At 42.5% G+C, this 144179-nt stretch overlaps 1 protein-coding gene across 1 annotated transcript; it reads right to left on the bottom strand.

Annotated features, from left to right (window-relative positions):
- Nucleotides 1–49108: 49108 nt before the first annotated feature.
- On the bottom strand, nucleotides 49109–126813 carry DOK5 (docking protein 5). Its single transcript, XM_090020528.1, has 8 exons — nucleotides 126556–126813; nucleotides 89492–89599; nucleotides 76283–76397; nucleotides 76064–76183; nucleotides 72932–73121; nucleotides 68672–68807; nucleotides 58562–58682; nucleotides 49109–51226 (listed from the first exon to the last, which is right to left on the bottom strand). Exons 1-8 carry the CDS (start codon nucleotides 126619–126621, stop codon nucleotides 51159–51161), a joined length of 924 nt encoding a protein of 307 aa, XP_089876654.1. The 5' UTR covers nucleotides 126622–126813; the 3' UTR covers nucleotides 49109–51158.
- Nucleotides 126814–144179: the final 17366 nt, after the last annotated feature.

Here is a 144179-nt window from a genome sequence, read left to right as displayed (position 1 = left end):
TCCACTGGTCATGAATCCAGTGCCAATACATACAAGAAAATGGGACTGATGCTTGACATTCAGAAGACTAAGATCCTCCACCAACAAGCTCCTAATGAACAGTTCCTAGCTCTGATAGTCCAGATCCAACACCAAGCTCATGGTTTGTCAAGTAGTTGTGATTTCCACCTTGCTGAGCCATAGGCAATGCACAAGAGACACCTCAAGTTGCTGGACAAGTATGTTGGAGAAAATACCTGTGGAACATCCTTAGAATCCAGTGGGAAGACAGATGCACCAATGTTAGCATCCTCCTGCAAGCAAACACCATGAGTATTGAGGTGATGATCACCTGACATCAACTTTGCTAAGCCGGTCATGTCATCTGGATGTCTAACTCAAGACTCCCAAAGCAAGTTTTATTCTCCCAGCTCAGCCAAGGCGTATGCTAAAGAGGAGGGCATAGAAAGCACTTCAGAGACATCCTCAAGGTCAACTTAAAAATACGCAACATCTATGAAACTTGTGGGATACTATCACCTAGGACCATCCCAAATAGAGGAAAAGTCTGTTGCAGGGATCTCAGTATCCTGAAACCTCAAGACAACAACAGGACCTGGAAAAGTGGAAGTGGCAAGAGTGTGTCATGATCAACTCAAGAATCCAGCACCACCCGACCCACACAGAAACACACATCCAAGCTACCGTAGAGTCTGACGATCCCAGATAGGCCTCATCTGCAATCTTCGGACACACAGATAAGACAGTTATGGAAGACAGTCATCATCAACTGTGAGAGATTGACAAAGGAGGAGGAAGAAGAAGATAGTAGGAATTGTCATATGAAAATGGAAACAGGTCCCAGTACAAGTCATTCTCTTTAGCACTTGGCAAGCAAGGTCATTATAAGGCAAAGATTCTCAATGTGATGAAGCCACAAAGGGGAAATGAAGATGTGGAACAACGTGCCCTTCCCACATTACTAGGCCATCTCAGCCAGATGAGGAAGGAAAGAGTTTTGGATGATAGTAAAGGATTGGAAGGCCCCAGTATGGAAATGGTTAAGAACCACAATATTCTCCCCAACATTAAGGAGCTATAATTTTAAAGAAACAGTTCACACAACCTCATAACCCTGCCTTAACCTTTTACTTCCCATCAAAAACAGTGTTTTGATTTCTGAAGGAAAATTCAGACCTTGCATAAAATGTTTCATTGATCCATCGATTAACAGCTGTCAGAAGCATACAGGCATATTATTGCTGCCACTAAAACTAGCAATAATGAGTTAGAGCAAGTGTATTTAAATTAAAGCTGTAGTGAAGTTAATGCCATTGCAATTAGGTGTTAAGGGCCCTCTGAAACACTACAGTTCACAGCTTGTTAATACTTGCTTCAGCTTTATTTTTGTTTCTCTCACAGAAAATATAGTGATAATAAGGAACTGAGGGTTTTGGTCTTTAGTACATTGGCACTTACAAATACTCAAAGCTGCATGAACCAGAGATTCAGCTCAATTCAGTGGCCTAATCTCTGAATCCGAATCAAGTCAGGAGACCTTTTAATCTCTCCGAATTGAATCGGAACCCTCCGAATCAATATGGAGCGTTTCGGAAAGATTCAGAGATTCGGATAGAGAAAGCTTTAAACATTTTTTCTACATACCTCAGGGAACAAGACAGCTCGTGAATGCTGTGATGCTGGGGTGCATGGAGTGTCCCACAGAAGTGCAGGGGGCTCCCCAGCGCACTCAGCAGCAAACCTGGAAGTGGACCAGAAGCACTTCTTGTTCACTTCTGGGTCTGCCAGAGAGTGCATGCCCCCCCACCCCGTACCCCTGCCTCAGTGACTGGTGCCTTCTGGGTCTTGGGGGGGCACCCAGGGTCACCCCACAGTCGACCACTGAGCTAGGGGAGCAGCCCTCAGTATGCTCCCCAGTAGACCTGGAATTGGACCGGAAGTACTTCCAATCTACTTCTGGGTTTGCCACTGAGCACGCAGGGATCCTCCTGTGCTCCTGTGGGATACTCCATCCAACCCACCATCGCAGCATTCATGAGCCACACCTGGTACTTCGAAGTATGCAGAAAAAACATTTAAAGCTGTGTTTATGGCCGAATTGCTGATTCTCTGAATCAGCACTGAATCTTCAGATTTGGATTCAGATGAATCAAATGGGGAACAGTGATCCAAATCAACAAATTGAATTACTATCCTCAATTTGGGCTGAATCTGAATCCAAATCAAATGCAGGCCATTTTGCAAACCCTAATACTTAATAGATTCTTTTGTGAGGCAGGAGTGTTGAACTCATGTCTCATAGACACTTCTTCTCTCATACTTTCCTCTGTGGATCTGCACTTCCTTAAGGGCTGCTCTAGCTCCCCCCCCAGCCCGAGCCACTGTAGGCTTGTTCCTGCACTTCTGGGATGTCTGTGTGGTTATGATTTAGCCTAGCCAGGTTAGACTAATCTGCAAAGATTGAATCAATTCAGGCTCAGGCTTTTTGAATGTCTGTCCCTAGCCTGTGAGACAGCCAAAATGTATGTTGCTGCTGATCATTACTCTAGACCAGTGGTCTCCAAAGTGGGGTGCACACAAGATAATCCATTAGGGTATGGGAAGAAAGTATTAGAACTTCTATTTATATTTATATTTATATTTATATAAATATACATATATTGGGGGTGCATGCTCAAAATTTTTTTACTGGTAGGGGTGCGTGATCAAAAAAGTTTGGAGACCACTGCTCTAGACAATAACTGAACCAGATTATGCTCTCACTTACACTCAGTCAGGCCAAGCTGGTACAACCCTCCTGGTGTTAAGTGAGGAAGACAAAATGGTTTATGCTTATTAGTCTCTCGTTTCAAGGATTATCAGTCATACCATTTTTATTTAAATTAGGAACTTATGTCAGTTCCACAGACTCAATTTCTAGTTGAGAGAAACTTCACAACTGAGGCGCGTCATCTGTTTTTCGTTAGCTACACTCTTTATCCACTTATCTGCTGTAATTAGGAATTTTTCAATGCAGGTTGTAAAATGGGTGACACAGGAGTTGCCATGGTAAATAGTTACATGTACTCCTTCTTCATGCCGCACCACACTAAGGAGATCTATTTGGTAAGTGTACTAACCATAAAAAAAATAATAATTCTCAACTCTTTTTTTTCTATATATCAAGCCATAAAGGTTCCAAATACACTATTTTTAAGTTGTATTTCAGCCTATGCAACTCCCCATAATAAACTGACTACATAAGAAAGGAATATGTTGAATGGGAAATACTATTAGATATAGGCAACCACATCTGTTCCTTCTATGCAGTAGTCACATTTTCCAAATCTTGGAAATGACATTTGCTGGTGTAAGTCTCATGAGTGCATATACAATGATGCATTTACCCATCAAACCTTTTATATGCGGATACCCAATTGAAACTCATTTGTCATCTGACTTCATTAGCAGAGTTTCAGCAGCACACTAAGAGTAGATTTCCATTGCACGACTGGCCCAAATTCCTGTATCTGGGGCTAGGTGCTAGGGATTAGATCCTGGGTTCTAGTTTCACACAGGCTGGCAGCTGCCCACTTTTTGATGAGCTAAATCACTCAATTACTTTCCACTGTCTTCCCCACAATACCCTACTGTGGGCCCAGGCAGGCAGGTTCCCAAGTCTTGACTGGGACCTTTGGGTGCCACTGCAGTATCAAATAATAAGCTATACTCCACATTTGGAGCCAGAGGTTTTAAGGAGCTTTATTGCACGGTTGGTATTATCCCAATCACTCACATAGGGAAACCAAGTCAGAGAGATCAAAATTATTACATACCCCAATTCGTTTATCAACAGATCGGTGATAGAGTGCAAAACAAGCATTAAAGGTAAAGTCCTGGTTGCACTGAAGGCCATGGAAAAGCTCCAGTTCCTTTCACTGCAGTCAAGAGTCCTGACTCCCATTCCTTGAAGCAAAGTCTTACTGTTATTTAACTTCTTTAACACAAAGACAAAGGCCCTGTTTCAAACTTATACCCACAACCTTCCTCACTGCACCACTAATCCCAATTAACCCACAATACCCACTTATTTGTTATTCGTGGAGAGAGCAAGCAAGATATAAAGATAAAAGAAATGAAATGTAGCAGTAAGCCAGAGGGATAAAGATGATTCTTGTGTTTGCTTGTCATAACCATGTTTGTGGAGAACTTGCTACTCAGATAATCATTCAAAACCCCCAAAAGTTTCCAATCTAAACAAGTAACCTATAATCTAATGCCTAACATGATGCATTTATGAGAATAACCTCTGTAGCCAGCCATCCTCCTCCTGTGTTCCTCAAGGATCTAGGTTTAGTCAATACTACAGTTCCGGAAAAAAATAGTGTCATGGAAGACAAAAATTTCATAAGCTGTCAAGACAAATTATTTCCTAATCCACTCTTTCCACTCTGTGAAAATTATAACATTTGAAACATTTTTGGCCCTAAACACTTCAGATTTCAAGTGGTAGAAATCTTTCATGCTCAGATGTTTTCACCAGCAATTTGGGTAAAACTTTTTCCAAGTTTTCATTTTAAGAGCTATGAAAAATTTCCACAATTCTGAAATGATAAAACTGGAGGGGGCGGGGCTTGTTTGTTCCCTCCCCCCCCCCCATGATTACTTGCCTCCAGCACTGTTATTTCTTCATTAGTTAGTTTTCACCTTCAAGTCTCACTGGTCTTCTTAGTCCCTGGAGTCACTTTTTTAAGCGAGTCAAATGTGATGGTAACTATCACATCTGGGATTTTAATCATATCCTTTAAATGATCTGGTAAAGGAAAGCAGTTCCGATAGCAGTATCATAACCCTAATAATGCAGTAATATCTTCTAGCCACAGTCTCACAGTTTTATATTACACATGAAGGAATATTTTTCCCTATTGATCACAAATTTCAGAAGTTGATGATTGTTGCAATCACATGCGTCTCAAAATATTGGCCACATCAGTGCTACAACAACAAAGTGCTGGAAAATTGCTACAGGTAAAGCGAGTATCTAACGAGAAGATTCCAAATCCTCTGTAAACTTATGAATCTATGCATCTGCCTTGGCTCAGCTACAGGGTAAGGGGTTTTAAAGTAAGCCAGCCACTGAAATACTGAACTGCTATGCAGGTTAGTGTCTCCAGACCAGAAAAGTCTCAAAAAGAGTTTGTGGAACTTGAGAAGGGGAAACTCTTTCAGCCTGTTGTTTGAGCTACTGTTTCTAGGCTCCACCTGTCCCAGCCACTCTAGTACTGAGAGATGTGGATTTCATTCTGGCACATTACACCTCTTGAGCTGAGTGCTGCTGCCAGCATTACTGGATCTAAACTTTGCAGTTCATGCCTAACCTCAACCTCTTTCATTCTCTAAAGCTTGACTGGATATATGGCCTGTATTGAATTTCTTATACAGACTTCTCTGCCAACCTTTAAACTGACTCATCAGTCTGAAAATGAAAAGAAAAAAAAATAGTTGCTTTTTAAACTTCAAAAATAATGCAGCTCAAGTTGGATTTGGGTGAAGCTGTAGGTTGGTTCTTATTGGTACCATAAACGAGTACCTCTCTCATTTCTTCTATGTGCCTATCAGAAGAATACTGATCCATGCATCTGTGTGGCATACTATACTATGTTTTATACCACGTGTTCCTTATTCTTAACTTCACCTTTAGAAATATTGTAATAGTTATGAATTCCCACTAGAACCCATTATGTTGACAGTTATCAGAAGGGCCTGGGATGTTGAACAATTCAGTTCCAAGAGAGGCTATGTTGCTATGTATTATTCAACATATAGCAATGAGGCATTTAAAGTATTTCAAACATTCTTCTCAGCTACTGCTATGTGTACTTAAGAATCAGTACATTTGAAGTAATAGCAAGTGTTTTCAGGAGACAGTTTGAACTTGGCAAGTTAGTCTTATTTATTCCTATCTTTCTGATAAAAAAGAAGGGAGAGGCTCCAATGCTGATTGTGAAAGAAACTTTCAATATCTCTAGGAAGATTTAAAAATGATTTTTTCCGCTACATAAACTGAAATGAATCCAACTAAAGTGCAAGTTTGTTTGTGGCAAATGGGAGCTTTCTGCAGTAGTCCCTGAGAATCCAATCCAGGGAAAAAGACTCACTTTTGAGTAACATTTCCTCGTGCTAAAAAAAGGTCTTTCCAGACTACCTTCTATTTAACCACTCTTGTACTTCTGTGTTCATAGATTGGTACCATGCTTTTATTGACAATTCACTTAGTGCCCATTTCCCTTTTAGAGCTAGAATATTGGGTATCACTTTTTAAAGAGAGTTTATTCCCACCTGTGACCCGGATTTGTAAATGAGTCCAGATTGTATTGAAAAATATGTTGATTTGAACAAGACTTTAGATTGTGCTTTAAGTTGTGGATACAGTTAAGTCCCTGGAGCTCCATACTTCTCTGAATAGATGTGCTTAGGTAATTCCTGATCTGGGATCTGAATTTGGCCATTGATAACTATTGCACTTTTTTTTTAAGCTAACAACTGGGTGTCATGTTTGGAGAATGCTAAGTGGTGCTGCCTCAAGCCAAAAACAGAGCAGCCTTATGAACACTGGTGAACAAAACAAAAAAAAACCAAAGCAAAGTTGGTGGATGGAATAAAATTAAAAAATAAGAACTAAAGACAAAACAAACAGGAAAAAACATCATGGAACAGAGGGCCAGGTTTTGTATGGACCAGTGCTGTGGACTAACTTGGGGATATACATTTTTCTACTGAGTAGAAAGGTGCCAAGGATTAGTACCTACTGGTCAATGCACATCCCAAACCTACACATGCTGGCTTACAATGTGTGTGCAGAGGAAAAGAAGGAGCTGTTCTTAGAGATGGAGAAGGCTGCCACTTCTTTTGGCAATTGTTGAAAGACACCTAGAGTTGGATTGTTGTTGTTGCATCCTCGAGAAGCTAAAGCCAGGAGTAGACCAGAAAAGAAGAAAACAGGCTAAAACAAGGAGACTAAACAAGTCACTTGCATACAGGAGGTACAAGTTGATTGGGCCTTCTCAGACTTCTTCAAAATGCATATGCACAAGCTCGCTGAAGGAAAGTCTACCCTAAAGAGCTTACCTGGGTTAGCCATCAATTCATCAGGATTTGCTGGATCATTCCAGCCCAGAAGGAGGTTGCTGTAGCTCTTTAGAAGCTGGCTGCCTTCGTTGTCTGCCCTGGATTAGTACAGATAGCTGGTAGGGCTGTGCGAAGCTTTGGTATTTGATTCAGCGGAGATTTGGCCCGATTTGGTAGTTGAATCTCTGAATCCAAATCGAATCAAAGGACCCTTTAATCTCTCCAAATCAAAATCGGAACCCTCCAAATTGATTTGAAGAGATTCGGTGATTCAGACATAGAGACAGCTTTAAAGGTTTTTTCTACATATCTCTGGGTAGCAGGTGGCTCGTGAATGCTGCGATGCTGGGGTGCATGGAGCATGCCACAGGAGTACAGGGGGTTGCTCAGCATGCCCGGCAGCAGACCTGGAAGTAGAACAGAAGTACTTGCGGTTCACTTCTGGGACTGCTGGGGAACATGCTGGGGGCCCCCCCCCCGCACCCTCCCAGCTCGGCAACTGGTACCTCCTGGGCCTGGGGGGGGGCACCCAAGGTCCCCCTGTGGCCAATCACTGAGCTGAGGGGACCCTGGGAGGCCCCCCAGTGGACGTGGAAGTGGACCAGAAGTACTTCCGGACCATTTCTGGGTTTGCCATGGAGCACACAAAAGGCCCCCCCCACGCTCTTGTGGGATGCTCCATGCACCCCAGCAATGCAGCTTTCACAAGCCATGCCTGGTATCTCAAGGCATGTAGAAAAAAAACATTTAAAGCTCTGTCTATGTCTGAATCGCTGATTCTCTGAATCGGCATTGAATCTTCAGATTCAGCTTAATTGAATCAGAGGAAGTGATCCGAATCAATGAGTTGAATCACTGTTCCCGATTTGGGCTGAATCTGAATCAAATAAGGCCCGTTTTGCACACCCCTAATAACTAGCTGACCAGTTTGGAGTTTGCGAGCCAACGGTTGGTGCCTGAAGGGCAGCAGCTCATGAGGTCGTTATTGCTGTGTTTTGCCTACAGGGAACGGACATGGCTAACCCTCTTTACAAAAACTGGCTTTGACAAAAGGAGTTCCTACACTATACTGGTGCCCACTGCTGGCTTACCACAAGCGCAACAGTCAACTGCAAAGATGCTGCTTGATCATTGTGCAGGCCTTGGTCAACTGTAAATGCAAGCTCACGCGTTCTTACATGAAGTAGCAAGGTGCTTGGGACTTGAATCACCTCCAGCAACATGTTTATCCATAGCAGTGGTTGGCAGCCTTTTTTCGGCTGAGGCCATTCTGGTCGGATGCAGGCCAGCAGACACCAGGACCCAGCCATTGCCACCTCCGCATGCCTGCTGCTGAATGCTGCAGAAACCCACTGGCAGGATCCAATAGCTCTGTGGACCAGATCCAGCCTGTGAGCTGCTGCTGACTCCTGTTTTAGGGGATATTGTCTTCCCACTGCTGAAACCACTCTGGGGCAGGCAAAAGGTTAAAGTTTCATACGTTAGCAGTTGCAGGGTGTTAGTGGAAGATGCCTTTCATAGACAGAAGGCAAGATGCCCCTAAACACGTGTCAGTTCCTGTGCCCAGTGTTATCCATAATATTGCGATGGGATATGCCCAACACATCCGCAGGGGAGAAGAGCAAGAGCTTTCAATAGTCGTGGTCTCTCATACTGCCTGTTTGCAGCCCCTGTACATGTAACAAGTCTGTCATCTCTGGGGCAGGCGAGCAAAGGAAGTAAAGGATGCTTTGTGTACCCAGACCCCACAATGAATCACATATGTGCTTCTGTGCTGGGGAAATGTGATGCAGCATGCTGTTGATGGACACGTAACTATTTATTGTTTTATTACAAGCTTTAGAAACAACCCCCTCACTTGTACTGGCTCTCTCTGGCCCATTCCTCTACTCCAGATCCTCAGGATATAGGCTTGCAACCTTGCTAGGATTGCAGATTTGATCCAGTATGTCTTAATGTTTTTGCTTTGGTACTTGTGGGGGGGAAGCGAAGTCAGAGAACAATGCATGGCATGCATGATTAAGCACAGAAGGATATGAGGATAGCCACTGGCACAGGATTTCAGCTTTTGGAAAACAGAAAACAAAGACAAGAAAAATACAGAAGTAAAGGCCTTTCAATTGCAGCAGTAGTAACAGCATTTCTCCTCCCCACCCCCTGAAATATCAGATTGCAGATTGTTTCACAGCCACAACAAACTGCAGAGTTTATTGTTTTGTTTCCCAACTGAAGTCTACAGAAAATAAATATCTGGGGCTCAGGGCATCTACAGATAATGAACATCCAGAGCTGCGAATGCACCCCAAGGTATTTTGGGAATCGTCTCACTGACAGAACAGAAAGTAGATAAAATAGGAGGGAGGAAATATGATCAGCAGAGAGAGGGAGAGACTAGAACAGACTGTTAAGTAATGGGATCTTTTCACCCATCATACAAATAACTGCATGTGAAGTTTAGGAAAGAAAAGGTTTCAGCCAACACAGACCTGCCCCGCGTCTTAGCTCTTAATCAATGTGGTACGGCTAATGAACTTGCAGGTCTATTAGAGATCTATAGAAGTCAGCATTTACCCAATTCTTTTCTTTGCTACTGTCAACTTCTGCCTCAATCTGCAGGTTCAAACAGCCTCTCTAGACAAATTCACCTTTATAGTCTCCTTACAGCACGGTGATCATTCACAATCAGATTTTTATCACTTCAGACACATTTGTGTCTAGGATAATAGGAGGCAATTCTTATTCTTTAGAGATGGGTGTTTTGAGGACAGGGAGCACTGACCCCTTGACCTGCTTAGACAGGAGCAACGGATGGTCCACAAGCTATGCACACAGCTGCGGAGGGGATGGATCCTCAGCAAGAGCACAAGGCTGCTATATGTGTGGGAAGAAGGGGGTAGGGCAGGAATCAAGGTCACATCAAGTGCAAATCCCCCAGGTTGCCTTATGTTTGTCCCAGTTCTTAAGTTTTTCTGTTGCCTTAATGTGCTGCCCCTCATACCTATTAAGCCAGTTTCATTTTTTTTTAATAATGAAAGGAAAAATATTGCATCAATTCAGATCACCTGGTCACACATTCAATTAACGGTGTGATGAGAACAAGCCACCAAGTTATTACAGATTTTTTGTGGAAACCTTTTGTGGCTTATTTCTTGTTTTATCACACCATTAATTGACTGAATATGTAGCTGGGTCACAACTTAAGGCGTGACTAACTGGTTAACCACACCTCGAGTGTAAAGTGTAGATGGGGCTGTTATTCCACATTAACAAAAGTATATTACCATATGGTCTCAATGAAAAATACTGGCCTGTGTGTCAGGATAGAGGAGTGCAGGAGGGGGGGAAAAATAGTTATGCTTCCCCCGTTAGGGAACAAAACAGTGTCATGTAACCAAATCACAAACCAACACTTCCACAGTGTCTACCATCAATTATGCTAACAGAAGAGAGATCACAATTTGTAATCTATCCTAGAGTAAAAAAGGGAAATCTTCACAAACACATAATTCATATAGCAGAAAAGAAGCCACACTGAGCAATTTGTTTCATCAGAAATATTTGCTCAGCTTTTTTGATACCATTTCACAATTCACTCAGGTTCACCCACCGGGTACAGTTATATATGCATTGTAAAAATGAGTCCAGATCCTTAGCTGGTATAAATTTGCATCACTCCATTGCGTCTGGCCCCTGAAGTCTTCCCCCTGAATCTCTAAACCATATCAATATTAACGCAGCGCATTCAGTTGCTGACTTCAGTTTCTGTTTATCAACTTACAATTATTTAATCAAGAAAAGGCTCTTGAAATGCATTATCACACTTTGACAGTCATACTGGGAACCGGAGAGAGAGAAAGAAGCAACAGATGGGTAACGGTTCCAGCAGGACAATTCAATTTCCAGACAATGAATGATCACACACACTTCCCCCTCCCCGCTGATTCCTTTCTTAAGTTCAGCAATAATCTGTTAAACACGCCTCCAATTTGTGAAGAATTTCACAGTGGAACTGTTTCAGGAGGCTTCAGGCTACCGTGGCAAAGCCCAACAATACCAGCCAGAGCAGACTGGACACGGATTTGCACCGGAGGCAAGGCAGCTCCGGGATGCATGCTCCCTTCCTGAACTCACCCGCGCACAGAGGAAATTACAGTATTATAGGTTTCTTCAGCGGTTTTATTTGCTCGCTAGCTGTGCAGAGAAAGCTGGGCACATGCACAGAAATAGTTACCAAGCCAGAGGAGCTGAGCAAGGGGAGAGGATGACACCTCAGTAGCATCCATTATGTTTGCGCAGCGCCTAACACAACGCAGTTCTCATCCATGACTGGGACTTCAATCTGGCCCCTAACAGTTATCCCAACCTATAGTTTACCACTTGTACATGAACGAGAATGCTATCGAGGTGCTGTTAGGGGGACGCAGACTACTTTTACTCTTTGTAAGAGTGCAAAAGGTCAGAAATTTTCCAACAGCATCTTTTCGGCAGAAGGTACCTATTTGTTGCAATCGAAACAGTTTGCTGGAATGTGCCCATTTCAGCATTATTCTGTTGGAAACCAGGCAGGTTTTTGATGGAACCCTACCTGCCAGACAGGTGTCTGTCAGAAACCTGCTTGATCTCCTGCCAGCTCTCCCACTCACTGCCTGGCAAGCTGGGAGGGGGAGCCGGGAGCTGGGATGCCCTGGGTCCCAGGATTGTAGCTGCTGAGCAGTCTGGACTCCCCGAGTTTCCAGCTATTCAGCAGTCTGCGCTCCAGGCTCCCCATTCTGGGGCAGGTGTGCTGCCTCGTACGTGGGCATCACAGGGCTCAGGTGCTCACCAGCTAGTCTTCCTTACCCAGGAGTCCAAAGAGCTGCTCTCTGAAGCAGCAGGGCTGTCAAGGTGGGCAGTAACAGCGCAGAATACACCACTCTGCTCGGAGTACGGAGGGGCAAGGTTTTATTCCAGTGTAGAATGGAACAAAATCCTCCAGTGTTCGAGATCTCCCAGCGGAGGATTGTTCCCTCTCCCAGCCAGGTCTACTCAGGATCCTTGGGTCCTGTTCCTTGCTCACAGCCTCTCATGTACTTTTAATCAAGTCACGTAGAGCCAATTTTTTCAAACTTTTATAGGCAACTAAAGATGAAGAGAGGTGCTTAGTGGGATTTCCAAAAGGGCCTAATGCCCACTGATTTCCTCCGAGACATGGGAGCTGGGCCTCTAACCTTCTTAGATACCTTTGGAAATCTTACTAGGTCCCTGTCTAATTGAAAGTCAGCCTGACCTTTTTTTTTTTTGAAATCTGGCCCTTGTGTTTGATTAGCCACCTGGAAAAGAGAGAGAAAACTATTTCCAATTAGCACTATCCAAGAATTTGACATTTCCTCCTTCTCCAGAATGGAGAGCTTCTTCAAGTTCAGTCATTATACAAAATCACTTAGCAAATAATTCATGGCTTGTTGGTGATTTGCATAAAACTTCCTGAGAATATTGGAGAGGTAGTCTTTGGCTTGATTTGGCATAAGTCACAGGACACTGTTTCTTCACTCGATGCCTAGAATTCAAGTTTACTGAACAAAAGAACCTAATATATTCGACTTCAAAAGTTTGGTTGCGTGGGCAACTGGTGCCACCTTAGTCAGAGGGGGCACGTGCCCTCCCAGTGACCAGTCAGCTGCGGCCAGTGTCACCAACTGGGGCCCGTAACACCCATGGTGCTCCTGGAAGCAGCCGCAGTGCTCCCATATCCTGGCCGGCACCTGCACGAGGGTGGGCACCAGCCCTCCTGCCTGCCCATCACCTAATGGTGACCACAACCTGTCTCGTGCACCCCCTATGCGTCGCCACTGTTTGGTATCTTTTTCCATAAATATTCTCTAATGCAAGCTTAAAATGTACTGCTTTGGTATACTCGTCTTCCTTTCCACTTGTTTGCCACGATGAGTGTGGAAGAACACCAGCAGAAGATAAACTTCACTCAGGCATGTATTGTGGAAATTGATATACTTAACAGTTGTGTGTGCTTACTTGTTCCTGGCAGTGTTATAAGGCTTAATTAATATTAATAAAGTACTTTTCACTCGCTGATTTAATAGTACTCCGTTATATTTGTTGTGCCTTGTGGACCATGTCATTTCTGGGTTCAAACAAGTCCCTAGCAAGCACTCAGGTGCAAAAAGGCTTTTATTTGGCTGACACCTTCTTCAGTCAAAGGCATTGCCAAAAACCATCTGCCTTCACAGCCGCAGGCCATTTACTAATAACAAATCAGAACGACTCTAATCCCGTATCGGACCTATTTTCCCACAGATGCGTTGTGAAAGCTGCAGTCTCTTTAGTCCTCACTGGTTCCAGCCAGGTCTGTCGGGCAGAGCTGGAGATTTGCTCTTCTCCTGATCAGCCACCAAGGAGAATGACCGAGCCCAGAATGACTCAATCTTACCCAGTCTCATGCAAGTTGAGAAGCAAATGGGAAAATATCCCCAGAATCAATGTCAGCTTTTTCCCCTTAATATATATATATATGATAACTTTTATTATACATGACACTTTTTAACATGGAATACTTAAATCCCACTTTAACTATTGGAGGATGTGTATCATTTTTTCTAAAAGAGCACATTAAAAATTGTGAGGTGCTCAGATACTCTGATAATGTGGACCACGCAAGTACACTATATTGTAGAGAAAATATTTTCTCTATGGAGATCAGCAAAGAGGGGGTATACCCACCAAACAATTTGCGTCTAAAACAGGCAGGGAGAGGATGTAGAGAAAAGGGATCGACAAAAAAAAGACCAGAAACTGGTTTTGCCAACACTCATTAATTTTTAATTTAGCCAGAGCTGAGTAAAAACCAACTTTCAGTGAGAAAAAGTGTTCATCAGCGACTTTCCAGAGCACAGGGTACTCAACTCTGATAATATAATATATGGAGCACATGTTTGAGGCTATGAACCAATTAGAGGTTTTCAGTATTCTGGAATGGGAGGAAAAACCTTCACAGCTGGAAATTCCAAAAGAAAACTGTTTTGGCCAAGTTGAAACATTTCATTTTAATATATTTAAAGTATTGGGTTTCAAGGCTGATCCTCCTTCTTTCTTTCCAAATTTAATACATTTGTATAGAAAAAAGAAAAAGCTGATCGTAACAAAAATCAATCCTGTTTTTAGAAGTCACAGCTCTCTATCAGTGCTGATGAACAGCAAAACACATTTCTTATTTGGGTCAAGACTGGTTTTCACACCTAGCTGTTCTGCATTAGAGGCTTACCGGTTGGCTCTGGAACTTGCAGCTCAGTATGTTTCCCTTGCTTTTAGTGAGAGTTAGTGCTTGGTGTTCAGGCAGCACTGAACAAAAATAGGGTACAACTCCCAAGTGGGACTGAGGCCATGAACAGCTTCATATATACAGCTGGGCAGACTTTTGGTTTGGCTTGCTAGAGAAACATCATAGCCGTTCCAGAGTTATTCTTGTTCCCCCCCAGCACTGTGTGGAAGAAGGTGGCTTATTGGGTGATGAACCCAATCTAGCAGGTGCTACCATGACCTGCCTCCTGCCTGGAGTCTCACTGTTTTCTATAGAGATACTCTAATAGCCCCAAGTTATGAAAATTGTTTAGATATCAATCAGCTATTCATTAAGTTCACCTAAACGTGGATCCTGGGCCCAAGTTCTTCCACACACAGACTTAGACCAAATGAAAACAGATGTTTGGCCATTATATGCAAATACAATTGAAAGGGCAGGGAAATTAATGAAAACATCTTAAAACACACTTGTAGGAATGAGAGCGCTTAATGAATGGGGCTCCTCTCGGCTCTATTCTTGCTGCAGTCCTCTGGGTCGTATGCAGTTCCTACTGAATAACGGCAGAGTCAGCAACTTCCTTACTCTGAGAAGACACAGTAAAATTTAACCATCTGCTACGTTTTGCTAGAGCCTGGAGGAAGGTGAGCAAACAACAGGAAGAATATCTGGCAACTAAAGCCTTTTGTTTATTAAAAATGTAAGTACAGATATTACACTGTAGGCTGAAGTTTTACGGCTCTGACGTTTGGGAAGAAAATGGTGCTTTGAGCTTTGCAAAGTTAGTAGCACTCAACTGAGCACCACGATTCACATTGGAAAGCAAATTCTGGATTTTTAAAAAGGGCAGGTTGGGGCTAGGGATAGGAGGGGCATGAGGATTTTGCCAGCAGAATTGTTCTAGTTGACTTGTGTAGCTCAAAAACTACTCATCTGAGAGCATTGTGTGCAACTGCTGTTTTCTCGCCAGCTAAAAGCTATCAGCAGTACACAATATGATAAGGATAATCAACTAATAGCTTCACAGCAAACTTCATAGGATCTTACTGGGGCTACCCTGCATGATGGGTGAACTGAGCAAAAGGCCCTAGTTCGTCATACAGATATAAAAAACTATTCATTTGTTCTACACAGGACATGGGTTATGACATTTTCTCCATTATATTATCTATTCTATTCCTTCCAACAAGGCAGAATTTTACTATGCTTATATTTAAAAAAAAAATAAAGACTCTATTTGATCTACAATTGTACATGTACATATTAAAAATGATAATAGTTGAAGTGACATATGAATAAAAGTTGTTGTATATGTTAGATTTTGGTTCACTAGAACTCGTGCTACAATTCAATAGACAAAACTATCCAAGATGGGTTCAACAGATACATTAGATATACTCTGAAAGACGGCTGAAAAGATGAGGCACATATCATTATTTTCATTGCATAATCAGATAAACTGAGGAAGCAAAAGGAGAAATGATTTGTTGTACAACAGGGAAATGTAGAAAAATGAACTGATGAAAGAGGAATGAAACCCAAGAGGTTTTATAGTCACCTGGTTCAAGCAGAGGACTACATTGCCTCATAGACTAAAAACAACAGAGAAGCATGTGTAACAAAATTTCTTATATGCAGCATTCCTTGTACTATAATAAATCACAAAAGCTGACCTTAAGTGTCTTGATAGGGTCAGAGCAGCACACCTAGATGCCCTGAACAGCTCTGATAAGTCCTAGTTTTTCAAAGCTAGATGTTCTCTATTTCTATTGAAATCCTGTTAGAGGATTATGCCCCTTTACATTCTTCGCTGGCTTTCAAAGAGTTGCCAATAAAGTGATACACGTGGAAACAAAGAACCCAATAGGAAAGACAGCAGTCTCACAATTTGTGTGCCGTGTACATTTTCACTCACAATGCCACCAATAAAAAAACGGCAAATTCTAACAAAATAGCCGCAGTATGGTCAAGCAAAGAAAGCCATAGGTGGCCCTGTCCATAAAGGAAAATCAGCAAGTCCATTCCACATATGAGCCATTTCCTTTGAGGACATATATCCTGACCATACCAGCCCTACAGAGGATATGGTTTGTACCATGAAGAGCTCTAAATAAGGTGGAATCCTTACAGTGGGTGTTATTTTGCCCACCTTTGGGGAAACAAGTAGCAGCATGACTTTCTTACAGTCATCTAAGGGAGAATTTCTCCTTCACACCACTTCACAATTGAATTTGGGGCTAGGAGGCTTGGCCCTTTATTTTTGTAGATTTTCAAATTAGCTGATCCCTCTGGAAGACAGTTTCTGTAGAACTGAACTGCACTACCACAAAGACTCGACCTGGCAACATCCTCGGTTCTCATTTCTCCAAGCTGGGTCATAGGGAGTTGACAATACTCATCATCACAGAAGACATGTTCTGCACCTTGCTACTTCAGGCTCTTACACAGTAAGAGTAAGCCGCTCTCTCAGCCATAGATTTTATTCAAGTAAGAGTTAGGGGACTACTGCTTTCATATGGCTAATGTAGATACAGAACAGCAACTATAATTTTACATTGAGGTGGTTAAGCCAGACAACTGCATCAGGAGCAGCAGAGTGTTCTGCTGTAATATCTCCTTCATATCTGTGTATTGGGCATTGAATCGTTATATGTTTCATGGTCTGTTCTGGGTGACCAGTCGCACACTGGAGAGTTTTTAATTTTCCATTTGTGCATCAAGTATCCACATCTTACATGGTTTGTGCAGATATGGTTTAGAGTTGCCCATGAGCATCTCAGGAGAGCAGTCAGGGACCTTCTGCATTGAATTATAGAATTAGAGAATCATAGAAATTAGGGTTGGAAATGACCTCAGGAGGTCAACCCATGCTTAAAACATGACCATCTCTAATGAGATCATATCAGCCAGGGCTTTGTCAAGCTGGGCCTTATAAACCTCCAAGGATGGAGATTGCACCATCTCTCTAGGTAACCTTTTCCAGTGCTTCACCACCTTCCTAGTGATAAAGTTTTTCCTAATATCCAGCTTAAACTTCTCTTGCTGCAACTTGAAACCACTGCTCCTTGTTCTGCCATCTGCCACCACTGAGAACAATCCAGCTCCATCCTCTTTCAAGCCTCCCTTGACGTAGTTGAAGGCTGTGATTAAATCCCCTTTCAGTCTTCTCTTCTACAGGCTAAATAAGCCTAGTTCATAGTTTCATAATTGTTAGGGGCTGCAAGGAACCTTACAGATCATTGGGTCTAGCCCCCCACACTTGGGCAGGAAAGACCTCTGGGATCAGAGGACCCCAGCAAGATGCTTTTTGAACATCGCCAAGGTGGGCAACTGTACCATCTCTGGGTGGAACCTGTTCCAAACCCTTGGCACGTAACTTGTGAAGAAGTTTTTCCTTATCTCTAGCCTGAAGCAATCCTTAATCACCTTTGCCCATTATTTCTTATCTCCCCTTGGGGTGCCTTCATGAATAGATGCTCTCCCAAACCCTGATGTACCACCCTTAATATACTTATAGGCTGCCACCAAGTCCCCTCTGAGTCTTCTCTTCTCCAGGCTGAACAGTCCCAAGTCTTTCAGCCTCTCCTCGTATAACCTGGTATCTAGGCCTCTAATTATGTGTGTGGTCCTCCTTTGGACTCTGCCAAGCTTCTCCACATCCTTCCTGAAGTAAAATGCCCAGAACTGGAGACACTAATCCAGCTGCAGTCTCACCAAGACAGAATAGAGAGGGAGAATGACATCCTTAGGAGATGCCTCGGTAGATGCATGCTAGCATTCAATTACCCGTCAGCTACAGCATCACATTAGTAGCTCACATTTATTTGTTGTCCATCACAACACCCAGGTCTTGTTCAGGCAAGCATAGTACTGCTGAGCCAGTAAGTGTGTTGTGGATTACTTCTCCCTAGATGGAGCACTTTACATTTCTCCATAATAAGTGACATCTGGTTAAGAGCCACCCATCTCGCAAGCCTGTCAAGGTCAGACTGTATTCCCAGCCTATCTTCAAGTGTGACCACACTTCCCCATAGTTTTGTGTCATCAGCAAACTTTGCTATTCTAGTTTTAATACCCAAATACAAATTATTGAGGAACACGTTGAACAGCACTGGTCCAAGGACTGAACCTAAGGGACAGCATGGGTCACCCTCCACCATGTTATACCCTCCACCTCTCCTCATAAGTCACATCCCCCCAGCCCCTGAACCATTTTTGTTGCCCTCTACTAGACTCTCTCCACATCCCTTCTGTAGTGGGGGGCTGAAAGCCGAATATAGTACTCCAGATGTGGCCTCATCAGCGTAGAATATAGGGGCATAATTACTTCCCTCAATCTGCTAGCAACACTTGTATTCATGCAAGATGTTTATTTAGGACTTCCTGAGGGGGACTAAGTTATATATCAGCGGTTCCCAATCTGTGCTATGGGTACCTCCAGTAGTACCCAGACAACCTGGCAGTGGTACGCATTAACAGATTTATTATAATTACATTATATGACAAAAAAATTGCTGGTGGTACTTAAGGTTGTATCATTTTAAATGGGTGCTGCACAATCTGTCAGAGTTTGGGAACCACTGTTATACGTAAAATTTCCCCCCCACACTGTTACAGGCTGCGTTTCGGGGTGTCCCGACCCTGGCCCCAGTGAGGCAGTATCGGGAGGAGCCCAGCGTGGGTGCAGGCGAAAGGCCCAGTGGGGCGTAGGACCCGGGAAAGGGGTCCGAAGGCCAGGTTAGGCTGAGGCTGCCTGAGCCCTATCGAGCAAAGCCCAGTAGGGCATAGGACCCTGGGAAGGGGGTCTGAGGCCAGGCACGGCTAAGGCCACCTGAGCCTCAATCGCGGGAAACACGAGCGAACACACTGAGAAGCCCCGGGAGAGGGTGACCACATTGAGAAGCCCTGGGAGAGGAACCCTAGGAGAGGGCATCTAGGGACACGAAGGCCCAGGGAGGGCGAAAACGTAGAGGGAAGCCCAGGAGAGGGCAAGAGCATAGAGAAGGGCCTGGTGGGGCCACTAGGCAAAGGCAGGCCAGGAGAGCGTTGGCCTTAGGAACAGACTCAGCAACGTCCGGAATATCTGAGAGGCTTGGAGCGTGGTATTAGGGATGGTAGAAGCCACGCATAGCCCATAAGGCAGAGTGCACCTAATCAATCTAGGGAAGCAAGGGCCAGAATAAATACTAGCACCGTGTCCAAGGGGAGAGAAGGCAGCCTCCCTTATAAACTATTGAACCATCAAAACTGTGGCGGGCGAGAGCTAGGGTGCTCGACGGACAACTTGGCACGGTAGGGGCGCCAGGAGAGTTCACAGCCGTTCCTGGGTCCCCGCCCGGTGACACACACCATCATTCACCAGTAATTAGCCATGCAGCCAGTTCAGTCATTGCCATTAGCAAATCCAATTCTTAGTATTTAATCTTGTTTTATATTTTAAAGTCAGACTTGCCGTTTCAAGCAGTTGTCTCAGCTCTGTTAGAAATAACCTGCTTTTAGTTTTCAGTTAAAATGTGGCTTTTTCATTTTTCATTTTCCGTTTACGGCTCCAACGTTACATCTTTTCAGACACAGACATATCCTGCTAGCACAATAATTGAGGTAGCTGATGATTTGTAGTATTCAGCAGTTTACGGATTCAGAGAGCACAGTATCTCTGCCTACCTTCTGCTTGGATCTCAGTTTCATTGCAGAGGCGAGAGAGCGTGAGCTAGGGTATTTGATCTAGCAAGCACGTTTTATTTAATTGTTGGCATTCTGTAGCTTTTCATAGGTTTGAGATTACTTACACTGCTTATCACTTCCTCTGGCTAAATACTTTGGCTGTGCACCAAAATCAAGAGCAGACATATTTGTAGCAGACTCTAGTAAAATTTTAATTAAAATAGATTAACTTTCTAATAAGATGCATGCAAATGCTTTCTCTAATTTGTTTAACATTTGGTTAATTAATTAATGACTTTAGGATTGATTGTTCAGGCAACAAGCACCATCAAGATCATCTTGAACCTAAGATAAAGCAATGCCTTATGTCTAAATTGTAAATAGAAAGAATATATAAGGTTTGATCTCCACAATGTAATTTCTATTCGTGAATAGAAGTGGCAAAAGAACTCAAAAACAGAAGAAGAGTAAATTGTTCTTAGTCTTCTTTCAGGAAAATGTGTGCACATCATGAACAGTCATTATACTTTTATAAAGGGTTAAGTTGTTCATGCTCTAACACAGGGATGCAGTCACAGGGTTGGAAATATTCCAACCTCCTGCATAACAAGAAAGGAGAATAAACTCAAAAAGCCATTTCCATCCCTCGTCAGAGAACAAGAACTAGAGAATCCCAGGATTAAATAATCAAACTACAAGCCAAGGAGAACGGAAAGGATAATAGTCCTAGCTGTACTCAAGGGTGGCCTGTGGAGCTTTGTTGGAAAGTGGAGAAACTTGTGTTACACTGATGAAGTGCATACAGCTAAGATAACTACATCAGGAATTTTTTTTTACCTGCAAGTAGCATTATCCCATTTCTGTAGATGGGGAAACAGAGTCACTCAGAGAAGAGGTAACTGGCCCAAAATAAACAAGGCAGAGTTGGAAACAGCTCTCCAGATTTCCTGCCTCTCTGCATGTCCAGCCTTTGGTCTTGGAGAGGATTTGCCTGTCTGAGTTGCACTGTCTCGCTTATTTGTTTGGCTCCTCCAATCATTTCCAGACCCCAAATCACTTACAGGAATCACTTCAGTAAAATGCTGTCACTTTGCCACAGCTACTTAGCACCACAGAGCAGCAATTTGAGTTTAAGACTCTGTCACACCTCTTGCAATTAGTGAATTATACTGTCTGGTACACATCAGCAAATGTAAGTGCAAAAAAACAAGCCTGATTCTACACTCCATTTCATACCAGCAGCACTAGTGAGCCCTTAATTTTGCAACCAAGAGTAGGATCTGGATCTGGTTTAGCTTGCATCATATATAAACTAAAATATCATTTCACATTAAAAACAATCCTAACATGTTTGATATCACAAAAAGTAATCTGGCCCTGATAAAAGGAAAATATTTAGAATTGCTAGAATCGTGGATAAGAGCCTGTTGGGTAATTGTTTTTATTTCCTTGATGCTTTCAGCTGAATGAACTATGTCTTTATGCCTGTGCCAAGGCCACTGATATATGCACTTATCTGTTAATGGCATAACCCGATTAACAGCTGTTACATATTCAACAGTTTTAGGAAGACAAGAGGTGCACAGTTTTGCAGGTTCACCATTATGAGACTCTTGGAAAATACAGTTTATAATGCTTTTCCCATTGATGAGATTTTTAAATGTGCCGTTTGAAACCACTGAGCCACTCTAAACATTGAAAGAATTGGAAACAGACACCTAAAATAATGAGGAACACTAGAATACATAAAGCTGTGTTTTGCACTGATAAATGAGTCAACCGCAATAATCTCATGAAGAGGATTCCATTAAACCAGGAACACATGGCCTAAGGTCTGATGTTTTGGGTGGATGAATGGTTTTAAAAAATGAAACAAACAATTCTACAAAGAAACCAAAAGAAATGTAAAATGGAAATGGGCCAATAGATGGAAATCAAATCCCCTTGTGCGATGCAGCATACCAAATTATTAACCCGTTTGTGCCCACCTAGTTTACACCGGCCATCAAAATGTATGTCCCCACCCTTGTTTCTTTATTACTGCTAACATCCCACAGTGTACTAGGCATCACACAAAGCACATAGTTTGGTTCTGCAATCATGGCTCCCTAAACTGAATAGGTAATACAATAAGTGAAGAGATGACACCTAATGGGGAATGGTGAGAAGGATAAAGAACAAAGCTGTACAATCAGCCAGTTATTCAAATTTAAGGCAGCTTGATTAAGAGTTTTTGGTCATAGATTTCTGAGTGTATGAAAATAAGATAGAGATGTAGGTAGTGACAATACAAATCCATTCTTTGTAGGAAGCATGTAAAGGCCTTGGTCACATTCACTTGCAACTGTTGCAAAATACTGGAAGATAATGACTTGAGGTTTGCAGGTTAAAGGAGAACCTCGCCTGAAAGGGGACCCCTATGCAACACTAGGCGGGCACTTAGCATGCGCTTGAACTTGCATCCGTTTGAGTTTTAACTGAGCTTAAGAGCATACCTACCTTTCGAAAACAGCTCCCAGTGCAAAGGGCTTTAAAACAAGAGAGCCAAAACCAGGTGCAGAAGAGGGGAACAAATCAATAAAGAGGCAGCTGATGAATAATCCAAGCTTGTGAAAATGTGGACAAAGGAGGGTGGTACTGGGGGGAAAGAATGAGAGAGTCCGATTCAAGATCATTACGTGGTTCGGGCAGACTGCAACTCAAATGGGCGTAATGACACCAGACCAACAAGGAGATCACTGCCAAATAGTCAAGCGGGGAAGGGCTAAAGCACATATACCAGAGATAACAGCAATGGGGGTTGGCTGTTAAGTAGACATGTTAACTACGGTGACAATTTGCTCCCATTAACTTGCATTGCTTATGCAGTTTCGAGTGTGTGTGCGCGCGAGTGCATGCGCTTTAAAGATGACTAATAAGAAAGAGCGGTAATTCTTAGCCTATTCCCCACTGAGTTGCTGCATGCCTGCTAGATATAATGGGCCTAATACATCCTCACTGTGACTTGACTGAAGCAAATGGAGTCAGACCACAGATGAATTTGGCTTGTATCTCCTAAAGGGAAGCAATGAGCTTCATGAGGCACTGTACATCTTTCTTGCATTTTCTTTTCAGCGTTTCATAAACATTAAGAAACAAACACACTACCAATCACTTTAATTACCCTGATGTGGCTGTAGCAATAAGAAAGTTGTTGTAGAGCCCTTCATTAGCATTCAGGCATAGCTTGTATCACAGGAGCTAAACAGCCCATCTAAATTGTTTTATTATGTGGTCAGTTATTGATCAGCTAATAATGGCCTTGCAAAGTTCCTTGGCAGCCAGTGGAAATGGAGGGGCTGTACGGAAGACACTCTCCTCATGAACTGCAGCCATCAGATGCACATACTTAAGTATTTCTCCCACAGCTGCCTTCTGAGTAGTTTTAGGCACGTGGATCTGCATCTTGTGTACCAGTGAACCTCAATTCCCTAGGTTTTCTACCACGGTCTGGTGCCTTTCCTGTTTAGATGAAACAAGTAGGCTTTTTAGTAGTAAATCCTAGCCATTCATTACGGCTTATTGACAAAGATTCAACTACAGGAGTGATGTTTCTTTGCTTTGCCTAAACTTGGACTGTGTGCAGTCCATGAGGGATTAGTTGCAGGCCCCAGGACTGGCTCAGCTGCCACTCCATGCCATTGCACCTACTGCAACAGCAGCAGAGGGCACTGGCTGCATCCCCACCCCCTTTCCACCTTCCTTCCACTGCTGCTTCCTGGCCTTGCCCCAGGAGGCAGGGCAGTACTGCAGGGGGAGCCGAGGTGAGCCTGGTGCCATGCAGGTGCAGCAGGAGGCAGACGGGATGGTGGAAGCCTACACAGTGCAGTGGCAGGGGGGAAATGGTGCCTGCATGGTGTAGCAATGGGGCATTACAGGCCAGGCACCTGATGCAGCAGCAGGGGCACTGGGACAGCCCTTGTAGCATATGGTTCTCACCAGCACAGCTTGCAGGGCATGTGGCTCCCAGATACCTGGAAGATGGACATCCCTGACCTAAACCAGGTGGTCTGTGGGGTCCCTGTCAACACATGTGGATATCTCCAGGACTCCCTGGCTAGCTAGCTTGCCAAAGCCAGGGACAAATGCCACTTTGGGGGCAGACTAAGCCTTAGCTGCAGAGTGATATCCACTTTTGTCTTTTTGTACTATTGCCATTGTCATGGCCAGTAAACTCAGGCCCCTGGCTCCACTCTGTTGGTGCAGAAACAAGGAAAGACTCCCTCTCTCAGACCTTGGTATTGGGAGGGAAGGAAATGGAGTGAGTGGTTCCCACAGCTATGCTGACTCTTTAAAAGCCAGCCTCCCAAGTGATGCAGAAAGGTTTATTTCTTCCCAGCCAGTGCAAACAAACCTGCAGGTTCTGGCTTGTCAAACCAAAAGGAACAGCCCTGCAGGGTTTTTTCAGCACTAGTTCTACTTATTCAAATGGAAAATAACGTGTAAAAACAGGTGTCCAGATAGCTCTTGTAGAGAAGAAAATATAGTACCTCCTTTGTCTCCAAATCAGATGGGGACACTTAAAGACTCTCATCAAAAATGGTACAAATACTGATGCATCCAGTGATGCTTTATATACAGCACAGCATAGGCTGACAGCTTAAAATTTCCTGGGGGGGGAGGGGGGTCTTCTCCAATAGAACAGAATTCTGTCTTCAAGAGAAGAGAAAATTGACATTTCTTTGGTTACCATAAGTAATCAGCATGCTGCTATGACCCTTTATACTTGATATCAGTAAAATAATATAAACTCACTAGTTCTTGTATCATATAGAATTAGCAATACTACCTTAACACAAGCATCCCAGTCCGCTGAAACATTTCCTATAACGTGACACCCAGTCATTGTGACCTGCATTACAACGCTGTACATTACTGTAGGACCAGGGACCTTCTTGAGCCTTGAGTACAGCTGATGCCGAGGAAGCTTATTTATGATGGACTGGTGCAATCATGACTGCACCAGAGCACTGGAGAAGCCCCTGGCAGCAATGCTGACCATAAGCCAGCTGCACAGCCTTTTAAAAAGATTAGAGCCTCTGCATAAATGTATGCGCATCAGGGAGGCGGAGAGGGATAAAACACACCCATTAAACTGCAGCCTTTCAAAATATGATGTCACAACAAGTCATATCCTATTAGAGAAATCTGAAGATAAATGTTTGCTGCAGGCTGGTGAAGGAAGCCAGAAAGAAAATAAATCTTTCTACTCTGTGTGTAAATTGTAAAAGATGACTTCTAGAGCTGCTGTGGCTTCTTCCAAAAAAAAAAAAATATTTTCCTAACAAAAGAACACCTAGCAAAAAGATACACATCAAAGTTGTGTAGGCAAAACCAAGGCATTTAGTAGTCTCATTTAATTTCAAATGCTTTTGTAGTTATTTTGATGTACAGCCTGTGTATTGGGAATCCATATATTCCCCCCACAAACTTGGGAACAAAAGGAGGTCAGATCTCAGGTTTGGATTTCAAGTACCATAGAGACAAGAGACCACTGTGCGATGAAGGCGAGAGACCTGAATCCTGTAATAAACAAAGAGAAAGAAAAGAAGGGAGTGACACTATGGGCCCAGGCAGAAGTTATGCTTGTTGTGCAATCGTCCCCTTGAAAGCGATCTACGGTCATGCCCTTACAGAACTGTGTGACTGCAGAGCGCTCTAAAAGGATCTGATTCTGCAACATGAGATTCTGCAACCTTCAAATGAAGGTACTCCAAAGTAGAGTGCCTTCATTAACTTGTGTCAGTTCAATCTCCCATCCCACCTGCCAGTGCAGGCTGGGCAAACCCCACAGTGGGAGGGAAGGTGCGCGTGTGTGGGTGGGGGAGGGGCGGTACCTGCTGGAACTCATGGCGCTTCCTGTGAAGTGCCATGAGTTACAGCAGGGAGCTGCGCTTCAGTATGCACCCCATGAATCTTGATTGACAGCTCTGGTATCAACCCATTACAGATTTTATTGGAGGTGCAGGTGGACCATTCAGTTTGGTGCAGAGATTGAGGAGCAGGATCATCATTTATATGCAGTGTGGGACCTCAAAAAATCTAGCTTGTTCCAGTTATTTCCTGTAGGGACCTCATTCACCTGTGGATATCATATAAAATGAGATTTTTTGCTGTTGAAGAACATTTAAATAACGACTTCTAACTGTGCCAAGTGTTTTATGATTTCCTCCATTTTATAATCAGATGACAGAATCATACAGGGAGCTAGTGAGAGAATGGATGAGCACTTTCACAGAGCTGATTGATAACTAGGCTCAAGTAGAGCTGTGTCTCCCAATCATAGGTTTGGTCAGGAAGACCAGGCACTGACATGAAACGAAAATCTTTATATAAAAAAAGTACCTTGTACTCTGCAGTATGAGCATATAACCGGTAACAAAAATAAAATAGATTATATAAATAAAAAAAAAAAAAAAGCTGAGAAGTTCTTAGAAATGGCAGATGTAATGATTAAGAAAGTTCCTGCCAGAGATCCAAGGCCAAAGTCAGTGAGTTTTCCAGACTGGGGAAACAGAGGCATAACTAGAAGCCAGAGGAGGTAAGACCATCTTGCACAGGGTTACAGAGGATTTGATTTTGCAGAGGCAAAAAGCTGCCCAAGCATTAGCAAATGGCTGAACTGATCATCTGTGAAGTACTACTAATGAAGTTGTCTTGAGGCATCAACATACTTGCACCAGTATGTATAGTTCAAGAAATACCAAGAAGAAAGAGGGCAATCCTAAAGTTACAATTCAATGAAATCTTCCCGGGAGTTCTGGAATCAATGAAAGTTTTGTCCAAGTACAGAGAATAGGATTATATCAGCTATCAACAAGCCTCTGAACATATTTATGAACCATATCTGTTTGATCTGCAATAACAGATTGATTTCACTGGATGCGTACTTTATAAGGAAGTATGCACAATTACTGGCAGTGATCTCTTCCTATATTTAAATGTTTTACAGATTAAAGTTAAAAAAAAAAAAAGAAAGTTATAGCATGCAGTATTTACCAGAAAAGGAAGAAGATTCTCTGGGATCATACCACTACTATCTGTGGCTTGCAGAGATGAGCTTGTCCTAGATTTTCACAATATCCTTCCTTTGTAGATTTAAACCATCCAGGACCAACTGCGCTTGCATACATGCAGTCTTGGCAGTCATCAGAGGACAGAATGAAATTTAAGTATCAGGCAAAAGGAAAATCCCTTGTGTTGTTAGTAACAGACTGGCACTGGGTAGGAACTGATAGCATAAAACTGCAATGTAAGATAGTTGCATCTTACATGCATTTGTTTTCTAGCTTTTCAAAAGTGGCTAAGTGACTTCTGAAAATCATGACTTATGATTTAGCTACTGGAATCCAGCATAAGGCACCTCCATTCCCTATATAGTTCCTGAAAAGAGTTAGACCCTCAAAATGGCATTCAAAGCAGCAGACACCTCCCTAAAAACATACTACTGCTTATATCTGCAGTATATCCCCAAGACTATACTGAATCTTAAATTCATCCAAGACATCTCTAGGACTCCCACAGGGCAGAGACACTCGCCTTCTATTCTCTTCTCTGCCTGAAAGGAGTCATGCTGATATCTCTCAGTGTTAGGAGGGCATCCTAACCACCAGGCTCTTGCCTGTTCCTTGCGGAGTGTAGGAAGGTACTCTCTACCCTTCCTGTTGAAGATGTGCCAAAGTGCATAAAAAAAATCCAAGATTGATTGAGCCAGGAACAAGTAGGAGAAGGAGCCTGGTGTTTTAACCTAGTCACTCTCAGAAGGATCAATTACTTGTGCAGAGTTCTGCGTGACCCCAGCTAGACAGCTGTTTAACTCATATATGGCAACTCTCGTCTTGGGTGATCAAACTCCAGCCAACCCTCCTTGTAATTCCAATCCATAGGCTTTTCGGAGTATAACACACATTCAACTTGCTTGCGATAAATCCAGCGAATGGTCCTTCGTTTGAGAGTAGTGCTGGGAAATTCATGAAGAAGTGCTCAAAGTTTTTGTATCCAATGGTAAAAACAGGGTGGGAAGGGCAGGGGCTGTGGGTCTGTGACCAGGCTTTCAAGAACAGCTTGGTTGGCAAAGGATGCTGAGCTCTCATGAGAATTCAGCCATAAGTACCACGGTAGAAGTGGTTATGTGCTGAACAATGAGTGCTCTAGAAAATCTGGGCCTTATTTAAGTGCCCATGAGAGAGCTAAGATATTTTGAAAAAATATCCGTGATGGAGTGTCAAGTACTTAAGCAATCCAGCCAATGGTGTCTTCAGAACCTGACCCAGAGAGTCTGTGTTACATAAGCTAATAGAAGGGTTTATTGGCAGCTAATAATTTTTCCTTTCAAATGGACTCTCATGAACAGTGGCTTGGCAGCAGCTTCTCAGTTTATATCTCAACTTCAGAAACTTGCTGAAATTAACCAGGGGGAAGCAGACGGCTAGGAAAATAACTCGTATTAATACCGATAAAAAGGCAACATACTTTCTGGCAATTAAAATTCTTGTCATAGCTAAAGAGAATAGGCTGAAAACTTTGGAGATACGGGGGGTGGAAGAAAGGAAAGAAAGTAGCAGCAATTTTCAACAGAAGCCGATGCGACTGGTAGAACATCAAGCTGGTTCTGTCAGGCTTGCTGTAAAGAGACTCTGCTATGACCCCCTGCGCAGCAGAAGCATTATAATATAATGAATGATGAAGCATGTAAATCAGGAAGCAACTATTTTTTTTTTTTTAATAATGAAAGCTAAAATGAATTGTAGGGCACAACTGGCATACTTCCATCGATCTGAGGCCTGCACGACTTAAATTGCACCGCTACGTTCTGTATTTATAATGCAGAAACCTTGATGGACTGTGTTTCCGTATTCAGGGGAATTTTGTAAAATGAAGTAATTATGAGGCCTGCCAGTGCTTTCAAGGGACTATTAAGGCAATGGTTTCCTGTAATGACAAAAGAATTATTTTGATTCAATGGAACAGTACAAACGGATCTCACATACTTCTTGCTCTTCATTCCAGTGAACAGACACTGGCACTTTGCTCCTGTAATATAAAATTAATTCCCTAATTTCCTTAGCAACGTATGCTTTTTTTCCTGTGTTGTGTGGAAAATGTATCCTTTTGTTGAAGTGGGGAAAAAAACCCTCCATCTCAATAAAGAGTTCAGTGATTCACCTGGAAATCGACAAATTGGCTTATAGGTACAGCATACATCACTCTGCATTTCAGATGCAGCTACAGGAATGCATTAAGTAATGAGCTGGTGACCATTAAATGATATCATGAAAACCTGCTTCAATAGGATCCGGCAGGTTGCAATCAGGAGAGGAAAAAAAAAAATCTAGTTTGATCTCTTGATTTTTGCAGGCATAGTTTAAGAAAAATCAACAGCACACAGCTGGAAAAGAAGTGACTTTAGAATCTATAAGTCCCATAGCCAGGATATCTGATTGGGCAGAAAAGATGTAAACCTTACTGTTTTCTCACAGGAATGGACGGATGAATTTGTTTGTCTAGTGGCTCCTGTAATTACTGTTTGCTCTTATTTTTTAACTTACATTCCCCATGAATGTATATGCCGAGTGCTGCCTATTGGGCAGCTGCCTGTTTAGAAGACATTGACAAAAGATCTCTTGCTGGAAATTCCATGATAAGAGAGCACCTTGGTCCTGTGCATGGTCTCAGTAACAGCCGAGCAATGTTAACATGGTCCTCTGGTAAAGCAGAGAGCAAGAAACAAAAGATGTGATCTCCCACAAAACTTACTGAGTGCTGACTTGCAGGTGACAAAATTTTTTCCTCTTGGCCAGGCTCCTTTCAGCAACATGGGGATAATTATCCAAATTTGCAAAGCTCTTGTGGGCTGTTTTAATGAAGTACTAGCAAAGTGCTCTGATGTCTTTAGATGGAAGGTACTTAAGTAGTCCAGGCCACTGGGAAAAATTTATTTGGAAATTTTCTAATCAGATCTAATATTTTGTTTCCTTTTGACATAAATAGATGCATTAGGGATTACATGTTTCAAAAGACATTGGAGTTCTGGTGTCATGAAAAGATGGGATATAGATTCCCACGTAAGCCTTGACGCCCATGGCTAAATCCACAAAGAAACTTAGTGGGAGATAAAGTTTAGTTTCCTCCTCTGGTTTCAGAGGTTCCCATATCCCACCCCTCCCAGATAACATGCTGCTGTGGAGAGAAGGCACTCAGCCTTGCCCTCTGCTTAAAAGAGAACTGTTTCCATGAGCCAGTGTCAAACTATCTGGTCTAGTGGTTAAACCACTTCTCCTGGGCAGTGGGACCTGTGTTCTAGCCCCTGCAATTTATTGGATCAGTGTTTAATGTAAATTACATAAAGAGACCTGGTAGTCAGAGCCCTCTCTTGAAGGCAAGAAATAGAGAGTTTTAATCCCTTCAAGCAGAGGAGAGCATGGATCCCCATCCCCAAAGCCTGTAGTAGCTTTAGCTACTGCACTACTGAAGTAAACACACAAACAGAGGCATCAGGACATGAGTGCCGCCAGATCTTGTATCATTCATAGTTGATGACCGTCACACACTCTGCTTCCATAGGGATGGCTTTCCACACCCACCATTGGGATTCACAACCTAGAACCCATTCCTGAATAGACAAAGGCACCTTCTGCCAGCACCAAGTAAAGTGTCTAAGCCCTAGAGAGAGGCATGCCTCGCCTATTAGCCAACTTTGCTGGCTCCCTATATAGTATGCCGACTTCAAATAGCTCCCTTCTCAGTATGCTAGCTAAATGCACTATACAGAAAGTACGCCTGCATGAAGTGGCTAGTATTCACTTCGGATTCAGATTTGGCCAATATGGGGCACGGTAATTCAAATCAGTGTCTCAGTTTGATTTGGCTGAATCTGATTCGCAGATTCAGCTGCTGCCAAATTTCCGAATCACCCAGGCCCAGCCCCCACCCCTCTCTCGGCCTGTCAATGGCTGCCCCACCTGCCCCAGTTCCCGGCACTTGGAAACAAAAAGCCCCAGATCAGCAGGTGCTGCCAGGTGGAGTGGGGGAGGGAAGGGGGGGCTGCAATCCCTGCTGCCCCCCACTGCACGGAGGGCTCTGCATGAGCCACTCCAACTCCCCCTGCCCGGGCCAGCTCTGGCCCTTTTAGGAAAAAAAAGACAAACAAATCCAAGGAAACCCCCGCACTCACCGTTCCTGCCAGAGGGGGTGATCCCCACTGCCCCCTGCTGCCCTGACACATATGGGGGAGCTCTGCACAAGCCCCTCAAAGCCCTGAGGCTGCTGCAGGAGTCAAGTCCCAGGGCTTTTCTTGGCTTTTTTTTTTCTTAAAGGGCTGGATCTGGCCTGGGTGGGGGACCCTGGTGGGGGCTGGGAGACTCAGGGCAGAGCCCTCCAAGCAGCATGGGCCACTGGGGGGCAGCGGGGATCACCCCCCTTGCCTGGCACTGGGGCTTTTCTTTAAAGTACCAGGAGCTGGGGTGGGCAGGGGCCAGGGCAGGGCTGGCAGGGGTCCCCCCATGGTCCCCTCTCCCCTCCCCTGTGCCTAGTACTTTCCAGTTTGGAGTCAGCTGCAGCTCTCTGCTGCAGCCACCAGGAACTGTACAAGTCAAAGCTCTCCAAAACTTTTCGGAAGATTCGGAGAGCTCTGAATCAATTCAGACCTTTCTATTGGTCCCCTGATTCAATTCAGATTCAGAGATTTGGCCACCAAATCGGACCAAATCTCCTCCGAATAGAATCAGCACCTGAAGTTTCACATAGCCCTAACAGAAAGTCTAAGGTGCCAACCTGTGGATTCCTCCATCAAAATGCTGGATGTTACATCACTCAGTCAAGAGCTTAAGCTCTCTTTATGAAACTAGGCCTCTGTGACCCAGGTCTTCATCTGTAAATGGTATTAACAGTAGTCCCTGAGCTCATGGGGATAGGGGGAGGATGAGCTCTTCAAGAGATTGAGGCATTCATTTGACTCCACTACCATAACATGCGAGTATCTAAAGTTTTCATTTAAATTGTTAATATCATGTGGTCCATCCATTTTTATCCCACTTGTCTTCACACTAATGGGAATGTGGCACTTTCATAGTTAAAACAGCAACCTGCTCCAAGTGATGCTTCCTTTTTTGAAAGTAGCAGGAGTGTTATAAATGAGATGTTCCCTTTTCCACAAAGATCCAAAACAAGCAGAGTTCAAATACTTTGCAATGTCAAACGTACATTCTGACTCACTTCGCAGCAAGAGAGCTCAAACCCCAGTTTGTCAGGGAAAGCCAGCACAATTATCTGTTTGAGTAATTCTCTAACTTCTTTAATGCAAGCTCTTCACTGAGGAAAACTTAAAAAAAAAAACCAAACCTGCAAATCAGATAATAAACCACTAGTTCTGGAGCTGTTTATGTTCCATGAAGTTGTTTTTACTGAACCATTATGAAAATGTCCTGGTATATTGTACAGGCTGTAGGTTAGTTACGATTCTGAAGAACAATCACTCATTGATTTAAATTGCAAGCCACCAGAAAGAATAAAAGTCAAAATGCAGGAAAATTAATTACAAAGTGGTACCTTGTGTCTTACGGCAGTAAAAAAAAAATAAAAAAATTAAGCTAAGTGATCCCTTTGCAATTATGAGAATCTTTCTGTTGACTTCAACATGTTTTGAATCAAGCTGCAGGGTAATACGTGAAGACAGCAATGATGGGGAAAAAAACCAGAAGGTGCAGCTTAAGAGGCTTGAAATAAGAGCAGTGTAACTTCCTGCCACTGTCTGAAAGGAGAACAGCCATAGAAACATCATGCATTCCCACCTGGCGCGAGGTCTCCTAAGTCCACAGTCATTAGGTGTGGATCGTTCTAAGCTAATTTGTCACCCAACCGGCTTAGTTCTGGAGCCATCTGTGCACTCGAACAGGTGTATCAGGCACCCAGAACACCCTGACAACGGATTTAATTTGTAGCTCTTTCCAAGAACTTGAAGTAGGCTGGTGAAGTCAATACACGTATATGGCTTCTTTGGTTGGGCGTACAGTCACAGCTATGACTCTAAAATCTGGAAAAACAACTCTAAACTTCACCACTGTTGGAAACCCTGGAGCCTAGCACTCTGCATCCGACTTCTTGCCTTTAGGCTTGCTCAGTTTTCTTAGATGTCTTTAAAGTGATTTACATCTCACTTTACTGACCAGCCTATTTTTCTGTTCATTTCTCTTTTAAATGTGTAGTACTGCATAAAATATTACCCCTTGAAACAGAAGGAGAACTACACGCATACGATGGAAAGAGGTTATAAATCTATTTCCAATTGACAAAAAAGGTTTCTATTTTGCGGACTGTCCCTGACAACTTTGATGCTTATTGTAGAGCAGGTCAATCTGTATCTTTAGATCCCTGCTTGGGAATAGTGGTGTTAGAAATTTGTATTCATGGTTTACAGCATGGAAACCAAGCCAGATCTGATCTGATGGCTTAGCGAACATTCGTCATCAAAACCAAGAGACGTACTCCTAAATAATGACAGTCTCAAATGATCTGATGAAAATGGAGGAATCTAGTAAGTACTGTTCTGCCGAATCCTTATTTGTATGTGTGTGTATTATATATATGTGCATGCAAACATAATTTTAAGACTACATCAAGGACTGATACTGGCAGGTATGGATTTAGGCATATAAATCATCACCACAGACCTTCTGTGCCTATGATTGTCTCCACTGCTACAGTATTAATCTGGATTTATTTTTTTTTTAATAAGGGAACAAAAAAAGTTAAATCGAGCCCGCTGGAGCATGGTAATTACCATGCTTCAACAGACTCCAGCTCACGTGTATCAGCTTCCCTGCACTGAAAAGTGGTAGCAGGGGTACTTTAACTGAAGCTCGTTTCTGTTCTATGAGCTTTAGTTAAAGGGCCTCGCCGCCATTTTTCAGCACAGGGACACTGATACACATAATGCTCCAGTCTCTTTCGTTAGTGTGGCTCTCAAAGTTTCTCTAATTAAAGCACCCTCCCTCCACCCCCAAAACACATCTGTAAATGCCCTTGGGAGCCATTCTAATTAAAGTGCCTGCAGTGTCTCTCATATTCACTGTCCCACACTTTAAAATGGCCGCAAGGGCACTTTAACTGAAGCTTGTTGAACAAGTTTAGTTAAAGTGCCCCCACCACCATTTTAAAGTGTGGGGATGTTGAATACACAACGTGGAGGCTGCTGAAGTGTGCTAATTATAGATGCACAAGGAGACTATTGCAAACAACACAAACATCACCCAGGTTTGTTCAAATGTCAGCTTTCTCTTTTTTTTTTTTGGTTCTTAGGTTCAGACAGTGCATCTTGGAGCAGCTCCCAACCTGACTGCAATGATTTTATTGAATGATCTACCTTTACTTTAAAAAAAAAAAACAACAGAGATTAAAAATGCAGGAGGTTCTATAATAAAAAGGAAAATAAAATTTAAAAAATCCTACAGCTGTCTGCAAATGTCCTCAAGTTACATGTTTATTGCTTTGCAATAAATTGATGTCACTGGATGCTGCTGAGCTCATTCTTCAAGTAATTTTTTTTCCTTGTATTTTTCTCCCTTCTTTTCTTTGAACAGAATAGTTGGAGATGTTCCTCTGACATCTCTAACCCTATAAATGGTGGATACCAGGGAGGGTGTTGAACAGGGGATAGATCACTCTAGACAGTCTGGTTCAATGCTGTCCCTCTGTAGCATCCACTTCTGCCACCGGGCTAGGGGGAACAATGGTCTGACCCAGTAGGGCACTTCTTATGTTCTTAACTATAACCTTTTCAAATTCAACCTGGGATCTCAGAGACAAATTGGATTTTTAGTTTCCACACCATCTTCAGTAAGAAATTCTGTGTGTCAAAATCTTCCTTCACTGACATTGGTGTAATCATGACCATCAGAGCAGTAGCACCAGTGCACATGACTGAAAGTTAGTAAACAACTGTCTTGACCTTGCAGGACTAATAAAACAAAGATACACATGCTCGCACACATAAGCTCACACCATAAAAATGCTCCTGACCTGAAATCTGCACCTCTAATAACCTATTGAGATGGACACTACTTCCACATGGTACCTCTTCCACATGGTACCACATTTTAAAGATTTCTGATTCTGGAAGTTTTACTTCCCCTTGCAAATGAAGCAAAGGGCAGTTGAGGCACAGAAATGCTAAGAGAAAGATCTGGGACACCATGATCAGCTTCATGCAATTAGAGAGCTGAGACCCAACAGATAAGACAACTCCTCACGACTGTAGGAAATGGGCATTTGCTTTAGTGTATTTTGCAAGGACTACAGCTTACATGTATAGTTTATTTTCCCCTATGGGTGGGGTGGCCATATCTCCTGGTTTGGCTGGGACAGTCCTGGATTCCATAGGCCGATCTTGGGGGGTAGGTCAAAAGTCCTAGGCTGGAGTCTGGTATGGCAGCAGAGCAGCATGGTGTACAATGCAGGCAGCTGGGCAGGAACCGCTGCTGCTGTGCAGAAGAAAGGAATGTAGGGACCTCAAATATGGCACCGTAGGTCAGGTAACCATATGTCTACCCAACTTGCTCTGCCTCCCTGCTGGACTTTTGACTAACCAGCCAGGACTGGCCTATGAAATCTGGGACCATCGTGGCCAAAATGGGACATACGGTCACCTTATCTGTAAGCGTCTTATTTCCCCCTTCACCTTCAGTCCACTTTTTGAAGACCTTATGTTCTTCTCCTTCCTTGATGAGGGTCCAGTAGCTTCGTCACCGCTTTTGTTTTCTAGATCAGTTCTCTGGTCCTTGCTTGTAATGAGATGCTGTTACCACCGCTAATTGCTTGGAAAACTCTTAACTTCAATCAGTTACTCTTTTTCCCCTCGCTGAAATGAATAGGGATGCATCTTAAGAACCATGCAAAACTCTCACATGCAAATTACACAGATCTTGGTTTCAATGAGACTCTGCCACAGTCATTCAGTAAAAAAAAGGAGTCTTGTATGCCAGTGAGTAAAAGTGCTAAGAGAACCCAGTTCTCCATGGGTGTTTTATCTATAGCTTTTAATGTGCTACACAAACAAGATTAAATGTCATTATTGCGATTTTGCAGAAGGCAAACACCAAGGCCTGGCTCTGTTCTGCCCACTCTCTTAAGCACTTTAAAAATTCTTCTAAGCATTTATATGCCCTTTGGGATTCCTGAATACATTTCTAGTTTGAGCCCCACGTAGTTATTACATTGCCAAATCGGAAGGACTTCCACCGACTTCACTGGGTATTAAAGCAGAGCACTGGCGCCCACAAGAGATGCCTTGGCCTCCAAATCCCAAGAAATGAAGTTAATAATTAAGTGGGAACACTTCAAAGAAACGAACAGCCACTATATCCTAAGCTCTTATTCCTGACCTTGAAAATGTCACCCTTTGGATATTAAACAAGGCCCAATTTCTAGCAGCTCCAGTTGGAGTGTCAAACATTTATGAGGATCTGGCCCATTTGAAAGAGCTGTATTTTATTTTTCTTGCTACTTGGCCAGTTTCATAGATATATGTATAACCAAGACCATGGAACTGAACAGAAATGAAATTCTTAGTTGATGAGGGACTGTTCAGCTACAACCCCTGAACCTGATTCTCTTGCAAATGAGAACAGTCTTCAGCAGGCAGCACTGAGCAATGAAAAGAAATAAAAACAAAAGCAAAACAGAGAGCTTCAAAACCTACTAAGATAATTAAACTCTAATTAAATGCTCTGTTTTCACTTCGAGCCATGAATCATGCAATTTAAGCGATTTTCCACAAGGATTTGATAGTCACGTGTTGCAAAAGAAAAGCAACTTTGGATTGATTTTGCTTCACTCGGTAAACAAGTAAATTGAATAATACATGGGAGAAACAAACGTTATAAATAACAAACCTCGCAAACAAAGCTAAATGAAATTTATTTTATATGTTGCTGCTGTAGGTGGGTCCTAAGCTTTGATCGATCCTTCTCATCCAATCGCAAAAGGTCAGCGAGGGCCTGCCACCCTAGCACTTTGTTCTCATAAATATTGGTTGGCTCTCAAGCAAAGAAGAAAAAATATATGAAGTGAGAGACATATCCTGGTTTTGAGGCAGAAGAACAACTCACCGCTGTAAGAACTAAATACCTGACTCTCGCTGAAGATTTTGCCGTCCTGTAGACGTATTGCTCAGAGGCACTTTTATAAAGATGGTAAATATGTCACAGGAGGATGGGTCAATTCTCTCCTGTATTTTTTAAGGCTGCAATTTGCTCATGGAAAAAATCATTCCAATAATACTTCAGGCAGGAATTTTGTCATCCCCGGAAACAAGAGCATGATTTGACCTTGTAGTTAAAAAGCTCAAGAGTCCCTGACTTGGATTCTCTGACACAGAACGTACAATGGGAAAAATTCCCCTTGTTTCACCAAGAATAATTTTCTGATGTACCACAGCACACTGCAGCAAATCCCTCCAAATCAGAATGTGTCAGCACAAGGGAAAGAGAGACATAAATCTAAAGTCCATGCCTTTTTCCTTAATATGCAGTCTACAGATTAGCATTTATATATTTTAGTTGCTCTAAATGTAGATGTCTTTTTTATTTCAATAAATTATACTAAAATTGAGATTATAGTATGAATGATGCACAAGGCTTTCAACGAAGTCATTACATGTTTATAGAGAAATAAGTATTTATGCAAATACTAACTCCAGTTTTATAGACCATATATTTTGCAAAGGATGAGTTGTCTACATCACAAAGGATTTTGTAAATCATTTTGGTTTGTATATGTTTTCTCCCATTGGGCAAAATTAAGGAACTTTAATTAAACAAATGAATGATAGGATTCATTAGCTTAACAAGTAAATTTCTCTTGATAGATTAAATCATCACCTTTCTATTAGAGCGACTTTTCCAAAGGGATCACAAAGTACAGCTAGTATCAGAGTCCCTCCCACCCAAAAAAAACACTAGAAAGACCATGCTAATTTCACACAACACAGAAATACATATAATAATACAAATGCAAATAATACAAGATATTATTCTTTTAATAATCCATAGCAGAATACAAAAAAAGTTTGGGACCGGAAGTGAAGAAAAGAATATCTAGCAGAAATGGGAGGGAGAATTCAGATCACAGGCTGCCGGTACCATGGGGTCATTCATGATCACAAGCCTGCTTTACATCTCACCTAAAATAACAACCCTAGATTCTCTTTATGTAACACTCATTCCTGTAGGCCGTGAATACCTCATCATCATTACTGGCTTTTGATCGTTGCAACTTCCACACCCAAGTTCAAACTAGAAGATTGTGCCAGAGCTGAGAATATAATCCAATTCACTATGTCAACTTCCCCACTAGAGGATCATTTGCGTCAGTGCAGACATAGGGGGAGAATGAAACAGCGGCAAAAATGGCAGCAGCACTGAGTACCTTTCTCCTATCCAAGGACATGCACAAGCCCACTTAAATCTGGCCAAGCTTTGACTTTTGACATGGCAATCAGGCAGGCTGCATGGAGTGCAATAGCAGCATCCAACCAGTGGGCTGTGAGTACTGAGATGAGGGATCTATTCCAATTTCACATTGTAAGTGATCCCTTCAACTGGATTTCTCAACAGCTCCCAGGAAGCGTTTGTGGACACTGCAGAGAAAAGGAGATCGTTGGCAAGGATATGGACTGTGGCTCACAAAGACAAAGGGCCTCTTATGTGGCATGTCTTGTCAAGGGTGTTAAATAAGATTTAGAGCAGCTGTGAGATGGAGGAGATTTGTTTGACCCATTACAGTTAACGGGAACTAAACTGCTGTGCCAATAAGATCAAGCAGTTTGTGCTGAGGCATTTCTATGCATAATTCAAGAAAAAAACAAATCTGAACCTTTGTTCCAAGGGTGCGTACTACCAATGGAGGAAGGCAAGGCCCTGCAAGGGCAGTAAGCTCAGTTTTAACTGGGGTGAGGAAGAGTCCACAATGCCAAAAGATGTTCTCTTTGGCCAGCTGGGATATAATCAGGGATGAAGGAAATTGGAACCTCACACAAGGTAAAAAAAAAAAGACAAAAATGGTGGGGAGTAGTTGAAGAAGGCAAGACTCAAAGTCCCTAGTCTCATATTGCTGTGTGGTATGGGAGGCATATGGGAGAACCATCAAGCAGCTGTGTGCAGTTACGTAGCGTGGAGTTGAAAGCTAGCAGGGCTAGTGTTCGTCTTGTGTATTGTTTTTTTCACATTATTGCAAATACTAGGGTTGATGTGTATAATTCAGGTTGCTTCCCATGTTAGCCTGAAGTCAAGTATAAGGCAGGGTAGATTTGTACATTGTAGAAACCCTTCCTGTTGGGCTTTTAACAACCCCTCTGCTAAAAATACACTTCCCTAACCTGCAATTCATGGACAGAACAATCATGCATGTTACTCGATTCAAGCAGGGGCAGTAGCACTTACCGGAGAACACCTCTCACCTAAATCCCATTCAATCCTAGTCTCACCATGCACAAGTGGGGACCATAAACAGTTGGGAAAGGATTTTCCATCAGTGAAACGGGGCATTCCAGTTCTCCAGTCCATTTACACCTCCACTGTGTTTTTGTACAGTTCTGCTATAGAGATCCTTTTTAGAATAAACCAAATGATTCATTTTGCTGCTATTGGTATGCGAACATCATTAAGAGATAAAAAAAAAAAAAGAGGAATATAGGCCTGATATGGAAGAAATGGTGGAAGGTGCCACAAGACTGATAAAGAGAGGAAAAAAAAGTAAGATTTTTTTAAAATGTTATTTTATTAGCTATAAACCTTGGTTTAGCTGAAGATGTGAAAACAGAGCAAATACTGATACAGGTGTTCACGTTTTTCTTTCACATGGAAACAGTGACATCTAGTGGCTAAAGGGACTGACATGCATCAAAACCATTAGTTCTCCCCAGGTTTATTATGTAATGCCTGGGACGTGCAAACTTTGTGAAACAAAATAAGACCTCAACCAACTCTTTAGCCAGAATACAAACTGAACTGCCTGTAGTTTTTTTCTTCCTTAGTTATCTTTATCTGCAATAGAACTAAATGATATAAACGTCCTGGCTAGGACCAGCAAAGTATGCGTTTAAAAATCTCACTAGAGAAGATATTGGGGAATTTTTCCAGGTACAGGTTGGAAACAGGATAGATCAACAACCTTGTCATCTCTTAGCCTCCAAGAGTTTTCTAGGCCAGTTCTGAACATTCAAAAGAGGCAGATAGTTTGACAGGTATCCAGGTGGTACCCATATTGGTCTAGGGGCAAAAGGAATCAAAACACGTGGCAGAGGTGAGATCTTTTATTAGACTAACTAGATATTTGGGGGAAAAAAAAATCTTTTAAAAAAAAAGATAATAGTAATAATAATTTTAAAAAGTAGCAAATAAAAGACCTTTATTTTTTACAAATATCTAGTTGGTCTAATAAAAGATCTCACCTCTGCCATGAGTTTTGATTCCAGATAGTTTGATAACTAGGCGCTCAGAACCTGAGTTTTTGTCTGATGTGAAATCTTGGAAGATACCATCTCAATATCATAATTAGTGATAAATGGCTCATTTTGTACTCTGTTATATTGGTTACTTTGGTGCATTTCTCTCAACTTCCATGGAGTTCCACCAGTCCAGGTCATCTAGTGGGAGGTTGTTTTTTTGGGGGGTTTTAAACATACTTCTAAAGTTTCTTCTACACCTCTGAGCTTCCTTCCAGAGTAAAGTAAAATTAAGTAGGAAAAAAAATGTAATCCCTTATTTATATACAGCATCTGGCCTCCATCAGAAATCTATGCTGGATTGTGTTAGGTGCTGTACAGTCATATAGTCACCGAGCACTGTAAAGCCCTATGTCTAGCCCTTAATGCTTCAAAAATATGAGCCAGTAGTAATAAGAAACCCTTACAAAAAGCTTTTTTTTCTATCAGATGAACTTGCTGGCATTTAGAATCAAAACCAGTAAGCATAGCACACTCAATATAGTCCATGTTAAAATTCCAATTAGAGCCATTTTTTGGGAAGCAGCTTTGCTTTAAATATTATGTGACGAGTGGTAACGATACAATATTCTCCCAAAACAAGAAAATGGTTCATTAGTGTTCATGGCAACAGCAGATCAATCTGTCCTTGCGAAAGTTAATGAGTACACAGAAATATCATATAGTGACCTTTGATCTCAGTGCCTGAAGCAGTAGCATTATTATGCATTCTTCAGAGTTGCACAGCAACAGGGCTCCAACTCTATTGCTGCGTGCAGTTTATTTGTGTGATTATTTAATTAATGGCAAAATGACTGACTGTCACAAACCTGAAGAGTGGATCATCTTCCTAAATATTAACTAATGCAGTTCTCTTGCAGGAGGATGGGGGGGGGGGATGTGAATGAAACCAGAGTATTAACAATAAGCTAAACATGAAGAATGGAAGTTTTAAATTTGGATAAACAATGGCATTAAAGAGCCTATTTTTAAAGACCTTTTCTAGTCAAACACTGATTTTTAGGACTTTATTATTGCAATTTAAAATTTTCAGGTAGGGGGGTTGGGGGGGGGGGTTGTTTGTTTGTTTGTTCTGCTTTGCAACCAGGTCTAAATGCAATACCCAGATATTTTAGCCCACTTCTTTTTAAGCTACAATGGGCGTAAGAATTTCTAGACTCTATACTAAACTATACACCATAGAAAGCCTAAACAGTACCACGCCTGGCCAGAAAACAAGAAATCTGTTTTATGGAGAATTTTGAAGATTTGACATTTGTTTTTGATCTACTCTGGCACAAAATGAAAACAAGACCCTTTAAAAAGGAAAGAGAGAAACAAAATCACAACACACAGAGCAAGACCCACACCAAAATACAAGTCATGTTGTAACGGAAAACTCTTGTTGTTCTTCCTCTCAGTCATACAGAGTGTTTTATCCGCTGGGGTATTAAGCTATCTTTTTCTCCCTGTCAGACCTTGAAAATCTTCCCAAAGTTTCTTTAAAATGTATACATTTCTGTGAAAAGTTTTAAGTTTCCATTAATCAGCACAAATCCATGAGACGTTTCCAACTAGCTCGAACTATAACACCCCTTTTAAATATGTCAGGCTCTTAGAAAGTATAATCAAGAAGAAGCACAATGAAGCAGCCCTGATTATCAGTGTCTTCTGTGCTACTCAAATTACCTGGAGCAATTAACATTCAATATGCATGTATTTTAATATAACATTAAAATATCGGCATTTTGATATGCTTTGGTGTGACTGAACTAAGTTTTAATGGCTTGATTTTTTAACTTATTAAATTCAAGTGCTCAATTCTTCCAAATTCCTAGCTGCACAAGCAGCACTTGAGATCCAATTTAGTGTCTCCCTTTTCACTAAATTCGAATAAATAGCATAAAAACACTTCGAATAGCTCCCAGGAGGCAAAAAGCCTCAAACCCTGTACTGCAGGGTTTGCAGCACTTGGAAAACTCTGAGTTTGTGCATATGTTAAGGAAAAGAAAATGCATTTCTACATTCAGAAGCTAGAACAAATGCCATTAGAGGTCACTAACACCCTGTCTGCACAGCCAATTTACCATTCCCGGCAGCAGCATCTCTGACACGCATCACATCTCCACACAGGCTGCCTCCTCAACTAGAACCAAGGGAGCCACATTAATAGCATGCTGTGGGCAGGCTAATTAGCAGGGAGCTAATTGGCATCATTGTTCAGCAGTTCTCATGAGGAGGCAACTTGTGCAGAGTGGTGCGGTGTGTTCAGGGGCAATGCTGCATAGCATGGTAGGTTTGCTACATACATGGGCCATCAATGTCAATTATGACTTCCTGGTATTAAAGTATCAAAGGGGGATACTAAATAAAAAAGTCATGTTTCCCCTTCGCTATATATCCTATAATATTAGGATCAACTGGAAATGTGAAAAGTGGTGATCAAGTGGTGCTAGCCTTGGGCTTGGGAGGCCTGGGTGTAATATCCTAATGTACTAAAAACTCCATTGGGCCAAGGTGTTTCATTGGCTCAGTTCTCCAGCTACACAATGGGAATAACAGCACTGTACTGCCCTATATTGATAGAGACCACATAGATAGCGTAGTTATCAACATTTGCATTGCATTGGCTACATGAAACAAGGAAAATAAATGACAAAGATGAACGTATGAATTTCTACTCCCCCCACCCTCCAGTATACTAGAGAACCATTTAATGAAAAAATCAAAAGCAACACACTCAACACGCTGCTAAGATTCAGTGTCATCTTCAGTTAGCTTCTGTATTCCTTCACAAGCTGCAGTGACTTCCAACGCACAGAATATTTCCCTGATTACATATGGGGGGATATTCTTCAGTAGTGTAACTACCCCATGCTGATCCCTTTCAGGAGGATGGAAAATGAAAGAACAGAGACCATCACCCTTCTTTCAGACCTGTATGGCGTTGCAGCTTGATAAATAGTGTGGCATTGCTTATGTCCATGTGAGTGGGTAAGGTTACAGGTTACATGCTGCCCTTTTGGAGGGCACACAGAATGTTACATTGGCTGTCTAATCCCGGACATCATGATGTATGCTTTTTGTGCCTTTGAGATGTTTATATAAGTTCCAAATTTCTTTATGGCCCAAGGTCTGGGGAAGAGCAGCATGGGAAGACATGGTTTGATGTGGTGGAGCTTGGATAGGTGTTTGAATTGTAATACTTCTGTTCCGCACAGAGCTATGCAAGAAATACTGTCAAAGAACCCTCCACTATAGGCTCCTTTTGTCTTTTCTCCCAATGGACAGCACAGCACTAGGCCTCAGCCTAACTACTAGACTAGCTTTATTCCCCAGATCTGCCATTTCTATGCCATTCTTCACTAAGGTTTCAGTTGCTGTCAAGCCAGCTCCATCTAGATGTCTCATCAAATATCATCATCAGATCATTCCTATTATCAACATATGTGAACACATGTATAGTAAAGTGCAAAAAATTAATTAGAATTCAGCTGAAAAAAACATGTGGGAACTTAGTTTTTGCCTCCTATAAAACCAGGGGCTTTTAGGGGATGTAATCTCTTTTGCTCTGTTGACCAAACAACCTCTCCAGCCCATTAGGCTGGTGAGGATAATGCAAAGATAAATATCCCACCAAACTGATTCTGATCCACTGCATACAATTACCTAATAGTGTGATAGATTTTTAACATTTAATTTCACCAATGATACTTTAGACAGAACACAGAATTTGAAGGAAAAGATACTTTTAGATCCCTCTACCCACTCTCTGTAGACAGTTCCTCTAGAAAGACTATCAGATCCAGCTGATTTAAAGACCCTTCATTTAAAGGCCAAGGTCATAGCATTTTCTGTCTTCCTTATAATTGGATTGTTCAACCATAGGTAAAGTCTTGATGTATCAATCACTGCATGAAAGAAGGCTGAATAAAAGCATTTACTGAACTGCCACATCCGTGATAAAACAACAGAGGCTGTCAGCTCTCAAGGGAATAAATTAGTGGAAGAAAACCTGAAAGATAAAGACCTATTAGTCATAACATGCCCCAGATATAACTTATTTATGTTCACAGTCCAGTTTAGAAATGGAACAAACCTAATCCTTGTTTGCTATAAATTAGGAATATCTTGTTACTGAATGGTGTAGCTTAAACAACGATGGGCTATTGGTTTCCCTCTTCAGAAGTACATACTGCTATTTTAGAAATTTCCAGCCCTTCATAGAGGGCTGCTTCTCTGAAAGCCTCTCTCTCTCATTTCTGCTAGTTCAATGCTCTTGCTGATAGATACTAACAGTTTACATTTCACTAGTGCCTGGCACCTGAATAGTGCCTAAATTTTCAATGAACAGTTACATTTTCAGGTAACAATGGGGCAAAACCTGCAATACCCTACATGGATGGCTGGTTGCATTTGAAGATTCTGGGGGCACATCTTACACATTCAGTAATATGCAGTAGTTACTGTACATTTAGTTTAGAACTTGCTTAACAAAGTACTAACTAAATGCAGAATAACTAGAGTTACTGTGCCGTGGCACCATTGCATGTTTTTTAGTGATGCTTACTGCACAGTAGCCTAATACCACTGCACCGTAGGGCTGTGTGAAACAGCACTGTTCCATTTTGCCTTGAGTTTTTATGGTTCAATGAAACAGTGTTTCATCTCAAATTTCATTTAGAGTCAAAACAGCTGTTCTGTTCCGTTCTGTCGAAACAGGCTGTTTTAAGTTTCGCTAGGGATGGGAAGTCAGACTAGCTGGGCTACTTCCTGACCCCCATGCTAGATCGTGCCAGGGCGGGAGGCAGCCCAGCTGGACTGGCTCCCCGACCCCCATGCTAGATCGTGCTGTCTAGCGCGGGGGCCAGGGAAGCAGGCCAGCTGTGCTGCCTCGCTGCCCCCTACCAGATCTTGTGCTGGGGATGGGAAGTCAGCCCAGCTGAACTAAATTCCCATCCCAAGCCTATGGTTGAAACATTTCGACTTTCAAAACATTTCAACCAACCTCATTTTGTTTTGAGGCTATTTCGAGGGCTTTTTTGCTTTGATTTTGCTCTTTCAACCTCAAAATCGGTCAAAATAGAGTCGAAACAAAATGGCCAGTGAAATTTCACACAGCCCTATTGCACAGCAGCGTATTAGCACAGTTTTTGCCCGACATGCTGCTATGCAATGTTATTAGACTACAGAACATTAAGCGTCTTGTGTAGAGGTGCCCTGAGAGACTCAACGAAAACACAGAGGAGTGAATTGGCATCAAAGTTGAACCAGCTCTGCTTCCCTCCTTTCGTCACAGAAGGCAGAACAAATGCACAGTAGCCATGGGGTTTGTCAATGCTGCACACCGCAGGGCAATGTAGCCATACCTGCTCAATCTTAGACTGCATTAGTCTGTGCTACATATACTTTACAGACAGAGAACTTCAGTTCAGTTGTTAGCTTGTGTCCTTTCGCTGGGATTAAGTGCTAGAGATGGAATGAAATGAACCTTTCAACTAACAGGCTCAAGGCATGGAAGAGGCCAATATGCATTTGAAAATAGTGCCTTTGTCAGATATTTGATGAAATCTCCAAGGGATTTAACATGCAGCTCATGATTCATTTCTGCTCAAACCAATTGTGTTGGTACTTGCTAATATGCCTCAAAACAAATGTAGACAACAGTGGGATTAATGAGATCCTCCAACAGCCAGCCAGTTCCGTTTTTCTTCCTTCATATCAGTGCTTTTATCTTCATTACCTCACATTAAATCTTATTCTTTTGTTTCCTTGCTTGCCTTGATTTTGTTTTATGGGCTTCTAGTTTAAAAGAGAAATTATGACCCTCTGATTTTGGCTCTATGGAAAATACATTAAAGCACACTATTTGATATTTTCCTCTAGCTTTGGCACTTATATATTATTTTAGCTCTTGACATTCACCTTTCCAAAAATGAAGTATTAGGGCTTCATTTTTAAGTACATACTTAATTGTAGTTATGTACTCAAGTGTCAGCGAAATCAATTGAATTACTGGTATGCCATATGCCCTTAAGGGTTTTTTCCTAAATAAGGATGACTATAAACATGATGTGTGCTTGGGAAAGTCGAGGCTTGAGAAACATATAAAGATATAAACTCCAGATATAAATGTTTTAGACACCTAGTCCTGCAGTGAAACAATGAGAGAATAAATAAAAGATACACATTACTAAGTTTGATGCACTTTAGTAAGAGTTTTCAGGACTACATGTGCTATTATTAACATTTCCCAAATTTTCCAAAATGTTAAGCACTCAAAGTTTCTTTTCTTTGACTGCACAAGTGAAACTTTCTGACCCTCAATTGAAGCAGATCAGTTCATATAAAATGCTCCACTTCTCCAAATGTTCTTGATGTTACTCTGCGCTGGAGTAACTCTCTCAACCTTTTTTTATGATAATTTGTCAGGCATCAGAGTATCAGGCCTGCTCCTGCATGATGGAAAGAGACTCCATCTCCTGGCTGAAACAGGGAACTGTTTCTTTTGCACACTGGGTAGAGGCTTCAGGGAGATCAGAATTTGTATCCCTGCGTTTAGATCCTGGCCCATTGCCTAAATACACTGTTTCCTGTTTGAGCATATGCTTTGCTTTAATAGAAGGGAGACTGTTCGAGTGTGTGTAAACCACTTCTCTCATCTGCAGCACTGGCTGTAAATGTGCATAACCCTGGGTTAGGTGTACAGCCAGCGGGCAGCAGTACTGTAATGCCATAGTGCTTTTCACTTGCTGGATAAAATTCTGCGTTTCAGAGTATGGGAGGAGGATGTGTGCCAATTGGATTGAGAGAGTGTGCTCCTTTTATGTCTGTTTACAATGTCAGTAGCTTTTAATACATACCTTTCCACAGACAGTTCACTGTTTTCCTTATGAAATAAATGGCATTGGCAATCTGCGCATGTGGCTTTCTGTGCATCTCCTGAGTCTGACAAAGCTGTTCTTTGAATTTCTTTTACAGAAACATATGCTCTGGAAATGGAATTGGAGCTCACTGCAATTAAAGCCAAGATTGTGAAGCTTTATATGAGGATGATTGCAGTAGGAGTTCACAGACCATTTCTCTTCCCATTATTTCTGTACACATATAAATGTTATCATCACAGACTCATGACTTCCCTGAGTATATGGAAAAATAAAGAGTTGAGCACACCAGCTGGAGGGTGGAAGGAGTGGATGGGATCTATATCCTTTTCCATGGGCTGATCCAGGATTTTGAAAATGGGGCTGCAGCTGGTGTGGCGCATTATCACTTACAACACAACACATTTTTCTCCAGCTAAAGAGAAACTAGAAGCTTTACAAATATGGTAAGGGGCTTGCACCATATTATTTAGTTTAAGGTCAAAACAAAAAAAGAAATATCACCTTTGGAATGTGCACTAATTTGCTAGAGTATATATAACTTTTTTTAAAAGATCAACAAACTAGGCAAAAGGATATTGTATCATTAGTCCAGAAGTCATCATAGTTAAACGTACATCCCTTACTCACAATCATAAGACAAAATCTAGCCTCCTTAAGCATCTTGATAGTGCTTCCAATACTTCACTTAGTCATTTCTACACCCGTTAATATTACCACACCCGAGTTAAGGTTTTTAGCTGCAGCTAAAAACAGTCTGCAGGGCTGTAAAATAGAAGACACACATTACCCAGAATGGCTAACAGGCAGCATAATTGCAGAAGAAAGGATAGTTTAAATAATGAAACAGCAAGACCATTTAACAGGATAGAGGGTTGTTAACACTTGTGGTAATGAGCCAAGAAGTTATTTGACATTCTCAGCACTATCTGAATAGATTTGCCACTGCCCTTTCAAGGCAGTTTTGTTTAAAGTTTGAGTGGAGCAGGAATCAAGGTGGGGAGAGAGGGGATGCAGAGGGTACAACTGCCCCACTCCCTGTCTCCTTTCAGCAGGTCATCGTGCTTGTTGTTTCTTCTTCTTCAAAGTTTCTTTGGGTTGTTCTAGCTTGTAAAACCTTTGAGGTGAGACTAAGCCTCACAGTCTTGATTGTGGCCTTTGGACATTTTGGTACTTTAAAGCATTATAACATTTTTAAAAAATCCCAAGAATGGGATTATAGAAAATTGGGAGAAAATGGGTTAAAATCTGAATTGCTTAGAAAAGTGCTTGGATTTCTTACAGGAGCTCACACTTCCCTTTGCTATATTGGAAAGTTCAGGATTTTCCTAGAACACAAAACTTTCAGTGAAAAATATTCAGCACTCATGGCTCGAGAGACAGGGGCACAGATGCCGCAGTGAAGAGTCCACAAATTCCACAATGGGACAGGAGAATCATCAAATTCATTTATCAGAAGTTTGGTGTTTGTGAAAGACAATGCTCAGATTGTTACCATCCTGTGACCAGCCCAAACCATGTCTTCCATCTTACCACGATTTATAAACAGACCTGGACCCAAACTTGATCAGCTTTGTGAGAGCTGGCTAATGGGAATCATATCTGATGGACCTTTGGCTCTGAATTTGCAAACAAAGAACTCTTTTTAGCTCTAGAAGGAAGAGACTCTTTATTTAACCAACAGATTTCAAATAGTAAAGACAGCTCTGGCTTCTGACAGATATGGGAAGAGGCAATTACCGTGGCTTTAGGTCTTCCTGTTTTAAAATTCAAATAAAACCATCATTCTACGGTTACTTGATCTTTTTTTAAATGGATTTTATGAATATCACCATCTTACATTTCAGGACGTACCACAGTAAAGAGCACTAGTTCTGTAATCATACTTAAATAAAATGGCATGTTCCTGCTGAATCCACCTGACTCAGGCATATATGGATCTATCACTACCCAGGTGAGTGCTTCTTGCAGATACAAGAATGGGACATTTCACAAGTGACTTTGAGCAGAGCTCAAGCTAAAGACACACACCATTTTCTATACCAGAGTAGAATTGTTCTTCTGCCTGAATCCATTGTACACGCTATAAAAGGATTCAGTTATCTGCCTGAAAGAGAACAGGGTTTGTTTCAGAAGGAACAAAAATCCAAGACATAACATGGAGTTTCACAGAGTTACACATTCATACAAATGTGTATTATACTGATAGTATCACAATCAACCCTTGAGGATCTACCAACTGTCATGACCAATAATATTAAAAGAGGTAACAAATATTTTGCCCTTTCTCTTTCTCCTTGAAACAATTTAAAATATTAGCTGCCAATCACAGGGTGGCTTACCCTACTAACCAGGGAACTACATTATATTCTTTTCAAATTTTCAAATTTCAAATTTTCAAATTTCAAATTTTCAATATGCATATATCAGCATATTGTATTGAGAATCAGAACCAGATCTCCTCCTAAATAAGCTCTGGTCCATAGTTTAGTGAACAGAAGTAAATATATTTGCAGTGAGATCAGTTTGACTATCTCAGTGCTTCACTCCTGGCACTGACTTGTAGCAAAGTTTTTAACGTTATTCTTAACCCAGTAACACTATATATACATTCCCTCATTTGTACAATACCAGGATAATCATAACTAGCCACTTTTAAGATTCCTTCCATATTTAACACCCATAAAGCTATCCAATCCATCCGATACAGATTGCACACGCTAATCATTACATAAAATGTATGTCAGAATTAACATTCTGGTATCATATCCAGGCAAGCAGCATAAAAGACTCACTGTCAAGTACAGTAAAGAGGCAAAAATGGGGCCATTTTCAAAATTTATTTGAAGCTCAAGTAGGAAATCTTGTGGAAATTCCTATTCACTTCTCTAAAAAAAAAATACCATACCTTCTAAGCTATTATAAGGGTTTCTTGCTTTTGTTTCAAGAGGACCCAAAATAACCCACTTTCCCATTTACTTCCTTCTGCTAAATTATTATTGACTATGGCCATACACAGTTTCCTGAAATCACTGTAGTGCCAATGCTGGCATTCACATGAAAAAGCACAAAAATGGTGGAAAAAAATGTTTTATTTCTAGCCACCAGAGCCGGAAGCAAACATATGAAAAATAAGACACTTGACAATGTCCTTTAAAAGTCAACCAAGTCTTCTACAGACTCTGTACACAGGAAGAATAGATTTAACTGCTGCATAAAACTGGCCACCATTTCTCAAAGGTCAAGGATTGGTCTGAACAATTATGTTAGTAAAGAAAGAATAAGAACTACACCAAACATGAACCATGGGATTGCTGACACAGTTGACATCACCTCACACAGCTCAATTAGACAAAGTGAAATCACAGTGCTCCACATCAGAGGACAAGTTAATATATTTACAACTGATATCTATCATACAAAAACATCAAGTCATATTTAAGGGGTCAATTTCCTTTCTGTTCAGATGTAAAATATGAAACAAACATTGGAGTCATTTCTTTTTTAAAGATCTGCAGAACAGATTTCACTTTTGCCAAAGTAAAAAATAAAATATATTGTATTGCAGGACTTTTTAATCCAAGCTGATTTTTTTTTCCCCCAGTAATTCCACTTTGCTTTCCTTCTTGCCATCATCATTATTATCCACCGGGACAGTCCGTCACAAGACAAAGAGTTTTAAGTGCTTTGCAATCTTTTATCGATGCTCTGATCTGTAGGTGGGGAAAGTGTCTGTTCGATGAAGCTTCAGCGGGCTTGAAACACCTTTTGCAAATCAAATGCAAGAGAAAACAAAACAACACTTAGTCAAGCAGGTAGAGTATCTGTGCCTGGTACTTTATTACAAAACTGGCTAAGAATGAAATACATGTTAGGTAACTTAAATTACTTGAGGGAAAGACTGCCCCCGTGCAATCTATTGTACTGAGCCAGCAGTGCAGGACTGAGGAGGGACTTTGGAGAACTGCATTTCCCTTCATGGTTCTTTTCTTGCTCTCAGGTGGAACTGATCTGCTACATGTATCGGCAGAGAGCACTTTTGCTCCAAGATGACTCAGTTTTGCTAGTTGATATGCTGAGTGGGAGAGGCTAAGGCTCTACTCATTCATTCCTGGCACTCCTCTTCTCTCTCTCTGTTGCTTTGACCCCAAAGGTCCAATGCAGAGCAGGAAAGGATAGCCTCACATCTATACATACTCCAATGGAAGTATAGAAAACCATGGCCTTAAGTAAAGGTGTAAATAAAGTAAAGGTGTAAGTAAATAAATAAAGCTGCGTTAATATGGATTTACTCAGACTGAGTGATGCATCACTTTTCATTCATCACACTGGGAACGTTCACCAATGCAGGAAAATGGCAGTGTGGACACTTGGGCGATCCATTTCCATTAGGAATTGGAAAAGAGAGTCAAAGGATCAGGCAGGAAATCCTAGCATAGGAAATTCCAAACTGTTTTGATTTGACATTTCATAAAGGAAAAAAAAATCATTTGTTCAAAATGTCTAATTGATTCCCTCCCCCCCGTACAGTCTCTCTTAACTGAAAGAAAAAAAAAAGATTTTTTTGTTTGCAAATTCCAATAAAACTATAATTTCTGCAGTGGGGGAAGAGGGAGGAATTCTTACATGAAGTATTTCAACCTTCTCTACTAAGTGGGCATGCCTACACGAGACTAATATGTGCAGAGGACTAATTATACTGTGTATTAACACATCACAAAAAAGCTGTGCTATTGCACTAATGCACAGTAGAATTAGTCTGCTGTGCATTAACCTCACTAAAATGTGCTACTGCACAGTAGTACTAATTACTGCACATTCAGTTAGTACCGGTTATTACAGGCACTCAACTTAACATGCCATTACTACAGCGCCTTTATGCACTTGTAGATGCACCCACTGAGTAAGATTGTACTTGGCACATGCAAGAGTATAGCCTGCTAGCCCCACCACTGAACAAAATTTATTTTATATCAAGCATTGCTTCTGGGGTTGGTTGGTGAATTCATGAAACGAAAGTAATTATAGGTACCACCAGAAAAGCAGCAGTAAAACAACACCCAAAGTAAACTGAAGCACTCTTGCTTGCTAACTGGAGTACTAGTCTCTGCAACTTATTTGTACAAGTGCCAGAACTTTTCAGAGAATGTAGGTCAATTTGCAAAGTCCTATTCTGGCCTCTATGAAGATACTTTTATCTAGTATAAAAAGACTATATTATCTTACTGTTCATCTTGTGTCAGATAAATCAGTTTGGAACTATTAGTTTACTAAAGGGTTTTTAGCATCAGCAACTGTAAAACAAATCAGCTGATTGTGTCAAATGCTGCAGTCACATTCTCAGTGGGTGCGTCTAACTGAGATACTTTACTGCACAGCAGACTAATCTACTGCACAGTAAAGCATCACTGTCTACACATGCAGGGCATTAACTGCACAGTACATATTTTACTGTACAGTAAGCCTAATGCAAATTAATAGCACATTTAGATATGCCCATTGTGTCCTAGACTGCTACTAGACTGTTACTAGCAGGTCAGCTTCCCACGCTTTAATTTACTGAACAAATGTTAACCGTCATTTATGTAAAATGCTGCCTTTATTATCCAGTCATTTTACAAAACAATTGCAGCTTTTTTTGTGGTTACTATTTCTGCACATGCCCTAATATTAAGAGAATCTTAATACCATAGAAAGAACTCTGCTTAACTTTGTCTATGAGTTACTGAAAACTGTGGGGGAAAAATTAAAATGAAGCACAAAACTAGTTTGTGTGATTTTTTACCACAGCTTTTGAGATACTGGCTGTTCTGCAAAGCCTAGCTCCTGGAGTCATTTGAATCTAGAAGGCTCTCCACTTTCATTGTTAAGCTGAGCTGATCCCTTAAATCTGGTGCAAGATGACCAAACTCTTCTGATAGCAGGAAAAGCATCAGCAAACACAAACCCTGAAGCCAGGCAGCAAATAAAAAGGAAAAACAGATTTATGGTGTTTTTTGGGTTTTTTTTTTTAATCTCATGATTTTGAGACTTGCTTTATCATTTCTCAAGTGTCTGAGGTTGGCAGATGGGGTCTGCCCCTTGAAATTAGAGCTCTTTGTGCTTCTGCACCAGCCTCTGAACATTTCTGTGGAATACGCATTTATCACCTTGGTTTCCATTACTTCTATTTAGCTACTATCTCTGTGTGCCCACATGCTCTCTTCTTTATAGCATTCAATTGCAGTCAGGAGATGTCAGGCCTTGACCTCTCCTGATAGTTTTTCTCCCTCTCTCGGTCAGATTTTTGCTCACCTTGCTCTGACTATATTTAACAGTTTCCAGTAGCTTTCCCCTTTGCTTCACCCCGTGTATTCCTCAGACACAAATAGATATCCCTTTGCTCTCCCAGTAATATGAATGTTCCCTACTGATGTGCCCTACCTGGTAAGCCACCCCAGAAAGGGGGAAGAGCTAAGGATACAGCCCACTCTTTCCCTGGTCTCTCCTCATGATATCTCTGAACAGATCACATACCCAAAGTAAAGGCTTCCTCACCAATAGTATACCAACTTACTCATTTCATTCTAATTCATTTCAAACAAGCCCGACGCTATAAAAAAGTAGGTGGAAAAAAGGTGGTTTTATAATAGGAATGTGTGTACTGACTTAGAGGCAGAGAGGTGCTGAGCAACTGCAACTCCTCTACCCCCCCAGTGTCAATGGCAATAACAAGATACAGCTTCAAATTATGGTATGACATTTAATCTACTTGAGAAATGGATAGTTACATTTGAGTCAAAGATCTGTGCCTGAGAGGAGGTAACTGCAATCTATTCTCTTGAGATCAGGTTTTTAAAGTGCAAGAGCAGGATTTCCAAAAATATTGCGCCTTGGGCTAACTGTACTCCCACTGGAGTCTATGGGATCTTTGCCGGATTAAGAACCTGATAGTCTTCTGATTTTGGACAGTGTCTAAAGACACCCACGCTACTCAGCATTCCCAGCAGACCCCTAAACAATGTTGAATGGAGGTACAGACCCCTCTGAATTGTAAGTGTGGGTAGTCACACACTTTAGCTTGATCATAGTCATCTTTCACAGATCCCTTAGACATAGTCTGCAGATCCCCAGGGGTTGAAAACCACTGAGTTAGGGCATGAAATTGGCCAGCAGGATAAATGCCCTTCCTAGCCACTAGATGTCATTCAATGATCACAAGAAAGCCAATAATAGGCTGCATAGAGATATGCTAAACATCAGATCCAATTTTACTGACACTTGTCCAGAATTTCACAGGAGATCTGCTGGAATATGCATTACCGTGTAGGCCAGCAACAGGAAGGACATCTGATACAGACCTCTAGCGTATGCAAAGCTTCACAAAGAGGCAGGACACATCCCTGACACAAAGGCTACTCCCTGACATATTTCAAGTCCCTGATCCAGCTCATGGAGGCCAAAGAGCTGCTCAAAGAAAAGATGGCTAGAATTATTATAGAGAGCCCCTGATCGCCTGATGGAGGACTACCATGCTCTGGGAGGCGTGCTGAGGGAGATGGGCGCACAGGCGGTCTTCTCTTCCATCCTGCCAGTGAGCGGACGCGGCAGACGTCACGAGATGTGCATTGCGGAGACCAACTGGAGGCTACAGGAATGGTGCTTCGAGGCGGGCTTTGGCTTCCTCAGCCATGACCGGCACATCGTGATGAGAGACATGCTGGGATGGGATGGGCTCCACCTTTCCCCTAAAGGTAAGCGTGTGTTCTCTTCCAGGTTGGTGAACCTCCTTCGGCGGGCTTTAAACTAGGCTCGTCGGGGGAGGGGGAAGATGAGGGCGGAGGAGACGATGAGATACCAGGCCCAGCAACAGCCAGCGAGCCCAGACCAATGGTCAAAACGGAGAAACAGGTAAGCGATAGGGGACGGGGCATTGCTGTGACTAGGGGGTCAGTGGGCACAACCGCTGAAGGCCTCAAATGCCTCTACACGAATGCTCGAAGTATGGGGAAGAAGCAGGAGGAACTCGCCCTCCTCCTAGCTGTCACCAGCCCTGACATAGTAGGGATCACAGAAACGTGGTGGGACTCATCGCATGACTGGGCGGTGAGTGTCAGGGGCTATAGGCTATACAGGAGGGACAGGATAGGAAGGAAAGGTGGAGGAGTAGCACTCTACATCAAGGAGGAATATACTTCCTCGTTAATTAGCATGGGGGTAGAGGGGGGGCACTCTGAGGTGCTCTGGGTTAGAGTAAAAGGCAGTCCAGGGGAGAGAGACTTAACGGTGGGAGTCTATTATAGACCTCCCAACCAGGGAGAAGAGCTCGACCTGGAATTCTTAGGTCAGCTTACAGAGGCAGTGAGGGCTAAGGATGTGGTCATCATGGGGGACCTAAACTTCCCAGACATCTGCTGGGAGGAGCAGTCAGCCAAGTCTGATCGCTCACGTCGGTTCTTAGCCAGACTGCAGGACCTCCATCTAACCCAGGAGGTGCACAGTCCCACCAGGGGAGACGCCTTGTTGGACCTAGTGCTGGCCACGGGTGATGACCTGGTGAGGGGGCTGCGGGTGATGGGCCACCTGGGAGACAGTGATCATCGCTTGCTGGAATTCACCATCCAGCGTAAGGTGGCAAAGGGCTGCAGCAAGGCAACAGCCCTAGACTTTAGGAGGGCTGACTTCAACAAGCTAAGGAGGATAGTTGGGGAAGCGCTGAGGACCCAGAGGGGAAGGGAATCAGATGTCGAAGGTGAGTGGTTGCTCCTTAAGGAGACGATCCTCCATGCCCAAAGGGAGGTAATCCCAACAAGGGTCAAAGGGAGCAGGAGGGCACATAAACCCCCATGGCTCACTAAGAGCATCCGGGAATGTCTCCTTGCTAAAAGGGAGGCATATACCCAATGGAGAGATGGGGTCATCGCCAAGAAGGACTATGTTATAGTCGCCCGAGGATGTAGGGGGGCAGTCAGGAGGGCCAAGGCAGAGTTGGAGATAGGACTAGCTTCCCGGATTAAGGACAATAAGAAGTCCTTCTTCAAATACATAGGGGGTAAAAAGAGGGTCCCGGGTAATGTGGGGCCCCTGCAGGACACGATGGGCAACTTAGTCATCACGCCAGATGACAAAGCTAACATATTTAACGATTTCTTTGCCTCTGTCTTCCTAAGTAGGGACCAGTTCAGCCACCTCCCTGCTGGGCCCCCCTCGGGCCCCGAGAGAGACACGCCTGGGCCAAGGGTTAGCGAGGAGTTAGTTAGGGTACTTCTGGAGAAGCTGGACGTGTTCAAGTCCGCTGGTCCGGACGATCTTCACCCTAGGGTTCTACAGGAACTGGCTGAGGTCATTGCGGGACCCCTGGCACGGCTCTATGAGCACTCGTGGTGCTCTGGCGAGGTGCCGGAGGACTGGAAGAGGGCCAATGTGGTCCCTATCTTCAAAAAGGGAAAAAAAGAGGACCCGGGAAATTACAGGCCAGTTAGTCTGACCTCAATCCCGGGTAAGCTCTTTGAAAAAATTATCCTGGCACACATCCAGGAGGGCCTTGCGGGGGAATGCATGCTCAGGGGCAACCAACATGGGTTCATCAGTGGCAGGTCTTGTCAGACCAACCTGGTGGCCTTTTACGATCAGGTCACCAAATCATTAGACGCAGGGGTTGCTGTGGATGTAGTCTTTTTGGACTTCCGGAAGGCTTTCGACACTGTCTCTCACCCTGTCCTCATCAAAAAGCTGAGAGACTGTGGTGTCGATGCCCACACGGTCAAATGGGTCGCCAACTGGTTGGTGGGCCGCACCCAGAGGGTGGTAGTGGATGGGTTCTTCTCGACCTGGAAGGACGTGGGCAGTGGGGTTCCGCAGGGCTCGGTCCTCGGGCCTGCACTGTTCAACATCTTCATCAGTGACTTGGATGAGGGGGTAGAAAGCACCCTGTTCAAGTTTGCTGATGACACTAAGATGTGGGGGGATGTGGGTGCACTAGAAGGGTGCAATAGGCTACAAGCTGACCTTGACAGGTTGCAACGGTGGGCGGATGAGAATAGGATGGGGTTTAACACTGATAAGTGCAAGGTGTTGCACATGGGGAGGAAGAACCGGCACCACACTTACAGGTTGGGGAACTCTCCTCTTGCCAGCACGGAGGCGGAAAAGGATCTTGGAGTCGTCATTGACTCCACGATGAACATGGGCCGGCAGTGTGGGGAGGCAGTCAAGAAGGCCAATCGTACCCTATCATGCATCCACAGATGCATCTCGAGCAGGTCCAGGGAGGTGATCCTCCCCCTCTATGCGGCACTGGTCAGGCCGCAGCTGGAGTACTGCGTCCAGTTCTGGGCGCCACACTTCAAGAGGGACGTGGACAATATGGAAAGAGTTCAGAGGAGGGCCACTCGTATGATCAGGGGTCAGCAGGGCAGGCCTTATGAGGATAGGCTACGGGACCTGAACCTGTTTAGCCTCCACAAGAGAAGGCTAAGGGGGGACCTTGTGGCCTGCTACAAACTGGTCAGGGGGGATCAGCAGGTATTGGGGGAGTCCCTGTTCCCCCGTGCACTGCCAGGAGTGACCAGGAATAACGGTCACAAACTGGCGGAGGGTAAGTTTAGATTAGATATTAGGAGGCGCTACTTCACAGTCAGGGTGGCTAGGGCCTGGAACCAGCTTCCAGGGGAAGTGGTGCAGGCTCCTAGCCTGGGGATTTTTAAAAGGAAGTTAGATGAGCACCTTGCCGGGGTCATCTGACCCCGGTGCTCTTTCCTGCTAAGGCAGGGGGTCGGACTAGATGATCTACCTAGGTCCCTTCCGACTCTAGCTACTATGAAACTATGAAACTATGAAACTATTGAACATGGTCGAGTCAACGTACTCTTCCCGAGCATCATCCTTGGAAAGAACCACGTTGTTTTGACTGAGATTTAACCCCAAAAATATTAGCCCAAGACAGCGTGGAGGCGTTCAACTCAGATGGTTAAAGGTCTGGCTACGGGAAATACTGAGCTAACTTACTGAGCGGCAGAGCTGCCAGCCCTGTCTAAACAGGGAACTGTTCCTAGGACAAGGGCCCAAACCACCAAGGGGTTCTAGTTAGCACAGTTTTAGCTTTAATCCTCCCTTCCTTACCTTGTAGGCCGTAGAGTTGGCCAGTGCTGTGCTGCCGTGTAATGTGCTGCCAGTAGGCACTCCGAGGCAAGGGCACCATGGTGCTGAGAGACACAGCTCGTTCACTCATTTTCATTTGAAGCTATAAAATAAAAGAGCAAAAGGGACATCAAGGATAGAGCATGACAGCAGCACTGCTGACAGTCCTCACAGACAGATCGTGCGGGAGGCAAAAGTTATACAAAAACACTTGGTGGAATTGCTGCTTAATTACTTCTTCCTCTGCTCAGGCCCAAATTGTACCATTCTCTGCTGGCAACGGGACTCGGGAAGTTAGGGCAAGGCTGCATGGGGGCACACGGTGCAGGATGGAAGAGGGGTGTGCAAAGAGAGCCAAAAACCCTGGTGAGATGAGACTGGTTCTGCTTCAGGCTGAAGCTAGGCAGCTACAAGTGGGATTGGGAGAGAAGCAGAACACAAGGAAGCTCTGGCCCATTCCCCCTTTTCCAGGCAGCAGAACATCTCCCTAGACTGCGGGTTTGCCTTCCCTCCCTCAGGACGAACCACACCTGAGAATCTCGTCCTCAGTCTTTGCGTCCTGGGTAGGGAAAGAAAAGCTGTTGCTCTTTTCATCTCCTTGTCTATCTTGCAGACGGAGGAATTTTCTTTCTGAATCATGTACAGCGCAAGAGCTCGTTGGCTCCTGAACACAAACTCAATCTGTCCTTTGTGCAGCTCCACTCAGTTAACTACGACAACACAAGGTGCACCAGTTCTAAAGCAAGTGGGACTAAAAAATACCTTGGTAGAGAGTTAAAATTGATGGAGCCCTGAGGAAGGGGACTGCGATATATCGAGCATGGCACGGTGCGGCACGTTGCACGGAGCGGTTCTTGGCAGAATGAATCGGGCGTTTGATAAGGGGGGAGTAAAATAGCTAATCCAGTTCTCCCTGGCAAAAGACTTTGACCTAGCAAATCTGACAAAATGTGTCATCCTCTAGTGTGATGCAAAACCAGCACACGAGAAACTAGTGTGAAGCCTGGATTTGAGGTACATGTATCTGTGGTACACGCAAGGAATTAGAAGAGGAGGCTGCCAGCTATTGCTATCCAAGCAGAGTGGTGAAGCTGAGATTGGGCTGGGACAGATCAGCAGAGATCATACTAAATGTGTTCTAGGAGAGGGTAAGGCTTTGGGAACCTTGGGTAAGTAATTCACCTGGCTAAGAGATTATTATTTATCTGGACTTCATCTATCAAAGTTTTAAGTAAACCCGGGCAACTGTGGAGCATACATAGTGCAAGTTACTGAAGAAAGCCAGGGAAGTTAGGGATTGCATCCCTACTTGGGTAAACTGGTAAGTATGGTCTGCACTGTATTTAACTGGGGATCAATTAGCCTGAAATTTGAACAAAATACAGCCCCCTCTACATGTGCAGGTAAAGGCGCAATGGGATCTAATGTGCAATCCACACAATTGCACATTAGATACCATTGTGCCTTACTCCCCGTGCAGGGGAAACAAGCAAGCTCCCACGGCTGGCTGCTCCTCAGTTGTGAGGGGTTCCCAGACATAGGGGCACCCTATGCGCCCCCAGGGCTGTGAGATCTTGGTAGCTGCAATCTTCCAGGCCTGGGGGTACAGTGAGCAGCTCCACACACCCCCAGGGCTGGCAGATGGCAGCTGTGTCTCATTGCTGCCAGGACCAGCTGGATCTGGGCACCTGGAGGCATGCGTCTGAGGGGCAGAGTTGTCCAGGACCCAGTGTTGGCAGCTTCAGGGGCTGAGAGTCCCCTTACTTTCAGGACTCCCAGCCCTTGCTGGGGATGGTGCACCTGCTACACCTGGAAATTAAAGCTCAATAGCAAATTAAAGCTTGACAGTTAGTACAGTTTTAAGGTCTAATTTTATAGCTGGTTCGAGCTTTTTATGGAGTAATAAGTTCTTTGCACATGTAGCTGGTCTCAAGGGAATTGAGTAATACATGAAATGAGAGGCTTAAGATTTGCAAAACGCATAACAAAGACACACATTAATTTTGCACAACCCTATTCAGACAGGATCTTCCTGCCCAGTTGTTCTGCCTAGCATCTATCATCTCTGTATTAATGCCATTCACCTGCTAGCTGAGGATTTTCAAGTTGTATTGGCATAGCTGCAGCATGACATTGTTTAAAGATTATCACACACGCATGCCAAGAGAAGGGCAGGATTTCAAAAGCCAGGAATTACAGTAGCATCATTTTGCTGCAACCAATAGCTTCTTCCCAGTTTGCTTTTCTAGAGACATAACAGCTAACAAAATTACTGTAGTCCTCTAATAAAAACTTTTCTGATGCCTACCACTTCTAAAATAAGAGGCATCAAATTAAAAAGCAGTTTTTGGGGCCCTCATATTTTATGCACTGATATTGTATCCGCAGTTGTGGGTCCACACCCATTTTGCATACATAAACACACTGATAGCACATCTAGTGCATAAGCAGTCAATAAGCCTGTGTTGTCACCCCTTTAGAAAGGTATAAACTGAAGCACCAAAAGAGCAAGTGTGACATGGTTAAACCAGAGCAGCATAATGCATGACAGCAATCAAAATATTTAACTATAAAAATGTCTTTTCCCTCTCCATTTGCCCCCTTGGACAGCTAAAAAGTTACATGCTCTGTTTATGAAACTATCCATGACATTTTACAAAAGCAGACTCCTCTCATTTAGTTTTGCAGACAAGAAGCAGGTAAGAACCCTTTAAGATATTAGTTTATTTCACTGCAAAGAGAACGGGGTCAAGCATGCACACAGAAGAGGCGGATCTGAGGGCTGGCTGGCTTCAAGGAGAAAAAGGAAGGCTTTGAAGTTTTTTTTTTAGAAGCCATTTACCCTCAGCCTCCTCTCTGTAAGGTGTGGACATTGTGCCTGGGATCTGAAAGAACAAACAAATATCAAATCAACCACTGCTCTTTAAAACACCCACATCCGAGTTACTAATACTGAATCACTCTGCAGGATACATGCTTCCACCTACGCAGTATATTTATTAAATGCAGTTCCTTCAATAAAGTATCAGCAGAAGTTGCACTGTTACCATACATTTCAGCACCATGGAAACAAACAAGGAATCTATTCCAGGAAAGGGAAAATTTATTGGGACGCTGTGACTGATGATTCCCAACTGCTCAAAATCCTTTGGCAGCCCGAGTTCTGGTTAATGGTGTCCTTTCAGGGTACATCTTACACCCTTGTGGCAATCCCTGAGACCACCACTGAAAAAAAAAAAATCCAAACAACAAGGCTCCCCCACCACTCCCTCCTCCTCTACACATGTGGCCTGCTGGAAAGATGTTGTATGGCCAGCATTCGAATGACAACAGGTATGTCCTGCATCGCTTTCATGAGCACGCCAGGAGACTGAGGGTCCCCAAGAACATCCCTGCACCAAAAAGGCATCACTTTTGGACAAATGCCTGTATAGTACAAGAGCAAGTGGGAGGGACTCGTTTCTCAGCACCAGTTTCAAAATCACCATGGAAGCAGACATACCCCAAGGCAAGTTAGGTCATAAAGTAGGGGAGTATGAGCAACAATTCCACATTCCCAAAGGGTTTGTCTGGAACAACGGAGAATCTCCAGCAGGCAGGGAATGGTCTTGAGAAAGATTTAACAAAAAAAGAAAGCCAAGGACCTGAAAGAATAAATTCTGAACAACAGACAAGTCAGAGAAATGGCCCTGGAAAGTGGAGAATCACCATGTTATGCCCTCGATGTATAAATGCCATCAGTGCACCTGGGATTTCATGCAAATATTGTTTTGATGAGGACTGATTTCATTCTCATAATAAATCTACTGTATCTCTATGGCAACAGAAAGCGCAAGAATGACATGATAGTGGGCTGGCTTTACTCCATGTCGCCACTTACCACCGGTAAGTAAATTAAAAGCAGCGGGAAACAATATGCTGGCATGCACGTGCACAATGGTTACAACTTGGCCAGGAGGGGAGACAGCGACTCTGCACTGCATTAATGACTGGTGAATCACTGGTTTGTTAAGTGAAGGGCCAAGGCGCCGGGGTGGCCATGATGCCCCCTGCCCAGCTTAAGCTCTAAGATAGCCCTTCTCTAATTACTCACCCTCCATGCCTTGTTCTTAGTAAAGAATAGGGAAAGGAGGCTGCCCACAGGCCTTAGAGTGAGTCTTAGTCCTTCAACTTGCTATCTGATCCCTCCAGGGCAAGTGTGGCCTTAAAGGCCAATTGTGTGGCTCCGTGCACCCTACACCACACCCCAAGCTTGCAGGTGCTATCACGTCTGATGTTCCCTTTTTGTCCTCCCCTCCTCTAGACTGGGGGGACACTCTGTATCCTGCTCAGCCCCTCTGAACTACCTGAACTACTGGCTTGCTGAGCATGCCTTAAGCCTGCCACCAATGATGCTCACAGCTTGTGACGCAGGCAAAAGCATCAACATAAATTAATGGCAACTTGCCTGCATGCACCGATCTCACTGTACCTGGACAAGACTCCCCTGTGCCCCAGGCCTCCATAGTGGTGTGCCCCAATCCCTTGTTCCTTCATGAGCCTCACTACCCTGCTAGCTGAAGCTCCTCTCTTTGGGGCTCTCAGAGCTAGACTGCCTGACCATTTCAGGCTCTGGGCTTATATAGCTCAAGCCTGAGTCCTCTTCTGGTCAGGCGAGTCACTCATTAGCCCCCTCCACACCACCTGGGAACTGCCTCTCAGTCAACTTTTCCTCTTAAAGAGGGAAGGCACACTAAGCATCATGCCACAAAAGGCACTGAATCCCAAATTGACTATGTAATGGAAAATGCTTGGATATTTATCATATTTTCTATGGTTCTATGATTTAGATAATCAGTCGTCTCATTGATTAAAGGCTATCCAGATGGATTCAAAGACAGCCCCATCCAAAAATATGCTCTTTTCCATGTTGGGACCCCATCTTTCCACAACCATCATTGTAACAACTTTGGGTGGCTTGCTGGTAAACCATGTTCTAGAACCTGCGGTCCTATTTAGATGAACATTTTGGGATAGCTTCTTGTTTTTCTCATAGATCAATTACAGTGAAATTCTTAAATTACAGTTGTTTCAGGCCTTTGTAACAGCTGGTAGGATAATGAACTGTGAAGAAGCTCTCGCAGAGAGACAGAATGTACTGGCTCTTCGGACAGGTGACCGTGGTTATACTATGATCATTAGCAGTGTTTTCATTGTATGTTAATGTTCATTGTCAAGTAGCTGGTACAATCTTTTGATTTATTTGCAACATAAGAAGTAATTGGGAGGATCTTAAGGCTAAATGTGTTAGCATTGTACCATATCACCATTGAGGACAAACCATTTGCTAGCTGTTACACAAGCACTGCACTTTCTGAAATAAAGTGTGACAGGATGTTATTGCTTTGGTGCTTCAGTCAGCCACAGTTTCCATCTTTATCTTTAAAGGGACTCCATTCTGTACTCAGAGACAAGGAGAGCCTTTTAGTCCTTATTAAAATAACGTAATACAATTGTAAAGATGTTACAAATAGTATCCATACAGCTAACCCCATTAGACATTTCTGTGGGTGAATGCTTCTTCTTAATCAAGAAGAGCATCCTTAAAAACACTTCTTCAACCAAAATGCAGAGGTGAATTTTATCTGCAGCACCTTTAAATAGGATCTCTAATTCTTCTTGTGTAGTTCCACTGTGTTTAAACCCTGAATTATTTCTACAGGACTTGCAAAGCTTGTTAAAGTTTTCTGTGAAAACAGATAAAGGGCCATATTATGGTTCTTACCATAGTCTCTTCTAGCATTTCAGTAGCATAAAAGACGTGTGAAGCTGCTTCAGGTGGATACCTCCAAATTTCCTGGGGTACCATTAGGAGCATGCCCAAGTGACAGTTATGAGAATGTAACCTAGTCCTGAGGATGCACCAATTAGCAGCAGTTCTGGGTTTTTAGGGTGGGAATAGATGATGTGAGGACATATTCACTCCTTTAACAACTCAACTAACACTAAGGCTTGGACTCAAGCCATCCCCTTTAAACAAACCAAACGGACAGAAACCCCCTACAACTCAAACCCTCACAAATTCACATTTCAGATGCTTTCTTGGGCAGATGGAAAAGACGACATTTTAGTCAAAGATTTGTTTATAGGCTTCAGTCTATTTACTTAGTTCGGGTGAATATACATTTCAAAGATTTATGAAACACACTGATTATAAAGTACCTGCATATGCATAAGGTAGATCTTAGTCCTGAGATTATTACATTGAGATGATTGCACTCTCAGTATTCATTAGGGCTTTTTTCCCTTGATGAAGCAGATTCATGTAATCAATACAAACTGCTTAAGATTGTAATTGCTCAGTTAAGTAGCAGTTAGCAAATGAAATGCAATAGAAATGCAAATGCTGTAGAACAGGAAACAATAATTGTATTTATGTTGGCAATTTCGGATAGGTATAATATATTCATTAGAAATGTCAATATCCCACTCAAACCTAGGTGGCCTGTTGGGCAAGAGAGGGAGGGGCAACTCTCCACCATGAATGACCAGGTACCCTGCTACAACTGGGTCAATGCAGTCAAGAATCTGGAAACAGGCTCAAATCCGTATCTCCGGATCTGTAGCAAGACCAACTGCTCTGGCACCATGTCCCTGTAATATTTCAATGGCCCTCTTAAATTGTTGGTGAGCTTTTGTTTGTTATACTTTGTTAGCTTTTTACTTGAATTCCCCACCTATTCTGCTAGCATTAAATCAGGAAAGTCTTTTGTTCTAGTCTAGTTGATGGGAAATACCATTTCCACCTGTAGTATAACAAGTGCACACAGAAATGGACATCATTAGCGACTTCTCATCAATTATCCAACTGAAGTTGTTCCAGGAAAAAATAACCCCCCCAAACAGTCAGAGTATCCAGGCTGCCCTGTGAACTAGCTAATAGAATACTTCCAAACAATGCCAGTTTTCTTCTGACTGGAGTAAGGAGGTTCACTCTGATAATGTCTTGACATTTCATCATAAAAAGTAATGAGGTTCCTTCCTAACCTACCAGGACTGAACCTGACATAAATGGCAACAGTCGGCTCCTATAATTCTGCTGCTCACTTATTATGACAGCTGGATAATCTTTCATAGTCTTTGAAAAATGTGTTTATTACCTTTCTAATAGCTGGGAGTTTAAAAATGAAAAGGAGGAATGAATGAATGCAGCACAGCAAGGTATATGCAAGGTCAGCTCCCAGACTGCTGCACTGGGCAGCACAGTTTGGGAAGAAGGTGAGCAACTCTCAGTGGTGAAAGACCGGGTTAGGGACGATTTAGAAAAGCTGAACATGTGCAAGTCTATGGGGCCAGATGCAACGCATCTGAGGGTGCTGAGGGAGTTGGCTGTGACTGCAACTCTGGCTATTATCATTGAAAATTCATGGTGATTGTGAGAGGTCATGGACGATTGGAAAAGAGTAAATATATTGTCAATCTTTAAGAAAGGGAAGGAGGAAAATCTAGGGGACTACAGACCAATCAGCCCCACTTCAGTCCCTGGAAAAATCATGAAGCAGGCCCTCAAGGAATCCAATTCTAAGCACTTGGAGGAGAAGAAAGTGATCAGGAACAGTCAGCATGGATTCACCAAGGACAAATCATGCCTGACCAACCTGACTGCCTTCTGTGATGAGATGACTGGCTCTGTGGATGCAGGGAAAGCGGTATACCTTGGCTTTAGATGAGCTTTTGATAAGGTCTCCCACAGCATTCTTGCAAGCAAGTGAAGAAAGTATGGATTGGAGGAATGGACTGTAAGGTGGATAGAAAACTGGCTGGAGCATCAGGCTCAGCAGATAATGATCAATGGCTCTCCGACTAGTTGGCAGCCACTATCAAGCAGAGGGTAGGGCTCACATTGAGAGTGACCAAGACAAATCAGAGGATTGAACTACAGGAAGTCTCATGAGGTTCAACACGGACAAGTGCAACGTCCTCAACTTAAGATAGAAGAATCCCTTGTACCACTACACACTTGGGACCAGCTGGCTAAGCAGCAGCTCTGAAGAAAAGAACCTGGGGGTTGCAGGGGACAATAAGCTCTATAAGAGCCAACAGCATGCCCTTGTTGTGAAGAAGGTTAATGGCACATTGGGCTGCATTAGTAGGAGTACTGCCGACAGATTGAGGGAAGTGGTTATATCCCTCTATTCTGCACTGGTGAGGTCACATCTGGAGTCCTCTGGCCATTTTGGGGCCTGCACTACAGCAAGGATGTCCAAAAGGTGGACAGTCCAGCAGAAAGCAACAAAAATGGTGAGTGGACTAGGGCACATGACTTACAAAAAGAGGCTGAGGGAAGGGGCCAGGGCTCCACTGCCACAACAACGATCCGGCCCCTCACAGCTCTCCTACTGTCCATCCGTGGCTTGCCAACATCTTACAAATTGAGGTTGTGGGTGTTTTTGGCACTCTGACCCAAAACGTTGCCAACCCCTGCCACAGACATCAACCTGCCCATTCAATACCTTAATAGTGACTTCTAAGACTAATGGATTCTGCTTCCCATTCCTGGCCCAAATCCAGGAACACTACAAGAAGGAAAAGAAGTAGCTTTTGGAGGAAAGGAAGTGGGGAAATATTAGTTCAGTTTTTTTAAAGTTGTAACAATGCCCTTGTGCTCTTTAAATTAAATTCAGAGAAAGGGCATTTTCCATTTGTCCCAATCAGTTCATCCACCTCTAACATACTGATAAATGTATCCCTTAGACCAACAGCTTAATACAATTCTAAAAAGGATTAGACATTGCATATGGCTGATAACCACGTCCCAGTTTACACTGCAAGAATGATTATTTATAAGGGGTATAATCTGTCATGCTTCAGGGTATATGAACCAGTCACTACCTGCATGGAACAAGGAAGTATTTCTGTTGTGGTGGGATTATTCTATACTGTTACATCATGTAGCTCCGCAGCTTGCATGGCTGGTAACTTTTTATCGTTCTCAACAGAAACCGAAACTGAAAAGTAAATCATGGTGCCTAAGGAGGTACACAGCTTAACCATATTTAAAGAAAGACTACCATACATAATGACTAAGGCACAATAAGGCATATTGCCGATGATGAGGAGGATTTTACACATTTGGAAAAACTGGTTATTGCTTCAGGCCTAGCCCAGGATTCAGGAGACCAGGCTTAAAAGCCGTGCCCAGGTGCAGGCTCTTTGTATAAAACATTGGGGAAGAGAATTAGTTTTTTGGTATTTCAGTTTCCCCTACAAGAAAATGTGGTATGTACTTCCCTGTTTCCCAAAGGTGTAGTGAGGACAACGACGTTAAGGACTGGGACACTAGAATGGCTATCTTAAACAGACAAAACACTCTTAGAAACAGATTCCCAGTCTAGATTAGGCCAATGACCTACCCAGCCTTTTGCCAATCCATCGAGCTAACTTCAATACCTCTATATTCCCAATTCCTTTTAGCTTTTTGAACATCAGAAAACAGCTCTTTAAGGCATGCATGTGCACACCCACACCCAAAACAGCCCTGAAGGGATGGACAAGGGAGGGGAGAGAGAGAGAGATCATATAAGACTCTAGACCAGTATTTGTTTCTCTGTAACAAACACTTCAGTTTGAAGCACGACACTTTCTAATTTATTCCTGAAGTATAGACATCAATTAATATATAGAAACCAAGAGTGAGAGAGACAACATTTTGCAATTAAATTCATGAGAAACACTTCCAAATAAACTACTTGTGAGGCTGATTAATTAAGGGAAACTCTAATGAGAAAACATGTGCTGACAGGATCTGACCCTCTTTCCTGTACTAATTTACACTTATTGATGGCTTTACAAATAAAGCAATCAAGGCATATAATGCAGAAACAGTTCTACTCTCTTTTCAGCTACCTGTAAAGCAATCATTACAGACTGCTGTAATAGCCTTAAGTGCTAAATTCAAAACTGAATGCGTTAACTAATGAGAAGAAAATCATCATGCACTCAGCCTGTTTACTGCCTGTAAATCAAAAGTTAAGATCAGGCTCAAGAAGGTCTCTGAACTGTATTACTCATTAATGTCAAGCGCCTACTGACAAGCACAACTAGCAGCCGTACCATTGAATTTTTCAAGCTCTGTAGTAAGCGCTCATGTTGTTCTGCTATGGCTAAAGCAGCCGAGTGAACCTTCTGATAGATTGCCTCCCCATCTCTTGTCTGAAAGATGAATAGTCCTTCTCCTGTGTCACACATCCTGCCAAAGTGAGAACAGAAAGGAGATTTTCACTTAGGACGATGGATAAAGTATATCTTTTGCCAGTGCTATCATAAAAGTGGTATCAAAATGAAGGGTAATAAATATAACAAATGGTTGCTTGGAATGCAGCACCCAGATTTCCATAAACCTTCATAAAAGTATATAAACCCACCAGCATGTGAAACAGTTGCTCATTATCAACCACATAAGCACCCAACTCTGAAACCCTTATCTGTGATGCCAGCACTTACTAACACACTAGCAGCTACTCAAGTTTAGGACGGTAGAAATAGCTCCTTGATGCATTTCAGCCCTGAACTCTGTATGATATACTGGTAATATAAAACGATTCCTATACTATGACACGGGCTTCACTTGAACCTGATGTTCCTTTTAAATGCCAATTCAGACCTATCATTTCTAGTGCGTCTTAGTATGTTTTGGTGCAGGAAAGCTCAGGCTGACTCGAGGGGACAATTCCTAAGCTTTGAAAATAATGTAAATTCAGATCTGGATCCAAATTGAAACTTAGACCCTTGTCTAGATCCTATATGACTGAGATGAATTAAAACTATTATTTTTCTTTTTAGATTTAGTGCAGATGAGGGCAGAAACCAGGAAGCCTCTCTCAGAGGAAGCGTTATATTCTGCTTGCTATCAGAAATGCTAGTAAGGGAAGAAATGCTACTTTCACATGCGCTCATTAAAAACACATAGATGTGAATTTTATTAAACGGAGGAGACCAATTTACAAGAGTACTGAAAAAGTAATTAGTCTTATATTGATTTTATGCAGCATTAGAGGGCACAAAACTTCCTCTAGGACCCACATAAAACTATCATACAATTTCTCCTCAGATTTTTCCTCTTTCAGGTCTACTGTGAAATATCCATCTTAACAGAAAAAAAGGTTCCAATAAGAACTAAAATCAATTTCAACCCAAATGTCAACAGTTTAGGGTGAAATGGATCTTGACTCAGTCATTCAACTCTCTAAATTGAAAGAACTTTTTAGTTTTGAGACCATAGTTTTGCCTTCAGTGAAATACTTGTCCATGTCCTTATTTTACTTGCTGAGGACTCCTACTTGTGTCTTTGTGGCTAAGAAATATACTATCAATTAAACAACAAATTGTCCTGCTCCTGCTTATCCGGAGACTATTCTAACCTACTAGGGGAGATGGAAATGATGCTTTTCCCTTTCTAGTTCCTATGGTTTACTCTGCTACTTCCCTCTCAGCTCTATAACTTCTCTTACTTATATCATATCATCCAAGTGTCGCTTATAAAGCATTGAGCATTTCAATCGCATGAAAAGTCTACAAGCATAGCCTTATTAGAACTTGACTTGATGTAATTAAGAACTGTACCTCAAAAGCACAAGGAAGTGCCACTGGATTAATCACAAAGATAGCAAGTGGATTATATACTTCATTTTGCATTATTTAATTTGCTGTAGGGAATGACCTGACATTCAAAGGATCTGAATTTTAAGTTACACATTGTAATGAGAAAGAACTGCTTTAAACTCATGAGCTAAGTCATGAGTGACTGACGCCACCTGAATCAGTGGGGGGGAGGAGGAGGGCATGTGCACCTCCGTGCACCCCCACCAGTCACCTACGAGCTAGGTGTGACAGTCAAAAAGCTTGAGGCAGAATCGATCAAAGTTACGTATTCTTCTGTAAGCAGTGTAGTTGAGATCATTAGTGAACAGAACACATGTCCACCCTTGGGTGTGAGAGTAAAATCTTAGATGGGGTTCTGGCATTTCTAAACCAGTCTGTGCACACCAAACTTCTGTTCTTTTAGAGGTATAAACCAGTTTCTGATCACCAGGGATCTGGGTTTCTGTTTGCTACAGAGAAACACAGCAAAACACAGATTTTTTTTTTCCTTTAAGAGAGAAAAATGTGGCTTTTCTCCTTTAACCTGGGAAACTGAGGGTTTGCCCTTGCAGGCTGGCAGAGCTCCACCCTGCAAGGCGATTCTTGGGGCTGGGGAAGGGGGGAGGAGGGACACAGGGGGCATCATATTCATGTGCATGCACACACACATCCATAGCAAACAGGTAGTGTGGTGGAGAACAACTCCCGCAGCTCCCTTGAGGTAAGTCTTTGTAAGTATGTAGTGGGCATAGGCAATGTGGTGGGAGGGTACAGGAAATGCCTGGGAGGAACAAGTGATGCATGGGAGGAGGGGGATGTGCCACCCCCCTCAGACCTCTGTGCCCACAGTGAGGCATGGGGCCTGACCAGCTCTGGGCAGGAGATGCCTCCATGGCCCAGTGGATGGGACCCAGCATAGGAGGGAGCACTGTACTGCTATAGCTCCCAAAGTGATGTTGCCTGCCTGTCTAGCAGGAGTGAAGGGCACAGCACTGCACCACCAGTGCTGCAATGTCTCATGTTGGTAGCCATGGCAGTGTGGTGCTGTCTCTCACACTGGGTCCCACCTGCTGGCCTGCAGAGGTGGCTTCTTCTGTGAGCTGGTCCATCCAGGCTGCAGCCCCACACCCCACACCCTGCTGTAGGTGCAGAAATCTGGGGAGGCATGTGCCCACCCTGCTGCCCAACATGTTGCCTGTGACCACATGTCCCCTTCCCTACATTCCCACCCCATTCCTCATGCACTAGGGGGGCTGGGGGCAGTGGTTCAGGAGTAAGCAGCACCAGCAGGGCTGGGGGCAGTGGGCTGTGGGTTGGGAATGAGGAATTACAGCATGGGCAGGGGAAGGGTATCAGCACATCGGGGCTGCTCAGCACAGCAAAGGGGGGCAGCTACAGCTGAACCCATGTCCTGGTGAGTGAAGGGGGTAGGGAGAGCTCTGATTTTTCATGATAAAAAAAAAACCTCAAATGACTATCTATCTATCTATCTATATTATGGCTGTGCGAAGTGGTACAGTTCCATTTCACCATGAGTTTTGATGGTTCGATGGAACAGTATTTTGTCTCGAATTTCATATTGAGTCGAAACAGCTGTTCCATTGAAACAGAAAGGCTGTTTCGACACTTTTTCGAGTTTCAGTGGGGATGGGGAGTCAGAACAGCTGGGCTGCTTTCCTGTCCCCAGAGCTAGATCGTGCCGGGGTGGCAGATAGCCCAGCTGGGCTGTTTTCCCGTCCCCTGCACTAGATGGGAAGCAGCCTAGCCCCTGGCATGATCTAGCACGGGGAACAGGAAAGCAGCCCAGCTGGGTTGCTTCCACCCCCTACCAGATCTTGTGCTGGGGATGGGAAGTCACTGACTTCCCATCCCCAGCCTATGGTCAAAATGTTTCGATGACTTTCAAAACATTTTGACCAGCCTCATTTTGTTTTGAGGCTATTTTGAGGGCCTTTGTTTGGTTTCAATTTTGCTGTTTCAACCCCAAAATTGGTCAAAACACTGTTGAAATGAAATGGCTGGTGAAATTTTGCACAGCCCTAATGCACACACACACACAATAAATTTTATTACAATTAATTTTATTATAATGATTGAGGCAGTGGTAGGTTCGCAAATTGCTTTAAAATTGTAAATATATCAATAAAACATTGTGTTCAACTGATATGTGTATGTGTATGTGTCATTTCATTTTAATTGCAGGAAAACAACACTGATTTGGGGGGTTTTAAATCAGAGAAAACCAGGGTCCCTGCTGATCACTTATACCAGTAAAAGTTTAAGGTCTGTACCTGGCTATATTCTTCATTATGCCCAAGACCCAATCTTTGGTTCAACAAGTTACTGCCAGAGCATGTTTTTCTTTTCACATTTAATTCCCAAGGATCATGTGGAGCATTTTTGAAAAAAATAATGCATGGCAAAAAGAAGAATATGCAAAAGCAGTGAGCCTCCAGAGGTCTCCTCAAAACCAAAAACTCTTGTACTGTGTACTCCTATTCTCCCCACATCATCTTCCCACATGCACAGTTGTACTTATTTGACAGCGGCTTTTGCTCTTTAAGCCATACCTTAAAGTTACGTATGGAAAGGCTGAACTATGAGCATCATCCCTATAGGGTGGAATGTCCCCTCCATACTCTTATTCACTTCAGTCAGAGGTGGGTATCATATCACCCAGGAACAGTTCCTTATACATATGGATTACAGCAATATAGCAAAGCATGCACTCACCTCCCTGCTTCAAACGTAAACCAAGATGGGTCCCGTCCATAGCGTCGGAGGGCACTTAATGGCCAAGAAATGAGTTTTACTCTGGGATTCTGGATGTCCCAAAGACAGATATTCTCATATGTTATCTGCAAGGTACATTCCCCATGCACATCTAAATTAGGGGATGGCATCAAATACACATTGAATCTCTCTGGGAGAAAAACAGAAGGTTAGTCTAAAATCCCTGTAAATTAAATGTTTAAGACATTATAGGATTTACCTGTGTTATTTATATAATTATAAAGTCTTATTTCTACTTAAACAATTACTCTAAGAATAGAAGGATTCCTTTCCTTTGCTCAACTACACTTCTTTCTCTCTCTCTCTATACACACATATATGCATACACACTGAAATATATATACACATACACAACAATACAGTGAAGTCTCTTAAATAGAACTTAAATGCACATTGCAGTTCATGGAAGTTACTTAAATTCCTGCACTATTTCACAGAATTGTAGAAGCAAATGCTAATATCTACCTAGCCGCCTTTAAAGTCATTGAGATAAAGCTCTTTGGGGCAGCAGCCTCTTTTCTTATACATCTATAAATGGGCCTAACAAAGGACTGAGGAAGAAAATCTTCCCAGCAGCAGAAAGACCATGCAAAGTCTGAACTGCCAATATTCATCTGCTTGGGGCTTAGAGGATTGGACCAGAGAGAAACTGTGCAGAGGAGTTTCATGGTTATCTGCCTGGTGCTAATTTAAGCTTTGTATTGACCCACTGTGTGACAGAATGCAAGGGAAGTGAGTTTTGGTTAGGCCTAGGAAGTGACAGGGCTATTACCAATACAGCAAGAATTTCACAGGCCACAAATTTTGTATGCAAGGTTCCTGTATGCCGCAGCCTCTCAGGAAGAGTTCTAAAACTGTCCCTTCACCTAGCTCCAGTTTGGGATTATATGGAAAATTCACTCTCGCTTGTCCAAGTAAAGACGGGACACATGGGTCACAGCAAAACTCCATATGAGTTGTTCAAGTCAGTGTTCTATGGCAATTAATTTCTTTTTTAATAATGATGGTTGTATTAAAAAAAATCTCATAAAACAAGGTTAAATGCAGTTCAAGTCTATGTATTAATAGCTCTCCGGTGTGTGTTAAAAAGACTCCTGAAGATTCCACATGCACTGAATTCTGCAGAGGGGATTTTCTCAATAATCCAGTCCTCACAGATGTGTAATTATCCAGAGCCACTCACCACTTGTCAGAGCAAGCATTTCTCACTGCCAGAATTTTTATTTTTTGAACTGAACATACAAACATGTTACCAATCAGAAGCAACAGTGGAAAGGCAGAAGCTAGGGTGAAGATGCAGAGGTACTCATCCTCCAGCCTGAGAGGCAAATCTGGCTTGTGAAGCCATGGCACCTGGCCTGTGGGGATCTTCATGGGTTGGAAAATTTTACATTGGGGAAACAGTAGGAGGTCCTCATGGCCAGATCCAGCCCTGGGCCTGTCCCCCACGCCTCATTTCCAAATCAGACCTGCCTCCTCCTCCATTTTCACATCCAGAACAGGGCCAAACTGCTTCCCACCCCGAGTGAACGGATCAGGGTTGGGTTGTGCCCCTCCCCACCCCACAACCCTATGGCAGGATTGGGCCCCCACTGCACAAGCTCCCAGTACCAAATTGAGTCCACTGGCCTGCAGAAAGATTGGGCACCACTTTTGTAGACTAACTGAACCAGAGATGAGCAAGCTTTTCAGAGAAATCTCACTTCAGCAGACAATGACTTGAACAGGAACAGGATGACTTGATGAACTGGAGTTAAAATGCAATAAAATCCATACCTATTATAAAACCTATCACTGAAACACATTAGTCAGACCTTTGATTTCTCCAACCCTCACCCTGAAATTAATTTAAAAATACAGGAGAATAATGGGAAAAGTTTCATGTTTTCTTTGAGTGAAAAAGGCAAAGCAATACCTTAAAAAAAATAACTCTAAAGCTTTATCACTAATTAAATACCGAACTGACTTTTGTAGTTACATAGATGAATTACTGAAGTACACCTTGAGTATGGGTTCCAAATACAGCTTCATTTTGGAAACAGGATGATGGAAGTAGCAGAAGGAACTAATCGTAAATGAAAATTAACCATGAACAGGCTCTTGACCCGCTCTTGCAGCCAGGGCTGAAAGGCACTTTTATGTTCCTACATTATGAAAAATAGGCTGCAAAAAAGTTCTGTACAAAAAACTTTCAGTTAAAAATCTAATTTTCTACTGAACAAAGATGTCTCAGCAAGTTTTGTTCTTTTCATTGTAAAACCATATAGTGCCGAACAAAATGATTTCAGCCAGAAATTGAAGTGTCATTCAAAAGGGCAAAATGATGATTGGTAGATCCGTTATCATGCCACATGGCATGTAGTGCAAATGCTCTCTTTTCCTGCAGTTGGGCTCCACAGTGGACTTCATGGCACCATAACCACAAGTCTTACACGAACAGCTCAGCAAAAGGGGAGACTGGGGCATCATGCTAATTGGGGAAATACAAAATTGAGATGTTTCCTTTGGAACATTTCCAAAAACATTTACATATACATCGGCATCTGGATACACAGAAGCCATCTACCACTGTAACTCTGATTTTTGCAGACAATTAATAAAATTGGGTGAATGGATTTAACTGCTTGCACAAATGGGCTTGCAGTGCGTTGCGATTTACATATGCAAATAAAAGCATTGAATCAAGTTATGCACAACATTTTTATTTATACCCCATTCATCACTAAGAACCCCTGTTATGGACAAGGACCCTGGTGGGTTAGGCATTATACAAACATGGTTCCTGCCTCAAAGAGCTTATTGTACACCTAAGTTATCTGAAAACAAAGTCTAGAATATTTTTAAAATCCTGAATCAAAGCCCCAAAATAATGCCATACACAATTTTTGATAACAATAGAAATTAAAAAATAGAATATTTACAAGAAAAAGTCTTCTGTTCACAAGGGAGTACGCCCAGTGTATGTTTTTGGTTAGGTACACAGCCCAAACCATTTAAGCAATTGAGTCATACGCTTAAATTTAAACATAATCTATAGAGGAAACCCCCCCCCCCCAATAGTTAGGTACATACCACTCTGCTCCCTTTCTACACCAGATGCCAATAGATCAGGTTCTCCAAGGCTAATGTCATTAATTCGAGTTCCTAGACACTCCATCTGCAGCACTTTGCACCATTCATCTGCCTCAAGTTCTACATAAAGACCCAGAAAAATCTGTGTAGGTATTATATGCTTATAATTTCACAATTTACATTCCTGTGTTTTTTGATTTACTAAGCCATTTTACCCACCTGATTCACAAGCAAAGGTTTTGGATGTGTCATCATTAAAATAAATCCCAACAGCATGTTTCTTTGTGCTTTTTGGCAGCCGTAATATGTTTTTCACATTATTGAGTTCTGTGACCTGCAAAAGAGCAATTTGGAGCTCTAATTAGGATCTTGAATAAAGACTATTGACTGGAGAAGAAGAGGAAAGCAAGAGATTAAACCAGTCTGCAAAACAAGGAGAATGAGTCCATGAGCACACTCAAGGAAATGTCATCTTGACATGAATCAGCTTAACTGTTGACATAGTCAAATTAACTCTTCCCCGGGTTCATATTCTATCTGTGTGCAAGCTCCAACTTAAGTCAATATAAATAGGACACGGCTAACATCTAAATTAAGACTTGGGAGAAAGAAGTGATGCAAGAGAAGTATCAAGAAGGACCAAGAAACGAGGTTTCATCTGAACCATCCACCTATGCAAACGAGCCCCATTCATTTGCAGTTTGGTTGTTGAACTAAATATTAGGGTTCATGGAAATGTTTCATTTGAAGTATTTTTGATGGGGAAAGTGAGTTTAATAAAAGAGTCTTCCTTTCCTCAAAGGAATTTGTCACCATCTTTTTAAATACCTGAACCGTCCCTGACCCACTTCCCTCTGCAACCCCTAAAGAAAAAAAATAAATTAAAAATTGTTTGGCTTGCAGTTGCTTGTCTGCCAAAACCTGAAAAAGAAATACAGTTTACCATTTCGGATAAATAATGAAGTAAGTTACAACTAAACAGGAGTGAAGAATAGCAGTATTTGGTTACAGTAACATCATTTATGATCATTTATCATAAAAGCTAGAGGAAATCCTACCTGCTGAAGTTCTTATAATTTCTTTGCTGTTTACAGGCTCTAGGTAGAAGGTGCAACCTCTTTTCCTACAAGAGTGGCAGTTGGAAAGAGGTTGTGCTGCTGTCAGTGCCCAGGCTGAGGGCTTAGGTCTATGTGAACAACATCAAAGCCTTACAGAATTTCCTGAACAAAGCGTAGGTTACTGGCTGTTAACCCGACTGATGTGTTAAGGTATTTCTGACTGAAGAGCTTGACTCCCTGGCCACAGAAGGTAAAAAAACCCATTTCACTGACATAGTATTTATGTGTCGATTTAGCCATCATGCTTCAGTGAGGAGGGGATAGTCAAGAAAAAACTTTTCCAAGCTTCCTCAAACATTTTACATAAAACTGAGCACCTTGAGTGTAAAGTTTTCCCCACTAAAATTCTTCTGCTTCCACATATTCTGTGCATTTGACTTTCAGAAGGCCAAACTTTGTTACTTGCACTCATAAGGGGCAGTATGCTTTATAACCCTACCTATGACTAAGGTGCTAGTAGGTGTGAATATGGGTTATCTGGAATCCACAGTGCTTTCTCCTAACACACAAACAACAACATGTGTGTGATACCCATTGCCAGCAACCCTAGAGGGCAAGAACTCTGGGCCCAGAGAACGAATGGCCTAAAAGGACAACATCATCTACATAAGGAATTAACCCTTAACTCCAAATTGACAGAAACTCTATAGGGCAAGGAACTTTCTGACTCTATCCATGAGTAAACGGGGTAATTTTGAGTACAGAGAACACTTTATTTACTTAAGCCTTTGGTTCAGACTTCTTCTATTGACAGTTGACAGCTTTTAAACTTGTCCACGGACACAGATCCCTTGTGCACTGGAACTGCACAGAAACAGGGGAACCCTACCTGTCGCCAGAGTGCAATGGCTAACACTCTTCAACAAAGTCTTATAAGGCTAGTTGTTCTTCTCTCATAAAAACCCTGTGCCATTCAGAGAGTCAGAGAAGACAAAAAAATTAAAAAAAAAAAAAATCAGAACTTTTGCAGAAGATGGCTTCAAACCAAACTTGCCTACCAAGAACCATCCTACACCCTGAGGCAAATGGATTTCAGGATGGCAGGTGCTATCTGTGACCTGGGTTGAAGACAAACTGATCTATCAGGCGACTACTTCACATAGTAATAGCAATTAGGTAGAGTAAAAAAAAAAAATGTATTTAACAGCTATTATTTTTTATTAAAATTTAGCACTACCAAATAAAGAAGTTGTTAGTTCAGCTATGCTGGAAGAATCCAGCCCTGTAGACTGAATGCAGCTTTTATCGTTCAAGTTTTCAGCCTTTATCTTCAATGGAACTTAAGTAGTATGAGTATGCTTATGTACTTTGTGAACCAGCTCTTTGGCTAGGGACAGCCATTCAAAAAGCCTGAGTCTGGACTGATTCAATCTTTGCAGGTTAGTCTAACCTGGCTAGGCTGAACCCGTTTGTAACCACACAGACATCCACGCTGGACTGAAGAAGTGCAGGCACATGCCTGCAGTAGCTCAGGCTAGAAGCAGCTCTCCCTTCCCTTCTGTAGTGCTGAGTTGGGGGAGTGGGGGGTGGCCCAGGGCCAGGCCCTGGAAGGATGCTTTGATTAGGGAGGAGTCCCTCCCCATTGCTGTCCACTTCCAGGTCTGCTGCCAAGTGCACTGGGGAGCCCCCCATGTTCCTGTGGGACGCTCCATCTGCCCCAGCTTCACAGCATTCACAAGTTGCCTAGTACCTTGAGGTAAGTAGAAAAAACATTTAAAGCTATGTCTATGTCCAACTCGCCGAATCTTTCCAAAATAATTTGGAGGGTTCCAATTCGATTCGGAGAGATTAAAAGGTCCTTTGATTCCATTCATATTTGGAGATTTGGCCACCAGATCAAGCCAAATTGAATCAGGGAGCAAAGCTTCACACAGCCTTACTGCACAGGTTTAAACCCGTTTCTGATTATATAAACCAGTTTATGTGTAATGTCTCTCCCTAGCCTTAAAGCCTGCCATTCCACAGTTTTTTTTCCTATGGTACAAAGGAGAAAAGTAGTCAGACAGACAGGTTTCCAAAACAAAGAATTCCATCTTTAAAGATACATTGTGAAGATAAAAACAGGCTTTCCATTGGATTAGGAAGCACATCATCAGGCTACTTCGGAAAAATAGAATTGGAATTTTTTCTCTTCTTATTACTGATATCAAATCAAATCTTAAAGGTCACACAGTAATGAAGAATAACTTCACTTTGGTAAGCCAGAAAGCAGAACAATATATGTAAATAGAGATGTCATGAGCTTCAGTTCATGCTTGAATGACCAGAGGTCATCCATCTGAATTTTGTGGGGGAAGACTGGAGAGAATGAATTTGGTTGATTTCTCTCTCACATTTGTCCTTTATGACCATGCTAGTTAAAAGACAATAAAGACATCCTGTACTCCTAACTCTTCCCCGTGCTTACCTTCATAGTGGTTTGCTTGTATAGATGTCAGGAAACACCAACCCTCATTTACAAAGTTAACTCCTTCTCAACAACATGAGTTCTGGAGGAAACACTACATGAAATACATGATGGCATTGTTAGCATTAGGTTTATTTTGACAGTCCCAATGCAAAGGTTACTGGACTCTTACTATTAACTCAGATTATCCTCAACATCAGATTCAACTGAATATTTGACCGGGGAAGGGGGTACCAAACAAGGGCTCAATCTACAAAGTCTAAGGTCCTTTTTTCCCCACAAAGGTCCACTAACAAAATCCCATCTCTCTTCTACTTCTGAGAGCTGGCCTTCAGTTGTTTAAGCAGTCCTGGAACAAACTTTGGTGAACTAATGATCTTATGAACTACTGGACATTTAAGATTCTCTTAGTTCCTGGCTGGTATTGTGAAGAAAACAGGGAGAAAACCCCCATAAACCGCCATGCGTCTGCCAGTTTGGCTTACAGACACTCAAAATAACCCCCCCAACATCCTAAAAACAAAACTCCTATAATACAATTAAATGTAAGGAGGCTGGAGCAGTTCCAGGGAGGCAAAGGCTCTCAATACACACAAAAAATGTTTAAAAGATTGAATCAGAGGATAGAGGATGGGAAGGAGGAAATTTCCTTTCTCCCTCTGACTGCCCAAGAGGATGAGAGATGCCTTGGAGAGAAGAGGAGACTGGATCTACTCCATGTCCCACACTGTGCACTCTTCCCCTCATTCCACTGGATCTTCTTCACTCACTGATCAAGTCTCAATCTTCAGGTGAGACACAGGATAATTGCACCTTTTAGGATACATTTAGCTATACTAAATAGGATTTCAATAGGACAGTAATTCCCCAGCTAGAAATTAAATTATAATGAAATTCTTAAAAAATATAATAGAGGTAACTGATATATGGAATATATCAATGTATGGTGACTGATATATGGAATATATCAATATAAGGTGACTGTCACCATGGATAAAACACTGCCAGATTTCATTGCAAACCAAATGGAAAGAGCTGCGAGATGGTATTTTACACAGTATTTTACACAGATTTCATTTTGAAATCTTTCTTCTGCCACGATAAACCCTTTCTGATAACACTTGGTTTTGCAGAGCTGGGCAGACAACAACTGAAACATTTCCTGATGCGTTGTGACAGACATGTAATCCACAGTTTTGACCTCTGGTCCAGGTCCAAATAGCTATGGTAACATGCATGTGACTCTCTTCTCAGCTGGCTTCAAGTCAACTTCTTTTCTGCTACAAGAAAGGACTTAGCATTGTGGGGGATCTTTTGGACCATAAATTTCATGAGTGACTTCAAGCAAAGTATTAAACCTTCCCTCACAGATCACCATTACTTCCCTAAGTCCAGAAACTACAGCCAGCTGGTTTATTTGTTATATGATTGCCTTTTCTAGCTACTATTTTGTGTGGCTTCACTGGATTTTTGCCAAACTTGTACAGCAGACAACTACTATTTCTTCCAATTTTCCCCCTGGTTTTGTTAAGGCATGCATACAATGATAAAAAAAGGCAGATGCATTTCAACCTGGATAGATCCCCTTGTTTTAGCTATTGGACAGAACGGCTAACTGAAGAGTCTGAAAATGCCAGTAAATGTTTTTTATTAAATTTTCCATGGCTTCTTCCATGATGACAACAACATGACGACAGGTTACCGGGTGCTTTTGTATTTTTTCTTCTATTGAGCATCTTACTATTTCTCTTTGACTTGGGCTCTCATAGCACTATGCAAACCATGATTAACATGAACAAACTGGACCATGTTTATAATTAAAATTATTATCTTCACCAAAGGCCATAATACACAATATTTTTTAAAGACAGAACTAAAGATAAAGCCTAGCTTGAGAAACTGAATCATTTTTTAAAATAATTTATTCCATTTTTTAAAGAGGATCAGCCCTAAAACACAACCCTTAAGACTATTTACAAATGAAACAACACAAACTAGAAACGTCATCTCTTTTAGGTCTTAAGAGCCCTTTCTTTTACATACCCTTCCCTCTTGTGGCTTATCAGGCAAATAAAGCAACAGCCCATCTAGAAACATTATGGTTTTGATGCTGGGGGGATAAAAAGCATCCCAGCTGAGAACAGAATTAACCATACATTTTCCTCTGACACTACAAGCCAGGGAGATAATTTTATAGAACTTAACCTGACTGCAACTTCATGGCAAAAAATTATTCTCACTGGGCACATCTACATGAAATGCTTTAAGGCACATTAAACTTCAGGCACATTAGGGCACATGTCTACACATGTGCTCTTTAAAATGGTGCATTTAAGCTATTTTCACCCTAATTTGATAGCTATAAATGCAGGTATCACATTTAGATCCAAACACTTAAAGTGTATTAACAAACGTGTAGACATGTTCTATCTCACCTGCCATAACTTGGTTGTTAATTTGATTTATTAAGGGGGAATGCTGCCCATTCCTTGTCCCAATGCCAGAGGGTGCTATCTGCAGCTCTGAACCTGCCCTACACCGCAGCCCATGCCTCACAGATGGCATCCAGCTTATGATTACTTCCCCCGGCCTGAGGCCAGGACAAATTTAGTCCATAACTGGGGCTGATAATTCCATTTGGGATTTCCAATTGGGACAATAATTCCATTCACTCTCACACTTACTCCGCCCCACCTCTCATGGGGGCTTCTTGCAAACTGCATATTCTGGGCCACAGTCCCCTGCCCTAGCTCCTCTTGAGCAATCCCTCATGGGCTTTCAGGCTTAGCTACCCTCTCACTGGTATATCACCACACAGCAACTTTGGTTCCCATGAGTTCCCCTACTATACATGGCATAGCCTTAGATCGATGTTAGGCTGCATCTGCCCCAAGCCCCTCATCAGGCAAATAATTTCATCAACACACACTTGAGGTTGGCCCATTTACCACCCTTCAAGCCACTCAAGCAGCCCTACTCAGTACACCCCCTGGGGCAGCCCTTTTGGGTCACCCTTTGCAGACCTACTCTGTACTCCCACATGCTCAGTCTTTCAGCTGCCCCTTATTGCACCCTACTTTGCGTGGGCCCTCACCATAACTTTTCCCAACAATACTACCCCTTCCGGTGCCTCCAAGTCCCTTTGTGCCTGCTCGGTTCAGGTGCCTACTAATGGGTGCATCTAGCCCCACTACTCCCACAGTTCTAACAATTACCCTCCAGATGGTTGGGACCAGGGTTAGGGCGCCCCTACCTGCCTTTCACCAGGGAGGTTAGCGGTCCTGGTATTTAGTTGAGACTGCCCCACCACAAGCAGCTCCACCAGGCCTCCCTACACTGGACTCCCACTCCAAGCTATCCCCCTAGCTCCTGCCACTACCTCCAGGATGTTCCTGAGCTGTAGCTCAGCCAGCTGATGTTTCTCTCATGGCCACTGGCAGCAAATTGCTGCCTCCCCCTATATAAGCTGGGTCCTAAAATGGTTGCCCTATTCAGGCACCTGCCAGCCCCTAAAGTGTCAAGCACTTGAAGGTGCACTGCCACAGCCCTCTTTAACATACTGTTGTTCAAAACATCCAACTATTTAACACAATTATGACTATTCTTTAAGCAAAGAAGCCAAGGGTAATATTAGCTGTACAAATAGTTTTTTGCAAAGACCTGTTCTAGGCTTCACTAAAGATGTTACACTCTTGCCAAAAGTCCTAGTCAAATCAAGTTCTAAGAAATCCATAGTACAGAGAAAGTCATGGACATGCAAAAGCCAAGGAAACCTTAGAGTCTGTGTCTTGGAAGATACTAGGAAAAATCTGGCCTGTTCAACACCAGAGTCATCAATCATCCATTTATGCTGTCTGCAGCCAAGATAGTTTATGACAAGGATTCCTATGGGTAAAAAGCACTAAAATTCTATAACATATGATTCAATCCCAGAGAAGTTTGCAACAGCAAATGCATTTCATCAATGTAAAGAACAAACATGGATTAGGAAATATTTAAGAAGAAATACTGAACTCCATCTAATTTTACCACAACCTAACTAAAGTTAAAAGTTAAGAGAGAAAGAGAGGAAGCAGCAAAAATACCATGAGGGACACCTTTAGTGATGCAGACAGGGGAAAAAAGATGAGAAACTTGACCCTATCCTAGCCCTTGTTCTCAAGAAATACCATGGATTCTATACCTACCCTTACAAGTTTCTCACAAAATGACAATCTCTGTCAATAGAGCTGATTTCCAATGGGAAAAGGCTAAGTAAAGTTTACCCAGCTTGGGGAAAAATATTTATAAATCAAAAGAGAAAAGACAATACAATATCTACGGCAGAGCAGCCATTCCTGAAACTGGTTGGTTCCCCAGCAAATAAATTAGAAGTTCCTGCCATATCTTCTAAGAACAACAAGAGGTATCTGGCATAGATTTAAAAGCCCCCATCTAAGAAGCAAATTAGTTTCTGAAGTTATTTCCGTCACCTTTTTGATATAAAAGGAAAAATTCCCATAGACCAACCTGAGGAAAAATCTATATTATTTATAGTAGTAAATAATTCTGCTTAGGGACAGAAATTACACAAACTGGTATAAGTGATTAGAAACTGGTTCAAATCTGTAGCATAACGGAAGTTCAGTGCACATAAACTGGTTTTGGCCATTTTGAATGCAGTTTAAGATAAACCTGGATGGATGTAGCATCAGGCTTAACTGATTTAGGTTAGATTGGTTTATTGAACTTCTGTCCCAGTCCCTCCCAAATTCAAGCCAACTTACAGTATCCCAGCATCCTAGGATGCTTTGCACCTCCCCTGAAAACTTCCCCTCACAAGGTGGGTGGCACGAACGATGCATGGTCCTGGCAGCTGGTGGGGCACAGCAGCAGTGGAAACACAGCGGCGGGTGGTGAGATGCTGCTGGCACCGTTGGTGGTGAGGAGGTAGGGGAGTGGCTAGCGCCACCCAGGGGTCAGCAATCACCTGCAGACATTGCTGGCAGCCCTGGTGGTGGGGGTGATGAGCAGCAACTGCCCACAGGTGCTGCCGACAGTGCTGGTGGTGCCTTTTTGTAGGGGGTGCAGTGCCACACTCACATGCACCCATATGCACCCCCTACACATTGCCAGTGGTGGGTGGGCTAGCCTTGGCCCAAACTGTCTGCTCCAGCCCAGCAGGGAGGTATGCTCTAGTGCCCTCCAGCTTCTGGCCTGAGCCACTGCAGACACGTGGCTGCATGTCCAGAGTCAAAAGTAAATGTCTGGTCACTTGTTTAATCAGCAGGGATCCTGGTTTTCTCAGATAAAAAAATCCCCAATTTTCAAATTAAGAAAAGTAACCCAAATTCCACATTTTTCCATGATGAAAAAGAAACACCACTTCATTTTAATCATGGAAAATTGTGGATTCTGGGTTACGTTTTTTAATACAATAGTTGGGGATTTTTTTTTTAAATCAGAGAAAACCAGGGTCCCTGCTTATCAGTTAAATCTACGCAGTTTAGACTAACCTGCAAAGATTGAATGACTTCAGCCTCCCGATTTTTAACCGTCTGTACTTAGTGACTCATTACAATGGGATGGGAGTCAGGGCAAATCGTTTTTCCAGGTGTTCTTGGGGACTGAGTTTTGATAACTGATATTACCACCACCAGTTTCCAAGACAGTGATTATATGTCTCTATTGCATGGAGATCATGTTCTTCCAAAGACATTTTGGATGGTTCAATTTTATCTTATTCAGCATTTTTCCTTTCCACTCGCGAAGGCAACTAACAGTTAATTTCTTCATACAGTCATGGCAAACTGATACTTTATCACCAAATGGAATATTTGGTTAAAAAATAAAACACAGAGAAGAAAAGGGTAGCGAGAGAGAAAATTCACCCTAGACTAGCCACTTGTTGGTTCTAACAGGACACGTAGGAGTACCTTCCCATCTGGAACTCTGACTCAGTCTCCATTTATAGGTACACAAAAAGGCACAAGACCACAATATCCATTTGAGGTCTTCTTAAGATCCACAGCCACTAACTACCAATTTTCAACTACTTGACGATTTCATGGTAAGGAGCAGCACATCACAAAATTTCGGAGAAATCTTGATCTATTACATTCCAGTAGAGATACCAAAAAATGGCCTGGCAAATTATTTCATTTTCTGAAAAGCTCCAAACCAGATAGTTTATTCATAATAAGTGATAGCATTCATTTAAATAAATGTTTAACAGCTACTGATTAGCAGAATGGTCATACTTTAAATGTTTAATATGTTACCGATACAGTTTTGCATTAGTGAGCTTGGAAAACAATTACAAATTATACAATTCAATTTTCCAAATGGATTATTTTGTAACTAGACAGAAAGACTGTTTAAATTACTTCTGCTGTTTCAAGGGAAGATTAATACAATCGGATTAAAACTCAAATCCCCTTGAGAAATCGGCATATTCCTGTCAGCACTATGCAATTAGTCAGTATTGTATTGGAATATTAAGGCTGCTTTTGGTACCTTGCAAAGTCAAAAGCCATTAAAAGGAACAAGAAGTTGATTTCTGACATTCTTCCCCTCTCCCTACCCTCCACTTTTTCCCCTTTATACTAATTTATAGATGATGATTTATTTATGTTTACCAAATAAAAACTAGGCAGCTACCTAAAAGGCAATTTTCTGCCCAGCTTTTGTAGTCTATAGCCTAATTATTTTTTGTCCCTTGTGGGACTGAGTGAATTAAGTGGGCAATGTGCTTTATGTATGCAAATTTGCAGTGTACTTCATAAGCTTCAAATGACTTTGTTCTTATATGAGTTGCCAGTCTGTATTTTTGTCCTGACTATATAATGTTCATAAAATATTCTAATCTTTACGTGTTGTAGAAACTGAATAAAAAGGGGAAAAAAAAATGAATGGACTTGTATTACTTATAGGTCAATATTCTATAAAGGTCTGTATTTCCTTGTTTATTCTTTTACCCTACTGGGCATTGATTTTGCTAATCAAATACAAGATTATTTTCCGGAACCCAGGACACACATGCACAGTAAACTAAATGCAAATAATAAGGGGGAAAAAGGAAATCTATAGATTTCCCTGATTTTAAAATAATTACAGCTGAGAGAGGCACTAGCTTCACATACAGATACACTTTCCATCCTGCGCCCTAGAAGTCCCCAGTTTCTCGACTGGGTCCTCAGAAGCATTAGGCATCCGCAAGAACTACTTCACAGTTAGGGCGGCTAGGAGCTGGAACCAACTTCCTAGGGAAGTGGTGCTGGCTCCTGCCCTGGGGATCTTTAAGAAGAGGCTTGATGATTACCTGGCTGGACTCATTTGAGTCCAGTTTTTTCTCCCGCCCAGGCGGGGGGTCGGGCTTGAAGATCTACAAGGTCCCTTCGACCCGACTGCTATGATTCTATGTTTCTAAGAGGATACATACCCATGCACAACACATGTGCTCGCCTAATTTATACATTTAGAAATGAGCACACAACACTGGAGGCCTGTATGTTACTACAGAAAGCTTTTGCCTGTGCTAAGAAAAACCTTCCCATTTTTCAAGTCATCTCTTACTTTCGCTGTCCTGTACCCTGTGCTCTAAAACCGAAGCTCTGATGGGGAAGAAGGATACTCCAAATCCTGTGGTGGAATATAATGGGCTCCATATAAAATTCACCTACAACTCTGAATTGGTTCTGCTTCTGTGTTCAATAAAAGTTGGACTCTGCTGCCTCCCTCAAAACAACAACTGAAAAAAATGTGGGGTTGGGACAAGAGTTTGAGGGATTTCCCCCCATCTTTCTTTGATTAGGAGACTCTTGCATTCTAAAAGGATCAACGTATCTGCCCAGAATGCTTTTGGCTTCTTAAGAAAAGGCTATTTCACCAGGTTTGGTGCATTTTTTGTGCTAGGAATTATTTATGGAAAAAATGAAGGTGAGTTAAGAATGGTATATTCAAAAGGGGCCAGAATTGGCTGAGTTCTGCAACCACCAGTGTCAATGGGATTTCACCATTCAGTACAGTGGGCACAGAGTGCAGGCAATATTGACTATAAACACTGTAACTGTCTACATGCTATATTGCTCCCACAAATCAGGTGAGCAAACATTTCAATGACTTCAGGCCTAATTCTGCAACTTGATTTACAAGGCAGGAGGCTTATGTCTGTACAAAGCCCCACTGAATGCAATGGGTTCTTTGGTATAAAAGTCAGCTCTCACAGATCCAGTTGCAGAAACTGATCTTTAGGTAGCATTTGCAAGTGATTACATGTGCAAAAATGGAAATCCTTTTAAAGAGGAGCATAAAATCTGGTCACAAGTGCTTACTTTCCTTTTGATTTCAAATCCGTTCCTTAATTCTGAAATCTGCCAGGCAGCGATGCATATACAACTGTCACTTCGCATTAATACAGTAAAAGACATATAGACGTGCATCAATAACTGACAGAATTGTGCCATTATAAATGCTACACATTCTACCCAGAACTGGATATTATGTCTCCTAAATACATATACTGTGCAAGCCACACAGATCAAATAGAAACATTTATTACTCACATTTTGAAAATTGCTTAACATAAACTTAAATGAACTCCTATTTCCGGGCATATCTTCTAAATAAACCCACGGTTTTAAGACCAATCAATTACAAAATTATGCAGTGTGCATACAGAGACAACTCCGAGAATTCAAATTCCCTCTTGATTTCTTCCTAAGTGTGTGTCAGACTGAGTAAGAGTGGATCTGCCTCAAGCTCATCTGTGCTCTGAGCCTTCTAGGATGTTATGCACATAATTCCTAATCTTTTAATGTATTACACTTTTGCCAACAATGATTATAAATTAAAGGGTATCTTATTTACATCCCCATGCCCAGAAGAATTACAAGTGTAAATTCTCAGATGAATTCAGAATGAGCATAGAACCCTACAGTAAAAGTGATTAGAAAAAACTAAGTTCATTGGCCCTAAAGGCATACAGCAAGGACTTATCATTAAGTCCAACTTGCTATTTCAGTTAAATTAAACTGAGAAAGTGTGCTGCCTTTTGTTTCCATGGTCTTTACAAATAGCCAAAGACTTTCCAGCAGATGCAGATACAAGTGAAACAGAAACCTAAAACCTGACTTTATGACTCATGGAAGTCATGGTCACCGCAATGATGATTTAGATGAACCTTTCTGAGGCAAGAACTCAAGTTTTGACTCTTATTTACATTAAGGACATACCGCACAAATTTATCAAGGGTGGCAGACCTTAAAATTTGTGTAAGCATGATTTATTTCCACCCTATCATATACTGCTGCTGATGTAAAAGAGCCAAGCTTATACAAGAAACGTGATGTTTTCATATGCATGTCTGAAAAAGCGCATAGCCCATTATTCCTACAACATCGCACATATTATTTCATTTCAGAAGGATCCTGGAAGCCAAATTAAAGAAAAATAATGGAAAAATTTGGGAACACAAATCCAAAATTTCAATCCTGAAAACATCCAGTCTATTGTTACCCAACCACAAAAAGGCTAGCCTAAGGAACTCGCTTGTTTTTTATATATTCAAATTTTTGCTTGTACATGTATCAATAACTGCCTCTGTCTCGACAAAGTTGGGCAGCTTAGTGACTAAGCAGTGATTAAATTTGCTGAGATTCAGAAATTAGACATTCCTCTGCCTTTTTTTTCTGAGGGAGTCACACTGAGTTAGGCATGTGAAGAAGTAGCATCCTGAATTGGAAACTTAATTGTTGATGAAAACAGGACATACCGCTTTAAAACTTATTGCAGCAGCCCTTTTAAAAGTAGCAACAGTTAAGCATTCCTGTTTTCCTTGTATCCCAATGTACCTCAGTCTATACGGTGGTAGGACTACCAACACCATGAAAGTTCTGCCTAATTTTGCACATAACCAAATCTTACCTTGTGATAGCACCTAAAATACGCAGCACGCTCATCCGAGAACTTCTCCAATCTCTTTGGCCCTTTGCTCGAAGCTTTCTTGAATACTAACCAGCATCTCTGATAAATCTGGAAGTACAAAAGAGTGAACTTGGCATCTCCATTGACTTCAATATAACTGACATTTGCATAGAAATGCATTCTTTTTTATGCTTTTGAATGTAAATTAGGAGCAAGTAATAAATTAGATGTTTCTTTGAGTAAAATACAACAGTTGCCACAGTGAATGGTCCTGGGTAGCTTTAACGTGGGTGGATTCATAAGTAGTAGTAGCAAAGACATCACTAGACTGATTGCATGAAAAACTGCCATGGATCCAATACTTGTCTGATCATCTTCCTCAAAGATTAATTACAAGAAAAGAAAACGCAATTGCAATAACTTAGCATCCCAGGGGATCACCACCTGTTGAAGGATTTTTAGTTATTAACATTTTGCCAATTTGAATTATCCCATTACAAGTTTTGGTCTTGATCCATTAACTTAGAAACATAACAAAACTTTGATGACAGCCAGGTAGGGAGCTTTTCTGTAAATGCGAACAGGATATTAAAACTTTTGAAAAGAGATTGAAAACATTACTAACACAAATGCAAAATCCTCTCAATTATCCTGCAATCTGGGACCAGAATTTGGGAGCTTCTGGAACAAACTTTAATGGGACCAGGAGTTATGAAATTATTGAACTAGGAATTTTCAAACCCAGCTTTGACCCCTTGACTCAAAAGTATTATCCCATTTGCTGCAATCTGTTCACATCTTAATTTAAACTTGCTACTTATTGCTAATGTATTATGGTACTGCCTGATAACTGGTGACCAGGTCCCCATTGTGCTAGATGGAGAACAAATGTAGCTTAGCAAACTACCGTTGCCTCAGAGAGTATTGTCTAACTAAATGCTACAAAAAGTAAGGGACTTGAGGACAAAGCAGTGAAGGATGTTACAGTTTAACCTACGAAAATGGTGAAATGCTCAGATAATATCCAGATAGCAGACATGAGCACCATGAAGTGTGAAATGATGCTTGAGATGAGATGAAGATGAGTCCAGATGAAGGCTCCTTTTAAGCTATTTCCTCAAGCTACTGTAACGTCAGTCCTTTTGATCTTATTTTACCTTCTTCAACTATCAAGGCTCACAGAAGCTTCTAACAAACACCTTTACACTTAGGTCTCAAGGCTCCTACTCTTTCTTCATGCTTCTTAAACCTTCTTCTAAGACTGTGGATCACACATACTTTGACCTGTTTCTATTGGTTTCCATGGCTCAATTTCTCCTTCTCTCTCCCCCACTTGGACTAAAAGCAAGCAAAAACACCCTCTCTTTGAATGAGCTTCTTCCTTCTCTTCTCCTGCTCTCTGCAGAGCCATGAGAGACTCCTGTTCTTTCCTCTCATAATGCTTTAGGTTGTCTCATCTACTCACAAATCAATAAGCAAGGTAGATAGTTAATTCCTGTATCCTCTTCTCTGAAATTGTGGTCAACGTGAAGCTTACTTAACTGGAAGTGAACTCCCTCTTTGTACTTGCAAGCCCCCTTTTCCTACCGATATAAATTGCACCAATATCTTTCTACTTCCCTAACAAACAAGTCAACTCTTGCCAGGTGTGACTGGGTGCTTGGCATGAAGAGGAAAGGGCTGCCTGAGAAGAAGGCTGCAGGTGTCTCCATAATTGGTCCCTGTCACACCTGACCAGAAGGGGGCTGGGCTTGAGCCATATCAGCCCAGAACTTGAGCATGTCAGGCAGCCCAGTCCTGAGAGCCACAGGTAGAGGAGCTGCATCATGACTCCTAGCTTAATGTTTGAGCTGGGGGTAAGCTCTGGAGGCTGTAGAAGGGACTGAAGCCTGGGAAAATAAGTGTGAGCAAGGCCTGGCATTAAGCCAGAAACCCAAGTAAAGGGCAGAGAGTGGGGCCAAAAGACCCAAAGCCCATAGAAGGACAGAGCCAAGGGACAGAGAGATGGCAGTGTGCCAACAGGACTAGAGAGCCCGGAGGTCTGCAGCCCAGGAGGGGAAAGCACCAACAGGGCTAAGGGAGCCCAAAGGTTTCACTGGTCCAGGAGCATGGCCAGGGCCAAGGAGAGGGGCTGAAAGCTGAGTACTGCCACAGCCAGACACTAGTGGGACTGGAGGAGCCCAGGAGTCTCACCTGGCTTAGGAATGCGGCCAGGGCCTTGGAATGGATAAGCCAAAAACCAGGGGTCACAACTGGAGACCAAGGGGGCCAAGGAGCCTGTAGCCCAAGACAGATGAAGACTGGGGCTGGAAGCCAGTAGCCCAAGAAGGGCATGTGTTAGAGTAGGTATTGGGGAGGATGGAGCCCATGAAATTAACCCTTAAGGCAATGACTATGGATGCCTCTGGTCATAACAGCAAGATGAGGCTTGGGAAGCCCTGGAGCAGCCTCCCTTCATCTAGAAGCTAGATACATCAAGGTGTGGCAGGCAAGTGAAGCAGTGACTGCCCAAAGAGAGTGAAGTGGATAGAGGCTGAGGAGACTCCAGGGGCACTACAGCCAACCCTGGAGATGAACCCTATTACACCAGGACCATAACATCTCCTGTCTGGATTAATGTAGCCTCTGTAGCACATACCTTATTCCCTGCCTTTGTCTCATACACAGAGGAAGTTCTGGGTGTGCAACCCATGCATTATAAGGCACTAAAAGAGGGAAGGAAAAGTTAAGGTAAATTCTAACTGATGTAATGAATTAAGATAATGTCCATGACTGAAGATGCAGGGCTGCGCTAATCTTGAGGTAAACTACAAGCACAGATACTGACTTTGAGCTAAACGAATAGCTTCTGCACTGTTGAAATGGCTATTGGTTTATTTGTAAAGGTTAAGAAAGGGTTTTTAAATCTGAAAAACTACTTGTCAGGAGGTAAACACTTGAGCATAGTAAGGAATCTGTTGGGAAGGCATCTGCTTAATTATATAAATGCTAACTTCACAATCCAGTGCTCTATGCTTGAGACACTACCATTGTATTTATATAAAAGCAAGTCATTTTAGGGCAAAGCACTTTACAAGTGCCACAGGTTTCACCATTTTAAAATATCATCTTTGAGTTTATCTAGCTTAGTATTCTTTATCCAAATGCGGAGTCAGGGCTACTAAGCTAATGCCAAGTGCTTTACAAACTACTAGAGGCAGACAAGGTTCTTTGGGTAGATGTGATATCTTTTATTAGACCAACTAAATTGTTGGAAAAATTGTTCTTTGCAAGCTTTCAGGTGCAAACACCCTTCTTCAGGCACAGGGAGCATTTGTTGTTGCTTTGTGTGCTCTCACAACTACTAGAACCCCATGACCAGGAGGATGCAAAAATGGTTTAATGACACTTATTCCTTTCTTCCTTCCTCTACTCTGGGTGGCAAGTTCAGATTTTGGCCTTTTAAATATAAAGGACAATTTCATCTCTAGGTGTCTAGGGACTTGCATGGTCTACTTGACTGCAGTTCTACATGCATATGTATACTGTATGAACAGGTGTTTTGACGTGGAAACATGAAGATGTTGGACTAAATGTCTCCATGGAGACTACAGGAGACATGATTCCATGTTAGCTAGAGCCTGGTTCAGTTACATGGGTTCCAGTTCATCATATGTTTTGTTTGTTAGTGGGTGTAGCAGATGTATTATAAAAGGGTTAGTGCACCTGATTAAAGAAATTCTCAAATGATTCTAGATCATATGAATCCACAGTTAAGCAAAAATTATTTAGTACATAGAAGACACAAAAATGCTTGAAACATTTTGGTCCTTCCTTTGTCATCATTTCCCTAGCTATAGCCATACTTGTTTAATTTATTAATATCCACTGTATAAATTAGTCTGTTATGCCTTGCTAATGGCAGACATGATAGAGATCTTCAGAGTGATAGTCTTCCAGTTTTTCTTTCTTAGGTGATTCTAAGCGAATAGCCACAAAATCATCCTTTCTCGATTAATGCCAGTCTGAGAATTGGAAGATTTCCAGCTTGCACAGGTTCTCTATGACCTAGGAAAAGCATGCATCTTAATTTCTTCATTTCTAAACTGAATAGGATAATGTATCTATCTTCTAGAGGAGAAGTTTGTTAGTGTTTGAGTATATTAGGTGGTTATATGTACATCAAATCTTATCCTCAGTCTCATGCTAATGAAAAAGAAGGCAAGAACTCAAACTGGATAAGAGTAACTGTCAAAGTCACTGCTGCTCACAGGCACGGCATAATAATGTCTATGTCTACCAGCACACAGCTTGTGCTAAATTGAGTCATATCTTGCTATTGACCTTTTTAATACAAAACTCTTACTGATACAGCAAAAAGTCACTGTACAAAATTATAACAAGGCCTAGAATGTTTATTCATAAGCAGGTGTAGGCAATGAATGGCTCAGGGGCCAAATCTTGCTCATGGAAACATTGGGTTTTGATTATGTCCATACCCATGCTGGAGCTGAGCTGCAAAGAGATGCACCCAGGTTGAGGAGCTGGAAGCTGTGCCTGTACTGTTACCACTTCTCTCTATCCTATTCACTGCCCTGCTCTTCCCACCCCCTCCAGAAAGTATAGAGGGTGGTATGGGTGCAGCTTCCAGCTGGAGGGGAGTTAGGCTGGGTGGAAGTAAGCAGAAGTGGAAGCAGCATGGAAGAAGCTCACAGCCACCCAGCCCCAGCACAACTCACTTCCACTGAAAGGTGCATTTACACCATAACTGGGAAGCAGCGGGGGAGTTAGGAGAAGCAGCAGTGGTGTGGACACAGCTCCTGGCTTCATGGCTCCATCAGGGGTGCAGGGAGAGTCCCCCCACAGCTAACATGCTGTCAAAGCCACCCAGTGCTGTCAGCCACTCAGACTGTAGCTGAGTTGTTCCAGCCCATAATTTGAAAAATGTTTCTGGCCCCAGGTCATAAACATGTTTCCTGATTTAGAATAAAGGCATTCATGTTACGGATTGGTTCTTGGTCCAAGTGGTCGGTGCGTGATCCAGCACTTGTCAATATCTTTATTAATAATTTGGATGCAGGGGTAAAGAGCTCATTGGCCAGGTTTGTGGATGACACTAAGTTATGGGGGAGCATGATCACGCTTGAAGATAGGCTGCACATACAGGTAGACTTAGACAGGTTGGCAAGTTGGGCAGATCAGAACCAGACGACATTCAACATTGAGAAGTGCAAAGTGCTCCATCTGGGGATGAACAATCCCCAGCATATTTACATGCTTGCTGATGCCAAACTGACTAGCACCACAACTGAAAGGGATCATGGGGTAATAACAGACTATAGTAATGAATATGAGGCATCGGTGCAATGCTGCAGCCAGCAGGACAAACATTACTTGGGCACGCATCAACCAATGCATCTCAAGCAAAACCAAGGAAGTGTTTAGTCCACTTTACTCGGCATTGGTGAGACTGCAGCTGGAGTATTGTGTCCAGGTCTGGGTGCTGCACTTCAACATGGGCATGGAAAAGCTTGAGAGAGTTCAAAGAAGAGCCATCTGTATGATCAAAGACTTGCAAGGCAAGCCATATGAGGAAAGGCTGAGGGACTTGGGACTCTTCAGCCTAAAACAAGAGAAGGTTGAGAAGAGACTTGGTAGGAGCTTACTGCTACATCAGGGGAATACATCAAGGGCTTGGTGAACAACTGTTCAACAAGTCACCTTTAGGAAAAACCAGGAGTAACTCCTGGAAGACCATATAACATTAGGAAAAACTTTTTTACAGCCAGAGAGTGTCCAGAATGGAATAAACCCTCTCCAGAGGTGGTGCAATTACCTACCCTAGAAAACTTCAAGACTGGATGGTCACCTAGCTGGGGTTACTTGACCCCAGTTGTCTTTCCTGTCTCATGTCAGGACTGAGGAGGGGGGAGAAGGTGAGCTGGACCCAATGATCTTGTGAAGAATTCACTCTAAAGCTTGAATGATGTAAAACACTTTGAAAAGAACAAAAATGAATAATTTGCTTTTACAGAGTTTAATAAAGTCTGCCTTAAAATGTCAAAGGCAGATAAAATTCCATAATATCTCTGGATCAAAGTATTGTTCACACAAAAATACATTCAATTTCAACCTGAATCTAGGGTCACATTTCAACAAGATCACCCAACTCCATACTCAAAATATTCTTAGATGTTCATTAAAAGTTCCCAGGTGTAAATTTATAAAAAGGCTTTCTAGATGACAGCAGGAGAGTAGAAAATGTTCTACAATATGTTAGTTTGAAGTACTATCTTGAGGGTTTATGGAACATGTGTTAAGCAAGTCATTTCAACTCTGTCTTTTTACTTAACATATTTGGAAGGTATATTTAAAGATACTTTAAAAAGGCTGGGGGAAAAAATCATAAAAACAGTTGCTGTTTAGTTTCCTGTGATCTAAAATTGTTTTCTTAGTTGATCTAAATGTTTCATAGTTTCATAGTCAGTAGGGTCAGAAGGGACCTGAGCAGATCATCAAGTCTGACCCCCTGCCATGGGCAGGAAAGAATGCTGGGGTCAAACGACCCCGGCTAGGTGATTATCTATTCTCCTTTTGAAGACCCCCAGGGTAGGACCGAGCACCACTTCCCTTGGAAATTGGTTCCAGATCCTCGCCGCCCTGACTGTGAAGTAGCGCCTCCTGATATCTAGCCTAAATCTACTCTCAGTCAACTTGTGACTGTTATTCCTAGTTACTCCTGGTAGTTCTTGGGGAACAGGGATTCTCCCGTTTCCCGCTGGTCCCCCCTGGTAAGTTTATAGATGGCCACCAGATCCCCACTCAGCCTTTTATTGTGGAGGCTGAACAGGTTCAGGTCCCATAGCCTCTCCCCGTAGGGCCTGCCCTGCTGCCCCCTGATCACGCGAGTGGTCCTCCTCTGGACCCTCTCCATTTTGTCCCTATCCCTCCTGAAGTGCGCCTCTCAGAATTGGACACAGTACTCCAACTGCCGCCTGACCAATGTTGCATAGAGGGGGCGGGGGATCACCTCCTTGGACCTGCTCATGATGCATCTGTGGATGCATGACAAGGTGCGGTTAGCCTTCCTGACCGCATCCCCACAATGGTGGCCCATGTTCATCTTGGCATCAATGATCCTCCAAGATCCTTTTCTGCCTTTGTGCTGACCAGAAGGGAGTTCCCCAACCTGTAGGTATGCTGCTGGCTCTTTCTCCCTAGGTGCAGTACCCTGCACTTGTCAATATTGAATCTTATCATATTTTCATCCACCCACCCCTGTAACCTGTCCAGATCTAGTTGTAGCCTGTCCCTCCCTTCTAGCATGCCCACCTCTCCCTACATCTTAGTGTCATCCACGAATTTGAACAAGGTGCTTTTGACGCCTTCGTCCAAGTCACTGATGAAGATGTTGAACAATGCGGGCCTGAGGACTGAGCCCTGGGGAACCCCACCACCCACATCCCTCCAGGTCGAAAATGACCCGTCCACCACCACTCTCTGGGTACAGTCCTCCAGCCAATTTGCGACCCAGCTGACTGTGTAGGCATCGACATCACAGTCGCCTAATTTTTTAATGAGAATGGGGTGAGAGACAGTGTTGAAGGCCTTCCTAAAGTCCAGAAAGACAATGTCCACTGTGACACCTGCATCTAAGGATTTTGTGACCTGGTCGTAGAAGGCCACCAGGTTGGTCTGACAGGACCAGCCCCTAATGAACTCGTGTTGGTTGCCCCTAAGCATAATTTCCTGTTTCTTAGTTTTCTTTTATCTAAATTTAAATAAAAGAATGAATATCCATGTCATAATACCATTGAAAGCCCAAATGCATGGTCATAAACTTAAGCCCGTTTGTTGTGGTTTAGTTTGAAAACCTTAGAAAATGGACATATGTGTATTTTGATGATCTACAATATGCCAAAAAAACTGAATAAAAGATGTAAATAATGATCACAAGAACTAGAAGACACATGATGAAACTAAAGACATACAGAGAACAAGGTTAAAATGGCTTAAAGTAGTAATACAGAAGGTAATTAGAGATTGTCATAAAACAAAAGTAAGTTTAAGATTTGGATACATATGACATTTAACAAATTGATTTGATCACAGCTTAATGCATCTCTGATGGAAAGTACTTGGGCCCACTGAAACCAAAGGGAATATTTCCACATATTTCAATGGACTTCAAAGTTTACTCTTGCAAATTCCTTAGGAGATTTATGAAGTAGGAATAAATGGGGAGCGGATTTGGAGGAAATCAGTCTAGATTTCTACACACTTTTTTGGTCCCAAGTTCCATTCCTGTTTTTAATTAGTCTGCACTTATGACTGGTAATTTATCTTACCAACACAGAGTTGGGGGCACATCACTGGCAACTTCCTCATGAAATCACCTGCAAAGCCTCTTCTAGCTTTGCCCCCACAAAGAAAGCCTGTGTTTGATGTCTAGTACTTTGCCTATACGTTTAACATATGATGAGGTGTCTCCGATCCCATTTTACTCCTGAAAGGGGCCATTCTCCAGTAGTTAATTATGCTTCTTCCCTTGCATGTAACTATTTCACTAGGAGTTGTCCTACTTTTCATGTGTACCTCACCTCCTATGGGTATTACTTTGGCTAGTGTGGAAGTACTGACATTTATTGGCTCACTTCCACAACGAAGAATAGTTTGGCACATTAGCAAGCTGCTCTAATACCAGGCAGCATCTGAGCCTATTGAGAATGCTCTCCAGTTTTTCAGTTTATTGGCAATTTGGGAGCATGGTACTGTTGAACACTCAGGTTTGTAAACTGTATTGTTCAAGGATTTCTAAAGACTGACCAAGATGAAAGAAGACATTCTAATGTAGAAGTAGGTCTGTCTTCGAGATTTTGAAAAAGAAAAAAAAATCTGCATTCCCTTGGGTTCCACAAATAAGATGCGATGCATTTGCTCTTTCTGAAAAACTCCCCAATACAGAATATGGTGCCTTGTTTCCCTTTGCGCCTTTGAAAATCCTTCTATAGCACCTACAGGCTGCAAAATATCTAGCAAGACACTAAGCTTCCTGGGTACATGACCAGTTACATCCTACAATGTAAGGCAAAAAAAAGACAGACATTCTCCCAGTGAGAGAAAGAGAAGGGCTTGGAGAACCATGTGGGGGGAAATAAAGATTTTTGTGGCACGTTTGTGAAGCTTTGATCAAGGTTTGCTGCATCACAAAGAAAGGACCACTTCTACTCAAGAAGTTCACAACTCTGTTAAAAAATGAAAGTCACATCATGCCATAATACAGCATGAAAAATTCTTGATGGGAGTCATTCTCCTCTCTGTTCTCTTTGCAGAGGAGAGGGTAAAAGCATTCAGAAAAAAACTAAACTATGAGTGAGGCTGAGGAGAGTCTATGGAAAGCTACACCTGATTGTGTGCAAATTGTAACCTGGGCACTGGTTTCCCTTGAGTTCCTTGTGGACACTGTTTGCAGCTTGCTACTTAAAGCTGTGCCATATCTCCAATCACTAAAGCTTGGTTGCTTAGGATCTATCTCTTTGCAGTTTTGCCCTTAGTACATTCTAGGACAATTTAGTTCTGAAAAAAGCTGAATAAATGTTGTTCCCTGCTCCCCCCCCCCGAACGCTACCATAATTTATAGGAATGATAGAAAGACAATCTGCTGGTCTTCTTCTTTAATTTGTATTCTTTGTATCAGGTGCAATGATGACTGTAGTACAGAGAGCATATTCTAATCTCCTAGAGTGCTAGATACAGCATCTCTATAGTCTTCAAATTAGCCCCCTGTTGTTACCCTAGGATCACAAAATAAAGGCTGTTATATTACAATGTAACTAAATAGTTTTGAGAGTGTTTTTAAGAAGGTAAAACCCTTGCAGAGCCTCAGATAAAAAGCCAAATGAAAAGATCAAGTAGCCAACGCCATAGCAAGGGGCAGGGGTGGGGAGCGGGGTACCTCCCCAGGCGCTGAAGCGAAGGGGCGCCGATGGACACTTGTCAGCTGGGGTAGGGTGCACTCCTGGGCAAGCACTGCATGGGGGGGAGGGGGGTATGTACCCCCTGGATTTGTCCACAGGGCGAGGGTGGACTGCCACTGTGGGGTTTGCCTTAGATGCCAAACTTTGTTGCTACAGCCCTGCAAACAGCTATTAGCTTTTACAGAGATGTTTGCTGCACACACTCCTGCTAAAACGGCAAAACAGCTGCCAGCTACATCATTTGTATAGCTTGGAGTTCTCCAATATTTTTGTTTCCATCATTTTATAGTAAGACATCAATTCATTGAGCCCAGTCTGGAAAACATTTAAACGAATGGAGACATAACTAACGTCTCAATACTGCTACTGAGGATGGCTACCTTGCCCATGCTTCCCAATACATTTTGTTTCTAGGAAACAAGTTGCAAAGAACATGCTCCAATTAGCGAAGTTTAGGCAGAAACATCACATCTTCCATTCAAAATGAAGAACGGTCACTGTTATTTCCATGCCGGTGTAATGATAGAAGGCAGGCAAGGTCTGATACATAACTGAACTACAGCTTTACCACAATGTCTTCCCAGCACAGATACAGAGACTCAGTGAGTCCCCTGAACTTCAGTCACAGATCATTTGAACTCTGCTCCATGGCCTTTGGGAAGCAGACAATGTTCTCTTTCCCATCTGCGGCACCACTCTGTGCTCTTAGGCCGTGTGCTGAGACCATGGATTTGATCCTAGGAGAACTCTGTCATACTTGGTTCATGAATTCTCTCCTGTTTCCAAAAGCATTTGTTCAGCCAGCTGAGCAGCTCTTACAGACTGCGAAGGGGAATGCGACCACTGTGCTGCAAGGAAGAACTTGCTTAGGCGTGTTCTGTCAAACAGCACGCTGCTGCTAAGAAGCGTGTTCCTGGATTCACATTTAGCCATGGATGCCATGTGAACAGATGGCTATAAAGAACCTAGCACAGCACTGCATCTTGCAGACATTAAATGAGTCAGCATGCACAGTTTAACTTCTACAGACTAATCCTGGGCTCAATTACTGGCTCTGACACTGGGTGACCTTGAGCAGCTCCCTACCCATCCTTATACATATTACTCTTTCTCCCATCCATAAAACAGGGAGAGTGATACTTGTCTCATTCATCAGACACTTTGGGTTTAGATATATACTGCTCGCTCAGCAGTCCTAAGTGTACTGCCAAGAAGCACACAGCACTCTTGAGCAACCAACAGCTTAACAGGTGCCCGGGCTACTCCTTTAGTTCTGCTACTGCTCCTAAGTGCACCAGAGACAGACTGCTCGAGACTAAGAGTCATGCTTCTGAGCAGTACATTTGAGAGCACCACAGCAACAATACAGACCTACCCTTTACAATCTAATTACAAATGTGACACGAGTTTGAGAAAGAATCCTTTATTTCAATAGATGTTAGAGACCCTGTTCAGGAAAACAGCAATGGAAATTTGCTTTGTGTTATTTGCTCACTGCTGGATAGCTCTGTAGAATTCAGTGGGCCAGATCTCCAGGGTAGAGCCATAACCAGTGGACCTAACCAGCAAACTACCTGAAGAACTTCTCTTTTCATTTTTCCTGAATCAATTATATTCAAAACATGAAAGACAAATAATTAAAGCAAGAAACTAGGTGTAATACTCAATATTATTTATGCTATGTGCTAAATTGTACTGCTTAATGAGCAGGATAAGCAATTGTTTTGATTAGAGGCTATAAATGGATTTCTGCTCTGAATATTATGCAGTAATGTTGGTGTTTTGACTTCTGACTCTGATATCTCATTCATATAATGCAGTTAAGAGAAAACACTCCACTTAAAACAAACATTTTAGCATCCACCAACATTTCACACAATTAGGATGAACTGGTAGAGTCATCCTCATTGATTATGAACAACATCAGTTATTAAGATTGGTAGTATCTAAGACATTTACTCCAGAAAAAAATGTCCCCTAGTTTAGGAGTATAGCAGTTTCCTGTAGGAAAGTAGGGCTGAAGAGGACCTCACTACATCATCTAGCCCAGCTCCTTCCCCCTGCCCCTTCCCCAGTCAAAGCAGGATTATATCCGACTAGATCATCCCCGCCAAGTGTCTCTCCTCCCTGCTCTTAATGTGGATGGAGATGCCACAACTCCCCTAGGTAGCCCGTTCCAGTGCTTGACTCCTCCTAATCTTCAACCTCATTTCCCCTGCTGCACCTTAAGGCCGTTGCTCCTAGTCCTGTCTCCTACAGCAACAGAGAAAAAACTGTCTCCATCCTCTCCATAATCACCCTTCAGGTATTTGAAGACTGAGATTAAATCCTCCCCCATCCCATAATTTGCTCTTCACAAGACTGAATAACCCTGGCTCTTTCAGCCTTTCTTCTTAAGTGATGCTTCCCAGGCCTCTAATAATTTTGTGACTCTCCACTAGACTTTTTCCAATGTTCCATATCTTCCATAGATAGACGATTCATAGATGCCAGGGTCAGAAGGAACCTCAACAGATCATTGAGTCCGACCCCCTGCCTAGGTAGGAAAGAGTGCTGGGGTCAGATGACCCCAGCCAGATACCTATCCAGCCTTCTCTTAAAGACCCCCCAAAGTAGGGAAGAGCGCTTCCTTGAAGTGTGGGGCCCCAAACTGGACACAGTGCTCCAGGCAAGACCTCACCAATGCTGAATGAAGTGGAAGAATCACTTTCCTTAAATTTGCAATGACATTCCTATCAATACAACTCAGTATTCTGTTGACCTTTTTTGCAACAAGAGCATACTGCTGGCTCATATTCAACTTATGGTCTACTGCAAGGGCAGGCATGTGTGAGACACATGGTAGACTGAGGCAGGAACAGGTAACCCAATAGCAGATAGGGTAAGAAGCAGAAAGCAGAGCAGAAGATCAGGCAAGAAGCAGAGCAGATCAGCCAACCGGGCAGGGAAAGGCAATAGGAGGAGTGACACTTAGGAGGGTATGGGGCTAATGTGGTACACCTGCCAAAACTCTCCCTCGACCCCAGGCTACCGTAACCCCCAGGTCCTTCTCTGCAATACTGCAGCCTAGCCAGTCGTTCCCCGTATTTGTGCAGAATCTGGAGGCACCCATCCCACAAGGAAACATGTGCCTGAGTTGCAACAGTCTGTTGATCCCAGATTGGCCTTATCAGCCATCTTTGGACCCACAAATAAGACAATCATGGAAGACAATCATCCTCAACTGTAAAAGTTAGCCAAAAATGGGATTTATGTATGCAATTATTCTGTCCAAAAGGCAGGACTTTTTATGTCCTTGTTGAATCTCATCTGGTTTATTGCGAACCATTTTTCTAGTCATCCAGGTCTCTCTGGATCCTAGTCCTACCCTCCAGAGGAGCCTGCAACTCTACCCAACTTGGTGTCATCCACAAATCTGTTAAACATGCAATTTGTCTGCATACAATAATGAACTGAATACCAGATTCTAAATTCCTGGCAATTTCTAAGTGTCATTATAAATGTACATTTACATGCAAGCAGATATGGGACAAAAAAATGTCTGTGTAGGGTGTGGATTTAGCCCAAGTCTCCTCTTTTGCTGCAGTGAAATTCTTTAATTCACTAACTCCTAACTTCCATCACTGGAAATGAGTCAAGCCCACAGTCTAAGTAGGCTGCGTACAACATATGTAGCACAAAGATCTCCGAATACTTAACACAAGGAAACCCACATAGCTACTAGTGGCAAATCTAATAATAAAACTCAAGAATTTAATTACTTTTGCTTTGCTTAAATCTGTAGATTGAGATCCTGTTTCTATTATAGATCCTAATGGGAAATATTGGCTTTAATGAGAGTAAAAAGTAAGGTGGCAGTAGTAGTCATCTAAACCTTTGTACTTCTAGAATATCTCCAATAGGAGCAAAATCCTGAATTCTCTTACAGTTAGGTTAAGTATAGACATTACACATAAAACAGTATAAGTAATCAGAAACCAGTCTAAATCTGTAACAAAACAGAAATTCAGCACACATACACCAGTTTAAAAATACCCAATCTAAGATAGACCTGGATAGATACAGTATCAGATATAATCGGTGTAGGCTAGACCAGTCTATTGAACTTCTATACCAGATCCCCTTTCTACCCAAGTTAGGTCACCACTCCCAGCATCCCAGGCTGTTTTTTGGGCTCTTGCCAATCCTCGCCTTGCAGGGAGGTGTGCTAGCTTCAGCCCACACTGGTCTTCTGCTGCCAAATGCCAGACTGTTTCTCCCCCACACCCCTCCAGGCTGTCACAGAGGCAGCCAGAAAAGACCCTGTGCCCAGCCCAGTCTCCTGCCCATGGCTGTCAGCAGTGGTGGGAGAGCAGAGCTTGGTCAGGTCTGGGGGGACTTGGCCTGGGCCCCTGCAGTGGGCACCTCCCTTCCACCTTGCTGCTGTGCAGCTCTCAGCCCCAGCTCCTGCCTGCTCCCGTTAGCTGAGCTGGGCAGTGCTGGGGGTGGGTGGGAGCAAAGGCCCTTGCACCCCCAGACCTGACCAAGCACAGATGCAGGGGGAGGCATCCCACTGACCACTGCTGCTGGCAGTCAACTGCTTGCAGGGGGAGGGCTGGGCTGGGAAGAGAGGCCATGCTGGGAGGCATACAGGAATGCTTCCCTGCCTTCTGGCCTCAGCCAGTGCAGGCGTCTGCATGGCCTGTCCCCACCTCACTGAAGGGCAAATGTGTCTTCTGTTTGCTCCCAATCAAATCTATGCAGCATAGAGAAACCAAATGTAGGTTTGATAGATTCTGCCTCAGGCTTTATTGAATGTCTGTACCTAGCCTAAGTGAAACTGGTTCACCCTGAAAGGCACAATTAAAAGTTTTCCTTTCATCACTGTTTCAAAGAAAGTAATTACAGCAAAAAATCATGAAATGGATGTGTTATTTTTTCACGCCAAACATTTGTATTGATAGCGATTAGATAATCCAAAGAAGATTAAAATCTGACGCTCCACTGGAGAGATAGCAATAATACATTCCACTTGCAGAACACAGCTTTTAGCATTTCAAAGAACTGGAGTCATTATTTTCACAGAAGTTCAACTCCACATTTAACTGATATGCAATAAGAGCTAGACATAGTTCTTTAGGCTCTTGCGAAAATCCCATCCCACACTAGGAGTTATACAATGCACCTTTAATATAGAAATGGGAAGCAACATACCACTAAAATAAGTATATCCTTGTTGGCCTATATGTAAAGCAGGCAACCTGGCTTGCTGAAGGTTGTAGCAAGTCAGTTTAGAGTCAAACAGAGGGCATATCATTCATCAGGCAGTGTAAATCTACCTCCATTGAAGGCCCAGAAGCAACGACTTAGGATCTGGGGTCTTGCCACTCAGTAAGCCCCTGTAACCACTAGTCCAGAATTTCTGTCGGCTGGAGTATCTATCACAGCAACAGAGCTTTGAACTAGCTGCAATTAATCTTACAATCTATGCCAACTGTAATTGGGTAATACCCAATGGAAAGATTTCCCTTCAACACTGAAACCAACAACTGTACCCCCCTCACCCCAAACAAATAACACACTCTATACACAGCCCAAGAAATGACCAGTTACTGCTTTAAAAAATGAGAGAGAAAGTTTATTTCCTAATAACGTAGAATGGTTTTTCTTGAAATTGAAGGTCTAAAGTTCCCATTCCAGTTCCCGGAGATAAACTACTTACAGCAAATACATGTGTCTGAGTGCAGGAATCTCAGTCGAAACACATTTAAGGAATATTATTTCTTACACTTCAGTAGGATGACACAGCCAAGATACCAAGGCAATGCCTTATAAATATCTAAGATTAAAAGCTAGCAGGGCAGAACTAATAGAAGCTTAGTGCTGCCTCCGGCAGTCCAACTCAAGTCCTCCCCACCCCCCCCGTCCACCTTGCCCACACAATGGCCGAAGGATCCAACACAGTGTGTTTACTGCATATTATTTAAGAAAAGAGATAGAGAGAAAGGGAGGGTTCGGGTACTAAATGACATCTGGTGGATTTCTGCTTTTCAGATAAATATTGTGCCTTCAGGAAAAACTGTGTCCTATTTTATTACTGTGCGTTTATTCCCCTTCTACTGTCCATTCTAAAAAACAGATTTAAAAAAAGGGATTAATCAATTCAGGGACACTGGCTTTAGAGGCTTGTTGGGCGCTGTCTATACTTTTGTAAGCATTAACTGAAATTGCTATCATGCAGTTTAGGGTGACATTCAATAAATCTGGCCTACTGCCAGGAACTTGACTTTTCTGTTGCCAATGAGCAGCAAAAATAGATGACCAAGCGAGGGGATAGCTTTTTGTTAACAGAGACACGTTCTTTACAAGATGCCCACCTTCACCTAAGGTTTTTTTAAAACCTGTTCCAAAAAGAAGACAGACAGATATATAGAGGTTTTGCCTTTATTTAGAGCAAATATGTAGCTCACCCCAAAAAGCACCTCAGATTCATGTGCAATCCTTTGAAGAAGCCTTCTTGCTAAGCTCAAATGTTAGGAATCTTTCAATGGACAGCAATTTCAAATATAGCAAGAGACGTTAGAGCCAGGAGCTCATTTTGATTCCCCAGAGATCAGGGCCAATCTGCTGAAGTTTCCTTTTCTTCAGTTTGTCCACAAAATTCCCACAAAGTGGTGGCGACATTCTGGAAATGGGGCCAAATGTGAAATACATCCCTGCCCCAAACTTTCAAAATTCTGGATCCAGATGTTAGGGTTTAGGCCCATTTTCAGGGTGGGGTGGAGAAGCCAGCTAGCTCTTTAAAATTATTCTTCTGCTCTATTTTCCAGGCATGGTAGAGGCAGTCATCCGCTGTGGTAGGAGGATGCTAGCTGCCTTCGGTAGGACCATTCGAAGGCTAATTTTCTAAAGAGACCCCCCCCCGCCACTGCCAGTGTCCATCAGTCTGAGAGCTGTACTATGGGATCTAGTGAAGACGCTCCAATTCTTTTATGACATGACAAAAGGGTGTGAGTTTTTTATCTGAAGGAAGGAAGGAAGGAATTTGCATTGGTTTCTAGGACCATTTGCTTTTCTAAGCTTCGGCACACAGAGGCTTCAGTGTACAGTGGCTACATGGTGGGTGTTTGGCAGTGCTTAAGAAGTACTATGCCTTTTTTCAGAATGAAAACCCCTCTCTCTCTAAAGATGTTATATATGATTACTACTAAGCAAATGAGTTGCACAAGTTTCACAGCTGCAAATGGAACCCAAATTGTGTTTGAAATGTCTTTCTCATGACACCATTATTGTCCTCCTATTTAAGGAAAATTACATATCACTGTATAATAAAATTAGACTGCTCCAGACTTCACTTAGACAATGCACAGAGAGGTAGGCTGGTTCACTAATTTGGCAAAACAACAAGCAAAAATGAGATTGTACATTATTTATTAAACGTAACTGCACTTGGTGGAATAGAGAATTTTATTTTCCTATAAATATCCATTTCATGTTACCATGTTATGAATAAATGATATGATATATTGTGTTACTCACTTTGATCAGGTTATAATGACCATATAAATCAACAATTGTTTTCCATCAGTGTGTTCTCCCAACTCGTGAGTGCGGGGGGATAAAACTGTTTCTTTTCCTTCCCTGGGTAAGCAAATTTACATAGAAAACAGAATCTTGAGAGCCTCTCTCTTAATACGCATCCTTTGAACAATATCTTCAGATAGGGAAGAGAAAACTTATCTACAGTCTCTAACAGAGAATGAAGGAACAGCCCCCTGTGACTACAAATCTCAATGAACATGAAGGAAAATTGCTCAGAATTGTGACATTTTCGGAGAAACTCCAGTACCCGTCTCCCAGCCGTGATGCCACTTTAAATTCAAATCCAAATCAATAAGACATAGCTGTAGCTGCCAAGTGGATGACAAATAAAAAATGATTAGCACTACAGTATAGATCTAAATGCATCTATATAGACACCATTACTACATCCTTATAAACACAGGATACGCAGGGAAAATTTCCTAACTCAGTGTGAATAAACTAAATGTTGTCTCATCGTTATTATTCAGGTGCGATACTAAAGAATGGACATCCTCATTATTACAGCATTTGATATTGAGGTACAGCTGAAAGAAAGATTATGGCAACTCTAGTTACTTACTGAAAGCTTTATTTTCAATGATGATTTCTCTCCAAAGCCTGGGAACAAAATAACGGGGCATAGTCTCACTGAGATTTTGATTAAAATTGAAAATAAAAAACAGCACTTTTTTGAAAATTATTAGTACTTTGTTTTTTATAGATTCATAGATTGTAGAGCCTGAAGGGACCACACTGGATCGTTGTGTCTGACCCGCTGCCCCTGGTAGGAAAGAGGACCGAGGTCAGATGACCCCAGCCAGGTGACTATCAAGCCTCCTCTTGAAGACTTCTAAGTTACGTGATAATACCACCTCTCTTGGAATAGGTGAGCAAGTACCTCCCCCCCGCCAAACAAAAAACAACCAAAAAACCCAAAACCAAAACCCAGCAAGCTTTCTAATGGAAGAGGAAATAAAGACAAAAACCAAAAAAAAGACCGATTGGCATTTTTTTCTCATACAGACACCCACAGAAAGACACCTCTCCTACTTTTCTTTTTATTCCAGTATTTGGAGAGAGAGAGGGGGTAAATGGAGGAGGGGTCATATTTCCTGACCAAAAGACATAATAATAAAAATATATATATTTAAAAATGCATTCAACTTGGCCAGAAAAAAATTCTAGTTTTTGAATTTACCATAAACCTCAGAGGTGGGGTTCATATAATTAATCACTTCAGTAAAAATGTCATCTGTCTTGACCGCCTTGGACAACCCCAATTAACTTCCAATCTAACAAACGAGCTTCTATTGTCAAGTTTTAGTTCACAAAAAACAGAGCCGGTGTTTTCAGATCTGACACGCTGGTTAACTCTGGAGACAGAGAGCACGTTCACCCCAAGAAGCGAGCCCTACTCTCTCCCTCCCTGCTCCACATGCCCCCAAGCCCAGCAATCAGACACAGCAGCAGGAGGTCCTAGACATGTCCTGTACCATTCTTCAGGCCTCCTGAGACTAAATCATACTTTAGGCAGCTAATTCCTCTTGTTGGAGCTGGCCTTTCAGCATTATCTTGTACTGAGCCCCATGCCAGGGCAGTCTTCTCAGAAGAAGCTGTTTGGAGAATTGAGATCATCATAAATAAGTACTTTAGCTTTTCCATCTTTACAATAGGGATAACACTCCTAACCTCACAGGATGTTTGATTTCTTTAGGGGTGGTACACAGTTCACGCTCTCAAACGAGTCAAAGGTCTTGCAAGCAAATTATCCTGCATAGCGGATTATTTAAGAAATGAGCAGCGATTTAGGTGGGCAGTCACTACCTAATGTCTTTATGTTCATTTTTTAAACTTTCTGGTGCTTCTCTGGACATTCAAACATGAAGAGAAGTCTAAAGCTGTTGAAAACAAGAATTCATGCAATTTCCAGGTAGATTTGTGTTCGACAGTGTTCATTGGATATAGGACAAACAGCCAACTTCTTCGTAATATAAAGCACCTAACTGTATTTTCCTTCTATAACCATCAACTAAGAAGCCACAGCTTTCCGGGGAAAGACTACTAGGTTTGCAGCCTGCTGACATAAGGTTAGCAAACCTAGTCTCCGGTGTGCCATGAAGGTAAGTACATTCCACTGGTGAGTGAGGACTTACAGAAAAAAGCCCAAGCAGAAGCTCTGCTGCTCTCTCTGGTATCTAGAAGAGTCACAACTTGAATGCTTCTGCTAACCTAGATGTGCCAATGACAGAAGTTATTTCCTTGCATGAAATTGGATAATAATTTGCAGGGCCTGAGTCACTCATGAAAATCTAAGCTTTCATGCAAAGTAACAGAAACCACAAAACCCTGATTCAGAGTAGCTGTCTCAGCTTCACTCTAGTTTCCATAGAGCACAAACCAGATAGGCTATCTTACTGATCCAGGCCATTAATGTAGGCTGCCTGCTGGTACAAAAATTTAATGACTAGTCTACAGCTAGATTGTCATGCAGTTTGTTTGATTGGACTAGTTAATTGTGAATAATGCTGCAGCCTTTTGTGACTGCAAATATCCAATTTAGGTTATTTTAATTAGAAGGAGTTGCGGGGGGGGAGGGAATCCAGGAGGACAACTTATTGTTCGTGGAGTACACTAATGAACACATGAGATGCCTGCATATTTGTTCTTAAGTGATCAACAGGATGGATGACAATTATAAAAAAAGAATAAAAAGCTAAGACAATGAGCTCTTATAACATTAATCCTGCCGTTTTACTGCTTTAAAAGACAAGGATGGGAATGGACCACAGCATTCAGAGCAAGAGCTCAAAATATATCTGCATTTAGGGTGTTTGGATCAATTATTTTTGGTTCAGCCCATTATGGCCCCAAGCCATTTACAAAATTCACATCCACACCTTGCCAGTGATGGGAACCCAAATCTATGTTTAGGCAGGTCACGATGGTAGGAGAAGCTTACTGACTGACTGGGTGCATCTACGTGTTTGCTTTACTGTGGGGTAAACTACTTTGCTCCACAGTAAAGCGTCATTGCCTAGCACCCTTGTGCCCCAGCCAGGCCCTGGGCTGCTTGACACCACTACCCGGAGCCCGGGGCTGCTCCCACGAGCCCCCCTGCCAGCCCAGGGCTGCTCCACCCCCGTTCAATGTACTGAGGTTTGGGTGCATGTGAAAATGCTGTGCCCGGGAGCAGCTGACTCCAGCGTGAACTAAAATGGGAATTTATTTCATCACACTAATTGCATGGGTCGATGAACCCACTCAGACCTTTAGTTTTAGACAAGGTGTTATGGGTGGGGCATTGGGAGAGATGAGAAAAGAACATTTGTCTTCTAATTCAGTCAGCTACTCACTAGGTAACTAAATCACTACACATCTCTACCTTCCCATTATTACACTATGTTAAAAGTGCTTATGCTCATTGATGTGATAGCTGTTATAATCACCTTGGTCCCCCATAACTAAACAGCAATGCAGAATAAGGCTAAATTATCCTTTTCATCCTTTTTTGTTGGAGTGACTTGACAATATGCCATTGTCTTCAGTGGCAACAGGAAGACCACCCTAAAAAAAAAGCAAAACACTCCGAAAACAACCTGCTTTCACTTTTTTTTTTTCTCATTTTTCTCCAATTTAGAGGCATCACAGAGAGACAGAGTCACGTACACAACCCTCTCCCTCTGTACTTGACCAATTTAAAATCAAGGAAATTTTTTTTGACTAACACAGAAATAGTATCAAATGCCTCACAGCAAAATGATCCCAGCTGAGGGTCTTTTTTAAACAATCCATTAAATCATAGTATCAGATCCTTTAGAGTTGCTTTACCAGGAATACATCAAATAAAATTGTAGTGGTAATTGAGCTCCTTTGGTATAAGCTACCAGGTGTACTAATGGATTGTTACACAGCCCTGGTGCAGTGGAAAGCTCACAACTATCAAAATGTATTTCTTTTCCTTAGGCCTTTTATGTGATAACATAAGAATTAGTCTTATAAGGGCTATGAATTGCTAGTCATTAAATAGTTATTCAAATGGTCCAAAATACATGAAAGATCCCATGTGTATCACTACAGTGAGCTGGATTCTGTGCTCCATACATATACAAGACTCCCACGGAAATAACTCTACCGGAAAAAAAGAAGTCCAGGTACCTAGGAGACAGGAGGCATAGCTTTAAAAAAAAAATGGGCAAAAACTTTGCACCATTAAATAAACTTTAAATGTTATCATTTTAGGTTGTCTTTATCTTCATTGTGATTTCTTTCCTGCTTGATTTCAGGTCTGACATGTAAGAGTGCACTTGGCATTTCCTTTTTAATCATGATCTCTAGAAACTTATTTTTTAAATCTAAAAGTCTCAGTTTTCATTTAATTAGTTGTCTGCGGAAGTGGGAAGTTTAATAAAGACACCAAATATTACAGGATTCCCAATAAAATAGCAATCGTTGGCAATACTGCTTTTGTCTATGTGCTCCGTCTCTCCAAAACAGATTAAAATGGACATCCTAGTTTAAATATTTTCTTAACACTCTTCAGCTTTCCACCTGTTCTTGCAGTCTCTTCACACTTCCTCAAAACCCAATATAAATTTGGCTATCTTCATGCTGCTCCAAGTGGACTAACAATTTAATTTCTGTCTCCTTGGAATGGATTGTCTGCATACTAATATTCAAATAAGAAGAGAAAAGGGAATGAGGGTGGGGAAACGTTTGTTTTGTTTTAAATACATACGCAAAATTCACCATCGAACATCAAAATAGGAATTAAAGGCTGGTGGTAGGTGAAAGATTCTAACTTGACACTGGCTTTTCCAGGTGATATTTGACTCTGCTATTCATGTGGTTTTGCAGATCAGACACTGGATGAAGGAGACACTAATACAGAGGTAGTGCCAAAATCAACGTATTCCTTCATTTTTCAACAAGTGCACTCATTACAAGGTGCTGTTTCAGTGCTGTTACAGTATCGGCTCCATTTTGTACTGAGCTGTAACCCAAGGTCACCTTGAGTAGAAACTGTAAGCTTGGGTGCACATCCTGAATACTTTGGTACTAGTGTATGTAGAACCAATTAATCTGAAGTATCATTGTACTTTCCATACTCAATGGCCTCAAGGCATTTCTGCTGGTATATTCAAAGAAGCTTCAGGAAGTTAGATATTATGCTTATGTGAGAGTCCAAGCAGGGTGCCAACTTCCTTACTCTACGCAGGTATGCAGCCTGTTTTGAAGCAGGGGGCAACACCCAGCTGGATGCCATCAATGAGACAAAATGGTAGTGAAAGGTTCAGAGGTAAATTAACAAGCAATGTTTGGCCAGTTGTCCACATAGATTAGACAGGAGCTTAGTTGCAAATGTCTCATCTGGAATATCTGCATACAGCAATCTCATGAACAGGAGTCGCAATATAGGAGGAGAGAGAACAAGAAATTTATGTCCTATGACATCTAAGGAGGTAGGTAGTTTGGTACCAGATGCATAAGGCCCAACTCCAGATTGGTTTAGAATAGGTCTATAGCCATCTAATTCAGTTGACTTCAGTCAAGAAATTCCTGATTTACAAACAAGAGTGTAAGGTTAGAATCTAGCCAGAAACCACAAATTCTCAATGACAGACAAAGAAACTCTTCTGTGTCTTTACTACATAAATACCAGTTGGGTAAGTTGACGAGAAAGGAATAGGTTAAGCTGAATAGCATACAATTTACCATATGAGCATATTATGCCATAAATGCCTTTGCCATTGGATTCTAGGTACAGTTCACTCGCACACAGTTATTTCAGTACAATCAATATATAGTTCACTTAATCCTTCAGTTCTTGTGGATGCTTTACCTAAATAAGTGTGAGCACTAGAGGTATTTTTTCCTTCGCTGACAATGGAGCTTTTATTGTTCCCTAGATAAACATAACATGATAAGTAAAGGGACAATATAAACCTGCTACAGCAAGGTTACTATGAGAAAAATGTTGTAGTCCTTCTACTCTATCAATATTTTAATTAAAACCCATTACATTATTTCCAGTAAAGGAAAAAAAAAATCCTGGTCATTGTAATAGCATCGGCCATCAGTGATATTTCTGACAGCAATTGATGAATCAGGACAAGAAAATGATAGGAATAGCCCATCAATTTTCATAATGTATCTAGAACTAAAGAAACATTAATTTAAGATGTCAACCTTAGTTATCACACAGCAGCTACATCTATTATTTTGCCTAAAAGGATTCAATGGTGCTGAGAGACATGTGTAAGGTAAACATGCCTCCATTGACTTTAATAGCACTATAACAATTTGCACCAGCAGAAAATCAAGCCTCAGTATATAAAACTTAATAGAAAAAGCATCAGGCAGTACAAATAGACAATTCCCCCTCCCTTTACCCACCTAAAATAGATGTTGCCTTCTTTGGCCATGTTTAAGTAATCTCTGCAAGAAGATGAATAGTTTCCATATCAATATTGCTCTTTCTAGACTAATCTTCTATTGATTCACAGGCCTTCAAGTTAACTTGATTCCTTGTGACTGGAAGTGCCTTAATCAGGTACGCTCAATCTGGAATCTTTCAAAGAAGGAAGTCCCATTCACTTCTAACCCTCTTGCCATTTGTTTTCCAGTTTCCTTAGTTTAAAGAAAGCTACACACCCAAACCTGCCAATTCTAATGCAAAAGAATGAAAACCCTACAGAGAAACATGGAGATACACATGATAAAAAAAAAAGAAAAAAGAAACTAGTTTGGGCAACTCCTACAAAGAATTCTGGTATTTTTTGTTTTTAACCATGTGCAACACGTTTAAAACACCTGGCTGGAGTCATCTGACCCCAGTGCTCTTTCCAGCCCAGGGCAGGGGGTCAGACTCAATGATCTAATAGGTCCCTTCCAACCCTAAAATGAAACAGTACAGATCTATCCTATCCTCCATCTATTCTCGCAGGATGAAATAAATACCACGAAGTGGCTTAGTTCAGATCTCTATTTTAGCACTCTGTCCCTGCAAACAAATACTTCTCACATGCACACCACTCGCCCCCCAAGTGGAGTCTGGCAGTATCCAGATCTTTTCTGTCTTACAATTAGCCTTTCAGAAGTTGTCAATTCACTAAACAAATTAAACACGCAGACATGTCAATCTACGAAACTATGAAAAATGAAGAAATAGGTGCAACACGGGTTTACCCATTCCTGAGCTCGGCCAACCTTGAGCTTTCCCTGGTGAAATTTTGAGTGATTATGGGTCACATCTCTCACCAGCTTGGTGTCAGGGATTGCAAATAAGAGGACCAACCTATTAGTTTGACCATTAAATATATTTTATGATGCGACAATTAATGTTTGTAACCTATCACACTGTAAGCGGTGAGATACATCATCTGTGAACTGGTCACTCAGAAGAAAACATGAGTCTGTTAGAGCTGTCAGCTAGTGAGGCTGGGTCGTTAGCTCAACCTCTGGGGATCTGTAGGTTTTTAGGTAAAAGACCCCTTCTTTTACCAAGACGGTAGCCACCTCGCAACATTTACTGTTAAAGTTTTAGTAACAACAGTCACCTATAGGTCATACATCAACACTGGAATGGATGGCCAGTGACCTGCTGGAATCTATCCAACACCCTCTGCTGAACGGCATTAGCCCCACTCAATTGTCCTAAGTTTTTTTTTCTACAAACATATTAAAGAAAAAGATAGCTTTGGTCAGTGGTAGGAGCCCTGAGACTTCACAAGAACCAGCTCCAAATTATGTCCCTGTAATCAGTGGAAACCTCTGAGTGGTGTGAAATCCCCAGCAGCTGTGAATTTGTTCCAAAGCCACATTTTACAATTTGCTAAAAATACAAGTATCCAACAAAGTTGATCCTACTACAGGTTGAAGGCAGCATGAAACAGAATCTGCTCCATTTTCCATCTGCATGTCCTACTAGTTCATTAATACCCTTCCAGCCTAAAAATACAGTGTGTGTTAATAAATGAGGGCCTTTTAAATGCAAATATCAATTGATCATGAAAACTCAGTCTTTTTTCCTACCGTTTCATCACTGCCCTTCTTTAACTCCAACTCCACATCTCAGACTTTCTTTTCCATTACAACCACTTCGTATGATTCTCAAGGCAGTAGTCTTCACTTAAAACTACAGCCTCATTTCTGCAAGATAGACTTGCTTCTGCTTTTTCCCTCCCTGACACAACCATACAGAATCCACTTACATGGAGCAACTCGTAGACTCTGAATGCCTTATTTTGCAAAGCAATATGCATTCATAGCGTTCAATGCAGGATTGGAAAAAACATATTGTTTGGAAGATTTTCCAAATATTTTTTCTCCCAATTAAAGAAAAGGGAGGGGGAGAGGGTAGCAATAGTGAAAAATATGTGCCTCCCCTTCTGTCTTCCTAAAAATAGAGCATATCAAGCTAGATTTTCTATAGAGCTGAGTTCTCATCACATTCTACCTAACTTTATACAACTCTCCATTGCTCTCAGCTACAATTATCTGGCACTGATATGCGAGTCTAAGCTTTGAAAGCATTGGGTCATATTTTCCATCTCTGTATTTGAAGGAAAGAGGTAGATGAACCTAGCCAGATTCTATAGGCATGTATTAGGCATGCTCTGAGCATGCTTTTGGATTAGGTTTATCAGTAGAACACCTGGATTACGGATCTTGTCACAGTTTATGCACAAGACGAACACCAAGCTACTCAGCTCTCTCAAGCCTGAGAACTTCAGGCATGCAGTAAAGTCGAACTTCAGGTAAAGTCGTAGGTAATCAACAACACATACTGCCAAAGGGGTTAAATGCTGCCTGAGCAGGAGTCAAGGTTACAGATTTGCATGCAAAATATGCTCAAGTACAATTCTGATGCTTAAGTTTGTTGAAGGCTTAGCGAAAAGACCCTCAATAAGGCACACCTTAACAGACAGAGAAAACTAATTATTTCTCAGAAAACAGGAAGATTCCTATAGCAGCTGAACATGCAGATCTGGGATGTAAAGCCAGTAGTTCACACTGTGGATTGAGTCAATAGAAATAGTTAAACTGGGCTGGCTAACATGGTGACCAACATGGTGATCGTAGGTACATGCAGATGTTACACTTGGATTAACTAAACTAGGGTTAGGTCTATATAAATGCCAACCTGTGGAGATGTTCTGGGAGGTTAGATTGGGTAAAAAACTGCTAACCCGACCTAAATTTTTGCCTAGTTTAGACTGGGAATGGCTTAGCCTGATCCACTGGATGTCTGTACACATTCAGATCACAGCCACGGGACTGCACTCTCCTTACTCCCCCCACCCCTACTGAGCTATTCTTAGCTTCTTGGCACCTTCCTGCCCACCCCCCTGCCGACAACCCTCCCCTGCAGATCCATCAAATGCTCAGTCTGTCCACCCCGACCTGCTATCCCCCCTCTGATCCCACCCGCTTGTGCCCCCACCCTGACTTAGCCTGGGTTCCCAGCATGGCCTCTGGCACCACTGAACATGTGCAAAAGCCCCTCTCAATCTATGATCACACAGCATGAAGTAGGCCACATAATCACAGATCAGCTACAGCAAACACTTGCATGCACCCCATGAGAGCAGCCCTATGATTTTCCTAACAACTGCTAAGCTAATAGATTGCATGCAACTTCCAGTAAAATGTGCACATTCCTTCTGAATGTGCACATCTGTAGGAATGAAGGAAGGAATCCTTGGGTGCCAATACTGCCATGGCAAGATAAAAATTGGTGCAAAGGTATTGTTTGGCAAAAGAAGCACAACCCCATGTTATGAAACCAACAGCTGGTTTTGCCCGTGTGCTTATCTTGTGATATATTAAGATAGGAGAAAGATAACAGATTAACTAGTACTCAGATTTATAGGACAGATCCTCTCATGTCAGACATCATAATGGAATTCAATGGAATTTTTCTCACAATTATTTTTTAATAATACTAGGAAGCTTATAACAATCAATATCAGCTGAAGATCTGCCCCACAATGTTGACACACTCTACTGATTATTTGCAAAAGATACTTTTATACAACAAGGACACTATAAACTATAGTAATAGTTTTCTTTAGAGTTCATCATTAATATTTTTAAAGCATTACATATTATTTTCAATTGCAGGGTGTTCTCTACATTGCAAACACTCCATTGAGCCGACTGCTGATTTCTTCCTGGAAAAACATAGGGTATGTTTTAGGGGAGAAAAGTGGGGAATGGGACACATCTCTCTCACACATTACAAAGCAAACACATTAGGCTGAGTGAAAGCATTGACCAAAACACTAAGAATAAGTGATTTAGACAAAATAGTCTTTCTACAAAATAATTGCCATAGGTTTGATTCAGGAACTGCAGCCACATGCCTGCAGTGGCTCAGGCTAGAAGCAGGGAGCACTAGGCATGGCTATCTGGCATGTATTCAGAACCGACTGTATATTTGCTTCCTCTTCCTGATGCCCTCAAGGTCTCTGGGATTTGCAGTCCAAAAAAAATCACAACAGCAGAACTCTGCAGGGTTGCTCATCATTTCCTCTTTCTGCTTCCAGGCACCTCTGGGATTTGTCTTCTACAGTTGCAGCCAGCAGTAAGTTTGAATGGAGGAAAGAGTGTTTAATCCCTCTCCTTAGCCCCTGGCCCCTGCTGGGGCTTGCCTTGGGGGAGGCAGTCTCCCTCCCCCCATCGCAGATCAGGCTGCATCCCCAGCTGGGCTTCCCTCCCCTCCCCTGAACACCCCCTTGTCAGATAGCCCTCGCTGCTCCAGCTAGGGAGCAAAGGGATGGGACCAGCCCTACTCTCTAGAGCAGATAGCATCACTCAGCCCAGGGCTGAAAAGCATACTGGGATGTTGGGGGACTATGATTTCATTTGAACCAGGAAGGGGCCTGTGTTAGAAGTTCCATAAACCGGTTCCATCCAATCAGTTAAGTCTGATAGTGCATTCAACCAGGTTTATCTTAAACCAGTTTCTGATCACTTACACCGGTTTATGTGCAACTTCTGTCCCTTGTGCAAGTGACACCCCTGTGGATACAACCGAATATGGAGGATGCTGCTGCTAGCATTTTTGATTGGTTTTGTTGTGCAACAAGAGCACACGCTATTGGCTCATATCCAGCTTATGGTTTGCTGTAGCCCCCAGGCCCTTCTCTGTAGTAATACAAGCTAGCCAGTCCTTCCGCTGTCTGTATTTGTGCATGCAATTATTCTGTCCCAAGTGCAGGACTTTGCACTTGTCCCTGCTAAATCTCATCTGGCTGATGATGGATCTATTTTTTTCAGGTCTGTCACAGAAAAAATCCTGGAGATTGCGTAAGTTGGGACAGCTGGCTTCAAGCAACCCATTCCCAGATCTCAAAACAAGCCTGTCCCATCCTTATGGCTTAGGCTGCTGAGAGTCATGTTCTACATCTTCTGGAGCCTGTATACCCTCTTCACATTCATCTTCAGATTCCCTGCTAGCAATCAATTGTGGTCCACTGTGTCTAACGCTGCCTCCTTTCCAGGAAGTTCTTGTCAGGATGAGTTCTGCCTACACAGGCTTTTATATCCTGCTCATTATAAATAGCAACAAGCTGCTATAGAGAAAAGTCACAGCTATGACATGGACACAATCACACTTAACTGTGTGTGGGGGTAAGGTGGGGGACGGGGCAGGAAGTATTAATATGGCTTATCTAATAGCTAAGATAGGAATCCTTGTCAGAAGGGCACGTTTGGAAGCTGAGGCTGCTTTGAATGTAGCCTGACTGACACTTGCCTCTTAGGACTCCTAGGCACAAAGAGTATTTTCTTATTTCAGCAAAGATTTACTTCTGTCATGAGTTGGGAAATCATCCATGAACAAAATGAATAAATGAGTCAGAACTTTAAGAAAACCAGAGCAATAAACAAAACTACACGTTATATTTTCGAATGTGTTACCAAAGGACCAAATAACTTAGATGACAAGATCTTGTGGGTAGATCTTTCTGCTATATTTGAATGGAGCTCCCTGATGGGTCGGTCTCCTAGGCACAGCCTCAGTATCAGTGCCGATGCATAGGGGGTGCACATGAGTCCTTAAGGTTTTGCCACTGGCTTGGTGATCGGCTGCTGGGGGACACCCCCCCACCCCAGTCAGCAATCAGCGGCTGGAGGACCCTCCCATCAGCGATCTGGTGCCCCCCGCCCCCGACTTGGGAGGCACTAGTTGCCCATGCTCGGTATGAATAAATGGCAGCAGCTACAGTGACATGAAATGTTTTAGATTTTTCCACGCATCTTAAGGTATTACATGCTAGAGAATTACTAGCAATATAATCCAATTGCCAACCCTCATGTATTTCAATATTACTGGCCTGTATGATGGAGAGATGTCATCAGTTGGGGGATTTTTTCTCCTGAGTATGAAGAATCCAGGAGAGGAGAAGTTTGGTAGTTTTTCCTTAGGTATATATTTTGTTCTACAGAAGAAACATGTGAGGCAATTGTTGCTATGGGAACTATTCTTCTTATTAAATAAATATGTAAATTGATGGTTTTTAAAGCATATGTAAATAGTCCATGTATAAAACCATAAGTGACCCAAATTAGGTTTTGAAATCACACGCTGCGGGTTCTCAGAATCTTTTCATTTGTTTTTCTTGTTTGTGAATGTGGTTTGGTTTTAAACAAGCCTTCAAAAAAAATAAAATAAAATAGCGGACCCATGGTTATACTCTTCTCATCCATAAAAGGCAGCAGCTGAGCGAATTTATAGGGACAAATTCAGCTTCCTAATATGCCAGTGATTGAATTATCCCAGGACTAAACTGGAGAAACTGGGAGCTGAACAGTCTGCAGAGACTAATTAAAGATGTGGCATATTTGTCTTTTACGTCTGATGGATTTTCTCACTAAAATGTCACCAGATAGAGTACTGAAATCCTTCCCACTTTGGAACAAGCCCTGTACAGAGATGGTTAGATGAATAAGGTTTTTACTTTACCTAGAAAGACAGAATAACCCTCTTCCCCAGAGGTCATCATATTCCACTGAGCTGTCACACTGTAGGCACCCAGAGATTAAGAGTCTACAAAAAAGTGAATCCTAGTAGATTATATTAGTATTATCTCTGGCCTAGTCATCATTTTATGTTAAATACTTATTATCTCGATTCACTCTAGCATAGGCTCCAATTCTTCCCCTATCAAAATCAATTGCAGTTTTGTCACTGATTTTAGTAGGAGTAAGGTAAAGGCCTAAATCCAGTAACTACTCTAGGTTAAATTTGCCAATGTTCCTCAAGTGGAATATTATTTGACTGCATAAATAATTGGGTTTTTTTTCTTCACTGGGGTTTTACATACAGTCTTGCTTAACAAAGAAGGTTGTGGAAGAATGTGTCCTGTTCTTGTTGGGGTCAACAATTCCAGTCATAAAATATTTGAAAACAACCCTGGCTGAAAAATTAAACATAACCTTGCTTGTATAATTGGTTCCTGTGGGGCACTTAATATACTGAAACTCTCCCAGAATTTGTACTTTCAGGCTGCTTTGTTACTCCCTAGTACAATGTGCAATGCTGTACTGTCAGGGAGAAGTTCATGAAAAGGAGTAAAAGCCATCATGATTTTTTTCATCTCTCAGTGATTTTAGGTGCCCGACCTGATATGCCTTAAGAGAGACCCAATTCAAAAACTGCCGACAACCCACTCTCCAGAAGCCCTTTAAATGTGCTTTAAGATGGTCACTGAAAATTTGAGGGACTTAAGCATAGTTGTATTTTATACTCTTGTCCTACAGAAGGCAGAACTCTTCCCTCCCACCCACAAAAGGTCAAGTTGCCTTCAATCACCCTCAATTTATCCTCAACTCACAGGACCAACTTCAAAGAGCAACTGTGTGTAGGTGCCCATTTTAGACACTTTCCTGGAACATTAGATGTCAAGTTAAAAAGACAACATCTCTATCTAAAGAAACTACAGCACATTTCCAGGAACAGAGCAATATATCATGACTACCAGTAACATAATTAAGGGTATGCAAGCATTGCCCCAGCCGTCGGGACCCACTGAAAGGGGACCAAGATTGGCAGTCACTGCTACTGTCCCAGCCACAACTGCAGCCCAGGGTGCCAAAAATGCTTGCTGCGCTGCTGACGACTATAAGTGTCCTAAAGTCTTTCCGTATTCCACCATGTGCCTCAACAACTTCAGATTTGTACTCTGTTAGTAAGGCATGGTTAGTTGGCAGGACAGGCAGTAAGCCAGCAATACGAAGAGGTAGTATGATGATAAACATGGGCAACTGGTGCCTCCTGGCTCCGGGGGGGGGCACCAGCGGCTGATCACTGACTCTAGAAGCACTGTTGGCAAACCCAAAGTGCTGCCAGCAAAACCAGAAGTGCCGCTGGTGCTTCTCTGCGGGAGGTACTGGCCAGCACTCCCCACTCCCCGGACAGCAAGGGCCAATTTCGGGAGGGGCATGTGCCCTCCCCATATCTCCCCTACACGTCACCTATGGTTTAAAGACACAGCAGTAAGAACTAAAAGGTTCCCCTCCCCCAAGTTTAATACTGTGGCGTGGTATATCCAAGTATAGAATACAGGAGCACCTGAGAAGTCACAATTCTGTATCCATAAAACCAGCAGCAGTAGCTCCCAGCTGTGGACATTTTTAGTATTTCATGAACAACACTAATGAAATATGTTTAAAGAGAGAAAAGAACACTGCCAGGCTCCTCAACCACATGCTAAGTCATTGGCTCACTCTATTCTGTAGTGTCCTGTGAGGAGGGAGAAGCTAGTTTGCAAAAACTGGAATAGATTATTCTTTCCAACTAGCCTTAAAAAGTCGGCATTTGCATTCTTTTTGTCTTTTTCTTCAAGATTTGTGAAATGGATGTTTTGTTAGCATTCATGTCAGGAGACAATAGATTTTTTTGCTTACAATAGACACAAAAAAGCAAATTTTAGATCCTATAAACACTTGTATCCAATGCCTGATAAAAGTTTGTCCAAAAAGTGAATATCACATAGTTTATAAAACCAACCACAGCTAAACAAAAGATCTTAAATCTTGAAACACAAAAGGTAAGTCAATGTAAAGCAAGCAAACAAACAAACAAACAAAAAAATCAGTAAACATTTTTTCAAATCACTCATTATGCTGTCTACATGTTTTCAGTGATATTTTTATGGGAACTCAATAAAAGAAAAGGGGAAGTTTCTTGAATAAATTAAAAATTAGGAATTGTTTCTCTCTGCAAATCCATTTTATAGGAGAGAGTGCCATGCAATGTAAAATCTCTGCCATAAACACCAGAATCATTTCCTGAACTATTTTGCTTTTCTGTTCTGGCTGCTGGCATTGCTGAGTCTAGAATACATCAGGAATACACGGCAGTTTTCCAACATACAAAGTTAGGATAAAAAAATGGAGTTGGAGCCAAAGATGGCAAAACATATCCTCCCACTACCAAATTCATTTAACCTAGGCTAAATAAGGGTTGCTTACACATTTCTATCATAATATCACCATAGAAATATAAAGCACTTATTTCAGCTTTGTTTTCCTTTTTTCCAAAACAAGGCAATCTAATGCTGTGATCTTACAGCTCTTTCTCCGAACGAGTTGTCTTAACTCAAGTCAGTAGAACCACTCACATGAAGAAAGTTACTCATGGGCCAGAATTTCAAATTAGCCCATTTCTCATTTTGGCACTGAAATGATATTGAAAGCAAATATTTTCAAAATCTGGTCCTAGCTCTAAATAGAGGAAGAGGAAAGAAGAAAGCACGAGCTGGATTTCTGCTTAGGAAGGATGATGAAACAATTAGGACACAAGCCTAAGTCTTGGGAGACCATGGTTGAAGTTCCTATTCTCCACAGATCTCATGCAACCTTAGGAAAGTCACTTAGACACAGATTCACAATAGGATTAAATATACCGAAAGCAGAGATTACGTAGATTTTGGCAAGTGAGGTATGATCCTCAAAACCATCCACCCCTACCCCCAAGGCAACTGTAATCTCTTGACATACCTAAAATTTCAGTCGGAAGATTTCCTGGGCACCTACTTCTGTGCAAGCTCAAGTGCCTCTATCTTGGCAGGTGAGGAGCTGCTTTGCCCTGATCAAGAACCTCAGCATAGGCATTCCTTCATGCAAGTCCTGAGGCCAGCTCAGAGCACCCCTAACATGCAGCCACAGGTCTTGAGATCTTCAAAAATGCAGCAACCACAGCTACTTTCATTCTGAGAACCCAAATTCACAGTGCTACCCGTCTTTCATGCGATAGCTCAAGGTCCGGGATGTGAGAGAGGTTCATTCAGTGTTATCCTCATTACATGGCTCTCAACAGTCACTGGACATGTCTAAAGCAGAGATCCAAAGCCAAGTCTCCTTTCTCTCCAGTAAGTGCCCAGATCACTAGGTTAGACTGTCCTGGTTTCTCTGGACCAACAAGTCTTGAATTCTCTTTTACAAAGCCAATCCAGGAATGAGCCAACCTCCCCGTCCCACTTTCCCTTCTGTAAAATGGGATGGTAGCAAATTAAAATAGCAAGCTCTCTCACATGTTGTCACAAGGATGAAAACATTTGGAGAGTCTGAGATGCTCAAAGACTGCTAGAGTAAGTTAGTTCAATCCAAGAGTGAAAATAACCCATTAGAGGATTTTGCTGAGCAAGCATCATGTTAATGCGTTGTTCCTGGCTGAGACTTGATATAAGAGTGGCACTGATCTTTAGACTATTGCAGCACTCTTTATACAAGATGGGTCTATGTTTAAGTACTTGGGATAATTTTAATTACAGTAAGTTCTGAGATTTCACATCACTGAAGTGAATCTTGGCTCTTAAGTACAAGGACATTTACACCCAATGCAAATTATATGAAAAGTCTCCCATTGCACTGGAGTTGCGAAATTATTTCTGGAGTTGTCAGTCCTCTCCATTTGAACAGTTCAAGTTATTTGCAGCGATAGTGTGATACACAGCAAAACAGCTCAGGTGCGTGGGTTTGAACCTGGGACCTTCAGCACCTCAGCACAGATGTCTACTGTTTTTAATCAAAGAAGTGATCCTCCCCTGCCTGCCTTAGCTGATAGCAGTAGCAAGTTATTTTCCTCCTAAAACGCTCCACTGGGTTGGAAAAGCAATGGAATATCATGGGATTAATTTAGGTCACAATTTGGACTCTGGTTTAAGTTTAGGTCATTGCCTTTGCTGGGGCCCGTTTCACTTTTGGTATTTTGAAGTCTCCAAGCAATATAAAATAGCAATTCTTTACCCTATCGTTACACCAGCATCATCAGTTAATATGATACAAGTTCTTCCTTTGATTCATTTTAATAATAAAATAGTGCTTAGGACAAAGGGAATGAGATGAAATGAAGGAATCTACCTGCATAAAGCACAAATTCCATTTTGATTGAACTGTGTGGTTTTTACATTTGTCTCTTTATTTTTGCTGTTTAGTTAGCCAGTCAACCTGCTATGGGAAGACACAGAATACTATCTTATAGCACAGGTGAACTACAGAGGCTTTTCTGGTAAGTGGAAGTGCTGTCTAATGGTCATACTACTGCCTGTTCTAGAGTAGTCGGGGCTTGCTTACACGTCAGTCTAATTAACTAGTACGCTACTTACAATTATTTATAGGTTTTTTGCTCTGTTTTTCTACATGATATATTCTTTGTTCATTTTGGTGGGAAATGTTACTGAGTGTAGATTGTGATTATTTTCTAATTCTAAATTTGGGGATACCAGCAAAATTTGCCACAATAATGATCCAGAGCCCTGAACAAAATCATGGAGATTCAGATCCATCAGGGCTCAACATAAGGATCACACCTGCGACTCCCCCACAGTAAAGGCTTCTGCTCAAGGGGTGATGCCTAGGGACATACCGTATACAGGTTTCACAGATATAAAAATAGCATGGACTTGTGTGTACTGTCCTATCAAAAGAGCACAAACTGTGTACAATATTCATACCCTTCTGTTATTCTTGTTCAAGTGTCTGCCTTTCCACAAGCATATGTACATGCTAGGATAGACCAATAAAACCTATAATAGCAAAAAATCAGCAAAATCTTTTAGATATGCATTAAACAGACACTTCCATCTTTAAATCTTGAAGTAAACCCTCATGCTATATATAATTAAGAGTTACTGATTCAATAACACATAGTTTTTGGTGTATCCTAATAGGAAGAACCTAGGAGTTAGAAACTTCTCTGAACCAGAAGAGCAAGCATATCCACTAGAAAAATTTTAAAAACCCTTCCCTCCTTCCCAAGCCATCTTCTAACAAGTTTGTATGTTTTATAAGACAAGATATATGTTTTGTAGCCTGGAAGATTGATTAACTCTAGCTTCTTAGGTAGCTTGTCTTGATTTAACACCTTGAAAACAAATAGGTATTTCCCTTGGCAGTGTTAATAGAAGCTAGCCACACTGAGCAGAATGAAAGCCAAATAGGTTTGGTCTGGACTTGGCTTGCTGACATGAGGTATTATACCTACATCTGGAGCCAGGAGTGTTTCCTTATAATAACCACATTAAGATGAAAAAAAGAAAAGAGTGGCCAGTTAGACAAAACTACAATATAGTTTGCATTCACAGGACTGGTATTATTTTAAAAGTGTTTTTAAACTCTCTCCCCCAGAGCGCTCTTCCCTCTCTTGACAAACATAAGCTTTTAAAGCACAAAGTAAAAATGTAAGATGTGCCACTGGCTATTCAATAGGAGGGAACAGTGCAGAGGGAAGCAGAAGGGCTGCAATTGCAAACCAAGGCAAGATGATGAATGATTTCAATAGCCATAGCTTTGATTGGGTCGGAATGGCACAAGTTTGCACAGCAGGGAGGAAGAATTGATCTCGCCGGCACTCTGAACTCACCTTAAAAATTTTTTTCCTTAACACACATGTCCCAGATCCACCAGTGCCCTGGCTGAAAGTTTTTCCCTCCCCATCACAAAATAAAACTCTTATGAAAAATATTCTTCAAACTCAGCATCCCTCCCTCGTTGCTTCAAAAAGCCAGCTCTCCAATGGAGATTCTTTTGTAGCGGCATATAGTGATCAGCTGCCCCTTGTCCCAGGAGGCTCACAGCTCAAGTGGAAAGTTATTGGCACTAATGAACTGGAGCCCTTTGGCAACAGAGATCCTGTCTGTTTTCCTGCACAGAACAGAACCTAAGTCCTGCTCTACCATCTCCAAAGAGGCAAGAATGCTTCTGTTTAGAGAGCTGCCTACTGCTCCGAACTGCAAGCTGTTTCTGTATTTATAGCACTATTGGCAGAGTCAGGATCTGAATTGGGGGCTGACATGTCCCTGGAAGCCAAAGGGCTACTTAACCAGAAAGCCTTTCCTTGGTCTGCTTCTTATTAATTTGCCTGCTTTGGAGACAGCCTTTGAGAACAGTTTGCAAAATTTCACATCGGAGCCTACTGCATGTCTCCAGCCCTGGCACATAGGGAGGTAAATGCCTTTAACACGCAACAAGCCAAACGAGAAAAAGAAAAAGAAAAAAAAAGGAAGAGGGAGGAAAAAAAGGGAAAGCACAAATACTTACACCTAAACGTCTGCTCCTAATCTTTACATACCCTTGCTTCACTATGTCATTAAAATTGGAAGCCATCCTTTACTGAAGAGCAGCTGCTCAGGAAAGTTGTAGGAGAATCCAGTTTGTGACTGATTTTATTCCTCAAGCCCACATCACTTTGAATAATCCTCCTGACACAGAAACTCAGCGACAAGAGTTTTAATCCACTTGGGGAAGAGAGAGAAGAGTGAATGAGCCTAGAAGCCTGCCCTGTATCAGCTGACTGAGCTGCCGGCTGCAGCTGACTGGCGAGTACAATGAGCTCAGCACAGCTCCTCTCCTCCTCTCCCAGGCAGCGGATCCGCCCTCTGCCTGGCTCCCCAGCAGGGCACACGCTCCCCCACACCTACCAGGGGGCCCCAGCCAGCCCTTTCCCCCCAGCACAGGGAAGCCCAGGGGGGAGCTGTGCTCCAAGGACTGAGAGCAGAGGTGGAACAGAGCCGGTCCCTGGGGGATTTTGCTGCTCTTGGTGAGTCCATTCCCAGGACAGGCTATCCCATGTCTTACATGCATGTGCCCATATATTCCAACATGTTATGCATCACACATGATGTTACTAGATTGCTTTTATCCTGTTCATTCACACATTTTGTTTCCTTCCTTCTGTTCGGTCTGTCCCGTTCCTCTCCCATTCAACCCCCTGGGATAATTGTCCATTTTTTCTCTTACTCTCCCTCATTCTGCCTCACGCAGTGGCACCCTCATTCTTTTATTCCCCATACCTCAGTTTCTCCCCAGCTGTCACAGCTCTTGTCTTGCCGTGTGCCCCATCTCTGCCTCCTCCCCTACACTCACCAGCCTCACAAACACGCATGCACACGCACAGCCTCTGCCCTGTCACTCACCAACACACATTGCCTCCTGTTCCCATTACATGCTTCCCAATCACAGTTCGTTGCTTCCTCCCCCTCTACTGATTCCTTAGCAAAGGTGAGTCATGTATCAGGAGCAAAATTTGATAGATTACCTTTAAAAAATATCTGAAGAAAATTATTCTGCCTCCTACGGGATTTAACATGCACATGTAATTCTCTGCTTAGAAACTGCTGAGCTGTTTTGCGGGCAGACCGAAGTCAGAAGAAAGGCTGCTTTCTTCCAATGGACATAAAATCAGGTCCTTAGTTTCTCTCATTTTGTTCTGTGCACAGTTGAAAATGAAGGCCCAGGAAGAGCCAGACTTCAATGATAATCAGGGCTGTCCTGCAGCTTGTAGGGCAGGTGGTGATGTCACATGGGTTTTGCACAAAGGTGTTTCCCTGAACGGTCCTTGGATTTTTCAACAAGGGCTAAATGGCACAGCTCCCCAGTCCCTCACTGAAAGTAACCTGAGCCCTAGCCCTCTGTTGCACTTCATGTGGTAGAAATGCTGCACACACATGTGCCGCTTGTACTCTAACTGCGTGCAGTTGAGCAAATGAAAGAAGCTTCAATAATGCTGGGTATGAGATAGCATTCGGTGTCCAGCGAGGGTTTGTTCTCCTTAGATTTGTGTAAGCACTGTCTGAGTGTCAACAGGAACACAGGAGAGGGAAGTCCAGCATCTCCCATTTTCCCACTTAAATTTACCTGCTGGTATGATCCTGTCAGTGTATAAATTGGAGAAATCACAAATTATGTAAAAGTCCGATCACTTTTCTTTAATGCCTCCTTTCATTCAGTTTCAGATACAAGCATCCAGAAAATGGCTAGAAGAACACTCAAATCAATGTCCTTTCTGGGCTGCAGGCACCGAGGTACAGAAATGTCATTTTTCTTGGAAGCAAAGGAGCCGGGCAAGTTAATTATGAGCAGAGAACCAAGGGCCAGAAAACCACTGAGCCCCGGATCCACGGAAGGGCTTAAGTGTCATGCTGACACCACAGGTACCTAAGACCAGAATTTAGGTCCTCAAGAGCCACTCAGCTGCCACTTAATCAGGAAAACTCTGTAGGCACTTCAGTTTTTTATATTAGAATTAGAAGGTTCCCCTTTAGGAGCTCAGGTATCCTGTGTTGGTCTACAGAAAAAGGCAATCAGGACTTGTAATAGAGATGATATCTTATCTTAGCAGCTTTAGCAGCTCAGCATTGATGGGGCTGAGCAGCTCCCACTTGCAAGACCGGACCTGGCCGTTGTTTATTGGTGTACGCTGGAGTTTGATGTACCAAACTACCCACAAAATGTCCATTCTGTCTTAAGGAGACTGGAATGTGCATCTGACATTGCCCAGTAGGTTGCCTCAAAAATGAGGCTAATCTGTGATGGCAAAAGTGTGGTGCCTTCCTATCCACCTGCTGGCAGTATTCTGCTTTTCATGGAACAATTAAGCGCTTATGGACCAGAAAATAAGAGCAGGACTTTCTAACTCCATGGTTAGGGAAGCTGAGACCCAGGTTCCAGTCCTTCCTTTACTGAGCACTTCACTAATTTCTAAGGGCTCTTTCTTCCAGTGTCCCAGTGAATACATGCCTGGGCTCCATGTACAATGCATGGGGAGATCATCGCTCTTGAACATTGTCAATCCCAATAGGTGGGTAGGCCCCCTAAAAGTTAGGTACCGCAGTGTTCAGTGTGAAGATACCTATGTCCCCCTTGTTGTTCTAACCCTGAATACCAAAAATAAATTAAAAAAATAGAGTATCTCTTTTCCAGTACATAACTGCCAATTCACCAGGCAGAGATATTTTCTTGAATGTACGTTAGAGCTGTTGGCACAAAACTGACATAACATAAGCTGAAATTATGAAAGAAGCTTAAGGGAGTTAGATACCCAAATCAGTTTGAATGACTATGAAAGGTGGGCACCTAACTCCTTTAGGCTGTTTTCAAAATCCTGAACAACATCAGCTTAATGATGCCAGAGCTGTCAGGAATAGTCAACAGAGCCAAAAGGCCCTCTTAAGTCAGTGGAAGCCCTTCTGTAGACTTCAGAGATCTTTGCATTGGATTAGGCCATAAATGACAGACGTACAGACTGTCTTTATGACAGATTTAGAACCCTAACCTTATTCAGGGTGGTCCATTGAATTCAGTAGCACTTTAATACATGCTTAAAGGTAAGCATATTCCTAAGAGCTGTGCTGAATGAACATAGAGTTAAGCATGCACTTGAATTCTTTGATGAACTGGGTCTTTCTAACAGACCTCCATCGAAATGCAAATTTTTCTCATGATGATGATGATGTTACTGCTCCTATTTTTAATAACGATAGACCCAGACATCACTTTCAAGTACTAGCCTGTTTTTAATAATTTATGTTTCATAGATTCCATAGATTTCATAGACATTTGGGCTGGATGGGACCCCAGAGGATCAACGAGTCCAGCCCCCTGCCCCATGGGGCACATCCACACATGGAAATATGTGTGCTTGCAGCAGCTCTAATAGAAGTGGTGCAAATCTGAGCCAGGACTTTTTGCCTCAGTGTACATGCTCGGACATGCGCTTTGTTGTGGAGCAAATTGTGCCACTTGGGGGAAAAATAACCCTGCCTGGCATCTTCATCCAGGGGGAGCTAGAGCCTGGGGCCAGCACCTGTCCCCACCAGTATAAAAAGCTTCCCTGTCCTGGCCCCAGCAGTATAAAAAGCCGCCTTGGCAAGTAGCTCAGGGCTACTAGCTCTCAGGAGCTTCTGGGGCCCAGCCAATTGGTAGCTGTAGACACTACTCCTTGTGCCAGCTGGACTGCTGCAGCAGCATTGAGAGTTCCCTGCACCCTCTACCCACTGCAGCAGTCTGGCAGGGAGGGCTGCTGCCTGGCTGTGACCTGCTGTGCACCTGCCAGATTTGGATGGGGACTGCAGAGCCAGTAGAGGCATCTGCCCCTCTGGGCCAGCTGCCAGTGGACTGCGGTTTCAGGGTTGGCCTTTGTACAGCACTACTGCCATGTGTGCCCCTGCCTGGCTATCTGGGCAGCTATTGCCCAGCAGATGTTTCAGGTGTGGTGGCCTGCTTTGAACTATCAAAGTATGTCCTCCTGGATCCATTTATTCAGGAGGTCAGCTACAGTCAGATGGGTCCAAGGTGCAAGCTCTGAGCAAGCAGGGTCCTGCCACTGGCCTCCCTAGTGGAATTCTGGTGTTCCCTACTGGAAAACTGAAAAATCCCTGATTAAAAAAATCCCCAGGTCACTCTCTAAAATACCCTCAAATCCAAGTTCCTCCACAAGTAAAGCAAAAGACCACTATAAGGAGAGATAGAGAGTGAAACAGAGACAGTGATCAGTTGGAAAATGTTTATTCATCTATCTACAGTGTTAAAGCACGTCTGTTATCATAATAATAAAGTGAACCTTAAATACAGGTTTTGTGAATTCATGAATACATATTTTGCTACCCTCCCACAAGGAAATGGCCCCCACACAAGGGGTTCATCTCCCACACAAGGGCTATGGCCCCCCAACAGAGGGTTCGTCCCCCACACAAAGGGTTTGGCCTCGCAAAAGGGAATTCAGTCCCCCAAAAGGGGGTTCAGAACTCTCACAAGGGGTACAGCCCCCCAAGGGGGGCCAAATGGCCCCTGCAGGGGCTACCACCCCCCCTGCAAGGCCCACATTCCCCACCCCAGCCCTCAATTGCTGCCCCATCTGGCTCCATCCCCCACCAGCTGCTGCAGCCCCCCAATAGCTGCCCCAACCAGCCCCACCCCCACCCTCCACTCCCCCAGACCCCCCAATGACTTCCCCACCCAGCCCCAGCCCCCAACGTGCACCCCCAAGCCCCCAAGGCTACCCCCACAACCCCAGGCACCATCACTTTAAAAAAAAACCAGAAAAAGAACAGAAAAAATGGGGGAAAAAAGCCTCTGCTTACCTTAGAAGCAGGGGTTGGGGGCCTCAGGGGGGCTGGCAGGGGGAGTGGGTGGGGCCATCGGGAGTCCCCCTCACAGCCCCTTCCCCCTCCTCCAACCCCCCCATCCCTTACTCACCGGCACCATAGCCCTGGTGCTGAAACACACAGCCTCACCGGCCACATGTTTCAGCACCAGGATGAGGGGCAACCATAGAAACACTCTGGCAGCCAGAGAGTCTCTTTGGAGGACATAACCTTTGGTTGCCTCAGGGCCCTGCCCCACTTTGTAATACTTTGCTTTTTTTACACCCCTGGATATTCAGGGGTTTAATTTTCTCCCCGCGCTGCAAACTTGCAGCGTGGGGGACATTTTTTTGTTCCCACGCGTGCCTGTTGCCCCACCTCAAAAGGGTCTAAGGGAGGGCAAGAGGCACCTGTACACTCATGTAGATGCGCCCAAGGGCAGGAAGTCAGCAGGGATCATAGGATCCCAGCAAGATAAGTATCCAAATGTGTCTTGAATGTGTTCAAAGTGGGTGCTTGAACTGCCTCCAGTGGCAGTCTATTCCAAACCTTGGGGGCTCAGACAGTGAAGAAGTTCTTCCTTATGTCCACCCTGAAACGGTCAAGGTGGAGTTTGTGACTGTTCGATCTTGTCATCCCTCGGGGTGCTCTGGTGAACAAATGTTCCCCCAGATCCTGATGAGCACCGCGATAAACTTATAGATGGCCACCAGATTACCCCTGAGCCTGCGCTTTTCCAGGCTCTCAGCCTCTCATTATAAGGTCTGTTTTCCTGACCTCTGATCATGCATGTGCCTCTCCTCTGGACTCTCTCAAGTTTCTCCACATCCTTTTTGAACTGTGGAGCCCAAAACGCCAGCTGCATCCTCACCAAGGCCAAGTACAAGGGGAGAACAACATCCCAGGATTTGCTTGAGAAGCATCTATGGATGCAAGCCAGTGTTTTTCTCACTGTACTAGCCACAGCATTACACCGAAGGCTCATGTTCATCTTGTGGTCAACCATGACCCCCAAGTCCCTTTCTGTAGTGCTAACCAGTGTAGCACTGCCGAGCCTATAAGCATGCTGCAGGTTTTTCCTCCCAAGGTGGAGAACCTAGCATTTTTCGGTGTTGAACACCATCAGGTTCTCATCCACCCTTTTCATGAGCCTGTCAGGATCTTCCTGGATCACCCTCCTATCCTCAGGTGTGGATGCTTTACCCCAGAGTTTGGTGTCATTGGCAAACTTGGCCAGTCCACTTCTGACTCCAGTGTCCACATCATTGATGAAAATGTTAAACAGTATAGACCTTAGCACAGAGCCTTGAAGGACCCCACTGGTGACCGTGCACCAAGATGATTGGCTTCTGTCAACCAACACCCTCTGGGTCCTACCTCAGAGCCAATTCCCTAGTCAATGGATCATAATGAGGTTGAGGCTGCAGTTAGCCAGTTTTGCCCAAAGGCGATCATGGGATACCAGATCAAAGGCTTTTTTATAGTCAAGCTATATGACATCAATCTCTTCTCCCTTGTCCAGGTGATAGGTCACCTGGTCATAAAACGAAATGAGATTGGTCAAGCAAACCTACCCACCGGCTTTATGGCAGATGGTGAAGGTGATCAGCTCATGGTCACTGTCACCCAGCTTCCCTTCTATTGTTAGGTCACTGATGTCTGGATAGTTAAAGTCTCCCATGTCAATCATGCACCAGGAGCGCACAGCCTCAGCTAATTCCCTGGCAAACCCCTGGTCAAGGTCTGGACCCTGGGTAGGGGGTCTGTAGTAGACTCCCATGATAGTATTCACTGTGCTGTGTTCCCCATAGATTTTAACCCAAAGGGTCTCAAGTCATCCACTGTGGGCGCCATTGTCAGCTTGCAGGGTTGCCTATCTTTCCTTGACATAGAGAGCTACACCTCCGCCCTTTTTGTCCACTCAATCCCTCCTGTACAGGGTATAGCCATCTATACCTGTGGCCCAGTCATGGATGGAGTCCCACCAGGTCTCTGTTATCCCTATGACATCATAGTTATTTGCATTTAGAAGGAAGACAAGTTCCTCCTGTTTATTCCCCAAGCTCCTGGTATTTCTGTATTTGTATATAAGTTAAATATTGTTCCATTTTAATTATATAATAATGCATTTTTTTATTGCCAGATACCAATCTCATCTCATTTCCAGGTCACTAGAAACAGAACTACATTGATACATTGTAAACAAAAATACATGCAAGGGTTATATCCAAAACCAACAACACCCAACATTTAAACGAAGCTACATCCATCAATATTGAATCTGCAGGCTGTCAGCTCCAATGTCCATTATTTTTTACTTGGGGCAAGAGATTCCAATTATTGGACTCCATGGGCATTTGTGGACAAACATTTGAGGGGAACAACAGTACAAAGAGTGCAAGATTGAAGAGTAGTATGTTGGGGTTGTTTTTAATAAAAATAAATTATCTGTGGAAGATCTTTTGGGGACAGATAAGAGCTGAAGCTAGTTAAATGTTTTCTGACAGTTTTCTGTTTGAGTCAATACCTTGAAATATTTTGTAGAAATATATTAACTGAAAAAACTACTGCAACTTATTGTTTCTTGCTTTCTTTGGAAAAAAAATTCTAATTTATTTTCTTATGTTCTTTTGTTTTGGGTAGTCTTTCTCTATCAGCACAAGGCCATGGGATCCTTGGACTGGGGGAAGTCCACTAGCAGTTGGTGATTTAGGATTTTGTAAATTCTCTGATTGCCTTGGGAGCAGAGGAGAAAAGTTAGGCTTGTATTCTAACATCTGAGCCTTTAGCCCTGTAAATATAAACTGCTTCTATAGCTGTTTGCAATAGTTACCAAGGATAGGGGCCTTAGAGAACCAATTGTTCCTTTACTGTTATCTTCACAAGCTTGTTTGTATTGAGAAGCCAAGTCTAAAGACAAGCAGCAATCTCCACTTTGGTGGTCTGCTTTTCTACCCCCTCCCAAGATACTAAGTTGAGTAGTTTGGGGACCTCTCTTTCAGGCCAAGAAACATATATATATAAAAATAATGGAAGTTGCTTTATTAATTTTTATTAGATTTTTCATATGGTTGCTATGAAAATGACTTTTCATATGGCTGGTGAAAATAGATTAAACAAGGTCAGAATATCATATTCTTTTCCATATCTTCTTGGATGCTCCAGGAATAATAAATAACTTGATTTATGAAATGTGCCCCTTCCAAACAACTCTTTCCAACTCACAAAGTTCATAGCTACCCCAGGTATTAAAAGTTATATCAGAGATTTTCACTTGGCCTGATGACTTGGTATCACATTCACCAGGTAGCAAAGATTTCTCCTCTGTATTTGCAGCTTCATTTTATGACAAATGGAGTTGAAATTTTGTCCAACTGTTCTTTCTTAATTAGGGCTAAAAAGATGGCCTCCTCTTGGCCAATAGAATTTTTTGAGAATGTTCCAAACTATGGAGATACTCAGTTGGACAGTCTGATTTGAAGAAACCAGATGGATCAGTATTAAAAATGGAGATAAAAGGATCATTCCAAGAGAATTTCTTAGACATTTCTCCTTTTACAATTGCTTTCTGCAGAGCATCACTGCATGAATTGGAAGGTCTATGAAACAAGTGCAGACAAATTTTCAGACCTCTGCTCTAACTCACGGTGCTTTACATAAAGCACCATGAGTTAGAGAGTTTCTCCCCACGCTGACCCGGAGATTTGCCTATTGGGTCAGGGGGACTGAGCTTACCTGAAGCAGCACTGGTCAGAAGGAGGAGGTGCTCCAGCAGTCTCCAAAGAAGCTGGTGAACAGAAGTGCCCCCCTCCCAAGTATGGGGCTGTCAGTAGGTGAGGGTGTAGGGGGCAAAGGAGGTGGGAGGAAGCAGCACCAAGCTGCCAGCTGGGGTTTGCTGCCTGGCTGGAGCTAGAAGAGGGCCACCCATTTGGTGAGAGGGCAGCAGGACAGGCCCTATGAGGAGAGACTGAGGGACCTGAACCTATTCAGCCTCGGCAAGAAGAGGCTGAGGAGGGACCTGGTGGCTGCCTACAAACTCATCAGAGGAGATTATCAGCAAATAGGAAGAGCCCTTTTCTCCCTAGCACCACCTGGGGTGATGAGAAACAATGGTAATAAGCTGATGGAGAATTGGTTTAGGTTAGAGATCAGAAGGCAATATTTTACAGTTAGGGTGGCCAGAATCTGGATCCAACTTCCCAGGGAAGTGGTCCTCGCCCCTGCCTTGGGCAAATTCAGAAAGAGTTTAGATGATCACCTGTCTGGGATCTTGTGAACTCAGCATTCATTCCTGCCTGTGGCAGGGGTCAGGCTAGACGATCTGATCAGGTCCCTCCTGACCCTACCTACTATGAAACAATGAAACTATAGAAGGGGAGGGGGCTGAAACAGACCCCCCCGCTTTGACCTTGTGCTCCCCCCAGATACTCCAGCTATTGTACTGGGGGGGGGGAGCCAGGCCAGGCCCATGAGATGAGGGGCCTCCATGCCATCTCTCCCAATCCAGGTCAGGCCAGGCAAAGCAGAAAGGGGGAAGTGAGCAGCACAGAGCTGCTGGCTTGCCCAGCCTGAGTTGGAGGGGGTGGTAGAACAGAGCCCTCTTGCCTCATAGACCCAGCCCAGCCCCCCCCAGCACCCCAGCCAGGATACCTGGGTGGGGGGGGAGTGGTATAAGGCATGGGGATGACTCTGTTTCACCTTTCCCTCCCAGCTCCAGCAAGGCAGCAAACCCCAGCTGGCAGCTTGGTACTGTATTAGCCCAGCCCATAACCCATGGGAAATTAACTCTAGGGAACACAAGTTCCTTAAGGCGCTCTAAAGCAGAGTGTCTTCATCTAATGCTTCATTTGAGGAGGGTTAATTTTTCTGTGATCAGCCACTTTAAAAACCACTCTGTAGAAGTGCACACCGCAGTCATGGCATGGCTACAGAGTGCTTTCAGGAGCCCAATCATGCAAAAAAAAGTAACTTGTATAATGCCCATTGTATACTCAGATGTATTTCTGTAGTCATGAGTGGGTCGCTCCCTAGGACCTTCCATTCTTTCCCTTATATGTGGAAACCTGTGAATTATTTTGCTGGGAGCCCACCCCAAAACCCTAATTTATTGCCATTTTTTTAAAAAGCATTTTAAGTTTGAGATTGCAAATGCAAAATTTATGGGGAAATGGTGGTGATGTTATGCCTGTGTAAAACTTGTCCATCTGTGGGTGAAATTAAAAATGATTCTTTTAAACACATATATAATTTAAAAAATATAACCATCCATGAATAAAGATATTTATCAGTTGCATAAAAAAAGGAAAAGCAGTTCTTAAAGGAAACCACTTGTAATTTGTACTGTTTGAAAACAATCTATTCACCAGGTTAATTTGCAGTTTTGTGTGGTAGTGTGATTGTGCAGTGTGGGTCACTGAAATTACCTGTCTTCTTTATCATTCATTCGTTCAAATACTTTTGTCTTATGTAGGTGGAAACCAGAGAAGAGAGGGGAGTTAAAAATACAGAACAAGTTAAATATATTCTTTTACTAGAACTTCTGATTGTAATATTTTGTCCCTAACAAAATTACTGTCAACATGGTGAATGTTAAGGTAAAAATAAATACATGCTGACTGAATCTGCAAAGTGAATCCAGGGTAACATTACCTACTAAGAAACCATTTTGCAAATTCATTTTGCTTGCTTTGTATTTCCATGACAGGTTACTAGCATCTAAGCAACTTTTCATCCTTGCTGTCCTGAAGACATATGTCAAGGGATCTTCCTCTATCCACAAAACAGGAACTCAGGGGTTAAACAGAACTGAATGGCAGGCCACAAGGTCATCATCTTCCATCCTTGCTTTTCCCGTATGCAGTTTATCAGAGCCTATAGAGTATCACCGTCGTGCTTCAGAGCTGACAGCTTCCTCTGAACCCGCCACTAGGGAGGCACTGGATAGAAGCTGCATAATCCTAGTTTCTCTGGATAGCTGTGAGCATTGCCTATGGGATTATCCAAGCCTGAACCAGCACAAGGAACACCATTCACTGGACTAGTCCCATATCTGTTATTGAAGTTGTTATCAATGAAAGAAAAACACAAGCAGAAAATAGGCAGTTCAGCTTTCATGGGTATACCAGCACTAGCAACTGGTAATTGCAAACACTGAGTCGTGACGTGAGCCTGTAAGAGATATGCTAAATTCTCTCTGTGTGTACATGGATTTAGCTTGAAGGCAGGTGCACACGTGTGGATTTAGCTGTGCTACTTACATTACTGTCAGCAGAGCTTTCATAGCTAAATCCCAGTGCACTGCTTTGAAAAAGTATCCACTAAATAAGATTACATGACACACTAGCGTCAAAATACAAACAGTGTTATCATCGTGGTTATTTAGGGCTTGATCTAGCAGGAGTGTAGACGTAGCAGCAATGAGCTATTATACTGAGGTTTGTGCTTTGATGCTTGGGACCTGCTGAGGGGAAGTTAGCTAAAAGGCATGGGTCTTAGAGGCAGGTCGGCTGGCAAGAACACTGAACCTGGCTTTCATTTGAGGACACCCAGCAGCTAACTCTGAGGGAGAGTGTTTGATTGCTCACAGCTCTCAGATCTATGTCTGCATCAATAGCTGCCTCTGAAATACAGTCCTCTAAGTTACACAAGCTGGGGAATCGTCCTTTCTGGACAGCTTCCCTGCTCAGGAATTGCCAGTGCCAGAAACTCCAGCACTGGCTGTCTTCTACCCACACGAGTCTCTTAGGTGAGGCGGTAGATTGCACAAAACTAGTTATATCAATTTTTGGCTACCCAAAGAGTTTCCAGTGTCGATAGAAAGTGAGAACATCCTCAGCCTTGATTTTGGAAGCTGGAAAAAGAAGCCAGACAGGTGCCACAAAGTTTGTTGGTCATTTGTCTGACACTGGAAACTCTTTGAGCAGTTTTATGAAGTATAGATCGTCAGATGGGCAGTGAGAATAACCAAAATCATAATAGGGCCATTTTTGCCCTATTATGAGGTGTTCACTCAAAAGACATTGAAGTGGGCCATTTCCCCTTCACAGCCACCTTCAGCCCTACTCACTGTGCTCATTGCCTGTGTCAGGGTATGCTGAGCACTTGTACAAACTACTCTGTGTTATACCAAACTGGACCTCAGAAATGAGATAGAGATGAATGGCAACATTTTAGTTTTCTGTGCCTCCCTCTGCCCTTCTCTTCCCCTTGAAGCACCAGGTCTCCAAAGTGAAGTGTAAATCAGGGTTGTCAACCAGGGGTATGTGTACCCCTGTGGGTACTTGGGAAGGCCCCAGGGGATACACAGCAGTGGTGTGGAGAAGTGGGGGTACTTGGGAAGCACACCGCCGCATGGCAGTGTGTTTCCCAAGTAACCCTGTTTCTCCTGCTGCTGCCTGTGTCACCACTTGCCACCATCCAAGTACTCCTCCTCTGCTCATCGATTGGCCACTGAAAGACCTCTCTGCCCCTGCTCATCAACCAGCATCTGGGGGAACCCCAGCCCCATTTATCAACCACTTGCTGGGACCCCCCCCACTTGTCAATTGGCTGTGGGGACCCCCCCCCCCCGCTCATCCGGGGGTTCAGTCGAGGAGGGGTACCCACCAGAAGGGGAACACTCCTTAAAAAGGTTGAAAACCCCTGGTCTAGACCACAGTCACAGCCAGATTAGCAAACAAATTCGGAGACCCTCAGCTGAAGAAGACATTTTTATATTACTTTTTTTCACTCAGTAAAATAAGCACAACTGGGCCCCTTCCTCACCCAGGGCCCTAGGCATATGCCTAGTTTGCCTATGCATTAACCCAGCCCTGCTCACAGGCTGATATAATAATGCAAGTCCTATACTATGAAGCTGCAGAAGATAAGAAGCTCTCTGCTCCCATTTATTACTCAAGAGAAGAAAGGCTGAAAAGTTGCTGTAGATATCTAGCTAGAATGCCAATGGGGAAAATGTTCAGTTCTCTCCTATTTGAAAACAGGGGGAAGAGAACATGAGAGGGAGAGATCTTTATTTGCATACGACTTTGCATACCCAGAAACTTTCCAGTGATGTTTTGGGAGCTACCGTACCACATATGAACTCAGAACCGTTTGGATAGTGGGACTGACTTGACATATGAAACTCAAGAAAATACAATTGGGTTTCTATGCGAGTCGTGCATATTTTGTAAGATGTTTGATTGCAGTTCTGTATCGTTATTGGTCCTTCCCTGGGAAAGATCATGTGCTGTTAGGAAGGACCTGATAGATGATGAGAAAAAGCAGATTTCAAACCACTCTTTGCTGTAACTGCAGAGGACAGCAGCACAGTTGAACAAATTCCAGTAAGTAAGTCCTCTCTAGTCCGCTCACTAAATAAAACCGAAGTCATTACAGGTGGGGGGGAGACAGACCGGAAGGTACTTCCTAAGAGACAGACTGAAAAAAAACCCTGCCTCAACTTACCCCAGCACTGTGCTGACACCAAACTCTGAGTGAAGTATAGTAAACTGAAAAATAAAAGTTGAATGGTGAAGTGGTGTTGGCCAGTGAAATGATGAATGGGAACCTAGTTACTGGGCTACTGCTAAAGTTTTTATGCTGGGAACTTTTTATTATTCTTCTAGATTCTTGTTGTATCTTAAGTTAATGGTATGTTTTCTTGCCCTTTTAAATTCAGGTGCACTGTTCACAAGTGAACAGGTATTCCTTTTAAAGGTACATGGGTTGGGGTGTTTAGCTTGTCCAGATGTGCCAAATTAAGGCTCAGATTGTTTTAAGAGGCTGGCTTCACTGTTGTCACAGCCCTTGTTGATCCTGAGAATAGCTGGCAGAAGGGCTATGTTAGAATTACTGTCAGTACTGATGCTATAGCATTCCTGGTTGTCGGTACAGCAGTCCCATAAATGAAGACTTATTGGGCATACCAGAAAACCTGCTTTTTCTATTAAAAATATAAAAAAAAAGGGTTGTCTGCAATAATGAATCTGGGATGTAACAAAGAAATGCCAGTCAGATTTCACTGTAAATAAAGCATACATGTAATAATTTTATTCAGTAATACCATTTCTGATGGAAGGTTCTTAGGCTGTATCATATTTTAGAGGTGTAGAAATTGCTCATTTATGAACTAAGCTTCCACGTTTATCTTTATAGATCAATCAATATTGACTGCTTCCACTGACGTTTATTTTGCATTGTTTTGCCCCAAATACTCATTACCGAACCAATGTCAAGTTAATTTGATGCCTGTGTTAACAATATGACTACAAGGCAAATTCTTATCTTGAGTCAATGCATATTTAAGCATTTATTGCTGCATGTCTGATGAAAATTTATGCTTGAGAGTTTTTGATCTTTTGTTGTTGCTCTTGTTGTTAAATGACTTAGAAGGAAAGTGTGTATTCTCTAATTATAGTATTTGCAGATGGCATTTGGAAAAAAAATACCAATGGTGTCATTTTACAATGTAGACTTTGGTTTTATGTTCTGACTTTTATCATCTGTATATTTTGGGCTGGATTTTTAGTGTTTAGATTTGCAATTGCAAGCTTAATTTGCATATGCATTTTCCATAACTGTGCAACTGAATCAAATGATTGCCTATGCAAATAACCCAGAACTTCCAATTTGCTCTTTTTGGGTGTGACCATGGATTATCAACGGGGAAATCACGGGCTATGTATCAAAACTTTGTGTGCCAAAGCAAATGGACAGAGAAGTGGACAATCTGAACTTCTCCCAACATGCAAGTGCTGTGGGTTACAGTGGCACAGGAGGAAGAGTTAAGCTGCATCCTGATAGTAACTACAGTAAGTTACATTTCCATAGCAGCTAGGCAAACTGCAGGAGTGGGATGATGACTCAGTCACAGTATCTGCATAGATTTCCCCTGAGGCGCTCCAGCTCCCTGCCTCCCCTAATTGGGGCTGAGACTACAGAGTCAGTCTAGCCTCTGTTATTCAGCACGCATCTAGTAACCGTGTGCTGTCTGTGTGTGCTAACCTACATCCAGTACGTGAGAAAAGACAACCCAAATCCATGAATGTTCTTCCTTATTTTTGAAGGTGTAAATTTAAAAAGCATCTGTCAGACAGATAAAATTAGATGGATACTGTGACCAGGATAACAAAGCTCCTCTTCTCATTACTTCAAGTGATTTTGAGCTTGTACTTCACTGTTGGGGATGTTGTTTTCTTTAAAATGTGATGAATATATTCAGATTAGTTGAGAGGGAGAGATGAATAGCATCCCACTTAAAAAGGTTCTTGCATATTTCAATGGCACCCACGTGGCAGAAGGCTGGTGTAGTATACAGATTTTGTTAACTTTAAAATAAGGCATTTGTGATGCTTGGTTGTGAGAGACATAACTTATTAATCAGATCTGCGCTGTCAATATGATTCAAGTCTATTTTGAGGATTTAAATAGGACTTGGGAGATGTTTATACCTTCCATACTAGGGAAACTTCAGCTGCAGTGCTTGCTAACTTAAGTCCTGTCCCAGGATGCAGTGGGCTTTGTATGGATTCTGTAAGGAGTAAAATCCATGCAGCTGCTTCAGCTATCCCAAAGACATGGTCAGGAACTGGGAGGAACCTAAAGCCTATGTGCCTGCAGCTCTTCTGCATTACAGAAATGACCTTTTGGATATAGCTGGAGAGTAAATTCCAACATGAGCAATAGCCTGTTTAGACAAACAGCTGCTTTTTAGACTCAGCGTTAACTCTAAAATCATCTTGGGTCTCTCAAAGGCACTGGAAACAAAGTAGTAAGTTTGATTTTAGAATTTATTCCTGAAAATATTATGCTCAACAGAAAAATCCAAAGCATAACTTTTGACTGTCTGGTTTTATTAGGTGAATGCATGGCCCTCTCTCATAAGGATACTTCCATATGAATTCATAGGAATGACTAGACTCCCTGTTTATGCTTTATTTGCATGGCAAATATTGTAAATTGCATCTCGCCTATGAATTATTTTAAATCAGAGTTCATTAACACAGGTGACTTTCCTAACTAAGGCTTATCTGACCCAGGAAACTAACCAGTTGTCCTCTCCAGGGGCATGTGCATTCACTAGAGAGGCAGCACATGAGGAAGGAACAGACATAATCTACTCATTATGAACAAGGGAACAAAGAATCTTGGAAAAGTGACCTTAAAAAAAAAAAAGAAACCATTTGACAGCAAATGTTGCATCTCAGACACTTGTTAGATCATCTCAAATATAATCTTGGAAGTGTATATCTTAAGGTTCAATTAGCAGAGTTTTTATAAAGGGATAACCTTGTTATCCAGATGTTACCAACTTGAGTAGCATGTATTATAGAGGCAGAAATAAACACATAATGTAAGGATTTAAATAATTTTTAAGTTATGGTATTAAGCAGCGCTTGAGATCATAAGAAATGCCTAACAATTAATCAACCTCTTGTTAAAAATTATTACTTGCTGTTTTAATAAATGATAACCTGCGCATGCAGAGAATATTATATGTAACCACCTCATTCTTAAACTCTGACCTCCATGTATTTTACGTTGTGGTGCTTACAAACGCATCATCTTTTCACATTGCATGTGGCTCATCCTTTTCAGCTCCTCTTCTTGGACATGCACATTTGTTTGGCTAGCTCAGATAGTCAAAGGTATGTCTACAGCCAAGTGGTCCATCAAGCTAACATAGTTAAGTTTAAGAAACTTCAGTTTCTATAGGCAATGAAACACAGAGACTGATATAGCCAACATCATGTTCAGCTGGCTTAGACTCCCTAGTCCAAGTGACCAGGTACCCATCTATAGCAAAGTTGCCTGAAGAGTCTTCAGGGCATGTTTGAAACATTTAAATAAATAGTTTGTCAACTATCTTGGTTCCATTTAAACCCAAGTGAAACTTAAACAGCAAATATGCTTCATATTTGCTTGCTACATGAGAATAAATGTCACCCATGGGTTGTAAACTCAGCGTACACCTTAATTGCTGCTTGCAGTTAAGAATTCAAATTGGGTAAGTGTGCGCACAAGTAGCTAATCTAGTCTATTTGCACGTGACATACTGAAGGGACATGCAATCATGGTAATTGAGGGGAATTTTCAAAAGGTTTGACTGTGTTTCAGGAGTACAAGTTTGCTTATGAAAATCTGCTCTGGATCCATAACTGGGACACCCTATTCTGCTCCTGCATTTGTTAGGACCTATACTACTTTCTTTTCTTTTCTTTTCTTTTACCCTACTTCATGATTTATCTTCTGCATCAAGTATACATTCAGTCTAACTCCAGTGAGATATTTTGTGATTTAGTATATAAAGGATGACATAAAAATTGGGATTGGTCACTCTAACGGATTTATTTTAATTTATTGCAATTGTTTTGTCACTTCAAAGCTGTAGGGTCAGTGGCAAACCTGGAAGTGGACCGTAAGTACTCCTAATCGGGCCAAATCTCTGATGAATCGAAGCAGGGAGTGGAGCTTTGCACAACCCTAGTGGCTAGTCCTAGCAGCAGTCTCAAGTGAACAGGCCAGGGTGGGGTCTTAATCCCCGCCTCCCTATCCCACTGGCATGGGCCCAAGCCGGGGTCCACCTGGCACCCCCTCCCCTCCACTGCTGCAGTGGCAGGGATGGGGGCATAACCAGATGCGAGCCAGAGTGGCCCCCTGAGCCAGAGGGGGCAGAGAGGGATTTATTCCCCACTCCTCCCCTCCAGGGGACTGCAGCTGGGTTCTGCCAACCCCGACTGCTGCCGCCACTGATCACTCCCTACATGCAGCAAATGGTGGAATAAGCCCCCTCCCTGCCCCCTCACCTAAGGGGGCCCT

The sequence above is a fragment of the Crocodylus siamensis genome, chromosome 10, assembly GCF_052110815.1.
Source record: "Crocodylus siamensis isolate JL-2025a chromosome 10, ASM5211081v1, whole genome shotgun sequence".
Classification (NCBI taxonomy): domain Eukaryota; kingdom Metazoa; phylum Chordata; order Crocodylia; family Crocodylidae; genus Crocodylus; species Crocodylus siamensis.
The sequence above is the reverse complement of the archived record's forward strand: the minus strand, read 5'-3'. Positions and strand labels throughout refer to the sequence as shown.

What these genes read in the sequence shown, in the direction of transcription:
- DOK5 (XM_090020528.1), bottom strand. Translation starts at nt 126,621, where the DNA reads ATGGCTTCCAATTTTAATGACATAGTGAAGCAAGGGTATGTAAAGATT. An exon ending in TTTACGTTTGAAGCAGGGAG is followed by an intron (nt 68,808 to 72,931) that starts GTGAGTGCATGC and finishes TCACTTTGGCAG; the next exon opens with GATGTGTGACACAGGAGAAG. An exon ending in AGAGCTTGAAAAATTCAATG is followed by an intron (nt 58,683 to 68,671) that starts GTACGGCTGCTA and finishes TTTATTTTATAG; the next exon opens with CTTCAAATGAAAATGAGTGA.